The sequence below is a fragment of the Nyctereutes procyonoides genome, unplaced genomic scaffold (assembly GCF_905146905.1).
Source record: "Nyctereutes procyonoides isolate TBG_1078 unplaced genomic scaffold, NYPRO_anot_genome, whole genome shotgun sequence".
Classification (NCBI taxonomy): domain Eukaryota; kingdom Metazoa; phylum Chordata; class Mammalia; order Carnivora; family Canidae; genus Nyctereutes; species Nyctereutes procyonoides.
Window position 1 is genome coordinate 56,366,096 of NW_026575126.1, and position 144,179 is coordinate 56,510,274.

At 41.0% G+C, this 144,179-nt stretch overlaps 1 protein-coding gene, 2 long non-coding RNA genes and 1 pseudogene across 5 annotated transcripts; 2 read left to right on the top strand and 2 right to left on the bottom strand.

Annotated features, from left to right (window-relative positions):
* Positions 1–6,652: 6,652 nt before the first annotated feature.
* On the bottom strand, positions 6,653–6,958 carry LOC129519120 (U6 snRNA-associated Sm-like protein LSm3; annotated as a pseudogene).
* Positions 6,959–15,655: 8,697 nt separating this feature from the next.
* Positions 15,656–80,631, bottom strand: LOC129519124 (uncharacterized). 2 transcript variants are annotated; one of them, XR_008666351.1, is made up of 6 exons: positions 80,473–80,631; positions 53,950–54,012; positions 49,902–50,012; positions 31,092–31,300; positions 18,236–18,389; positions 15,656–15,966 (listed from the first exon to the last, which is right to left on the bottom strand). It is a non-coding gene; the product is annotated as an uncharacterized LOC129519124 (long non-coding RNA). The 2 variants fall into 2 exon arrangements; XR_008666352.1 differs by lacking the exons at positions 15,656–15,966; positions 18,236–18,389; positions 31,092–31,300 and adding an exon at positions 45,506–45,709.
* On the top strand, positions 26,381–47,382 carry LOC129519123 (uncharacterized). The gene is made up of 4 exons (XR_008666350.1): positions 26,381–27,193; positions 31,874–32,087; positions 44,809–44,955; positions 45,824–47,382. It is a non-coding gene; the product is annotated as an uncharacterized LOC129519123 (long non-coding RNA).
* An 8,258-nt stretch (positions 80,632–88,889) lies between the features above and the next one.
* On the top strand, positions 88,890–120,156 carry RBBP6 (RB binding protein 6, ubiquitin ligase). Of its 2 annotated transcripts, XM_055339654.1 has the most exons (18): positions 88,890–89,250; positions 94,402–94,501; positions 96,838–96,874; positions 101,432–101,476; positions 103,559–103,647; positions 103,765–103,861; positions 104,231–104,370; positions 107,026–107,198; positions 108,807–108,910; positions 109,024–109,361; positions 110,555–110,651; positions 110,807–110,885; positions 110,986–111,040; positions 112,540–112,608; positions 114,443–114,805; positions 115,095–115,196; positions 116,046–117,809; positions 118,168–120,156. In XM_055339654.1, the coding sequence occupies exons 1-18, from the start codon at positions 89,085–89,087 to the stop codon at positions 119,735–119,737; spliced, it is 5,388 nt and encodes a 1,795-aa protein (XP_055195629.1). In that variant the 5' UTR covers positions 88,890–89,084; the 3' UTR covers positions 119,738–120,156. The 2 variants fall into 2 exon arrangements, with proteins under 2 accessions (XP_055195629.1, XP_055195630.1); XM_055339655.1 differs by lacking the exon at positions 115,095–115,196.
* Positions 120,157–144,179: the final 24,023 nt, after the last annotated feature.

Here is a 144,179-nt window from a genome sequence, read left to right on the forward strand (position 1 = left end):
CACTTTTTTTCCTCTGATGTAGAATAATACATTTTCATTTCTCCCCTAAGCCCTAAATGCCTTTGCAGTCAAGTTGAATTGGGGGCTGAGGACTTTCACTTTACAGAAGGAGCCAGGGGCATAGACCATGTTCTCACCTCTGTCATCAACAGACCCTCCCCCTGTCCAGTCCCCACCATCCCACAGCCGCTCAAAGGGGCCAGTTTTACCTACTGCCCTTAATCCTCCCCCCTTTGATTAATTCCTCCAAGGCTTGTATATTATGAGTGTTCTTTAAATTGTTGCAAGTGACCTAGTTTCAGCTAACTGAGGCAAAGTGGGGAATTTATTGACCAAAGTAACTAAACCTTGTGAAGATTAGGGATGCAGCTGCCTTCAAGGAGAATAAAAGTGGGGCCTCACCTACCTCCTGCACCTATTGAGCACATGACTGCCTACCCATCCCCACCCTCACTGCCACCACCCCCCATACCCCCAACACACACACAACAAATTGGGTGGTACTTTCTTTTTTCCAGACCTGTTTTCTCCATGAATCTGAAAACATGGCAATTTGTAGTGGCCAAGCCCATGCCTCGTCATCTTTGCCCAACATCTTGTAGTTTTAATTCAGAAAATTGCAAGGAAGGCTCTGATTTTCTCAGATTTGATGCCCTGAAGCCAAAGGGCAGGCCGTGTTGCAACTGGCAATCCCCATTAAAACCATATTGTTGGTGGGAGCAGGAGTAATTGGTCTCAGAAAGGAAGCGATGGTCTCAGTCAGTAAAGAGTCCAGAGCAAGCAAAGCTAAAGATGGGCAAATCCATGGCAGCCAGATTCCCACAGCCTAGTGCAAAGAGCTTGGGGGGTAGAGGCAGAACTCGAGTCACTTACAAGCCATGTGATCTTGGGCTCAGTTTCCTTGTCTGTAGAATGGACAGAATAATATTTTCCTTATATGGATGAGTATACGAGGGAGCACAGAACTCTGTTTCTTGGTGACAAGAGCTGCCAAGTATGGAAGGGGACATTGAAATCTACCCCTGTTTGGAAACAGCTAGAAGGAGATGCATCAGGCTGGAGGTGAGGAGACTGGGTAGAAGGAGAGGGGGGGAATGGAGTATTCCAGGGAAGTTAGGACTGAGTCTAGCAGTGGGAAGAGGTGGTCAGTGGCATCTGGAGTAATTGGCCTCTAAGTTAAGGACAGGAAAACAGAGACTGATCCAATGAAAGAAGGGAGAGGAATGTTCTAGGTAAAGATACTAGCACGCAGAGAAATGCCAAAGTGAGGAAAACATAGTGCATTGACGTTGCTAGAAGTAGTTCAGTGTGGCTAGAGCATGGACTACCTCTGAGTCTCAGAGGTGAACAGGGACTCAGAAAGTAACTTTTCCAAGTCATGGTGGCAGCTCTGAGCTTTGTCCAAAAGCAGCAGAGAAATGCAGACAGTGAAGCAAGGAAGAAGCATGATCCAATTTATGATTTATGCAAGTGAGATGCTACTGTATATCGATTGGAAGACCTAAAATTTAAAACATAGGGGTGCCTGGGTGCCTCAGCAGGTTAAATGTCAGACTCTTGATTTCGGCTCAGGTCATGATCCCAGGGTGGTGAATCGGGTTCCATGTGGGGCTACTCTCGGAGTGTGGAGCTTGGGATTCTCTCTCCTTTTCCCTCTGCCCCTCCTTGCTCACGCTTTTTTTCTCTCTCTCATTAAAAAAAAAAAATTAAAATATAGACAATAGTGAGTGTTGGCAAGGTTGTGGAGCAACCGGATGTCAACTGGAATTTTCCGGTACAGTCGCAAACTTTTGGTTTGCGGTGTCTTCTCTGACACAGTGAGATTCTTGAAGTGAGCAAGATTTCTGGCTCATCTTTGTAATCCTCTGCCCCAAGGTGTACAACACCTAGCTCAGTGGTTCTCAACCTTGCCTACGTCACCTGAAGAGCTTTTTTAAATCCCCGGGCCCAAGGTGCCTGGGTGGCTCAGTCGGTTAAGTTTCTGCCTTCAGCTCAGGTCATGATCCCAGGGTCCTGGGACTGAGTCCCTCAATGGGCTCCCTGCTCAGTGGGGATCCTGCTTCTCCCGCCCTCTGCCTGCCACTCCCCCTGTTTGTGCTCTCCCTCTGTCAAACAAATAAATAAAATCCTTTGGGGAAAAATAAATAAATAAAAATAAATAACTCCCCAGCTGTACCCAGACCAAGTCTCTCTCTACAGGTGGCTCCAGGCAGCAATACTTTTTCTGAAACCCCCTACGTTGCTCTGATGTGCAGCCAAGGCTGAGAATCCCCGATCTACCGTTACTTATCACAGTGGTTCTCAACCCTGGCTGCACAATGTCATCACTCAGGAGCTTTTAAAATATACAAACGCCTGGGCTTCACCCCCAGAGATTCAATATTAATTGGCCTGGAGTAGGATCCTTGTATCTGTATTTTTTAAAAACCCTCCAGGTGCTTTTTTTTTTTCTTGAAGTTTATTTCTTTAAGTAATCTCTGTGTGCAATGTGGGGCTCAAACTCACAACCCTGAGTTCAAGAGTCCCATGCTCTAGCCACTGACTGAGCCAGTCTGGTGCCCCTAAAAGCCCTCCAGGTGCTTTTAATGTTCAATCAGGGTTGAGAATCATGAGCTATGAAAAGCATTTAACAAATGTTCACCAGTGACTTCAATCAGTATTTCCATTCCTGTCCTCCCTTCTGGCCCCTACCCCTATCAACCCAGTGACCTCCTGCGAACATCCTCCTACTTGAACTCAGTACAGCCAAGACTAAACTTGATCTCCCAGCATGCCTTGCAGGCCAATGAGGGATCCACACCTTTCACTGGGACAGAGGTTCTGGGAGCTGGCCCCAGGTTAGGGAACTACTATTCCCCTGTGGCTGAGAGCAGAGAACAAAGGGTAACAAAAGGGAGTTTTGAGGATGGTGTGAGGCTCAAGGAGCTGAAGAATGAAGTCCAGTTGAGGGCACAGAGTTTAATCTCAGGCAGAAAAAAAACAGGAAAATAGTTACAAGTGAAGGAATTTCAGCCTCGTAACCTCATAGGCACCTCCTAGGGACTCAATAAAAGCTTGGTGGAAGAAAGAAACAAATGAACTGGAGGAAGATTCTGGAAGTGCCAATGCGCAAAGCCTGGCAGACTTTACATGAAAAAGTTAATGGCATTTGCTCACAGCGGGAGTTCTCCATTTTACCCTGCAGAAGACTTCTCTGAAGAATCTCCACCCACGTTGGCCTCCTCCTCTTCCTGTGTCACTCCAAGCCAGTGCTTCCTCAGAGCTGTTGTATCTTCTGTTCCCTCTGCCTGGTGCACTCCCCCCCCCCCCCAGATATTCATGAGATTTCTCTGCAGGTCTTTACTCAAACTCCACCTTCATACTTCCTACCCTCTTTCCTGGCTTGATTTTTCTCCCTAACACTTCTGACTATCGAGTATGCTATATATTTTACTTAACTATCATGTCTAATCTCGTGTTTCCCTGTTCGCTATAACATCCATGCAAACAGGGATTTTTGCCTGTTTTGTTCCCTGGCATATCCAGAGCCTAGAACAGTGCCAGGTAGACAATAGACCCCTAGGAGGTGAATGAATAAGTAGAGCAGTTTAAAATTGCAGACTCTGTCCCCAGAGATTATAACCCAGCAGGCCCAGGTAGGGTCCAGGAACATACATGTGTACCAGGTGGTTCTACAGAGGTGGCTGGAGGCTGCACACAAAGAAACATTTCTTAGAGAAAAAAAACAAAAACAGGGCAGCCACGGTGGCCCAGCGGTTTGGCGCCACCTTCAGCCCGAGGTGTGATCCTGGAGACCCGGGATCGAGTCCCACATCAGGCTCCCTGCATGGAGCCTGCTTCTCCCTCTGCCTGTGTCTCTGCCTCTCTCTCTCTCTCTCTCTCTCTCTCTCTCTCTCTCTCTCTCTCGGTGTCTGTCATGAATAAATAAATAAAAATCTTTAAAGCAAAACAAAAACCCATGGTTTTGTCTGGACACAGCTCCCTTGACAGAACAGGGACAGCAGGAGGCTGAGACTTAAGGGCTCAGGATCCTGGCCATCTTTACCCGTTTCTTTCCTGTGCTGAGACACGTCTCACATCTGGTGATTTGGCAGAGGGAAGCGAGTGTGTGCAGGAGGCAGGGATGTGGGTGGCCAGCTCCTTGAAGGATGGTGAGAGCCAAACTGCACTTCTGGGCAAAGCCCCAGGTGGAAGAAGCACAGTTCCTGCCGCAGGACAGGGCCTTCACGAGGTAGGAATCTGAGCTTGGCAGGGACTAAGCTGGTACCACACAGCAGCACCCTTTTTGCCAAAATCCTGTTTGGACAGCCAGGTTCAGCAATGCTGCTAAATGCTTAACAACCAGCTTAGGTCAGGGGTCAGGGAAAAGGGAGTGAGGGAATGCATGCATTACAAACCTAAGTCTATTATAAATTTTACTGATCTAAAGAATGTGCATCACATGCTTTGCAAATAATAATAAAACATCTTCATTGAAAATGACCCATAGCCAATGGTTTCTTTTTTGAAATTCGGTTGTGAAAAAAAATAAAATAAAATAAAATTCAGTTGCGGTAAAAACATTCAACATGAGATCTGCCCTCTTAACGGATTGTTAGGCGTACCACATGACATCTTTGTCTAGAGGCACAATGCTGTACGGCAGACCTCTAGAACATTTTTCATATTGCATAAGTGAAATTTTATACCTGTTGATTAAGAATTCCCCATTTCCCCTTTTCTCCAGCTGCCGGCAACCACAATTCTATTCTTTGCTTCTTTGAAGTTTGACTGTTGTATATGTCTCATTTAAGTGGAATCACGCAGTCCTGGACTAGTTTATTTCACTTCGCATAATATCTTCCAGGTTCCCATAACAGGGTGTAACAGGATTTATATATTGCATTGTTGCATGTAGTAGGATATCCTTCTTTTTAAGGCTGAATAATACTCCATTGAATGTATATACCATCTTTTTTTTGTTGTTGTTCATTCATCCAGTGATGGGCATTCAGGCTTTTTCCACATCTGGGTTATTGTGAACAGTGCTGCAGTGAACATGGAAGTGCTAATATCTCTTCAAGCTCCTGATTTCACTTCTTTGGGATAAATACCAGAAATTGGACTGCTGAATCATATGGTGGTTCTATTTTTAATTTTTTGAGATACGTCCATACTGTTTTCCATAGCAGCTGAACCATTTTACATTCCCAACAACACTGTACAGAAGTTACAATTTTTCCACCTCCTCACCAATGTCTTTCAATTTTTTTTATAATAGGTGTAAGCTGATAACTCATTGTGGTTTTGATTTGCATTCCCTAATTATTAATAATGTTGAACAATTTTTCATATGCCTACTGGCCATTTCTTATGTCTTGGGAAAAATGTCTGTTCAAGGTCTTAGCCCATTTTAAAATCAGGTTATTAGTGATTTTGTTCTGGAGCTTTAGGAGTTCCTTATATATTTGGAATATTAGCCCCTTATCAAATATAAGGTTTGCAAGTATTTTCTCCCATTTTGTAAGTTGCCTTTTCCCTCCATTGATTGCTTTCTTTATGTGCATTTCATTCTTTTGGAATACTTCTCTCGTATCTGTGGCCAACCTGTGGTTACAATTCAATCATGATGTCACAATATTTTGTGTTATTCATAGTGTAACTGCTACAAATATAACAATACACTTTTTTAAAATAAAGATTTTATTTATTTATTCTCGAGAGACACAGAGAGGCAGAGACATAGGCAGAGGGAGAAGCAGGCTCCCTGCAGGGAATCTGATGTGGGACTCGGTCCAGGAGACCAGGATCATGCCCTGAGCCGAAGCAGACGCTCAACCACTGAGTCACCCAGGCGCCCCCATAACAATACACTTTTATGTTTAATCTGCATTATTAAAATTTTCTCTATAACCTTCTAAAGTCTAGACATTTAATAAACAAAACAATAAAACAACCTCTAATTTGAAGAGTTGGCTGATTTCTATAGCATGACTACTCCACTGCAGCTGATTTCAAGTGATCAATACAATGTCACTGAATTCACAGTTGGCAGTTGCAAGAGATGCTCCATAGTACCCCACCTTATATTTCCACAATATTTATGTGAATATATGCTAAATAATATATACTGTGTGTGTTGTATATAAAATATACACATAGAAATGTTATTTATATACTTCGAGAGCATGATAATAGCAAAAAGTAAAATTATCTGGAAGCAGTAAGTTGTTTTTTTCTTTTTTAAAAAAATATTTTACTTATTGATTCATGAGGGACACAGACAGAGAGAGGCAGAGATACAGGCAGAGGGAGAAGCAGGCTCCATGCGGGGAGCTTGATGTGGGACTCGATCCCAGGACTCCAGGATCACGTCCTGGGCTGAAGGCAGGCACTAAACTGCTGAGCCACCCAGATATCCCTGGAAGCAGTATATTTTGAGTATTTGTTACCTTTCTCTGTGATCACACTTATTGGAAGGATTGGAAAAAAAATTAAAATGCCCTTTAGCTTCAGAATTTTTGAGTTATCTGCAAATTAACTCATTTCAGAAGAATCCTTGGTCATTTCTTAATATTGAAATTTACACAGGGTTCTCTTTTGAATGTCTTCTACATTTAAAGAGGCAATCATACTACATCTCCTATATTCCATACACGATAAATTCTTTGTTTCAGCCAACTCTTAATGGATTGGCAACTAGTACAACACCATCTCCCGGGACCAAAAGATTGGATTATTCCATTTTGTTGATTTATATATCTCTTCATGTTTCCTCATCAATTTCTATAGTAGTCACAGCTTCTTCCCCATCTCCCAATACCTTATTTAAATGCTGATCATAAGCATGTAATCTGCCTCGAAGCTCTCTGTCATTTCTCATTTTCACATAAATTCGCTCATCCAGGCTGAGCCTGATGAGATCCAGGGACTCTTCTACAGTGTTGGTAGTTTGTTGCTGGTCCATGTCGTCCACCATGTTTCAAACCTATTTATTTTCTTTTAAAATATAATTCAGGGGTTCCTGGGTGGCTCAATCGGTTGAGCATCCGACTCCTGATTTCAGCTCAGGTCATGATCTCACTGTTGGGAGATCAAGCCCCAGGTCTGCTCTGCAATTAGGGCAGAGTCTGCTTGTGGTATTCTCTCTCCTTCTCCCTCTGTTCCTCCCTCCAACTGCTCCCGTGCTCTTTCTCTTTCTCTAAAATAAATATATAAAATCTTTAAAAAAAATAAATGAAATATAATTCAGTTAGGGGTGACTGGGTGGCTCAGTCAGTTACCTATCGGGCTTTTGATTTCAGCTCAGGTCATGATCACATGGGTCATGGGATCAAATCATACATGGGGCTCCATGCTGAGCCTGGGGCCTCCTTCAGATTCTTTTTCCCTCCCCTTCTACCCCTCCCTGCTCATACTCTCTCTCTCTCTCTAAAATAAATGAATAAAATCTTTGAAAATACATATATACAATTCAGTTAATCATAAGTTTAGATAATTTAATTGTATATAAATTTATTTTATTTATATTTATAAATTTTAATTTTAATTTAATATAATTTAGTTTTTAATAAAGGCTGTAACAGCCAGCCTTGCAAAAATCCTGAAGATTTAACCGTTTCCTCTTGTGAGCTGGTACAAGCAGGCAGCAGCACAGCCCATGACAGATCCAGCACTGAAAAGGAACTCAGTCATACATTGGGAGGCACCCAGATCTCACTCACTTACAGGACCAAGGTAGATTCATTTTAAAGCAGGCTGGGAGTGGCGCTTGGCTGGCTCAATCGCTACAGCAGCGTTTGACTCTCCACTTCAGGGCTATAAGTTTGACCCTCACGTTGGGTGCAGAGATTATTTTGAAATAAAATCTCTTAGGGACTCCTGGGTGGCTCAGAGGTTGGGCATCTGCCTTCAGCTCAGGAAATGATCCCAGAATCCGGAATCGAGTCCCACACCGGGCTTCTTACAGGGAGCCTGCTTCTCACTTTGCCTGTGTCTCTGCCTCTCTCTCATGAATAAATAAATAAAATCTTAAAAAAAAAGATTTGAAATAAAATCTCTTAAAGAAAAATAAAAGGGCAGGGGGATCTCGGTGGCTCAGTCAGTTAGGTGTTTGCCCTCAGCTCAGGTCTTGATCCCAGGGTCCTGCTTCTCCCCCCTCCCTCTGCTGCTACCCTTGCTTGTGCTCTCTCTCTCTCTCTCTCTGTCTAATTAATTAATTAATTAATTAATTAATTAATTAAAATATTAAAAAAAATAATGGGAGCCAGCATGCAGATTTGGGGTTGGTAAATGCTGTGGTATTCAATAACCATATTCTTCTCATTGTATTTCTCATCCAGGGCTGGCCATTCCCAAGCCTAGAGAATGGCCATGGGGTTAGGGGTCCCAAGACTGGGTTCAAACATCTATGCACAGTAAAGGAAGAAGTGGCAGGGGCAACTCAGTTAGTTAAGCCTCTGCCTTCAGCTCATGTCATGATCCCAGATTCCTGGGATAGAGTCCTACATTGGGCTTTCTGCTCAGTGGGGAGTCTGTTTCTCCCTCTCCCTCTGTCCCTCCTTCCTACTCGTGTACTCTCTCAAATAAATAAAAAAAAAAATCTTTAAAGAAAAAGAAGAAAAGGAAGAAAGGGGATCTCACTCTATAAGGTATGTGTTGTTTTCTTAAGGTAAAGTAGAAGGACAACTCAATAAAATTATTGCATACCCAAGAGATTTTTAGGAACTTAAAAAGCCATTTGTTCTATAATCCAGGTTTTCTTAAGAGCATCTATGAAGAGGGATTCCAGGCTGGCTCAGCGGTTGAATGCTGCCTTTGGCTCAGGTTGTGATCCTAGGGTCTGGGATGATCGAATCCACATCAAGTTCCCTGTGGGGAGTCTGCTTCTCCCTCTGTCTATGTCTCTGCCTCTCTCCTTGTCTCTCATGAATAAATAAATACATCTTTTTAAAAAAGAGCATCTATGAAGAAATAAAATGGCTTCAGACTTTGGTATTTTGGAGATAAATGGTCAGAATTTGAAAGGAGAATATCAGAAATTTGAGGATGAACAGAGTCAGCTTGACAAACAGGTTTTATATTTATAGTCAAGACAGAAAAATGATAGGAATGCAGGAAGAAAAAGGAAGAAGACACCTGCATCAACAGTGTTAGCCCTACCCTAATAAAAGAGAAAGGAACCATCCTATACAACCAAGTTCACTTGAAAAAGTGTAGGAAGCAGTCCAGAGGAAGCAGCATTGGGTTCTGCTTCAGGAATAATGGTGGGCAAGAAAGAATACTTTTGGTACTCCCAAAATAGAGAAAGCTTTCTGAAGATTTTGAAAGTCAAAGAATACCCAAGGAGCCTTAGGTGAAGGTCTGTGTGGCAAAGAGCTAAGGCCTTTACCAACAGCCATCCCCAACTTACCAGCCATGTGAGTGAGGGAGTTATCTTGGAAGTGGATTCTCCAGCCCCCACTCAAACCTTCAGACAACTACACTTTGGGCTGACCTCATGAGAAGATTCCATGCCAGAATCACACAGCTCATCTACTCCTAAGCTCCTGACTCACAAACACTTGTTGAGATAGTGAATGTTTAATTACCATCAATTTATGACAATGCTTATTGTTATTTAAAAAAAAAAAAAGCTAAGGAAAAGCAGAGATGGAGGGCACACTGTTCTTTAGAGGCTCCTGAGGACACAAAAGCTCTAGGCTGGAGAAGTGTGGGGAGGGTGGGGAGAGTGTCTCCAGTTCAGACAACTGTGACAACAGGGAGGGGCCCTTAGGGTGGAATGCAGAGGCCCAGTGAATTCCAGAGCAGGAAACAGTTGTTCAGGTCTACCGGGGAACTTGTGATGCAAGTTTAAGATGGGGGTTTGGAGAAGAGGAGAGCCAGCAAATTTTAAGGAAAAATTAAATTTCATAAATGCAAAGCATGCTGGTCATGAGACAGGATATAGAGTCTATTTCAAATACCCCTCAACAAGGTTGGTCACATGGTTGGGAGATTATTTTCCCCTAGGACAGTGTCCTCAATATCCTTTTATAGTGTATTTGTCCCTGGTGAGTTTTATCTTTCTTTTTTCTGACTTCCCATCTGCCCCAATTTGGTCCTTCCAGTCAACGTAGTAGCCTTTAAACTGTAGCAAATAGCCTTGTGATTGATTAACCTTTCTTTGTACATCTACAGATTGTGCATTCTTTCCTTGAAAGGACAAAGCACTTCCACACGGCAGGAAACAAAAACTAGACCCACTTGCACAACCCCTAGGCACTTAGAAACCAGACCAGCCCCCTTGCACAACATCTGAGCGCCGAGATAACATCTACAGCTGACACCAGTCTGCACGTAATCAAGAAATGTTAACAGGCCACTGTAATGCCTTTACTGATTAACTGCCTTAAACCCCTTCAAAATTCCCTGGGCCAGGTAGAAATTCCAGAGTTGACCTTTGGACAATAGTCCACCTTTTCCTCAGGTGGCTGGCTTCCTGAATAAATAAAGCTCATCTTCCTTTCCAATCAAAACTCATCTCTTGAGTACTGGCCTTTGAGTAAAAGGCAGCAGAGCATGGGGTTTGGTAACAGTAATATGGGTTAGGTTCTGAGAGATTGTGTGAGTGAGTGGAGCAGTGCTTACATTGTGAACTACCAGGGAGATCCCATCCATTTCCAGGATCTATCTGTGCTTTGGACCAGGGCAGGCACTGCAATAATCTTATTTATCTAGTCCATCCTCTTCATCTGTGCTTGTGTATCAGCAGCCATAGGTAAGTATTTAAATTGAAAGTAATTAAAATTAAATGTAATTTAAAATTCCATTTCTTGGTCCCACTAGCTACATTTTGCAGGCTCAATGGCATTTAAGCTCAACGTTCTATATCAGCGTTTCTCCACCTTTTTTTTCACTATTACTTCCCCAAGAGAAGACTGATACTTCTTCCTCTGGTTGCTACCCCATGAAATTTTAATAACACAGATGTACTATATCTCTGAATATGTACTATCTGTATACCTGTACTTCAAACATAAAACCAGCAGGATTTCCCACCCCACCTCCAACTAGGAACCAATATTTCCCCCTAGGAGGCAGTATGGCTCCCATAGAGAATCATGTGTCATATGAACAAGGGCCAAGATTAAGGTGAGGCACCTAAGATTCAAAATTTAAGGAGGCAGGGCTTCTGGCTGGCTCAGCCAGTGGAGTATATGACTTCACTCAGTGTTGTGTTTGAGCCCCCACTGGGTATAGGGATTACTTAAAAATTTAAAAATAAAATCTTTTACATATATATATATATATATATATATATATAGGCCTTACATATATATATATGTAAGATTTACATATAAAATAAATAAATAAAATAAAAATAAATAAAAATAAATAAATATTAAAATAAATAAATAAATAGAATAAAAATAAATAAAAAGATTTTATTTTTAAGTATATATATATATATATATATATATATATATATATATACACACACACACCCAGGCACTACATATAAATATATGTATATATATAGTGTAGTTGGTTGGGCATTGTACTCTTGGTATCAGCTTAGGTCATGATCTCAGGGTGGTAAGATAGAGCCCTGTGTCAGGCTCCATGCTCAGCACAGAGTCTACTAAAGACTCTCCCTCCTTCTCTCCCTGCCCTTCCTCGCTGCATGCTTGCATGCTCTCTCTAATAAATAAATAAATCATTTAAAATACACACACACACACACACACAATTTTTTTTTTTAATTTAAGGAAGCATTCATTCCCTGGGTGGTGCAAGTGGAGGGTCGGCTTCTGAAAGTAACAGCCTCCTTAAATTTTGCCTCCTACTTGCCTCAGGGGCCTTATCATTTTTCTAGTCCCTATAGGAACATTTCCATCATCATGGAATGTTCTATCAGATTAGAATTTTAGAAAGTTGGAACCAAGAGAGACTTGGAATTGGAGAAAATCCATTTGGAAGAGCTGTAGTTTAGCCCATGAACACATCCAGGCCATAAGTGAGTAGTTCTTGACCCTGGGTGTCCATCAGAATCATCTGATGAGCTTTAAATCTCCTAGTGCCTGGCCCTGCCCCAGGCCAACCAAGTCTGAATCTCTAGGGATGGGCCTGGTGATGGGGCTTTTTCAAGCTCACAGATAATTCTAATGTATAACCTGGGCTGAGACTCTGCTGTGAGTGCAGAAGAAAGAGCTGGCCATATTTAAGGGGAAAGAGAATAGGAGCTTTAATTACTCTGTGGGAATAAGGGATTACGTTGATAAAAGATTTGTAGTGTGAAAAATGTGGAGTAGTGGCATGTCTAGGGAATTTTATGTCATGAGCATTCCATGGTTTGGACCCTGTTTATTATATTAAACACTCTCTGGAGGGTCTGCCTGGACACTATAACTGAACTCCACTGAGATGATAATTAACCCACAGAGGATCCTAGGTCCCATGAAGAATATAGTCTTGTGTTTAATTTATTAACTTCTTTCCTGACCTTTTTCAGCAAATTCTGGGGCCAATGCCAAAGATACATTTTTAAAGGGCTCTCGTTAAATCTGATGGTCACTTTTCATTGGGTCCAGATAAACAGCATGGAGAAATTGCAGTGACTGAAGTCATGGGTTGAATTTTTATCTCCTCTGATAGGTAACCAAAACAATACCACCCTTGGTTGTCCCAGGTCTCATTGTCAAATTAACTCCAGTTTGAAGGAGTTAATGCAGTTTGAAGGAGTTACTATGCAAGAGGGTATTTGAATTCTAAGTACCACCAAACATCACCTTCACCACAGGCCCACCTCCAACACACAGTCATGCACACACATCTCAGAAGGATGAGTTTTATGCACTAAGACCTGGGTAGTACAAGCGCCAGGCTATTGTGGGGTGATATGAAGAAGAGAGAAGTGAGAAGCACTAGCATTCACTTGGAATTTTCTCTTCTCTTTGGTTCCTTATTTATGGATCCCAATCTTGGTTTATTTCTCTGTGATCCAGGTTACTAGTAGGTTAGGAAAGGACTCCAAGTCCTCTCCTAAGTAGAGGACCAAGGGGATCCAAAGTGGGACAGAGGAAAAGAAGTCCTGAAGTAGGTTATTTAGACAAATGGTATGCTCTAGGCTCACAGGCCTATCAGCCTAACTCAACAAAGCAATTTCAATTGGAGTCTTTGGCAAAAACTCTCATTGTAATAATAAATAATTCCCCAGAAAATTTTCATCTATGTCTGCAGGGAGTGGGGAGGCTAACCAAGTAGGATAGTCGAGGATTTGGATAGAGGTTCATTTTCCAGCTTTCTCTTAATCATCTCCTCAGATAAAGTACAGGTATCGGTGGCCTTGTATGCCTTAGCTTAGAGGGGGTTGTCAAGGAAACTAAGAATTTGAACATTTACACACTTCCCCCAGCTCTCCCCAAAATCTGTTGTTCCTACTGTGTTCCCTAATTAAATGAAGGCGATCTTCATCGACCCCATCACCTAAGTTCAAAATCTTAAGTCATCATAGACAATTTCCTTTCTATCGGATGCTTTAAGGTCTCTTGATTTTCACTCTTAAACACCTCCACCTTAAAACAGACAAACAAACAAAACAAAACAAAAACTGTAAAATGCCTCTCTTTTATCTATTACTGCCATATTACTTCTGGCCACCGTCATCGCTCTTCCACACTTACAACAGTCTGTTTTATTTAATCTTTAGTGTTATAATTAGTGTTAACTGCATAAAATATGAATATATTATCATTCTTTAAAAATTCAAACAATACAGATAATCAAAAATTCAAGATGTAACCATGGTAATCAGTCGGGAGTGTTTTGTGTATTTTCTATGCATATCTACACAGAAAAAAAAAACTTACTATTTTTTGTATGTTGTGTTTTTTTTAAAACATGAATGGTGCCATAAATGGTTTTGCTACTTCCTTTTTTCACTTAACAATATGTCTTGGAGATTTTCCATGTCGGTATATACAGAACTACCTAATTTGGGCTGCTACATAGTATTCTGTGGTGGGTTAGGCTTCCTCTAAGATAACTCCTTTCCTGGTTTCACAGCTTTCTATAATCCCCTCTGTGATCATTGTGATTAATAGCAAGAAATATATATTTGGCCTTTGTCCTGATTCCTGGCACAAAGCTCCTAAAATCCTTGGAATTTCCTGTGATGACAGTAATCAAGGTGTCTTTTGTTATATTAATGATGTGACTTTGGGAAAGGATTCAAGAATGGGGGCTGGTTGCCCAGTGTAGCCAACCATGTGATTAGAGGATTAGAAGTTTCCATCTTACCCCTGCAACCCCAGCCTCTTACCCTCCACCTGTGGCCTTCTGAGAGGGAAGAGGGGCTGGAAGTTGAATTAATCACCAACGACCAATCACCAACGACCAATCAGTCATGGCAATGTAATTAAGCTTCCATAAAAACTCAAAAGGAGGGGCTGAGTCTGTTAAGCCTTTAGCTCAGGTCATGATCTCAGGGTCCTGGGATCAAGCTCCAGATTGAGTTCCCTGTTCAGTGGGGAGTCAGCTTCTCCCTCTGCTCCTCCCCCTACTTGTGCTCTTTCTCTCTGAAATATATAAATAAATCTTAAAAAAAAAAAAAAAAAAAACTCAAAAGGACAGGATCTGGAGAGCTTCTGGGTTGGTGAACACATGGAGGTGCTGGGAGGGTGACACACCCAGAGAGGTCATGGGAGCTCCTTACTCCTTCCCACATACCTTGCCCTGTGCTTCTCTTCCATCTGGCTCTTCCTGAGTTACATTCTTTTATAATAAACTGGTGATCGAGTACATAATATGTTCCTGAGCTCTATGAGCCACTCTAGCAAACTAATCAAACCCAAGCAGGGATTGGTGAGAAACCTCTCCTCTATAGCCAGTCAGTCAGAAGCATAGGTAACTTGCTGGACTTGTGGTTGGCTTTCTGAAGGTGTGAGGTTGGGGGCAATGGTGTAGAACTGAGCCTTTAACTTGTGGGATCTGATGCTACCTCCAGGTAGATTGTGTCAGAATTGAATTGAGTTGAATGGTAGGACAGTCAACTAGCAATGGGGAATTCCTTGGTGGTTTTGGAAAACCCACACATAAGAGTTGGTGTCAGAATCATACCCTCACTTTGAGTAACGTGTTTCTGTCCAACAGGACATGACAATGTCGAAGCAATGTCACTTCCGAGATTATGTTATAAGGGATTATGACTTCCATCTCGCTAGGTGACTCTGTCGTCTGCTGGCTTTGATGAAGTAAGTTGCCATGTTGGAGAAACTCACATAGATAAGAATAGGTGCCAAGGACCTGAATCCTGCCAATGATCATGTAAATTCGTTTAGGAATGTATCCTTCCCCAGTTGGCTCTTCTGATAAAACTCTAGCCCTGGCTAACATCTTGATTGCAACTTCTAGGAAATCATAAAGCAGAGTATGAGGTTAGCCTGTGCCTACAATCCTGACCCACAAACACTGTAAGATGATAAATGTATATGTTTTAAGCTGCTGAGCTTTGGGGTAATCTATTACACAGCAATAACTAACTAATAGACATGGTATGGATATACCATATTTTACATAACAGTTCATATAGAGTCTTTTAAGTGGGACCCCATCATATAGTCTTTTAAGTGTTTGAATCACTTCAGCTTCTTCCAGAAATACTTTATAAAGCAGAAATCTGATCATGTTATTATTCTACTTCAAAACTTTATGTGATGTGAATAAGGAGGTTCTAGGGAGGTGGCCAACTAGGTAAACATCCCCAAACTCTCCTATTTGCAGTCTGTCCTTGAAGTAACATAAACACCAAAATAAGAGTTCTGATGGAAACTAGGTATGTGAAGTCAGTGGTTGTTCTGAGAGCTCCAGAGGAGAGATGGGTATAGGCCTTCCTTTCTTGGACCAAAGCAAAGATTTTATGACTTCTTGAGAAGAAGAATAGTGGACACGGGGTTCCTGTGGAATGTCCTTGGTGGGGATTGCCCTATCTTGCTGATACCAGTAGACCTGAAATGGAAGTATAATTTGGGTTAATTTTATCTGTTTGAGTGAGTGAAAGAAAACTATCTATCCCCTTTTGGATTCAGACATAGGAGAATATAGCCACCCCATCCCCACAACCCACAATGGAGGTAAAAGCATTTATGGGCTCATTTCCTATCAATCCACACATATATAAAAAGGAATCATTTCAAAATGATAAAGGTTATTTACCAAAAGCCAGCAGTAACTTCAACATTAAGCTGAAATCATTTTCGCCAAAATCATCATTCTTAACACTATTTTAGAGACCTTAACTAATGCAATACATTAATTTTATTTATTTTTATTAATTAAATACTCCATATAAATATTGGAAAAAGAAGAGACAGAAGCTGCATAGTTTTCACCCAATATAATTGTGTATTTAGAGAATCCAGAAAAACTCTACCAAGAACTATTTGAAATAATTACTTTGGTAAGGTAAGTGATTGTAGTTAAATATACAAAAATAAAGTCATCACAATCCCTTATAAGAATGAGGCAGAGTCAAGAGAAGGAGATGTGGTAATGAAGACAGAGGTAGGAATGCGCTAAGGTGCCAAGAGCCAAGGAATGCAGGTGGCCTCTAAAGCAAGAAAAGACAAGGAAATGGATTCTCTCTTAGACTCTCCAGAAGGAGCATAGCCCTGATAGCTGAAGCCCTTGAATTTATTATTTCTTTTTTTCTTAAGATTTTATTTATTTATTAGAGAGAGAGAGAGAGAGAGAGAGAAAGTATTAGCATGGGGAAGTGCAGAGGGAAAAGCAGACTCCCTGCTGAGCAATCCCAGGACCCTGGGATCATGACCTAAGCCAAAGGTAGATATTTAACCTACTGAGCCACCCAAGCACCCTAATTTTGTGATTTCTGACCTCCTAAACTATAAGACAATCAATTTGTGTGGTTTTTAAGCCACTAAATTTATGGTAAGTTGTTATAGCAGCAGTAGAAAACTAATATATCATTTATACTAATGATAAAAGCTATTAAATGCCTATGAAAAAATTATTTATAGAAGGTACATGATTTGTATGAAGAACATTAAACTACTATTGAAGGGCATAATATAAGAGTTAGAAATAAATACTACATTTCTGGGTAAGAAAACCTGACACCTTAAAATGCCAATCCTTCACAAATATATATATATATATATATATACTTGTCAGTTAATATATAACTTTAAGTAAGTTGCAATCAGAATTTCAAGAGAGCTTGTTAGGGGAAAGACAAGGGGAATAAGTGGCTAAAATTGTTCTAAATTTCAAATGTAAAAAACAAGAATCTGAGAATAGTCAGAAAAATAATGAAAAAGTAGAGTGGTAGGATTTACCTTACCAGATGGTAAAATTTATAATAAAGTGATTGAAATAAAAATAGTACCATATACTACATCAAAAGAGAAATGAGGTTTTGATATTGTACCATAATTTTATAAGATGCTAACTTTGAGAGGAGCTGGGTGAACAGAACGTGGGACTCTGTACTATTTTCACATCTAACAGTAAGTAATGACTTTCAAATAAAAACTTCTATTTTAAGATAATACAAATAGGGACACTTGGGTAGCTCAGTCAGTTAAGCATCCAACTCTTGATTTTGGCTCAGGTCCTGATCTCAAGGTCATGGGATACAGTCCTACATCAAGCTCCAAGCTAGAGATTGCTTGAGATTCTCTCTCTCTTCCTCTCCCTCTGCCCCTCCCCCCTCTGCTGGCAGGCATTCTCTCATGCTCTCTCTTTAAAGAAAACAAAAATCACAAATAATAACCTGGGAAGGGAATGGAATCTTTGTGAAACATGTGGGTAAAGATTAACAATTACTAATACTCAAAGAGCTCCTACCAGTTGACAAGAAAAAGACAACTGAATGGGAAAATGAATAGGGAATTGACAGAAGGAAAGAGGCAAGTTGTCAGTAAGCATATGGTAAGATGCTCAGTGTCTATACAAGTCAAGGAAATGCAAATTAAATCAATACAGCCTTTTTATACTCAGTTTATTTGCCAAAATCTACCATTGAAAGTGTGGTACTGTCCAGGTTTGCCTGACAATGTTGAGAAATAGGAATTGCTACAACCTGTTAAAAAGTAATCTGGATACATTTATTAAGATTAAAAATGCAGGGGCACCTGGCTGGTTCAGTCAGTAGAGTGAGCAACTCTTGATCTCAGGGGTTGTGAGTTCCAGTTCCGTGTTGAATGTAGAGACTACTCAAAAGAAAAAAATCTTTAAAAAAATATTGAAGGGTCACCTGGGTGGCTCAGTCGTTAAGTGGCTGACTCTTGATTTTGACTCAGGTCTTGACCTGAGGGTCTTGAGATCAAGTCCCACATCAGGCTCCATGCTGGGTGTGGAGGCTGCTTGAGATTCTCTCTCTCCTTCTCCCTCTGCCCATCTTCCCCACTCTAAAAAAAATAAATAAAAAATGCAAACATCCATTGATATAGATATCCTGTATTTGGGAATCTATTGTTGAAGTGAACCTCAGTATACTCAGATTCATCCTCAAGGAGTCATTACCACAATATTTTTGTAACCGCTAAAAAACAGACAACTTGAATGTGCATCAATAAGAGAATAGTAGAATAAATAAACAGGTTCAATCTAACTTATCTAGAAAAATGTCCCTATACTGTGAAGGGGAAAGAAGCAATTTCCAGAGTCATGATAATAGTACCATCTTTATACCATTTTTGTAATCCACACCAGATCAAATAAGCAAACCAACCAAATCTGCATAAGACTCGATCACTAAGCCACAGCTACCTCCAGTATACAGAGGGCAGAAATCATGATCCTTTTTTAACTTTTTAAAAAAGATTTTATTTATTCATTTAGAGAAGGAGAGTATATGTGTTGGTGCCTGAGTGGGGGGAGAAGCAGAGGGAGGCGAGGAGAAAGAATTTCCAGCAGATTTTCTGTTGAGCACAGAGCCAGATAAGGGGCTCAGTCCCATGACCCTGAGATCATGACCTAAGCTGAAACCAAGAGTCAGGCACTTAACTGACTGAGCCACTCAGACGTCCCATTTTTTAAATTTTTCTGTAATTTTTTGAACTCTTTAAAATAAACATGTATTATTTTAATTCTTAAAAATCTAATAAGGGGCACCTGGGTGGCTCAGTCTGTTGGGTGACCAACTCTTGATCTCAGTTCAGGTCTTGATCTCAAGATTGTGAGTTCAAGTCCCCATTAGGCTCCAATCTGGGCGTGGAGTCAACTTAAAAAAAAAAAAATGAAATAAACATTCTTGATGTCTCCCAATTGCCTGCAGAGGGCAAACTCCTCAATGTCACATGTAAGGCCCCCATGGTCTAGCCCCTGCCTCTTCTATGATCTCATCTCTTTTCGTATTCTTCCCATAGTCAATGTTTCACCATACCAATCTGCAGTGTACTAACTCCTTATGGTTGCCTAAACATGGCACATGTAACTTCTCTCCCAAACCTCACATACTCCTCCTGAAAAGTGACTATTTCTCTTTTCCACCTAGTAAACTCCTACTCATTCTTTAAGACCCAGCTTAAATGACCTCACCCCCATCCTATCTGTACCTCAGTGGCAATATTTGGACTCTGTTGCAATCGTCTGAGTGTATATGTGTGTCATATCTGTGATGTCACCCTTCGTTGTGCTTGGTTGGCATACAGAAAGTTTTTAATGCTGAATGAATTAAAAACTAATCGAAGTGATGTTTTACAACTTCTGTGGTTTTTGACTTGATGATAAGCATCGTTCTGGCTGCATTCTGATGGTTTATGCTTTTGATGCGCCAAGATGGGTACAATACTTTATAACTAGGCTAATACAGTTTGATCAAATATTCTGTCAAAGGCTGAGACACCTGCAATCATAGTTTTCTAAGAGCTATAATTCATTTTTAGCTTGGGCTCAATTCCTGAATAGGGAATAAAATGTGAATGAGAGAATGCAGTTGGGCTGCTGTGAAAGTTCAATCAGTAATCCACTTCCTTTTCTCTCCCCCAGAAGCTGTGTCGTTTCAGTCCTGGGCCTGTATGGGCTCAGCCCCATCAAAGCTCTTCTCTTGCTCTGCTCTGAGTTGCACAAAGGCTGACTCTGAAAGCCTGCTTCTCTAGGCTCTAGTCCCCACTGACTGCCAGCTGAGCTCAGCTGATCGACAACAAGCCCTGGTGGGAAGATTGGAGGTAGGAGTTAGAGGGGAGAAGTCAGGGTATTTGTCTCCCTCTCTGCTTCAATCAACTGCCTTTCTTGCATCTCCTCTGTGCCTCTCTGCCTGTATGGGACACCCCTGCCCTTATGCCTTTTCTTTTGGGTGCTCTGGTTACAGGAGGCTGCAGTTTTTACATTGCCTCCTCCCTTTGTCTTCACAGCCTAAGACAGTAGTGGCTCCCTGCTGCTGCTAATCTCTGGGTTACTTGGAGTGCCAGTTGGCTTTTGTTGTGAAACAAACTATCCCAAATGTAATGATTTAAAACAACCACCATTTATGTGTAGCTCACAATTCATGAGGTAGCAATTTAGACTGGGATCAGCTGGGCAATTCCGCTGGTCTTGGCCAAGCATGCTCAAGCATCTACAGTCAGCTGCCAAGTCAGCAGGGGGCTCTACGCTGGCAGCTGGCTGGCTATCATCTGGGTTGGTGGTGGGTTCATGTGTCTCTCAGCATCCAACAGTCTAGCTCAGGCATATTCGGATGGCAGCTGGTTCCAAGAAAGAGTAGGGAAATAGGAAACGCCTCTTGCGTCTCAAGTTTGGAACTTGTGCAATATTACTTCCTCCCAAAGTCAGGATCTGCCCAGATTCAAGGGGTAAAGAAAGAGACTCCAATTCTTGATGCAAGAGTAAAATGTGCAGCCACACCTTACCATGTTCTCTCCAACATTTGTATAACCAAGTCCTGATATAAATTTCCTCTGTATTAAGTACTGGAAGTCATTACTGTTTCCCTAGTTAGACCCTGTGTGTATGTTTGAATGTGTTTGGGAGATAGGGGTTAAGGAAAACAGGAAATGTCTGTTTCTAACAGGGTCCCTTTGGATTCATATTTTTCTAAATGTCACTTGCCCGGGCTTTTTTTTTTTTTTTTAGAATATGACAATAGGCATGATGCTAAGTACTATATGCCATGCGAGGCAGAGCAGTGCACAAGACATGGTGCCTGCCTTACATGACTTAACATGGAGTGCATGAAGAGCCCACACAGTGGCATGTAGGGTTTGGTTTAGGAGAAGGTAGACCACTGTGATGGTAACTCGGTTCACAACCTAGTGCAGGAGATAAAAAAAAAAACTTTGGTAATGAGGTTTTTTGGTCTATCTCTATAACCTAGAAAGAAAGTTCCATGAAACCTCAGTCACTCATCACTGTCACTGTGTCTCCTCTGTGTCTCCTCTTAACAAAAGACCAGCACATGGTAACTGGTAGATAAATATTTACTGAGTGTAGGAGTGAAAGGTCTTTACACAATACTAACAGAGTGCTGATGAGAAAGAAGGTAATTCTGAGACCAGGGGAAAGCTTCATGAGAACAGATGATTTCTAAAATTTAGACTGAGAATGAGTTGTTAAATTTCGGCCACAGAGAAGGGGACTGGAAGGAAAACCAAAAGGCTAACATGAGCAATGTCAGGAGTGTTGGGGTGCGCTAACTTCCTGGAGAGGAGACAGCTGCTGTAGGGGTCATCCTGGTATGAGCATCACCCCCACGCATACCCTCAAGGCTCATCAGTGCTGTTGCTCTGAGTCCATCGCACTGAGTGTTCTGAAGTAATTTGAGGCCTGAACTACTCAGATTTGGCAAAGGATAACTGCACTGACTTTCAGGCTTCTGTAAAAAGTCCCCCTCAGTATAGCTGGGGGCAGCTCTACGTAGATGGGTACATTGTGAGTTTGGACACACTCTTCCTTGTAGTTTGGGTGTTTTTGAATGCGTGCCCAGAGGCTGCTGCAATAAATCTCTTTTTAGAATCTAGGCAAGCACACAGGGATGGGGGAAAGCCAGAGGCAGTGGAAATGCCTAGGGAAGGGGGGGTGGCAGTTTGGTTGACAGAGGACATCTGGACCAGTAGAAGAGGGATCCTGGCAAGAGTCAGAGCTTTTAGCTCAAAGACCTTCACTCAGCCTGCTTCTCCAGCAGAGAAATAAATCAAATCTTTTTCTTTCTTTCTTTCTTTCTTTCTTTCTTTCTTTCTTTCTTTCTTTCTTTCTTTCTTTCTTTCTTTTTCTTTCTTTCACCCCAGAAAAGGCCAAGAAAAGTCCACATAGGATAGCACAACTCAGCTGGGAGACCCTCCACATAGGCTAGCACAATCCAGCCCCCTGCGGTAGACCCGGCAGGATGTGAGATCATTTAGAGGAATGGAAATGTTAGCGGTCAACAGTTTCAGTTGAAGCCAGTGCTTCAAGTTCAAGGTAATTCAGAGCTTTACGTTCTCAGCCTTGAGGCTTAAACCTTAGACTGATGTTCAACTTCTCTGCCAACTTCATGCTGCCAAACTCTATTCCTTCTTACTAGTGTCCCTAACCTACTGCCCTTTAGGTTTTCTGTAGATTAGAGATTCACAAATTGGGTGGGGTTTCTGGTCTTATGCCAAGAAACTGAAATCAGAGATTGGACTAAATGAGGCTGAAGAATGGTGCAGAGAACAGAGTGGAGTGAGCATGGCTTCACTGACCAACCTTGTTCGGAACATTGGGTGTGGTTGCTTTGGGCATTGCAGGCAGCTCCCCTGGATAGCTCTTTGTTTGTTTGTTTGCTTATTTACATGAAGTGATTTCTTTAAAAAAAAAAAAAAGAAAAAAGATTTTATTTATTCATTTGAGAGAGAGAGAGATCATGAGCAGGGAGGAAGGGTAGAGGGAGAAGCAGACTCCCCACTGAGCAGGGACCCCAATGCAGGACTTGGTCCGATGACCCTAGGATCATGACCTGAGCCAAAGGCAGACGCTTAACCAACTGAGCCACCCAGGAGCCCTACATGAGGTGATTTCTTTTTTTTTTTTAAAGATTTTTTATTTATTTATTCATAGAGACACAGAGAGAATGAGAGGCAGAGACACAGGCAGAGGTAGAAGCAGGCTCCATGCAGAGAGCCCAACATGGGACTCGATACAGGGTCTCCAGGATCACGCCCTGGGCTGCAGGCGGCACTAAACCGCTGCGCCACTGGGGCTGCCCCATGAGGTGATTTCTAAAACAGATTATCATACCTTCCTCTCAGAAGGTAGAGCTACACCACTGTGTTTACTTCATATGGTACCCAACTGATGTTCCCTTTTTTATTGTCTGCACGAAAGCAAGAATAGACAACTATGGAAAAGGAACACCACGAATAGGAAAATGACCTGGAAAAGAGAAAACCTCATTTGTGAATTTTTTTATGTGAGTAGAAGCAAGGAAGAACAGACTTTTCTGTGGTGGCAGAAAAAATAAATAAGTGGCTTAAGCTCAAGAAAATCTCCTAGGATCTCTTTATTTTCTTTAGAATAAAGAGATAAAAATTCTTAGAATACAGATAAGAGGGATGCCTGGGTGGCTCAGTGGTTGAGCAACTGCCTTCAGCTCAGGTCATGATCCTGGGGTCCCGGGATCAAGTCTGGCACCCAGCTCCCTGCGGGGAGCCTGCTTCTCCCTCTGCCTATGTCTCTGCCTCTCTCTGTGTCTCTCATGAATAAATAAATAAAATCCTAAAAAAAAAAAAACAGATAAGAGACATAAAAGGTAGTATTTGCTATCCAAAAAATATATATAATAGCTATTTCAGAATAGTTATTATATACACTATTTCAGGGAACAGAAAAGCCAGAACTGTAGCATTCAGCAATTTAGCATAGATTTTATGAGAACAGACATCAGACTCAAGAGATACCCAGGCTTGATTCTGAGCACAGGTGCTTATCATGATGTAAAGTTGGACAATTTCCTTAACCTCTCTGTTTCAGTTTTTTGGTTTTATAAAATGAGTTATAATAATAGAATAGACTTTTATAGGGTAGTTGGGAAAATCATGTGAGGTGATGTTCATAAAATAATTTGCATGAGGCTAATACATAAGAATCACTCAATAAATGTCACTGGTTAGGGGTTGAATTGTGTCCCCTCCAAAATTCATACATTAATGTCCCAATCCCTTGTATCTCAGGACATGATTATATTTGGAGATAGGGCCTTTAAAAAGGCAATTAAGAAAAAAAAAAGGCAATTAAGTTAAAATGAGACCATTGGAGTGGGCCTAAATCCAACCGAACTGGTGCTGTTATAAGAAGAGGAAGTTTGGCCACACCAACACCAGGATGCATGCAGACAGAGGAGAGGCCATGTAAGGACACAGCAAGAAGGTCACCATCTGCAAGTCAAGGAGAGAGGCCTCAAGAGAGACACCTTGACCTTGGACTTCTAGCCTCTAGAACTGTGAGAAAATAAGTCTCCAGTTTAAGTCCCTAGCCTGTTTTGTTATGGCAGCACTAGCAAACAAATACATTCTCTATTGTTATGGGTTTTTTTTTTTGTAAATGCAGATGAAAAGCTGGGGACCCCATTGGGCTGTTAGGGTTAGGGTTTTCCATACCTACAAAGTCTTCCAAACCAAATGTACGGGGGAATCCAAAGTCCACATTCCTTTTCCACCCTGTCACATTGGCCAAGGCACTGCAGAGACCCTCACTATATGACTCAAGGGGTTTCTGGTTTCAGTGCAGGGCATGTATCTCTTTAGAGATCAGCTGACAGTTGCTATGAGTCAACAGCAGGGAAGTCCCTGAGATTCGAAGACCTGCTTCCTTCCCCAGTCCCTAGCTCATTTGGGCATGCTGAGAGCATGTCCCCCAAAATAATGAGGCTCTTCCTTGATTTGCAAATCATCACACTTGCTCCTTTTGAAGGTCAGAAGGTCAGATTCCCACCAAAAGCTGCCACAGATGTGGTTTTAAAATAGTCCCTTCAGAAGCCCACAATTAAAGCCTAATTACACATCCTTGCCAATTAGTGAAGGAGTTGCCCTTTCTAGTTATGGCAAAGTCCCCAAAATTCCATAGTCTGAAAAAAAAAAAGTTGTTTGCTCTTCCCTTCTCTCCCAGCAACCCACTCTTTCTTCAATGGCAGAGACCTCAGGAACCTCTGGCATTATCTGTAACCTTTGAAAAGTTGCTTAACCTCTGATCCTGATGAATTACCTATAGGCTGGTACTAACAACACCTGTCATTTGAAGGATCAAATAAGATCACTCATTCATTCATTCAACCAATATTTATTTATTTATTTTTAAAGATTTTATTTATTTATTCATGAGAGACCCAGAGAAAGAGGCAGAGACATAGGCAGAGGGAGAAGCAGGCTCCATGCAGGGAGCCCCGATACAGGACTCGATTCCAGGACCCTGGGATCATGCCCTGAGCTGAAGGCAGAGGCTAAACCACGGAGCCACCCAGGTGCCTCACAACTGATATTTATTGAGTTACCTAGGGATCCCTGGGTGGTGCAGTGGTTTGGTGCCTGCCTTTGGCCCAGGGTGCGATCCTGGAGACCCGGGATCGAATCCCACGTCGGGCTCTCGGTGCATGGAGCCTGCTTCTCCCTCTGCCTATGTCTCTGCCTCTCTCTCTCTTACTGTGTGCCTATCATAAATAAATAAAATTTAAAAAAAAATTTATTGAGTTACCTACTCTACACTCAATTCTTTCATTCAACAAACATTTACTGAATATTTGCTTCCTAGCAGCCCCATGGGGATACAGCAATGAGTAATATCTAGGACGTCTCAGCTCCCACCAAGCTTACCTCCTGGGAGGGAGACAAAGAACAAGCAGACAGATCAGTGAGATAACTTCCGATGGTGACTTGATAAACAACAATAAATGCAGGAAGGAAATGGGAAATAACAAGGTGCAAATAAGAGGTGGTATGTCCTAGTAGGGTTCTCAGAGGTCTGAATAAGTTGGGACATGGGAGGACCTGGGGAAAGAATGTGTCACCAAAGGAAACCACAGGGGCAGAGGCTCTGGAAGATGTATTTAAGGAATAGGGAGGAGCAGAAGGGCAGAGGAAGTGAGGGGGTAGAGGTCCAGGTGAGACTGGAGAGATGGGCAGAGGCTGGTTCACATAGGATCTTTCAGGACACAGTGGAAAGCATGGAAAGTTTTTCTGGTCCACACAGACCGAAGAGCTACACCACAGTAACTGAACTTGAGTTAAGGCAGAGAGTGGGTGTTTGAAGATGGGGTCTGAGATCAAGCAGGTCCTCTTTGGCTGGGGTCAGAAGTTCAGATTTAATTCAGGTTGTAACACAGTAGTTCTTTTTTTTAAGTTTGGGTTTTGTTGTTGTTTTTTTTTTTTTTTTTTTTTTTTAATAATCTCTAAGCCCAACATGGGGCTGGAACCTACAGAGTTGCATACTCTACCAACTGAGCCAGCCAGGAGCCCCACTAATGCATTGGTTCTTAACATTGACTACACACTGGAATCACCTAGGAAGCTTTAAATAAATGCTGACGTCCGGGCTCCACCTTCACCAATTCTGGGGTGCACCCTGGCATTTAGAGTTTTTTTTTCCTGAGAGAGAGAGAGAGAGCACACAAGCCAGAGGGAGGGACAGAGCGAGAGGGAGACAGAGTCTTAAGAAGGCTCCATGCTAGGAGTGGAACTCAATCTCATGATCCTGAGATCGTGACCTTAGCTGAGATCATGACCTGAACTGAAATCCAGAGGCAAACACTTAACTGACTGAGCCACCCAGGCACCCTGGGGATTTTTTAAAGTCCTCCAATGACTCTAATGGCCAGCCAAGGTTGAGAAGCCACTGCAGGAGGCTTTTAAGCAGAAGGTGACGTGATATCAATTTTCTTTATGAGAGATACACTGGCTGCCACCTAAATTCATGATGCTCCCACAGTGGTGCCCAGGACATAGTTGATATTTGATGTTTTCTTCCTTCCCTCCTTTCAATCATTCAGAAATTGGGAATTGCTGAACATTGCAGAGAGAGGCAGAGAGAGAGAGCCCAACCAGATACCAAGAGGGAAGTATCTCAGCGAATCTGCCTCCAGCTAGTGACTGTTTTTTTACCTTCTTCTGTTCTTGGAGTTGTCCATTTATCTCCCACTTCCAGACCTGGAGCCTCACCTCCTGTTTTTCAGACCCAAACTTCACATCGTCTTTGACAGCCCTGAGGACCCCTCCACCCAGCACTCCCCCAAGCAGAGTAGCTCCGAGGCACACTCAGAAGCAACTTGGTGAGTTTATTTTGATGAAATACAATAATTATCATGCTTAGCAGCTGTTGCCATTTAAAATAAGAAAAACCTGGGCTTGAATTTAAACTGTTTGGTAAAGCATGTGCCCCGCCAATCTGGTCCAACGAAATCAGACATTATGAAATCCACAGAAAAACTGGAGCTTGTTACAGGAAGTTAAGATGCAAATCATATTTTGTTTCAAATGAGCCCGATGAATGCATAATTTTCCACAAAGAAATACTTTTGTGTCAGGATCCTTCTGCCAAGAATCGAAGTTTTGGGGCTGCAGCTGTTAGCAGTGTCTGATTGTCCATTTCAAACTGCAGGCAGTTCTGCTTTTCTAAGGAGGATTTGGAGCAAAGACAGGAAGAGGACAGAGCTGTGCTCATCAATTGTCTTCCAGAATATTCTCTGTGAGCTCCGCCTATGCTTCCCAGATGATCATACTTAACCCTCAGAATCTGTAGAGACTGATCCCCAAAGGTGAATCAATAGCTATTCCCAACGTACTATTCACCCATAAAGGGATTTTTCCCCCTTCCCTCCAGCACCTTCTCTCTCTGAGTATTAATTCCATCTGCCAGTAGTCTTTTGATTTCAAGTGGAAGAAACCCAATTCAAATGAAATAAATCACAAAGAAAGGCAGGAGGGGAATTATTTGTTCTTTTACCTGGAAAGTCCAAACATGATCTGCCTTCAGATACCCTGGATGCAGGTAGAGGGCTGGACAGGAGAAGAAATTGGTCTCATACAAGAGAAAGAATTAATGTGCAAAACCGCGGACCCTGCATTTGTTATCACGAATTTGCAAGGTACCACTTTTCAAGTTGTGTGATTTTTCTCCAGATGTAGGTGCAGAAATGACTGAGTAAAGAATTTGGACTATTTTGGACTCAGCAGGGATGATAAAAAGATAGAATCAAGAAGTATAAGGGAAATGAGCATTCAGATGACCATCCCTGAAACAGATCTGCATGGAGAAGGGAGCAAAGTAGATCAGACAGGGCCCAGTGGACAGCAAAGAATGTTGCACTGGACATCACTATAGAGCAGAAGGTCAGGTGTTGTAAGAGGAATGGGAACAAAAGTCCTGGAAGGATATGTGATGATGAACACTAAGAGGTATGCTAAGGACAAATCATGTGATAAGTATTTACAACCTCCCACCCATCCCCACCCCCACTTTCCAAGGAATTTTTTGAATGTCTGATCTGCTGGGATAGGGCTATGGATAAAGATGCGGAACATATGAAAAGTCGTCCACAAGGGCATTTTAGAAAGACAGAGATCCAACTTGAGGCAGAGAAGAAAAAGATGATGGGAGGAGGAAGCAAAGAGGGGAAGGGGGCAAAGGAGACAATTAAGTAGGCTAGGAGTTTTGAGCAGGATAGAAGGAGCAGAAATAAGGAACGGTCCTAAGATTGAGATTTTGGGGAGAGAGATGATAAAGGCCATTGTTAGGAAGTCTTCTCATATATCCTGTAATGAAACTTTCCCCTCTGACATTGTCTCAAGACCCCTTTAATAAAAACTCAGAGTATTTTTCATGGCTCTTTGGAGATGTAGCATTTTTTTATTTGTGATACCAGGCTAAGACTTGAGAAAACATGGTTTTCCTGTATTTGAGGTGAGATCGCAAGCTTTGAGATTTTTAACATAGAACCTATGTGACCCCAGGCTGGAGCTGTGGAAAAGGGCTGCAGTGAGGTGGAGGTAAAAATCAAAAGAATCAAGGTCAAAGGAATTTTAAACTAGAATTCCAGATGAACGATGCAGGTGACTGTCAGTATTTGACTTGAACATGAAGACAGTGGGGCAGGTCCCAAAGTCTTCAATGAACAAAGTGGAGGATCTAGGAGGCAAGTGAGTGACAGCAATGAGATGGAGGATGTAGTATAATCAGATGGCAGGAGCGGGGACATTTAAACACCATGGAGAGAGCACTAGGGAAAGGCTCCAACAACCCCCCACCCTTCTCACCCCGAATTAACAGGGTGTACTTAATGAGCAACCAATATTTGCAAGAGCCACAAGGGGAAGTGATATCCTGGAAAGAGAGTCATTTGCAGTGAAAACAGGTTCATGGAGTTGTGGAAGATGTCTTCCTTGGAACTGAGCACAGGGTGAAGAGTTAAGATGGAAGGGAGTGATGGGGAATTTGGATCAGCAAAGCAGAATTAGAGTTGGCTTTTCACATGGTTGGCTCTTTCTCAGTATGCAGTTTACCTCCTTGACCCTGCTGCCTAAAGGAGCCCTGCCTCCCCAGGTGCTATACAGCATTTCTCCCTTTATATTTTCTTCCTATTACTTAATATTGAATGAATGAATAAATGAATGGTCTGGCTCCCCAGTCAGCAGCCTCCATCTCCACTGAACTGTAAACTCCATGAAAATAGGGAGCTTGCCTATTTATTGACTGCCTTATCCCCAGTGCCTGGCACTTGGTAAACACTCAATAAATATATGTTAAATCAGTTAGTTAATGAATGGATGAATGAGTGGCTGCCCTATGAGGTTGAGAGGATAGAAGAGCACAGATGTCCACAAAGCTCTCACATTTGGTGTAGTGCTAGGATGAAGGGGTGTATACCTGGTGTGCCCGGAGTCTCCCTCTTGACTCCTGGGGACAGATCTCTCCTGGCCTTGTTGCTGTGTCCTGGGAAGTAAATCTTAAGGAGAGATACTTGCTTAAATCCACAGTCGTGCATTGGGATTTGTTAGCTCCAAGTTCTAGCCTAAAAATACTCCTCTCTGATATCAAGGACAAAATTTATAAACATGAAAGTGGTTATTATGGTTTAATCACAGGCTTGGTGGTAGTGACTCTTGGCAATCTCTCTGGGGTATTAACAAGAACAGAGTAAATATGTCATGTAGGCGGTATTTTTAGTCTCACCCACCCTTCCAACCCAAATGGGAACATCCCTGCAGAAGATCCTTGTGACTCCCTGAGCCCCACCCCAGCCCTCGCGGCCCAGAAAACATAGTCATGGGGGCTACGGTGGCAGCCACCAAACAAAATGAGGAAGACAGGTGGGTGGCTTTGCCTGAGGAAGGCAGCTCACTCCTTGTCAAATGGGCACCTGAGTCCTGGCCCCCGGGTCAGCAATCAACCTATGCTTCCTAATTTCTGTGGCCAACTCCCATACCTGTACCCCAGAATGAGGCTTGGCTGAAAGTCAAATGTGTCCCGTGGGAATGAGAAGGCCTATTCTGTGAACTTCTTCCCCAGGATTGACAGCTTCAAAAAAAATTGACAGATAATCCCCAACTGAGCCACAAATCCAACCAAAAGAGTTTCCCAAATTACATCTTTTCTTAAGGTTTTGGACATGAAGTTTACACTCCATTCTGAAGTTGGGCTCCACAGCAGGCACCACACAGACATTAGACAGGTTGTTATCAGAGTCAACAACCGGGATTAGACCTTCTCTCCCCACACCCCTTGCAAGGCAGGTGGGATTCTGAACCTGGCCAGCTCCCTCCAGAGCCCAGGCCCTTACACAAGATGGGGTTCTATCTGAGCAGCCCATCTACTCTCCCCAGGAGTTTATGTTGTATGGAAGATGCTGTTTTGGGCTCTACGGCAATATTGACCTCACTTCTGTTTGCTTTTATTGGGAACACACTTCTCTCACTTGAAGAACATGGGGTTCAATGGAGCTGACTCTGGCTTCAGCTCCAGAGGTGGCCTGTGACCAGTCCTCACCTACCGTTTCCCTAGCCCCAGAGCGATCAGTAGGATTGGTCCTGGGATGGCCCTATGGTTCTAAAAGAGACCATACAGATCCCTGAGGCCACCAGCTTTACTGATTTGCCGTAAGGTTTTGCTGGGAGACACTTACCTCTGTGGGTGTCTGTTTATAAACATTACACATCGTCAAAGCTACTCACCCTGTGACCAGGGCCATATCAGCATCACCTATAAGTTTGATAGAGATGCAGATTCTGGGATCCCTGGGTGGCGCAGCGGTTTGGCGCCTGCCTTTGGCCCAGGGCGCGATCCTGGAGACCCGGGATCGAATCCCACGTCGGGCTCCCGGTGCATGGAGCCTGTTTCTCCCTCTGCCTGTGTCTCTGCCTCTCTCTCTCTCACTGTGTGCCTATCATAAATAAATAAAAAAAAAATTAAAAAAAAAGAGATGCAGATTCTTAGGCCCTACCCAGACCATCTCTATCTGAATTTCTAGGGGAGGTGACCAGAAATGATATGCTTTAGAGAATCCTCCAAGAGAGTCTGATACTCACTGAAGTTTGGGAAGCATTGGATAAGTCAGTTTCTGAGTCTATGCATCTGTCAACCATTTATAAAGAAAATCAGGAAAAATAGATAAGGGGGGCGCCTGGGGGGCTCAGTTGGTGGAGCGTCTGACTGTGGCTCAGGTCACGATCCCAGGGTCCTGGGATGGAGCCCCAAATAGGGCTCCCCATTCAGCAGGGAGTCTGCTTCTACTTCTGCCCCTCCCCTTCCCCATAGTTGCTCAATCTCTCTCTCAAATAAGTGAATAAATTTTTTAAGTATATATATATATATATATATATATATATATATATATATATATATATTTAAAAAAACAGATAAGGAAAGCTCCATCATCATCCATCATTCTGTCTCCCTCTTTGTTTTTTTTTTCCCTTCCAATTTTGGTTACTACCATCTTCTACTCTCCTCACAGAGGCCCTCCCACGCCACTCCGGGGCAGCAGGAAGTGTGTGGAGAGCCTCATGCCCTTTCTGCGTTGCTGCCACCAAGCCAGCATTCCTACGCTCTGGCTGTCACAGCGTGCCAGCACCCCCGAAAGATGGAGAATGCAAGCAGGAGTCGCATCTGCTAGTTCACAGCTCTCTCCTTGGCTCCTACAACAGTGCCTGGTGTCTGGCTGGCCCCCAGTAAGTATTTGCTGAGTGAATGACCATGAGGTCTGCTTCGCCAAGGCCCCTGGGGTGCGACAGAGAAATTCCCAGACCTGTCTTGGAGTCTGTATTAGCCTGCCTGGGCTGCTATAACAAAAATTGATAGACTACATGGCTCAAACAATAGAAATTTATTTTCCCACCGTTTTGGAGGCTAGGAAGCCCAAAGTCAAGGTCCAGCAGGCTCAATTTCTGGTGAGGGGTCTTTCTGGGGCGAAGACAGTCACTGCTTGCTATTTTCTCACATGGCTTTTTCCCGGTTTGTGTACATGTTGACAGAGGAAGCAAGTTCTTCAGTGTCTCTCTCTTTTCTTTTTTTTTTTTTTTAAGATTTTATTTATTTATTCATGAGAGACACAGAGAGAGAGAGAGGCAAAGACACAGACAGAGACAGAGGGAGAAGCAGGCTCTGTGCAGGAAGCCTGACGTGGGACTCGATCCCGGGTCTCCATGATCACACCCTGGGCTGCAGGCGGCGCTAAACCGCTGCGCCACAGGGGCTGCCCTCCAGTGTCTCTTCTTATGACATGAATCTTACTGGATCAGACCCCTGCCCTTATGATCTCATTTAACCTTATACTATGTTTTTATTAATTTTTAATTTTTTTTCTTTTTTCCCCATTTTTTACTTCCTTTCTCTTCTTTTTTTCCTCCCTTGTCATCTAACCTTAATTACTTCCTTATTACAAATGTAGCCATACTGGGATTAGGACTCCAGCATGCAAATTTCAGGAAGGGCATGAGCATTCGGTCTCTAGCAGAATCCTATTAATTTCCCTATTCCACCTCAAAAGCCCACACCTCTGCCTCATTCTGCTGTTCTCTTCTTCCCTTCACCTCTGCCCCAGAACAAGGCAGTTTTATCTTCTTTACAGCAGGAAAAATTGACTAAGCAAATCAACTTCTAAACTACGGTATAGACTGTGATCTCAGCCCAGGAATCTCAAATGCCAGAAGGGAGCTGTGACCCTGTCCCTCAAGGCAACAGGTGCTTTTTTTCTGGTTGTCCAGATGGAAGAGGCTGAGGGAGAGCTACAAGAGGGGGAAGAAACATCAGAGCAGAATAGTACCCCTATATATAAATAATCAAAATATAAAATGTGGAATAAGCAGTGCAAGTAGATGATTTTTATCCATGTAAGTTAGGAGGAAAAAACAAAGAAAACGAAATTTAAAATGAGAATGATCATGCTATGTAAAAGCAAAAACAATCTGCAGAACATCAAGAATGGTGTGATCTCATTTTTATTAAAATAAATGAATATGTGAGCGGTAATACATTTATGTGATATATCAGTTTAGAGGGAAAAAAAACAAAACCTGAATGGAGCAGATACTCAACCGTTCACAGTGGATACCTCTAGGGAATGTAATTAGAGAGGGAGGATTTTTACTTTTTATTTTATACACGTCTGCATTTAAATAAGTCTATTAAATGTTGCATGTGAATAATGGAATGCTAAAATGGGATGAGAGAGACAATGGAAAGAAAAGACTCCACACCTAAGATACAATGATTCTTTTATTAAGATTCCAGTAAAACAAGGCTGAGATTTTTTAAAAGGCAAGGACAGACATGGTTTGAGATAAAAGAATGAAAATCGATGTGAAGAAATTATAACAATCACACATGCAAAGTTAAAAAAGAAGAAGAAGAAGAAGGAAAAGAGACATCTTACAAAAAGTTAAAGATGTAACAATGAGGAAAGCAGTATAATCTATATTGAAAAAAAATGTGTAGGAGAAAATAAAAAAAATTAAAAAAAAACCAAAGACCAAAGGTGAGAGGCATAGAAGGCCAAGGAAGAAATTGCTATAAGTAACTAAGGGTAGGAGGGTTTGGATGGCTCAGGTCATGATCTCAGGGTCTTGGGATCAAGCCGTGAGTGGGGCTCCCTCCTCAGTGGGGAGTCTGCTTCTCCCTCTCCCTCCGCCTATCTGCCCCTCTACCCCACTCGTTTCTCTAAAATAAGTAAATAAAATCCTAAAAAAAAAAAAAAAAAAAGAATCAGCTAAGGGTTGAAGCTTTGTTGTCATGAATTTTGTCTGGCTTTCCTACTGACCCATCTCCTGCCAGGATTACTTTGTCCCAAAATACCCTCAGCCCCTTCTACCTCCACCTCACAATCTCTGAGTTTCCAAATTCTGTCTCCTGTTGACTTGTTGAGCACCTCCTTGTGAACACAGGATGTGGCTCCTTAAATCAACAACAACAAAAAAAGGGGGTTGAGCTAGTGGATCCTGAGCCAGAGAAGATGCACTTCTGTCCTTTGCAGTCTTAGCTCTCAGAGGAAATGAGCACTCACCCTCCCTGGGGCAAAGCAGAATGAGTTGAAATCCCAGGCAAATGACCTTTCTGCACTTCCATTTTTGTAAAGTAGGGGAAGTAAGAACCTACCTCTTAGAACAGTTAGGAGAACTGAACACATAAAGAGCATTAGAAACCACTCACATAAGACCAATGCTCTCCTTTTGTAAAGAGTAGAATATGGTTTGAAGATTTCTCCACCAGCACACAGCAAGAATGTAGAGAGTTTATATTGAACTCTATGTCCTCTCTCTCCAGGGATTTTTTTCATTATGCTAGCTTGGTTTGGGGATTACATTTTGTGTTTGTTTGATGTCCTCACGGGACGTTTTTGGTTATACGCCTTCAGAGTTTCCAAGGAGCAGAGCTTTTCAGAGAGAGGCTGTCACTTGTGCCCCAAAAGTATACACAGTAGGATCAGCTGAGCCCCTTGATGCCAGGACAGAAGTTCAGCTTTCATTCAAAGGGCTTTTCCGGGGGCACCTGGGTTGCTCAGTGGTTGAGTGTCTGCCTTTGGCTCATGTCATGATCCCAGGGTTCTGGGATCAAGTCCTATATTAGGCTCCTTGCAGGGAGTCTGCTTCTCCCTCTGCCTATGTTCTGCCTTTCTCTCTGTGTCTCTCATGAATAAATAAATAAAATATTTTTTAAAAGACAACAACAACAAAGACAACAACAACAACAACAACAACAAAAAAGACAAAAACAAAGGGCTTTTCCAACATTAAAGAGAGGAAGACTCATGCGTCCTCCCCTGGGGAGGGGAGAGCACCTCACCTTTCATTTTGCTGTCATCCCTGTTGCCATATTGGAAGACAGATTCAAAGGTTAGAAGGGCAATGTAATAGAGCTGTCTTTTTGTAAAATGAGTTGAAATGATATTTTTGGCATATTGGGTTGCCAAAAATGGACCAAATAGCCATTAAGCAATCAGGAACTGCCACCTGCCTACCCATGGCCGCTAGAAACCCTCTTCATGCCTGGCCTCACAGCCAAGAATGGAATTAACATGGAAGAAAGCGGAACCAAGAGATGGAGAGTGTGAGATGCTGGAGATGGAGAGTGTGAGAAACTTGATGATGCCCCTTCTGAGTCACCAGAGCCAGATACTACTGAACTCTTCCATTACATGAGCCCGTATCTTGCTTTGAAGCCATTTTGCTTGGTACCTGCCTGCTTCGTAGAAAAGGTATTATAAATATACCTACCCTTTGCCAACTCTTCCTGAAAGGCTTTCAGGGTAAATTTCCCTGCCTCAACAGTGCCTTCCCCACCCAATACCCAATGTCTCATCTTAGAGATAAATGGGGATAAAATCTCAGTGGTTTCCAGCATCATCTTTGGGGGTATCCTAAAGGCCAGCAGTGTCATCAGGTCATCATGGTACCATTCAGCTATTGATTTACCAACCATAATGAGAAGGGGACTTCAGGTGCTAGGGGTAGTAGTTAGATATTGCATTAGAATTTAAATAATGGTAGGCAAAGTCTCCAAAATATAATTGGCCAGGCAGGGGTCCACCTTCACAGGTTGTTCCTCATCCAATGGATGGTTAGCACCATCTATCAAATGACAGGACACTTCCTTCTTTATTTTTTTATTTTTTTTTATTTTTTTTAAGATTTTATTTATTTATTCATGAGAGACAGAGAGAGGGAGAGAGAGAGGCAGAGACACAGGACACAGGCAGAGGGAGAAGCAGGCTCCATGCAGGGAGCCCGACGTGGGACTTGATCCTGGATCTCCAGGATCACACCCTAGCTTGAAGGCGGTGCTAAACCGCTGGGCCACTGGAGCTGCCCCATTTATTTTTTTTTAAATATTTTATTTATTTATTTGGGAGAGAGAGAGTGAGCTGGGGGAGGAGCAGAGGGAAAGGGAGAAGCAGACTCCCCACTGAGCAGGGAGACTAGTGCAGGGCTGGATCCCAGGGGTACTGGGATCATGACCTGAGCTGAAGGCAGACTGAGCCACCCAGGCACTCAAGACACTTCCTTCTTGTGTGTCTCTAAGAGTTCTCAAAATGAGCCAGGTCTCTCATGGAAGATAGGCTTCCTCATGCAGCCTGGGAGTCACTTTGCACCAGCTCTAGCCCCCTTCATTCCCTGTGTCTTTGTTGTCATTGCTTGGCCAGCACAAGCCCTAGTACATGGTACTGTTAACAGAGTGCTCAGCCATCTGTGCAGTGGCCTGCCCACTCTTCACCAACATGCCACTCTCTTTGGTGCATGGCCACTTATGTGTCTTGCTATTTTCCATGGCCTCTGTGGTTCTCCATTACCTGTATCTCTCTCTGGCTGGTAGGAAAATGCCTGTCCCTCCAACATCCAGACTTTTCCAAGATGGGTCATCTTCACTGAGAGGTTCAGGCTCTTGATGGCATCCTTATTCCAATTTACTGTCCAATGCCTCTGGAAGATCCCCCCATTATGGTGACTCAGGCCACAGGTGAGGCAGTTCCTCTAATTCCACCAGGCCTTTCCTTCTCAGACAGCATGAGCCTCTAGCCTGGCCTACACCCAGAATCCCTGCTCCCTCAACTTCCTGACCCTTCCACAGAGCCCAGACCCTAAAAAATTGTGCCTCTCTGAATCTGGAGATGGATGTTGGGGAGGAAAAAATTTTTTCTATGCTGCAAAGACTCTTCTGGCTGGTCTATAAATTAAATCAACATAAGAGTAGACTAAAAGGAGAAAATCAAATTTAATTTTGTACACACAGGAACCTCACATCCATGAGAGGTTCAAAGACAGAGAGGTAAAATGAGATATATCTGCCATCCTGAGCCTGGGACTTCAAAGGGGAAGGGGGTTATTTACAGGGCAATAAGAAGAGCTGATGTTTGGTAATTAGATGTTTGCCCTGTGATACAGATGGGTCACTCAATTAAAATTTATCTCTGGTAATAACTCTTACTCTGGGAAAGACTCCCAATTTGGATTCTCCTAGGTAGTTAAGGGAAGGGCAAAAGTTTCTCTTGAGCCTGCAGAGTCTCAATTTGCTTTCAGCTCAAAATAGTCCACATGCCAAAGTGGCATATTTTGGAGAGACTTATCTTGCACCTCTTCATTGCTTAGGAGTCTCTGTTGCCCCTTCTTCCAAGCAAGTATCTATCAGATACACTCCAAGTTCCTTAGACATGTCTGAATGTGTCTGGTCACCCAAACTGCAACCAACACCATCCTCAATAAGAACTCCAGACCCCCAAACAACGATGAGATTCATCTTCCATTTCCTACCTGACTCTCCCAGTTGCTCTGTCTCTGCTCTCTCTGCTCTCTCTTCAGTAAACTCTGCTCTCACTTTCTGTTGACTGATGTTTGATTCCCATCCTTTGTAAAGCCAAGGATCCTTTGGCTGGTCCTGTGGGACCCCTACCAGCCTGCTTGCACCAGAAATAATCAGAAATATCCTGCTACACACACACACACACACACACACACACACACACACACACAACTATTTACGTGATGTTTGAGACCAAATAAAAGTTAAAAAATTTTTGTACCTTATTTTATTTCCTTAATAATATGCCATGAGCACTTCTTCCTTGTCATTAAACATTCATCCAAAAATTCACCTTGTTACACTGTGTGCATGTACCATAATATATTTTTTTTCCTTTTTTAAAAGATTTTATGTATTTATTCATGAGAGACACACAGAGAGAAGCAGAGACATAGGCAGAGGGAGAAGCAGGCTCCCTGTGTGAAGCCTAATGTAAGACTCGATCCCAGGACCCCAGGATCACAACCTAAGCCAAAGGCAGAGGCTCAACTACTGAGCCACCCAGGTGCCCCTATTTCTTCCTTTTTGTTGGGCATGAAGGTTGTGTTTTATTTTCGCTCTTACTAGAGCATCATTGATGACAGCTACACATAATCTCTTTTTGTTTGTCTGTTTCTCTCCTCCGGATAGATTCCTAGAAGTAAAATTGTTAAGCCAAAGGGTATAAGCTTTTTCCAGGCATATATTGCCAATTTTTTCCAGGTACATATTGCCAGATTGCTTTCTACAAGGTTTTCCAAGTTTATATCTTCACCAAGAATGTGAAAGGGTGGATCTTTCTTCAACTTCTTCAGGAACTTTTCCAAAATTCACCATTATATGGTTAGTTTCTCTTTAATCTTTGCTTATTTGATAGGGACAATTATTTTTCATTGTTTTCCTATGCATTTATCTTATTGTTAGCGAGGTTAAACTATTTCTTTTATGTTTATTACCTAGTTATAGGTATACCAAGAATCTTTGTCCTTTGCTGATTTTTCATGTTTGATTATTACTGGGGCTTTCTTATAGAATTGCAAGACTATTTTTCATATTATATTTTTTTGCCACAGTTCCTTTTGCCTTTTCATTTTGTTTAACACAGATTTGATTCACAGACACTTGAAGAATAATGTAGTAAAATCAATCATTGTCTTCATGGCTCTTTCCATTATTTTTATGTTTAGCAAAGTTCTCCTTGTTTCCTAGTAATTTTTCTAAGCACTGTTTTGAATTTATGGAATAAAACCCAAGGGTATTCCTCTTCACGGTTTTCATGTTGTTTTGTTTTTGCTGTTAAGCACAAAAAGCCTTTCCTCTTCCCTAGGATCTCACAAAATAATTTTCTCATGGTTCTTTCAGGGTTTCATGTTTATGGATTAACTTTTCCTGAATGAATTAGAAATTAATAATGTTTCATTAAGAAAAGAACGTTTGTAGGGTGCCTGGGTGGCTCAGTTGGTTGGGTATCTGCCTATGGCTCAGATCATGATCCGAGGGTCCTGGGATCCAGCCTGGCATCAGGTTCCCTGCTCAGTGAGGAGCCTGCTTTTCCTTCTCCCACTCCCCCTGCTTGTGCTCATGCTCTCTCTCTCTGTTAAATAAATAAATAAAATCTAAAAAACAAACAGAAAGAAAACATTTATGACAAAATTTGTATCTATTTTGTGATATTTAGGAATGATAGTTTAGTAAATAAAGAATTTAAATGGTGTATGATCCCAGTAATGAGACTTAAACACTCTTTTAGCATTGTCTACTAAAGAGCATATATTAATTCTTTAATAATTATTTTGGGGCTTCTTAATGCCCCCAGGCTAACGTTTAATATTTTTATCTTAATATACAAAGTCTTTCTTAAATTTGCCCCCAGGCTAATATTTAATATTTTTTATCTTGATTTACAAATCCCTTCTTAAATTTGGTCTTTGTCTCCAATTTCTGGCCCAAAATTCCTAAAGCTCTTTGAATTTCCTGAGTAGTGAGAGTGCCTTTTATTACTCAGAAAGAGCCTTTTTGAACGCCCCCTCAGTTTATCCTAATGAGGTGACAGGGTAGGGCCCCTAGATAGCCTCAGGATGAGGCTGGTCTCCAGAAAGACCAAGAGATTAGAGGAATAGAACTTTCAGCCCCACCCACGCACCTCTGGGGAAAGGAAGGAATGGGGGTGCTGCAGAAACTGCTCAATTAAAAACTCCTCAACAATGCAATTTGCAGAGCTTCCAGGTTAGTGAACACATGCACCTCTCCGCAGAGACGTGGTGGACCCCAGTTCCTTGGGGACAGAAGCTCCTGAGCTCAGGACTCTCTCAGACTTTGCTCTCTCTGAATCTGGCTGTTCATCTGCATCATTTATCCTTTATCATAAATGGGCAACTGGACATAAACATTTCCCGAGTTCTGTGAGCCGCACTAGGAAATCAAGCCTACAGAAGGAGTCTAGGGACCTCCAGTTTCTAGCCAGTCGGTCAGAAGCACAGGTGACAACGGACTTGCGATTGGCATGTGAAAGTGGGCAGTCTTCTGGGACCGAGCTCCTAACTTGGGAGATCTGATGTTATCTCCAAGTAGATAGTGTCAGAATTGAATTGAATTGAATTTATAGGGCACCTTATCAGTGTCCACTGAGGATTGGAGAATTGCTTGGGGGTCCATTCCTACTTCTCATTACCAGATAACCTTCTGCCCTATTTATGCTTCCTGGTGCTCCAAGTCCTTTAAAGAAGCCTGTCCTTCCCTCTACTGCAGGGCTTCTCACCCTTGGCACTATTGATATTAGGGGCCACATAGCTGTTATAGGGGCTGTCCTGTGCCTTGGAGGATGTTAGCGGCATCCCTGGCCTCTATCCACTCATGCTAATAGCAGACCTACCCCTGCTTGCCCCACCTTACACCTCACCAAGTACTGCAAAAACTAAAAATGTCCCCAGACATTGCCTAATAGAGAAGGAGATGAGAACCACTGCCCTTGGCCTTCCTTCCAAGGATAAGGGTCCTACTTATCCTCTGAGACTCAGGTCAAGCCTTACCTCTGCCTGAAATTGTTCCCTGATCTTCCCGGATGAGCAAGATACAACACATTCCCACGAAGAGGGTGCAACCTCTTTTCTTCCTCTCTTGTTTACTAAACCGTTTTGTGATCTTGGAGATTACCTCCCCCACTGGACTGTGAGCTCCCAGAGCATCTGCATCCCCAAGCATGGTGCACAATGAGTGTTTGTAGAATATATGCAAAAATTCTATGCAATTACAGCCCATTATCAAATGTCGTCTGTATACAGGAGGTGGGTGACAGGCAATGGAAAAATTAAAAGTTTTGAGGCCAAACAGGATGGATACATTGATCAGCCTCCGGGCCATGAAATTAAATCTGCATCTCTATGAAGATACACTGGGGAATCTATAAACTGTGTGCAATCTCTCCCAAGCTTATGCAACTCCCACCATAGAGCAGGGGATGATAAGGCTTTCCCTCCACCTTGGGTGACAATAAAGAGACTGCCAGCCAATCAAAGAGTAGAGCACAACTCCCTACAGAAATAACTTATAATAAGAGCATTCCTTTTTAAAAAATATTAATGAAACCTTGTTGCCATAAGCTTATTGTGGCGGGATTCCATGAAAATAAACATCATCTAAGTTCCACAGAACTCCTCAACTTTCCTTCCTGGATCTGGTGCAGGCAACTGCCCTGGACTTCATGCAGGATCTGGAGATCTTTTTTTCCAGAAAGTTAATATTGATACTTTGCATATACCTGGGTGATGGGCATTAAGGAGGGCACGTGGTATAGTGAGCACTGGGTGTTATATGCAACTGATGAATCACTGAACTCTACCTCTGAAACCAATAATACATTATCTGTTAATTAATTGAACTTAAATTTTTTTAATGAAAAAAACTTTCAGTATGACAAGAAACATTTCCTTCTCAAGTCAATAACTGATAACTTTTCCTTTTTTGCTATTACTGGAAATCTGAATAGAATACGATTTTCTTCTGAGTGGGTAAAAGCGATCTTAGCCTAAGAAAATTAAAAAAAAAAAAAAGAAACAAATGTTGACACCTTTTTCTTTTCTTTCTATTTTCATGTGTGTGAGAATTTTTTTAAGATTTTATTTATTTATTTGACACATAGAGAGAAAGAGCACAAGTAGGTGGGGTGGCAGGCAGAGGAAGAGGAAGAAGCAGACTTTCCACTGAACAGAGACTTGAGGCTCCATCCCAGGTCCCCAGGATCATGACCTGAACTGAAGGCAGATGTTTAACCCACTGAGTCACACAGGTGCCCCTGTGTGGGAATTTTTAATGCAAAACAGGAACATAAAGCATTCATGTGAGTCAAAGTGTTAGGTAGGTAATTCTGTAATATCATTAATAAACCAGTTCAGTATTTTCTTGCTCAGGCCAGCACTGGGATTTTTAAGACAATTAGCTTGCTTTCTTTCCTCCCTCAATCTCTCTTTCTTTCACAGTAGAAAGATGGAATTTATTTGAAGTTTAGAGATAAAACATATAATTTCAAAGAAATGCCAGACTTTCAGAGAGCAGTTGGCCAGCTTCACAGTATCCACTCCCACTCTCACAATATTAGAGACACATCCATGAAAACGTCTAAAAAGCATTCAGATGGGATTTTTAAAGTTACCAACATAAAAAGTAATTGGTAAGTACTTCTAGTACTGATTAGAGAGACCAGAAAACAATACATCAAATTTAGTAAAATATATATTAGCTGATACTGGTGACCTACCTGGATACTTTTAACTTGGACAAGGAACACTACACCCAGCTCCTATAAGTACTGGCTGCCCACAGCTGCCTCATTTTGTGACAATTGCCTTCTTCTGAGGAGAGCCATCCTTTTTTTCTTTTTTTTCAAGATTTTTATTTATTTATTTGAGACAGAGAGAGACAGCTCAAGCAGGAGGGAGGGGCAGAGGGAGAAGGAGAAGCAGACGCCCCACTGAGCAGGGAGCCCAACATGGGGCCCGATCCCAGGACTCTGGGATCACAACCAGATGCTTAACTGACTGAGCCACCCAGGTGTCCCAGGAGATCTATCTTAACCTGGTACATTTCTTATCAGTGAAGCCAAATGATGTTTCTAGCACTTTGACTGAACAGTAGATTCCATTCATGCACTTTAAAAAAGCAAGTCATGCTACGTGTAAGTAGATGTTTTTAATGTATTTTCTGTTCCTCCTGTGGGTTTGTTATTAAAATGCAGTGGATTGAATGCATGGATATTATTTTTAACGCCATGTGGAAGCTAGACAGTTTTTATTTTACTAATAAGCTGCAACCTGGGAGATTTAGAACAGTGCTTCAAAAACTATATTGTGCATCCAAATCACTAGGGAGTCATTAAAATGCAAATTATAGTTCAGTTGGTCTGGGCTGGGACCTTAGATTCCACATGTCTAACAAGCTCCCAGGTTGACGCTGATGGGGCTGGTCTGGGGACCACACTTGGAGAGTCAGGATTCATAATGATAAAACCCACACAGCTAGTTTGTGGCCTCGCAGGGACAAGGATGCAGGTCTCCTGACTCTTCCTCTGGTTCTCTTTCAACAATACTGCATGGATTTTAATAAGGTAACCATAAAATTTATCATATAAACCGAGATTTTTTATTTTTAATGTAAAAGGGGGCACTGTTAACAATCACCCGGCATCAAGCAGGACCGTCCAAGGCAAATAGGGACTTACGGTGATCTGAGCTTTAGCAGAAGTGGAGATTGCCTTCCAGTGAACAATTAAACGTTTAGTCCAAATCTATTGGGAAGAAGTACAGTCCAAGAGGAAGTCAGTTCGTTTTACCATTGCCAGAGATGTTTGGAAGCGTAAATAAAAAGAGCAAGGATAAGAGGGATAAATTTAATTTATGTAGTTGTTCAAAAGGCTATTGATAAGATTCTCCAGTAAACGCTGATAAAGATGAGTCAGCAGAGGGGTGGAAGGAATGTTTCCTTGTGATAGGAAACTGACTTAGGGCCCAGAAACAAAGGCTGGGGATAAACAGGCACTTATCTCTGCTGGGGTGGGTGGCAAGCTGCTGCAGCACCGGGGAGACAGGAGTGATGGGATTGGCTCCAAGGAGCCAAGAATGTGCACTTGGCTTAGAATAAGGAAATGAGTGTATTAAAAAAGCAGTTTCAAGGTGCTGCAGTTTAGGAGCGAGTAAAAAGGAAGCTGGAATAAACGTCAGATAAGATACCATCTTGATGAGGACTGGACTTTTTTACTAAAAGGGAGACTCACTTCAAGGCAAGTGCAATTAAGAATAAAATGCTCAGCTTGTCAGTTTGGATGAATATTTAGGGCAAAGTGTGTGACACAGTGGGGAGGCTGCAGAAATTGCACCAAGATAGTGTGGTTTTAACAGGAGGCTCTCAATGCACATCGCCATTGCTTAGGCCTGCAGACCCCCCCCCCCCCCAAGCCTGGATCTGTTCAGTCAGAATCTTAAGAGGATGGGCTCAGGCATCCATGTTTTGGGGAAAGAAATACTCCATTGGAGATTCTGGTGTGCAGGCAGGGCTGAACACCAATGAGTTGACTAATAAGAATGATATAGAAATAAAGGTTAATGTTTATTAACCAAAGAAAAGTGTTTACAATCAGTTAATGGAGCATAATAGCATAATGCATGATTCTTAATATTCATTTTTATTCAACATTTTATTGAGAAATAGAATGCACTCTTTGTGTATAACACACGCTTGTACAACTTAACAAATTGTGTAATGAATACCCATGAAGCTGTTTCAGCTCAAGAAATGAGAAAATTGTCCACACCCCAGATGTCCCTTGTGTGCCCCCCTCCCAATTCTACTACCTTCCCTGCACTCTGGAGGCAAAACAATCCTGGCCTTTTAAATGAACAATTCTGGGGTGCCCAGGTGACTCAGTCGGTTAATCATCTATCTCTTGGTTTTGGCTCAAGTCATGATCTCAGGGTCATGAGATCCAGCCCCACGTGATGCTCCGTGCTCAACAGGGAGTCTGCTTGAGGATTCTCTCTCTCTCCCTCTGCCCCTCTCCTCGCTCATATTCTCTCTCTCTCTCTCTCTCTCAAATAAATAAATAAATCTTACGCTTTTTGTCTTTTTTTAAAGGATATACCCATGTTGTTGCTTGTGGCTGTGGCCTTTCTGTTCATGATGCCAGGCAAGGCTCAGAAAACTCCCTGCCCTTGGGCCAAATCCTGCCTACCGCCTGTTCTGCAAAGTACTTTGTATGAGAGACCCGCATGACACTGAAAGGTCAGGACACAATAATATTTGAGTTGTATGCACTTGCTTATTCTTATATAACACTGTTGTTTTCAAATTTTATTTCCTAATGGAAATATTTTTTCCAAAAAGCCCTTTTCAAAGCCTCCAGTAAAAAACAAATAATACTTGCACTTGAAGCAGGATTGAAGTTGTGGCAATTTTACATCTCTCCCAGCCTCCAACTCACCCCTTGAAGTTCCCGTATAACATAACAGAGTTCCCAAAAGAAAAGATGTGGCTCGAGAATTGCAGATCCATTGAATATGAAATTCTGGGACATTTTGTAATGGAAACAGTACTTGGAAAGATGAGTCTCTCTCTCTCTCTCTCTCTCTCTCTCTCTCTCTCTCTCTCTCTTCCCTCCTTCTTTCTTTCCAGCTAGTAAATTACCCTGAAATAATCTGCCCAAAGTAAGTAGGCATGGGTGATGCTGAACTCCAAGAAATTTTATTTGACTGGGGGAGAAAATATAAACTGAACCAAAGCAGATAGATTTTTGCAGTCAGAGAGAAGTCAGAATGTTAAAAAAAAAAAAAAAAAAAAGAGCCAAATTATACAGCTCCAGTCGGTGTGAGCCTTCTATCTCTGGTCAGCTCAGCAGTTAAAATCCAGTTCTTGAAATGCTTTTATGTTCTAAGACTTCCTTTATTCCATAGAAAAAGGCAAAGGTGATTCCCGTTAAAGCCAAAAAACAGCAGTGAGTTTGATGTTTAACTGCTCCCAGTTCACTTTCCAAGCAACTCTAGAAGAAACATATTCATTTCACATTTTAATAATACATTTTAAAAGGGCAGAAAGGATCCCTTTGTTCGTGTTCAAGAAGAATTAACAAGTGTGGCTTCATCTGTTCCTTTAGGAAAGACGTTGAAGAGGAGATGGTACCATGTGAAGTCATTGCTGCTGTCAAACCCAGAAGGTTCGATCGTCTGGTAATAAGGCTTGCCCGAAGGAAGTAATCCAAGTGGTTCTCGATGTTAGTTAATGACTGTTGGCACCCTTTTCCTTTTCACAATCGTATGGACACATTTATGCAGCAAGAGAAGCAAGGTCAAAAATCTACCCACGCTCTGCCTCATTTAGGATGCTTTTGCCTGCAAATAACATATCCATCTCAAATAGCTTTAACTTGGGGGATTTATTCTCTCACATACCAAGAAGGATGGAGGTAGGGTGGGCATTCCAGGAGTCAAAGGGCATCATCAAGGACCCAGGTTCCTTCTAGCTTCTTATCCTCCCTCTGCAGTGAGTCTGCTAGTCCTCAGCTAACCATCTCCCACCCCCCAACCACCACCACCACCCCACCTCCTGCCCTGGTCCCAAGTTGCCTGCCATGATCATAGTCATTACCGGCACCAGAATGGAGACTTTCCCGTATGTCTCTCCTTTTCAATGAGGAAAATCTCCCCAGATGCACCCCAGTGGGTGTCTTGATGTTTCATGGCCATAAGGACTGTACACGCCCACGCCTAAACCAAGCACTGACAAGGAATGGGGCACAGTGGCCAGTTTGGACTAACCAGGATTTGCCTCTGAGTCTTGGGGGAGACACCCACTTTGCCTATACAAGTGACTGTACAGAAAGAAGGAGGACCCTTAAAATTGGGATGACCAACAGCACATGCTGCAGGCTACAACTCTGTGTGCAAAACATGAGCTTTCTCATTTGTCTGTAAATATCTTGCTCATGAGTGCCCATCCCACCGATGGCAAAGGTGGGAAAATCTTAACTTCCAATTAAGGTAACTCGGTCACTGTTTGGAGCAGTCCTCTCAAGGCTCAATTTCTTTTGGATAAATATTTAATCCATTTTATGGGTCAGATTGGCTCCCAGGGCTATCTTTCTATTCTCCAGGGTTAATTCCTCATTCTCCCTGTCGAGACACCATCCAGGTACCTGGACAGCCTTTCTTCTGATGATGGGGGTTGGGGAGGAAGGAGGTCCTCATGCTCCTAATACTGGCTCTGAGATCTTCACTGCCCTCCACAGAGATGTCCTGCATCATCACTGACACTTCTTCAGGCCTCTCTACTGCTGATTACCAAGTCAGTGGAGCTCACGGTCAGTCCTTCTACTTGGGTATATGCCTGGGTGGCTAGACATGACCCACCTTAGTTTCCTGCTGGCTCTGCGGATCCCTCTGGGACTTGGTTGTGACTTCAATTCAGTCTCCCTGGCCTGGGTAATCCATCCTGCAGCTCTTGGCTACAGGATCACTTTGACCTTGTAATAAAAGGACAGCTAACACATTCAATTGCTTTCCTTGTCCTTTCAGTGATGGTGAAGGGGGAGCTAGGAAATTGTCAGAGACTCAAGACATTGGCACAGACCCTCTCTGCATGAGCACATGACACCACCAATGGTAATGCAGCCCCCCCCCCAGGTTGGTGCAGAGCTCCTTATGACTTACCGTTATCCAAGAGTCCCAAAGGCGGATTAGGGCCCAAAGGCCACTGCTCTAGCATTTCCTGCAAATGCCTCTATTTCTTTTTTTTTTAAGATTTTATTTATTTATTCATGAGAGACACACAGAAAGAGGTAGAGACACAGGCAGAGGGAGAAGCAGGCTCCAGGCAGGGAGCTCAATGTGGGACTCGATCCCAGGACACCAGGATCACAACCTGAGCCAAAGGCAGATGTTCAACCACTGAGCCACCCAGGCGACCCGGCTCTAGCTATTTCTAAACCACATCCTCCACCAACTCAGCAGGAGTTCAGGACCAGAGAGGGGAAGAGAAGCACACTTTTCTGACCCTTTGTCCTCTCTCCTTGCCTCTTACATCCAACCCCGGAGACCGAAAGGCAGACACCTGTTCTGCTTCCCTCCCTATCTGTTCAGAATGCCCCCATGCATCAAATTGCCTTTCTTCCCTATCCTATGGCTGCCAGGTGTTTGTACCTCTCCTCTTGCCTGGGAAAACAAATCTCATGAGCTAGTCTCAGTAGAGACAATGGTTTCCCTTAAAAGGGAAAATGACCCAGATTACTGAAAGAGGAAAAACATGTCGGTTTCCAAAACAGCATTCACTGGCATGAGTATTTTAAAAATGTTACCCCTGTTCCATCACTTGTCAATTGTCTGTGTCAAATGCATGCTTTGCAGCTTGAAACAGGCAATGCTTTGTTAAAGAAGATTGCTTTCACAAACTTATTTATAATGAGCATTCAAAACAGTGACTCAGAAGCCAGGGATTCATTCACACAGTTCTTGTATGTCCGGTACCAATGTATTCTATTAATTGGCTTAGTTTAGTGGGTCATTATGAGAGATATCCCTTACTGAGCACCTACTATGTGCCAAAAATTTTACATTCATTCATTCAACTACCTTAATTCTAATTCCACATCTGTAAGGTAGTCATATTTTCATCTTCTATCTTACTAAAGCTCAGAGAGCTTGAGTAACTTTCCCCAAGTCACAGTGCCAAATCTAGAATTCAGGTCCAAGTTTTTCCAACTCCCAAATCTGAGTCCTTTCTTCCTCAGCAGAAGCATAGTGACAGTATAACATGACCAAAAGGCACAGACTCTGGAATCTTACCAACCTGAATTCTAGTTCCTAGCCACCGTCCACCATATGACCTTGAACTGTGTGACTTCCTTTACCTTCAATTTTCTCATCTCTAAGAGGGATCGGTAATAGTTCACACCTCATAGAGTTGTTGTGAAGATTGAATGAGATAAAATACTGTATACATTAGAGTTTAGGGCAGTATCCAATGAGTACTCGATAGTTACTTTTGGCCATAATTGTTGTTATGTTACCATTGTACTGCCTCTCCAAAGGGTCTTCATGCTGAAAAGAACTTAGACAGCATCTATTCTTACTGCACAATTTTACAAACAAGAAGACCCCAAAAGTTTATTCTACTTCTCCATATTAACATATATATGTACATATACATGCAATTTTTGGTATATACAGTTTTAGTCTCCAAAGCCTGTGATATATATGTCCAGGCTTTAGGGACAAAATTTATTGTTCTTTCAAAGACAAATACTACAGAGTCCCTGAGTGGCTCAGTTGGTTAAGGAACTGCCTTTGACTCAGGTCATGATCCTAGGGTCCTGGGATCAAGTCTCCTGACAGGCTCCCTGCTCAGTGGAGAGTCTGCTTCTCCTTCTCCCTCTGCTCCTCCCCCTACTCTGCTTGTGCTCTCTTTCAAATAAATAAATAAAATATATTTTAAAAATTGAAAAAAAATTTAGAAAGACAAATACTGGGCAGTCCAGGTAGCTCAGCGTTTTAGCGCCGCCTTCTGCCCGGGGTGTAATCCTGGAGACCCGGGATCCGAGTCCCACGTCGGGTTCCCTACATGGAGCCTGCTTCTCCCTCTGCCTGTGTCTCTGCCTCTCTCTCTGTCTCGCATGAATAAATAAATAAATCTTAAAAATAAATAAATAAATAAATAAATAAATAAATAAATAAATAAATAAAAATAAAGTAAAAACACAAATACTACAAGTTCAAAAATCTGTGGATCTCTAAAGGTTATTCTTCAATTCATTGGTTTGGGTCAGAAAGACACCGCCAATGCCATGGGGGAGCAAAGCATTCACTGGTTCAGGCAAAGCAAGAAAAGGAAGCTTGAGAAGTCCGCTTCGGAGGATATGAAGGAAAACTGCCAGACCCATGATTAGTTCATCTATCATCGGAAGAAGTCAGTTCATAATTTCAAAAAACAAATCAAAATTGGGCCATAATTAGGCCCAATTAACTCATCCTTCAAACACATTCTTTGTGGTGGACATCTGTTGTTTTGGCTGCCTTTCTGATAACTACAACCCAGTTTCCCTTCAGAGGAACTATATGACTGCCATATAGTTATTTGGGGGTGACCCCATCCTTAGCTACAGGAATGGGTCCTAATTTGCTTAAGCCAATCAGCTAACCTTGTCCCCCAAACTGAAGTTCAGAGACAGGCACATAACGTACCAGAGTGACTGGGACTTGAAGTGGTGTCTGGGGGAGCAGCAGCTTTCACTCTTCTGAGTATGTCACAACCATTTTGCTTCCATGTAGAGGTGGCCTGAGGCTGAAGCTGACCTACAGAGAAAGACGGAGTCAGGGTGGTCACACTGTGTGAGACTGAATGTAGATCACATCCTAAATTTCTCAGTACTGTGAGCCAGTACGGATCTACATGCTTAGGACATATATCATTACACACCCCAGTGAGAGTTACAGTACAACCCCATTCTCCAGGAAACACAAGATTCAGATAAATTAGAACTGTCTAGTGTCCCAGAAGCCAGGATTTCCACTCAGTTCTCTCTGCATGCTTCTACAATCCTCACAACACTCAAGAGTTTAAGTAACATGCCCAAAGTGACACAGAAGGCAGATAAATGGAGGTGGGTCTCTCATTCAGAATTTTTTGTCTCCAAAGCCTGTGTACTTATCTCTAACTTTAAACTATAAGGTAATTTTGAGTCAGATAGAACAAACAAAATTAGCACATGCTTTTTATTTTATTTTATTTTATTTTTTATTTTATTGATTAACACATGCTTTTAGGAGTTAGTTTCCAGATCCCATAAGGCTGGTGTACTGAGACTAAATAAATTCCAGATGATTTATATTTTATTCTTTTTTTTAAGATTTTGTTTATTTATTTGACAGAAAGAGAGAGAGCAAACACAAGTAGGGGTAGCAGCAGAGGGAGAGGGAGAAGCAGGCTCCCCACCAAGCTGGGAGCCTGACGTGGAACTCAATTCCAGGACCCTGGAATCATGACCTGAGCCAAAGGCAGATGCTTAACCAACAGATTCACCCAGGAGCCTCTATTTTATTCTCTCTCTCTTTCTCTTTTTTAAAGATTTGTTTATTTATTCATGAAAGACACACACAGAGAGAGAGAGAGGCAGAGACACAGGCAGAGGGAGAAGCAGACTCCATGCAGGGAGCCCCATGTGGGACCCGATCCTGGGACTCCAGGATCATGCCCTGGGCTGAAGACAGATGCTCAACCACAGAGCCAATCAGGCATCCCAGTTATTCTTTCTTTTTAAAAAAATATTTATTTATTTGAGAGAAAGACACCCATGCATGTATGGGGCTGGGAGAAGAGGGAGAGAAACTTCAAACTACCAGAAGCCCCAGGTAGGGCTCCACCCCCTGAGATTATGACCTGAGCAGGAACCAAGAGTCAGATGCTCAACTGACTGAGCCACCCAGGCCCCCCATATTTTATTCTTGAATTCACCCACTGATATGGTATAGGAAGAGAAACAAGGAAGGTAAATATGATAACCTCACTATGCAACGACAGACACACCCCCTGGGTTTATCTCCTGCTTGGAGGGTCCATAGGACGCACTAGGTCTCTGGCAAACCCATTCTCTCCATCGTTCTGGGTATGCTGCTGAACATACATTTCCCACCACCCCTTGCAGGGAGGTGTTATCACATGATTTTTCTCCTGCCAATGGAATTCTGGCGGAGGTACTGTGTGCCTAGGCCTTAGGCAGGGGACGTGGCTCCTGGTCCTTGGCACTGGGGTTAATGCGGCCACCTGGCCAGGCTCTGTGATGGAAGGAACATGGGTCCCTGAAAGACTGTGCAGACTAGAGTCCCTCCAGCGATGGAACTGCTTATCTCCTAGCTGCTATCATGAGTGTCCTTAAGCCATGTTTTACTGGATATTTTTGTAATAGCAGCTTAGCTTTTGTACCCTAAGACAAGGGTCTAGAGGTCTTGGAAAAGAATTAGTCATCCTGCAGCTGAGGTCCAGGCTAGTAAATAAGCTCTAGCTGTCTACCTCAGGTTGACAGCTCAAGTTTTATGCCTCCCTGTTAGTTTCTCAGTGTGAGCACACGCTGCAAGTGTGTAAATAAAACAAGCATCGGGCAGGAACCGTGGCAGGCTGCAGAGTCCTTAAAGCATAGAGCCACCATCTGCAGCAGATGGCGGATGAAGAGGGCCACATGGCTCAGGACCATGTCCTGAAATCCTGGGGTGTGGGCAGAGCCTTGAGGACAAGTCGACCCCGGGAACATTTGTTACATGAAGACTGAAGACCAAAGATGAGAGGTCTCCTCTTCATAGGGGAAGCTTCCAAAATATTACTGTGATGGGGCTTCTTAGAAAAGGAATCAAACAGGCCAATAATTCACCAGTAACCAAGAAGTAGAACTTCTTTTGTCTCTCTCTCTCTCTCTCTCTCTCTCTCATCGTAGCCCTGCTCAGAAAGCACCTTTGGCTGCATCAATTTTCCTAGTCAAAACAGTGTATTTCAAACTCCCTTTGCGCAGATAAATATCGCCTGTTGTGGAAAAACACTCAGAGAAATGACTGTGTTGTCATCTGCTGCTCAGAATGTTAAAAAAAAAAGCACAGTGGTCAGGGACTAGGACTCAGAAGCCAGCTCTGCCACTTACTAGCACTGGGGCCTGGGCAACTGCGTGTGACTCAGCTTCCTCATCTGTAAACTGGGGGTGATGATAATAATAGTACCTACTGCATCTTATCATGATGAGGACTTACAGGTCTCGGAGTAGCACCTGGCATGTAGTAAGCACCACGTAAAAGTCTGTTAAGTGTGAATACCACCTTTCAGGACAGGGTTTTTACAATGTGCATCAAAAGCCCTGAGCTAGCAATTCTATGTCTAAGAATTTTTCCTAAAGGGATCATTATGGATGTGTGCAAAGATTTATCTTCAAAGAAGCTCATTGCAGTAATAAGTGATCATCAATAGGGCACTGGGCTAAATCAATGGCAGTAGAGGACAGTAATATTTTATGCGAGGGGTTGTATTGCTGAAGATTTCACAGAATGCAAAACTCATGTTACGCAAGATTAAATTTCCTACAAAAATGAAATGCAAGGCAGGATTCACATTACTTCAGATTTTGCCCATAAAGCAAAGTTTAATTAATATTTTATATCCTACTATTTCAAACTGTGTAATTCAAATTTGCATTAAATGTAACCTGACTGTATATTTATTATGGAGCTGCACAAAAATTTATGTTACAGAAGAATAAGCTATGGCTGAGGAGGACATCCATGATACATCAATTTTAAAGAGTATGACCTCATTTTCTTCAGATAGACATCTTTTAAATGCTGGCAAAATAGACATCAAATGTAAAGCGTACTAGATTCCCTGCAATGTGGTTCCTTCTTTTTATCACCCTATATTTTCTAAATGTTCTACAAGGAAAGTATTATTTTTGTAACAAGAAACAATAAAAGGAACTTTTAAAGAATAAATGTAACATTGATATTAACTTAATTTTGAAAAAAATAGCTACTCAGACAAATGGGTACGTAAAAGAGGATAATTCCAACCCGTTAACTGATGTCTACAGCCTTAGTGAATTGGAGATTTGCTTTTTCTCAAATACTTGGTCCCAGGGATTGGTCTGGATGGGAAATAGCATATCCAACTGGAGTTCACACTAAAGTTCCATTGGCCTAATCCAGAACCCAGTAAATCTTTCAGAATATAACAAAGAACGCTTTAGAAGCCCAGTTACACTGGACCATTTTTTCAACATGTCTGTGTATACTTCTTTTGAGATTTGACAATATCATATATATATAATGGATATTTATATTAAAGACCCATTTATTATGGATATATTTTTAAATATATGGAGATATATATGTGTGTGTATATATATATATATATATCAAGACGCATGGGTGGCTCAGTTAGTTGAGTGTCTGCCTTCAGCTCCGGTCATGATCCCAGGGTCCTGGGATCAAGCCCTGCATCAGGCTCTCTGCTCAGTGGGGAGTCTGCTTCTCACTCTCCTTCTGCCACTCCCCGTGCTTATGCTCTCTCACTGTCAAATAAATAAAATCTTAAAGTATATATATATATATATATATATATAGAGAGAGAGAGAGCCATTTTGGTGACTCAAAAAAGTGCAAATAACATGTAGAAACTTCAGTCAACTTCTCTTTGCTCAGTTTCCCTGACCATAACTGGCACATTCCATGTAGAATAGAAAAGAAAAGGAAGCCGTACCTCTTTATTCACTTCCTCCTTTCCAGGGAAAGAGCAGGAGTTCTGGGAAGATATCCAAGGGACCTGAGGGAAGCAAAGTTTCTTCAGACAGCCCAGAGTAGGCTGTGGCCTCCTGAACCTTCTGTCCCACAGTTGGTAAGTAGTGGTGTTAATGCTCATTCCAGACGGACAAGACCTTACCTCTCCCTACGCCAACCATTCTGAATCCATCTGAGGTTTTCATTTATTTTTCACTTTGAACAAACACTCTGTGCTCAGTGAACAGGTGCACATGGGCTGTCTGGTTTGACCATCACAAAAGGCCAATGAACTTTCAATTATAAGATGAGTAAGGTCTGAGGATCTAATGTATCAACTGTAGTTGATATCACTGTACTACTATATAATTAAAATTTGCCAAGAGAGGGATCCCTGGGTGGCGCAGCAGTTTGGCACCTGCCTTTGGCCCGGGGCATGATCCTGGGGACCCGGGATCTAGTCCCGCATGGGACTCCCTGCACGGAACATGCTTCTCCCTCTGCCTGTGTCTCTGCCAATCTCTCTCTCTCTCTCTCTCATGAATAAATGAATAAAATCTTTTTTAAAAAATTTTGCCAAGAGAGTAGATCTTTTAAAAAAATATTTATTTATGATAGACATAGGGAGAGAGAGAGAGAATCAGAGACACAAGCAGAGGGAGAAGCAGGCTCCATGCCAGGAGCCCGACGCGGGACTCGATCCCTAGACTCCAGGATCACGCCCTGGGCCAAAGGCAGGCGCTCAACCGCTGAGCCACCCAGGAATCCTGAAAGTAGATCTTAAATGTTCTCACCACTGCTCTCCAAATCGTAAATATGTGAGGTGATGGATGAGTTCATTAAGTAGGTGGGGGAAATTCTTTCAAAACATACACAAATATCAAATCATCATGTACACTTTTACAATTTTATTTGTCCATTATACATCAATAAAGCTGGAATTTTAGGGGTGCCTGGCTGGCTCAGTTGGTAGAGTGTGCAACTCTTGATCTTGGAGTTGTGAGTTCAAGCCCCCACATTGGATGTAGATATTGCTTAAAAGTAAAATCTTAAAAACAAAAAAAGCACCAAACTGAAATTTTAAAAGTTTTTTAAAAAGCCTATGTAGCAAAACACAATCATTTCCTCATTCTTATGGTGTTGAGAGAGGCGGAAGCATATGGACGCTAAGAGCTTGGGCTCTGGTTTGAATCCTGGATCTCCCAAGTTTCTTTGCTATGTAAGCTGCAGCAAGTTACATAAGTTTTCTGTGCCTCATCCTTCCGTTATCCTCATCCGTAAAACGGAGGCAGTAATAACAGCACCTACATAGTTTTGTCATGGAAAGGTCTTAGAACAGTGCCTGATACAGAACACATGCTCAATATACATTAGCTATATGCATCAAATGAGGAAATCTGGCTCAGACAGATGAATTAACTTGCCCATGGTTACACAGCAAGTGTTAGAGCCAAGATTTGCTTGGGTTTCCTTGCGATTCTCGGATCTTGAAGTTTGATTTGGGTCTATTTTATATCTCCCACGCCTCCTGTTAACATGCTCTTGCTTCCCTGTCCCTTCTTGAGCATATGGAGTGTGTTTCTAATGGCTGCTTTAATGTCCTTGTCTATTAATTCCATCATCTGTGACATTTCTGGATCTGTTTCTATTGATCGATTTTTATCCTCATTATAGCTCATATTTTACTGCTTTGCGTGCCAGGTAATTTTTTATTGGATGCCAGACATTTCGAATTTCACATTGCAGAGCGCTAAAATTTTTTGTTTTCCTTTAAATATTTTGGGGTTTTGTTTTAGGATGGCGCAGTTGCATTACTGGAAACAATTTGAATCTTTTGAGACCTGTTTTTAAGATTGCCGAGCAGGTCCAGAACACTCTTTAGTCTAGGGCTAATTTGGTGACTACTGAGGCAATATGTTTCTCCGGATTCTGCTGGATATCCTACATGTTAGATGTTCTTCCCTTTCTGGTTGATGAGGACACAAATAATGCCCGACCCTGTGTAAGTTCCAGCTGATTCTTTTTTTTTTTTTTTTAGCTCCAGCTGATTCTAATGGGTGGTCTTTCCTTGGCCTCCAGTACTGTCCTCGCATGCGTGCACTGATCAACACTCAGCTGCAGATTTGAAGGGAACTCTCTGCAGACCTCCTGAGTCCTCTCTCCATAGAGAGAATCCGCTCCCATTCCCCCTGGACCTTGAACAGCCCTTGAATGGGATCTTGAGCCAATGAAGTTTTCCATAAGTAGTAGTTGTTGCATGAATAAATATCCCCTTGCTCTCCATGTATTAAGTGAACTTGGGTCAGGGCCTAGTATTTGCCTTTCAGAAAACATCTCACAAACCAAGGCCAGATTCTCCACTAAGAGAGAACAAAGCTCATTTCTCCTGAGGAGGTTAAGCTGGAGATAAACATAGCCCTGAGACTTAGAGCCACCTGCTAACCCTCCCAACCCTAGCCTGGTCCCTCCAGGACAGAGATTCCAGGGCCTTGGGCTGCTGTGTCCAATAAGCACCCACAGGGCATGTGTGGCTATTGAGCACTTGAAATATAGTTGAGATGTGATTATAAGTATAAAATACTAAAGAGATTTAGTATGAAAAAAAGAATGTAATGGATTCATCTGCTGAGAACGTGTTGAAGCAATGATAGTTTAGGCATACTGGCTTAAATAAAACATTATTAAAATTAATTCCACTGTGTCTCTTTACCTTTTTAAAAAGAGTGGTTACTAGAAAGTTTAAAATGGCATGTGTGGCTCATGTCATATTTCTATTAGCTGTGGATGGAGAGTCTTAAACCCCATAGCCAAGACTTGAGGCTAGCGGAAAGTAGAATGAGTGAAAAAGCAGGACACACAGAGACAGATGTGATATATTCAGTTTCTTGTTACTCTGACGCATTTCCCTACCCCATCCCCCAAGCAGTTTAACATGAGTCACAGACCAGTTGCCTTAGGGAGAAAGTTGTCAGCAGAAAACCAGAGAACAATGGAAACAATGTCTGATTTTATAAGATCAAAGGCCAAAGAAAAAGTCCTACTCCAGACTAAATAAAGCCACCATGGCCTTCATCTCTTCACAACATCCAAGAAAGGAGGGTTGGTGACCTGCGACCAAGGACTTAGATTTGTGCAACTCAGTTTCTTTTTCTGTGAATGGGCTGATGACAGTGCCCACCTCACAGGGCCGCCATGGGGGTTAATTTTTACAAGGACTTGAAACAATGGCCCCCAGCAAGCACGGCCAAATTCGCTATTACCTGTGAGTGAGCCCTACCCAGTGTCATGACTGAAAGGCCGCGTACCTGGTCCAGGAAGGACAGCAGTAGATGCCATGTTGCTGATTGATTATCGTTGGGAGCGATGTCCGTACATGCTCCAGTCAATGCTCGAGGTACATCTGATCAACCTCCTGATGGCAAACCTGCCCACCTCTCAGTGAACCAGAACTTGCAGGCCCCTCTCAAAGAATAGTCAGGCTCTGGATTCCTAATGGTAGGGGTCCCCTGAGGCAATCTCCTCGTAATACACTCCTTTGTAATGAGACTTTCTCCCTGCAGTCCCCAGACTCCCCATCATTTGCAGAAGGCCTCAGGCCTTAAAACAAACCGGTATGACTGGGTTATAACACATCCATTTGAATTTAGGATCTAAGGCTGTGTACAACATGTCCAAGTGTGGTTGGCTTTCAAGCAATCAATTTTAGGAACATTAGAGGTTACCTGGACCAGGGAGGCCTGACTCCCCCTTGCTTCTCCATTCAAATAGGAGCTCAGACTCTAGACAGCCTGTGTGTGGCTCTCTATCCAGGGCATCTTCTCCCAGTTCTTGCCACTTTCCGTGGCACCTGATGAGACTGTCTAGCTCATGGGGTACTCTCCCCTTAGCAGAAGAGGCCACAGAGAGTTCCGCTTCTAAGGTGACAAGGGTCAAGTACATAGGAAACCTCAATGGACATTAGAGGCAGTGGGGAAGAGACTACTGAGATCTGAACTCATCATTGCCAGTGGGTCTCATCGTGGACTTGAAGCTCTCAAGAGCAGGCATCTTAAAACTCTTGATGGACCCAGAACTTATCAGCACAACAGTGTTTTGGAATAAATGAATGAGTGAATGAATGAATGAATGAATGCCTTAACAGTCACTAGGAAATGACTGAAATCATGCACTCTCCGTGAGAATATAGAAGAGGAGACATGTCCACTTTAAGGGGCATTCAGCAGGGAGAGTCCGGCAACCATCCACAAATGTTTCCTGAGCACCTACTATGTGCCAGGCCCTGTCCTAGGCATCAGAAAGAATGTACTAAACAAGAAGAAAGACTCTTCCCTCCAGAAACTCACATTCCAGAGGAGATAGAAGAGGAGTCAGAGAGGTTGGAGAGTCACCAGTGAACAAGGTTCTAGGTCTCTCAGAGGGGGAAACAGAGGCTCACCAAGGGGCAGACTTGCCCAGACCCCACAGCTGGCAAGCAGCAGTGCTAGGATTCGAACCTATGTGTGTGTGACCCCCAATGAACCACATACAGAAAGGAAGGGGAGAGGGATCAGGTGCCTGCCCTGGCCCAACACACCAAGAGGATGCAGCCCAAAGACATACAGAAACAGCCAGCGCCTGGGAAGAACTCGGAGCCTGTAGCGGTTCACAGATCGCAGGCCAGAAAACCATCAGCTGCTTCTTAGCGGCAGTTGGGCCTGGGCCCAGGCGAATCTCACTCGCCTGTGTCCCTATGCCAGCTTCTCATCTGTAAAATGAAACTAATGATACCCACCCCACAGAGCTTTTAAATGTATTTTAAGGGGCACCTGGGTGCCTCAGTGGTTGAGCGTCTGCCTTCGGCTCAGGTCGTGATCCCAGGATCCTGGGATCGAGGTCCACATCAGGCTCCCATGGGGAACCTGCCTCTACTTCTCTCTCTCCCTCCCTCTCTCTCTCTCTCTCTCTCTCTCTCTCTCTCTCTGTCTCTCATGAATAAGTTTTTTTAACCCTCTTTTAAAAGTTCCCAACACTCAGAAGCTGTTTTTATTACTTCCCGTTTCTCTATTTTTTTTTTTGCCCCTTTTTTTCCCCTGGTGGGTTCTCAGAAGTAACTCAACTGCATTTGCCCTCAATGGGAACTTCCCATCCTCTCAGCCCAGTGATAAAATCCGCTTGCTGGTGAACAGGGACAGAGACACACCTTGGAAGGCCTCTGTCGGATTCCAAGGTTTTGCCTCTGGACGCAGGTTAAGGGGCTTTGAACTTTGGGGTTAGCCTGACCTCTAGTGGTCAAGCAGAAAACTGAGCAGAACGCTGGTCGCAATCACCCCAATGCTGGAAGGCTAAGGCTGGGCCCCCCGGCGAGGAGCTCTCCTGGGCCGCCCTTCCGCAGGGCTCACTAGATACTGAACCGTGCTAACCCACCAGGAAGTTACATTTAGACGTGGCAGGGCTGGGTCTGGCTCCTATCCTGCCTGGCTCTAGAACCTTCTTGTTTGCCCACAAGACACCATTCCTGGCTGGAGAGAACCATCTATTTTTTTTAGAAAAAAAAGCTTTTATTTATTTATTCACAACAGACACGCAGAGAGAGGCAGAGACACAGGCAGAGGGAGAAGCAAGCTCCCCGTGGGGAGCCCAATGCAGGACTCGATCCCAGGACCCCAGGATCATGACCTGAGCCAAAGGCAGGTGCTCAACCACTGAGCCTCCCAGATGCCCCAGAACCATCATACGTATTCAGACAGATAATCCGGCCTACAAAGCTCCTCGCTGCCATCACTGCTACGACCCAAACATCCTGACAAAGGTTTTTACGCCTATTTCTTACATCTGGAACCTGCAGTTCTAAAGGGCCCGCCCCTAGAGTCATGCCCAGTCCTCTAATCAATGCATATTTATCCATCTGCGTTGGGCACTACAGTAGACTCTGGCAATTGATGGAAGGCAAAACACGGGGCCCTGCCCGCAGGAACTTAGAGACCAAGGAGTTAGTTCCAGAATGGAGGTTCCCCGCTCCCCATGCAAATGCTCTTCTCCCTAGGACGCTGGAAACACTGCCATGGAAACTGCTCGTTTTAGGGCACTGGGCTTCCCACCTGGACTAGAAACTCAGCAAAAGCAGAGATGCCACGGTTCTGTCTCCACTTGCTCCATCCACGAAGCCTCCTATGGGGCCTTCCTTGCAGTCAGCTGGGAGCTCAGGAGGCCCCTTTGGTTACACGGGGTTGGAGGGTTTCTGCACGTTACTGAGATGGTACAGTCAGGACTTGAATCTACATCTGCCTGACTCCGAATCCCACACTTTGAAGTGTCCTCTATCCTCTCCCACCTCTGCCTGCCTTCTGGGTATCAAAGCTTGATCTGTAGAACTCTGTGTACCCCATTCCCTACATGTTGTTGGCCTGAGAGATGGGATCTGAGTGCAAATAGTTTATTTGGGAAGTGATCTCAGGAGGCAGAGAGAGGTTTGAGCAAATGTATAACAAAATACCACTCACTGCGTGGGCTGACACAACAATTTATTTTTTCCCAGTCCTGGGGGCTAGAAACCAAGATCAAGGGGCCAGATCAGTTGGTTTCTCTAAGGTCTCTCTCCTTGGCTTGCAAATAGCTGCATTTTGGCATGTCCCTGGGTGTCCCCTGGTGTCCCTAACCTTCTCTTCTTCAAGGACATCAATCAGATTGGATGAGTTCCCACCCTAATAGCCTCATTTTAACTTAATCACCTCTTGAAAGGCCCCATATCACCAGCACATTCTGAGATCCTAGAGGGTAGAGTTTCAATATAGAAATTGGGTCTCAGGCAGCCCAGGTGGCTCAGCAGTTGAGCCCTGCCTTCAGCCCAGGGCCTGATTCTGGAGACCCTGGATCGAGTCCCACGTCAGGCTCCCTGCATGGAGCCTGCTTTTGTCTCTGCCTCTCTCTCTGTGTCTCTCATGAATAAATAAATAAAATCTTTAAAAAAAGAAAAAGAAAGAAATTGGGTCTCAGGAGGGGCAATTCGATCCATAACAGGAAGTAAGACAAGGGAGAAGGGAAGAAGCAAATGAAGGGGTGCATTACTGATTAGGTTACAGCTATGGGCAAGTGGGGCTCTGACCCCACTGAGGGCATGTGGGAGATGGTGTAAAACCTTCTCAGAGTTATCCTGTCCAGCTAGCAAGCTAATGGCTGCCGTGGAGCATTAACTCTCCAGCCCTCCTGGTCCAGGAGGAAGCATTCAGACTCAGATGCAGCCCATTGCAGAAGGATATAGTCAACACGTAATGGAATGGTGAATGCCAAGGGCATAGGGGTGTCTGCTGTGTCAGCTATGCCATCACGACCATCCCCATCTACTGAGTCCATTGGATTCTTACTCTATACTACCTGGCTCCAACTCAACCCTAGAGTTTCAACCGCTGGTCTTAAAATGATCTTTCTAGGGGCACCTGGGTGGCTCAGTGATTGAGCGTCTGCCTTTGGCTCAGGTCATATCCCGGGGTCCTAGGATGGAGTCCCACATTGGGCTCCCTGCATGGAGCCTGCTTCTCCCTCTGCTTATGTCTCTGCCTCTCTCTGTGTCTCTCATGAATAAATCAATAAAAAAAATTTTAAAAATCGGTCTTTCCACAATTACATATGTTTACGACAAAGTAAACTCAGAGCCCTTCCATCAGAGCCTGCTCGGTTTCCAGTTTTTGCTGCTCTTCCCATCATAGGGCAGGAGCCATTTCACTTCCACATTTTCCAGTGCAACCTTGTAAGAGGCAGGATTCTGATCACAAATGGCAGAACCTCAGTTCAAATGGGTTTTAGAATAAAGGACCGGGGGAGTTCTGGGCTCATGTCACTGAAGACACCAGCACTGCTGGAATGGGCATTCGAAAAACAGCCTGGGGAATTTGTCTTTCTAAACCTCAAGCCACCTGAGTGGCTCAGTCAGTTAAGCATCTGCCTTCAGCCCAGGGCATGATCCTGGTGTCCTGGGATCGAGTCCCATGTTGGGCTCCCCACAAGGAGTCTGCTTCTCCCTCTCCCTGTGTTTCTGCCTCTCTCTGTGTGTGTCTCTAGTGAATAAATAAATAAAGTCTTTTAAAAAATAAAAACAAATTTTAAAAAAGAAAAAAAACTAGAAATTACTGAAATGAACACCAACATACTTTCTGCTACATCTAAACCAAGAAATCCCAGACAGCTGATTGAAATGAGATAAATCCATACGTACTCATGTGGAAAGACTACTACATTTTTTATTAAATGAAACTATAAACATTTTACTAAGTGAAAAAGCAAAGTAAAACATAGTGTATGGAGCACGAACACTTGTGTACATTTTTTAAAGGATATATTTATATGTGTGTGTATGTGTATAACTGCAAAGAATGTAATTTCCAGTATATTATAAACATTGTAGTTTTATTTTTTTAATTTATTTATGATAGTCACAGAGAGAGAGAGAGAGAGAGAGAGAGAGAGGCAGAGACACAGGCTGAGGGAGAAGCAGGCTCCATGCACCAGGAGCCTGATATGGGATTTGATCCCGGGTCTCCAGGATCGCGCCCTGGACCAAAGGCAGGCGCTAAACCGCTGCGCCACCCAGGGATCCCAACATTGTAGTTTTAAAAACCATTCTGTCATTCTTCCAAAGCTATGCAATGGAATGCAAATACCATATTGACTTTCATATATACCCAAAATTTTTTTTAAGATTTTATTTATTTACTTGAAAGAGAGAGAGCACGAGCAAAGGAGGGGCAGAGGAAGCAGATTCCCCGCTGAGCAGGGAGCCCAAGGTGGTGCTCGATCCCAGACCCTGAGATCATGACCTGAGCTGAAGGCAGATGCTTAGCCAACTGAGCCACCCAGGCGCCCCAACATATGAGCTTTTACAGTATCTATTCTTGACCTCTCCTACACTACACAGAATCCCAAGTGATCTTTTACAATGTGAATGCAATTATATCACTTCCCTGATCAAAATCCCTCAAAGCCCCCTGCTTTTTGGAAATCTTCACCAGCACAGACAAACACCTCCTCTCTACTGAGTGCATCTGTTGACCTGGCAGGTGAGTTCTTTTCAATCCCCATCAGAGAGGAGGATCTGGAGCAGTTCAGTTCCACTTATCCAAAGCTATACCAACTCCCCTGCTCCTTGTGACAATGTAGTGCCAAGGGAACTTGATCTTCTGCACATCCCACAGAATATCACTCTGATCCATTATACTAATGACACCATGCTAATCAGGCCTGGTGAGCAGGAAGTTCAAAATCCCTGAACATTCTGACATGCTGCAGGACAGGAGATGAACTCAACAAAGATTCAGGAGCTTGCTGCATTCGTGAAGTTTTCCTTCCAGTAGGGTAGTCTGGGGCATAGCAAAGCATGCCATTCAAGATAAAGGAAAGGATACTGCACCCTGCCCTTCATATCATTAAGAAGACTTAGGCCCAGAGAAAAATAAAGCTTTGTTTTAAGGTTTTTATAGTGCAAGTCGATTTGCAATTTGACCCATAGAACATGGCAGATCCCATGGCATAGAAGTATCCGTGATAGAAAGTGAGACCGTGCGGATATCCAGCAAACTCCAATAGGAGCATTGCAGCACAGACCTCTAAGGTTCTGGACAAAGGCCATGCCATGTGCAGCAAAGAACTCTTTATTATTTGAAGAAGGAGTTCCTAGCATGCTACTATGCTCTACTAGAAACTGAGTACCTCACCATGGGACATCCACCATGAGCTGACTACCGTTAGATCCACTGAGTCATAAGATTGGGCAAGCGAGGCAGAAATTCATAGTACGGTGGAAATGGCACATTTGGGATCAGTCCTGAGCAGTCCAGGGGGCTCGATTAGGTTATACATACACGTGGTCCAGATATCCCTGTATCTACCTGTATTGCTCCAATACTCTTCCTCAGCCCATGCCTATGTCTCCAAGAAGGGTTTCCTACATACCTGCTACAGAAAGAGAAAATCCAAGCCAAGCTCATGGATAGGTTGGCTCAGTATATTGGTGTGAGCTGAAAATGTATTTCTCCTGCACTACATCCCCACTTGGGGGCAGCTTTGAAGGACTGGACAGAGCTCTAGACAGTGGACCTGGTCATCAACTTTGTGAGAAGTAAGAAGTACTCTGTGTTAAGATATATGCTGACTTCTTCACGGTGGTGAATGGCTTAAATGTTTGGTCAGGAGCCCTGAAGGAGCGAGATAATAAGATCAGAGATCTTGAGGCAGAATTATGTAAATGGGTCTGTTGAAGAGACACAGAGTACACGGGTCCTTGTACCTCAGGTCTGTAACCATCACAGAGCATCCATCATCAAAAGAAAGCAACTGCATGACAATGGGGCAGACAGGGCAAGTTGTCCTGGAGATCAACCAGCCTCTTTCCTCAGCTATAACTGTGCCATAACTGGGAGCCTTTGAGTGGAATAACTATGTGGCAGAGTTGGAGGCTCAGCATGGATTCAACAGCATGATCCAGCCACAGCTGCAGCATCATCAGTTGACACTGACCTCTTAGTATGGTGCCATCTCTGGAAAAAAACAATCAGCCAACTGGTGGCAAATTGATTGCACTGGTCCATTTCTAACCCAGAGCAGGCAGTGATGTCTTCCCAAGTATGGGTTAATCTACCTTTCCTGTCCCCAGTGCCTAACACCAGTAACCAGAGGTTCACATGTCTGATTTTCCATCATGGGATCCTGAATAACAAAGTCTTAAGTCAAGGGATTCCTACTTTATGATGAAAGAGAGGTGACCACGGATGTGATGTTCCATGTTACTCAGAAGCTGCCTATCTAATAAAACACTGAAATGGGGGATCCCTGGGTGGCACAGTGGTTTGGCGCCTGCCTTCGGCCCAGGGCGTGATCCTGGAGTCCCGGGATCAAGTCCCACATCAGGTTCCCTGCATGGAGCCTGCTTCTCCCTCTGCCTGTGTCTCTGCCTCTCTCCCCCTCTCTCTGTGTATCTCATGGATAAATAAATGAAATCTTAAAAAACAAACAAACACTGAAATGGTTTCTTAAAAGCACAGCTAAGACACCAGCTTGGGGATGACACCTTGGGGGAAGGTGGGGTTAGGATGCTATCCCTCAAGATGCAGTATGTACTTTGCCCCAATAGCCATTATATGGTAGTACATACCTAATAATAAAGTTATAATGCATGGGTCTGAGAGACAAGAAAAGCATTACTACCCCTCTGCCATCACTCCCAGTGACCCACTTAGGGAATCTCTGTTTCCTCTTCCTGCAACTTTAAGCTCTGCTGAACTAAAGGCTCTCATCCCTACAGGAGGGATGCTCCTACCAGGTGACACACTAACCATTCCACTTACTGAAAGCTAAGCTGCTACCTGGTCATTTTGGGCTCCTTATGCCAGTAGCCCAGCAGGCAGAAAAAGCAGTTACTGTATTAGCTGAGCTAATTGACTCTCATTATCACTGGGACATAGGATTGCAGCTACATAATGAGGACAGAGAAGAGGATTCTGAAACTCAGAGGATTTGCTGGGGTGCCCATTGGTGCTCCCATGCCCAATTTTAACTGTGAGGAGGCAATTCCAACAACCCCAGCCTCCTCCAGGCACAGAAACCAGGGGCTCAGAGCCCTAGGGATGAAGATCGAGGCTAAACCACCAGACAAGCAAAATTGGTGGCCAAAATAAGCACATGAAAAGATGCTCAGCATCATCAGTCTTCAGGGAAATGCAAATCAAAACCAAAATGAGATACCACTTCACACCCACCAGGATGGCCATAATCAAAAAGAAGAAGAAGTGTTGGTGAGAAAGTGAAAAAAATTGGAACCCTCATACATCGCTGGTGGGAATGCAAAATAGTACAGCTGCTTTGGAAAACAGTTTGGCTGTTTCTCAAAAAGTTAAACTATGAGTTACCACATCACTAAGCAATTCTACTCCTAGGTACAGACCCAAGAGAATTGAAAACACCTGTCCGTATGAAAACTTGTACATGAGTATTCCTGGCAGCATTGTTCATCATGGCCGAAAAGTGGAAATAACCCAAATGTCCATCCCAGATGGGTAAACAAAATAGTATATTCATGCAGTAGAATCACCCAACCATGAAGGAACAAGGTACTGATCCATGCTACAGCGTGGATGAACCTTGGAAATATTACGTCAATTGAAAGAAGCCAGACACAAAAGACCACACATGGTCTGATTCGGTGTACATGAAATGTCCAGAAGAGGCAAGTCCAAGGAGACAAGAAAGTAGATTAGTGGTTGCCAGGAGTTGGGTAGGGGGGGAAAGCGGAAGTGAGTGGGAGTGTGACCGCTAGTGCTGTCTTTTTGGGGTGATGCAAGTGTTCTGAACTTAGTGGTAATGGTTGCGCAACTTTGTGAATACACTAAAAACCATGACGCTGTACACTGCCAAAGAGCGAGTTTCATAGTTTGTAAATTATATCTCAATAAAAGGAAATTTGTGAGAAAAAAAATTGCTGGCCAAAAGTTGGGGAGACTTGACAATGGATATTGAAGATAAATTATGGACCAGCTGAAACAGTGGAGCTGGAGTTTATCCTACCAACACTCCTTTTGGTGATCTTTTTTTTAAGAAACTGTGATGATGGGCCACCATCCAGAGGGACAAGTGACAGGAAAGAGTGAAGAATGAATTAATATGAGGGAATATTGAGGGAATGAGGGAATCTAGGTGCCCAGCTGTCACATTAGCCTCCAATGCAAACAGCTGCAATTCTTTGCCTGGGACTCTCTCTGGCCAGTGAGGCCACGTGGTCCACCTGCAGGAAAGGCTGAGCATACCCTGAAATACTGATAAAAATGGAGGGCCTGGGTACCTGGGTGGCTCAGTTGGTTAAGCATCCAACTTGATTTTGGCTCAGGTCATGATCTAAGGATTGTGAGATTGAGCCCCGTGTAGGGCTTTTGTTCAGCGGGGAGAGTGCTTGAGCATCTCTCTCCTTCTCTGCTTGCCTCTCTCCCCCTTAAATAAATTAAAAAAAAAAAAAAAGGTAGATGGCTCACTCCCCATCTCTGTCTCTCCTGTGGTCAAGATAATTCTATGATGTGTGTTCTGTACCATCTCCCAGAGTCCCCATTGGGGTTCATACCAGTTGCTCACAGCAATAACCTGTTCCATAAAGCACTCCTAATTGGCTGGCTTGCTTCCCTCCAGTGTCAACCCCCTAGTGATGCTTCCTGGGATCAATTGCCAAATTGACTAGTTGCACTCACAACCTTATTGTGGGATCTGCTTCCAGAGGAATTCTTCTGGAGACAACTCCACTCCAGGCAGGGTCTCCCCAGTGACCATCAGTAAATTCAAGTTTACTACTCATCTTTTCAGCAACCTAACTGTAGGGAAGAGACAGACTGTTTCTTCTGAATTACTTTAGGGTCCCGGGGGAGGTAGGTAAAGTAAGGATCTCCGAGGGATTTTCAAGTAGAAAAGAAACTCTCAAGTAGAAACTCTTTGAGATTTCCAGAATTTCCTTGGCCCCAGTACATTTCCAGCAGCTGCCAATGTTCCCTAGACTACTTTGCCATGTAAGAAGCCACCAGTGTCTTGAAAGAATTTTCATGTCCTTGGAGTGGAATCATGGACTGTGAAATTTTCCCCAGACTCTTCTTGTAGGGGAACATTTCAAGATGTCTCTAGCATGCTGACAAATGTTTCTAGATATAGTCAATCTACCATAACCCCATAACCAAGACAATATACATGATATACAGCAGAGTGTTTTAAGTGGAGGGGCAAAGTAAGCCATTGCAAGCCGCCCTGGAAGCCTAGAATTTTAAAAAAATATTTAATTTATTTATTCATGAGAGACTCAGAGAGAGAGGCAGAGACATAGGCAGAGAGAGAAATAGGCTCCCTGCAGGGAGCCTGATGGGGGACTCCATCTCAGGACCCTGGGATCATGACCTGAGCCAAAGGCAGACGCTCAATCACTGAGCCACCCAGCCACCCCGGTGTCCCTGGAAGCCTGGATTTTTGATGGCCCCATGAAGTTCCTCTGAGATGTAGGGACCAGGGGGAGCTGAAAGCAGAATTGGAGGCTGCCAGGTCCTGGCAAACACTAAGAGGCCCGGTTCTTTTTTTCTTCCTTTTTTTTTTTTTTTTTTTGGTGGTTTTGGGGATGGGGGTGGGGCATGAATAGCGTCTCTGCAGAGAGGGGAAGCACTTAATAAACCAACTCTAATTTGCCAGGTATGGTTTCTAGATAAGTCAAGTGTTAGTTCGCCTTAGGCCTAGGCTATGGCAGGCCTGCCTGGGAATGACCTCGGGTCTCTGAGTTCTTACAGTGCAGTTTCTTTGGAAAATAAAGATTTAAGATAAATATGGTATGCTGTGGCAGTTTCTTCTATCTGGGCATACTCCTGTATCAGAAGTTTTCTGAGTCCTCCATGCAGGACTCAGATCTTGTGACTAGTAGGGCATCAGAGATTGGTGATAAGTCAAGGCAGAGGCTTCTCTGTATAAAGGTGATTTATGCACACCTCGGAACTCTTGTCATTGCAGCTTTGTGCATGAAGAGGCAAGAAAAGCTATGTACATGGGTACCGCTGGCCCTCCTGATGAGATAAAGACACTGTGCAAGCTACCTCTCCAGCCTTGTATCCCTCTATTACAGTACTTCTCAACTGAGGGCTATTTTGTCCCCCACAAAGTATTTGGCAACATCTGGGGACATTTTTCGCTGTCACAAGTAAAGGAAGGATGCTACTGACATCTAATGAGCAGAGGCCAAGAATGTTCTTAAACATCCTACAATGCACAGGACAGCCCTCCCCCCATAACAAAAGATTATCCTGTCCAAAATGTCAATAGTGCTGGGGTTGAGAAATTGTACTGGATTAATCCTGTCGTGCCTTTTAAATCTGATAGCCTGTGCTCGCTTCGGCAGCACATATACTGAATCTGATAGCCCAAACTTGTAACCAAAGCATGATGGTACAGGCTGACCTCGATCAGTCCTCAAAAGTGTGCTTATGATGCCAAGGTAAGCATGCCATTTCTTTAGTGAGGATTATCAATTTGTTTGTTCTCTCCTGGAAGCAGATGCTAATACAGAGCTGAGGCCTTGCCCTCCTGCAGGAAAGAGCTCAGCGCACAGAGGGGGATTTTCTAACAATCCAATAGAAGCAGTCTTGCAGGAATCCACTAGGGGGCAGCCATCTGCAGCATCCTCTTGTGAAGGTAGTTTAAAATTGAATTAAAAAATACAATAAAAAGGGATTCCCTGGGTGGCGCAGCGGTTTGGCGCCTACGCCTTTGGCCCAGGGCGCGATCCTGGAGACCAGGGATCGAATCCCACGTCGGGCTCCCGGTGCATGGAGCCTGCTTCTCCCTCTGCCTGTGTCTCTGCGCCCTCTCTCTATATATATCATAAATGAATAAAAAAATTTAAAAAAAAATACAATAAAAAGGGATCCCTGGGTGGCGCAGCGGTTTAGCGCCTGCCTTTGGCCCAGGGCGCGATCCTGGAGTCCCTGGATCGAATCCCACGTTGGGCTCTCGGTGAATGGAGCCTGCTTCTCCCTCTGCCTATGTCTCTGCCTCTCTCTCTCTTTCTGTGTGACTATCAAAAAAAAAAAAAAATACAATAAAACAAAAAAGATCTGCTGCCTGTCACCATTCTGTCCTAAAGAGAAGCAAAAGAGCCTGGAGTAAGAGAGACACAGGAGTTAAAATTCTACCTCTGCCATTCACCCATATTTGCCAAAAAATATAAGACACTCAGATGGGCAGCACATCCTACTTTTTCAAGGAAAAATATATGTAAGCATTGTCAACATCTTTGTATGGAAAATTATTTTAAAGTGGCTTTATAGAGATCCCCAGATGGTTCGGCGGTTTGGTGCCTGCCTTCAGCCCGGAGCGTGATACTGGAGACCTGGGATCAAGTCTCGCATTGGGCTCCCTGCATGGAGCCTGCTTCTCCCTCTGCCTGTGTCTCTGCCTGTGTCTCTGCCTCTCTCTCTTTCTGTGTCTCTCATGAACAAATAAATTTCAAAAATATATATTTATAAATAAATAAATAAATAAATAAATAAATAAATAAATAAAGTGGCTTTATAGGGGATCCCTGGGTGGCTCAGTGGTTTAGTGCCTGCCTTCGGCCTGGGGCCTGATCCTGGAGTCCCAGGATCGAGTCCCACGTTGGGTTCCTTTCTGCTTCTCCCTCTGCCTGTGTCTCTGCTTCTCTCTCTGTGTCTCTCATGTGTGAATAAATAAAATCTTTAAAATAAAAAAAAATAATAAAGTGGCTTTATAAAGACAAGTTTTCTTTTAAAAACACATAGTGAGGGAACCCTGGGTGGCGCAGCGGTTTAGCGCCTGCCTTTGGCCCAGGGCGCGATCCTGGAGTCCCGGGATCGAATCCCACTCGGGTTCCCGGTGCATGGAGCCTGCTTCTCCCTCTGCCTATGTCTCTGCCTTTCTGTGTGTGTGTGTGTGTGTGTGTGTGTGTGTGTGTGTGTGTGACTACCATAATTAAATAAAAATTTAAAAAAATTTAAAAACACATAGTGTAAGTTTCATCAGGCACTTGGGTGGCTCAGTCAATTAAGTGTCTGCCTTCGGCTCAGGGCATGATCTCAGGGTCCTGGGATCAAGCTCCACTCATGCTCTCTCTCTTTCTCTCGCTCTCTCTCTCTCTCTCAAAAAAAAACATAGTGTAAGTTTCATAATTGCATATGCACATGGAACAAAATTCCAAACACACAAAAGAATACACAATGGAAAGCAGATCTCTATCATACATCTGTAAAGTTGGCCAAAAAAAATTAAAAGTGTTATCATCCTATTTGCTGATGCAAATGTAGAGCTGGTGGGAGTACAAGTGGGTACAGCCACTCTGGAAAACAGTATGACATTCTTCAAGTTGAAGATGTACAATTCCTCTCCTCATGAAGATATACACCAGGAGACATATTCAAGGTTATTCATAAGAGCATTATTCTCAGTGCTGTTGGGAAACATCCCATATGTCCGTTTACAGTAAGATGTATAAATAAATTGTGGCATATTCATATAATGAATATGATAGAGCAGTGATTGTCAACCTTTTTAAAAAGATTTTTATTTATTTATTTTTGAGAGAGAGTGAGAGATAAAGCACAGAGGGAGAGGGAGAAGCAGGGTCCCTCCTGAGCAGGAAGCATGACAGGGGGCTGGATCCCAGGACCCTGACATTATGACCTGAGCTGAAGTCAGACACTTAAATGACTGAGCCTGTCAATCTTTAAAAAGATTGTCAATCTTTAAAATCTCAGGACTTCTTCACTTGTTAAAAACTACCAACTGTTCCCAAAGAGCTTCTGTTTACATGGGTTATATCTCTATGTACCTACCAAATGAGAAATTTAAACTGAGAAACGTTTTTTTAAGGTTTTATTTTTAAGCAATCTCCACACCCAATGTGGGGCTCGAACCCACAACCCCAAGATCAAGTCTCATGGTCTACCAACTGACCCAACCAGGTACCCCTAAACTGAGAAACTTTTAATAATTCTATTTATTCATTTTTAAAATAATAAACATATGACATACCAAATCATATTGGTATGAAAAATAACTTGTTCTTTTCTAAAAAAAAAAAAAACTAGGAAGAATGGCAGTATTATGTCACATTTTTTAATATCTCTTTAATGTCTTCCTTAATGGAAGATAAATGTGGTTTTATATCTGCTTCTGCATGCAGTCTGTTGCAATGTTACATATGATATATGTATAACTATATGAGATAGTTTCTCAAAACTATACAGTACCCTCATGAGAGAAGGAAGATTAAAAAAAGACAAATAACTTCTCAGTATTTATATACTACATATGTGTAGTTGGTAGTAGGAAAATAGTTTTGTCTTCTTGGATGGTCTGATTTTGAGAAGCACAACAATATAGCAATGAAAATGAATGAGCGACATCATTGGGTGGGATGTCACAGAGAGCTCTCACAAATATCATATTGAACAAAAGAAGCAAGATACATAAGAACACATTTGTGGGGGAGGAGGAAATGGGAGTTATTGCTTAGTGGGTGCAGAGTTTCAGTTTTTCAAGGTGAAAAGTATTCTGAAGATGGACCATGGTGATGGTTGCACAGCATTGTGGAACACTGAATACCAGTGAAATGTACACTCATAAATGGTTAACATGGTGAATCTTATGTTACAAGTGTTTTACAACAATTAAAAATTTTAAAAGAATACACTCAGTAAGGGATCCCTGGGTGGCGCAGCGGTTTGGCGCCTGCCTTTGGCCCAGGGCGCGATCCTGGAGACCCGGGATCGAATCCCACGTCGGGCTCCCGGTGCATGGAGCCTGCTTCTCCCTCTGCCTGTGTCTCTGCCTCTCTCTCTCTCTGTGTGTGACTATCATAAATAAATAAAAATTTAAAAAAAAAAAAAAAGAATACACTCAGTAAGATTCCATACATGTAATAACATTTCTAAACAGTCAAAACTAAACTAAATTACTTAAGGACACATGCATGCATAGCAAATTTAAGAATGAGGGAATTATTACTACAAAACCAAGATGAAAAAAAAAAAAAAAACCAAGACGGTCAGTACTCTTGGAGAAAAGAATGGGGTTGTCCTTGGAGACTGACCTGAGTAGTACTGTATATAGTTACTCTTTTTTTTAAAGATTTAAAAAAAACTTTAAGTAATCTTTATACTCAGTGTGGGGCTCAAACCCACAACCTGAGACCAAGAGTCACATCCTCCATCAACTGAGCCAGCCAGGTCCCCTTGTACACACTCTTTAAATTGAACATATTTTATGCACTTTACATATATATATATATAATACACACTTTATATATATACATATAAGCATATATATGTATACATGTGTATATATATATGTACATGTGTATATATGTGTATATATATATATATATATATATATATATATAACAAAGGAAAAAATATATATATATAATGGATTGCTCTCAACAAAAGTCAAAAGGCATTTGGGGAGAAAGGACATTGGGGAAAGGACAGCCTATTGAGCAAACAGTACTATAACACTGTAACACCCACAAATCCAAAATAACAAAACAAAGTCTTATCCATAATCAAAAATTTACTCAAAATGAGGATGCCTGGGTGGCTCAGTTAAGCACCTGACTCTTAATTTCAGCTCAGGTCATGATCTTAAGGATGTGATCTCAGGGTCATGATCTCAGGGTTGTGGTATTGAGCCCTATGTCAGGCTCCACACCCAGTGGAGAGTCTGCTTGAGATTCTTTCTCCCTTTCTCTGCCCCTTCCCACCCCATGTTCTCCATCTCTCAAAATAAATAATAAATATTTTTTAAAAATTAACTTGATTGGGACGACTGGGTGGCTCAGTAGTTGAGCATTTGCCTTTGGCTCAGGGCATGACCCAAGTCCTGGGATTGAGTCCCGCATTGGGCTTCCTGTGTGGAGCCTGCTTCTCCCTCTGCATGTGTTTCTGCCTCTCTCTCTCTCTCCCTCTGTGTCTCTCATGAATAAATAAATAAAATATTTTTAAATAAATAAATAAAATTTAAAATTAACATGAAATGGAGGACATTTAATGTAAAACCTTGAACTACAAAAACACTCAGAAGAAAACATAAAAGAAAACCTCTGTTATCCTGAGTTATGTAAATGCAAAAATTTCTTGGATAAGACAGAAAAAGCAAAATCCACAAAAGAAAAATTTGATGTATTGAACTTCATCAAATTTTTGAAACTTCTGGGGTGCCTGGGTGGCTCAGTCAGTTAAGTGTCCAACTCTTGGTTTCAGTTCAGGTTACAATCTCAGGGTCATGATCTCAGGATCATGGGTTCAAGCCCCACGTCCAGCTCCACATTCAGTGGGAAGTCTGTTTGTGATTCTTTCCCTCTCCTTTGACCCTTCCCCCTACTCGTGCACACTCTGTCTCTCAAATAAATCCTTAAAAAAGAATAATAATAAAAAGGGGCAAAATATTTGAATAGACAGTTCACTAAAGAAGATACATAGACTGTCAATGAACAATCTGAAAATGAAATTAACTAAGGAAATGAAAAGACAAGCCACAGACTAGGAAAGAATATTTGCAAAATACATTCTATATACACAGGAAAAATACAAAGAACTTGTGAAACTCCATATTAAGAAAATGAACACAGTTTAAAAATGGGCAAAATATTTGAATAGACAATTCATTGAAGAAGATACAGACTATCAATGAACAATGTAAAAAATGAAGTTAAGAAAACAATTCCATTTACAATAGCATCAAAAAGAATAAAGTACTTAGGAATAAATTCAACAACAGAAGAACGAGATTTGTACAGTTACTATTACAAGCATTGTTGAATATAATTGAAGATCTAAATAAATAGGAAGACATTCTGTCGTCACAGATGAGAAGTCTTTTTTTTTTTTTTTAAGGATCTTATTTATTTATTCACGAGAGACACAGAGAGAGAGAGGCAGAGACACAGGCAGAGGAAGAGCCTGATATGGGACTCAATCCTGGGACCCCAGGACCATTCCCCGGAGCCAAGGCAGGCACTTAACTGCTGAGCCACCCAGGAGTCCCAATCAGAAGTCTTAATACTGTTAAGATGGAAATACTCCTGATTGGCAAATTCAATACATCTGCATCAAAACTCCAGCTGGATTTTTTTTTGCAGAAATTGATAAGCTAATCATAAAATTCATGCCTTGAATGTCCAAAACAATCTTGAAAAAGAAGAACAAAGTTGAAGGACTCACACTTACTTGTTTCAAAATTTACTATAAAGCTATAGTAATCAAGAAAGTGTGGTACAGGTTTAAGGGTAGACTTATAGACCAGCAGAATAGATTTAAGAGTTCAGAAATAAGGGACACCTGGGTGGCTCAGTGGTTGAGCGTCTGCCTTTGGCTCAGGTCGTGATCCTGGGGTCCTGGGATCAAGTCCTGTATCAGACTCCCCATAGGGAGCCTTCTTCTCCCTCTGCCTATGTCTCTGCCTTTCTCTCTGTGTGTCTCTCATGAATAAATAAATAAAATATTTTTTAAAAAGAGTTCAGAAATAAACTCATATTCATGGCTAATTGATTTTCAACAAAGGTGCAAAGGCTACCTAATGAGGAAAGAATACTCTTAACTGAAGATGAATTATAGACCTAAATAGAAATAGAAATATAAAACTCCTAGAAGAAAATATAGGAATAAATCTTTGTGACTATAGATCAGGCAACGGTTTCTTAGATATGATACTAAAGGGAAAATACAAGTTTTTCATCAAAATTAAAAAACTTTTTTTTCCCTTCAAAGGACATCATCAAGAAAGTAAAAAGGCAAATCACATCATGGGAGAAAATATTTGCAAATTATATGTCTCATAAGGAATCTGTATCCAGACTATATAAGAACTCTTAATATTCAATAACAAAAATGCAAATAACCCCCCCCCCGAAATACAAATAACCTAATTTTAAAATGTTCAAAGTAGGGACACCTAGGTGGCTCAGTGGTTGAGCGTCTGCCTTTGGATCAGGGCATGATCCCAGAGTCCTGGGATCGAGTCCCATATCAGGCTTCCTGCATGCAGCCTGCTACTCCTTCTGCCTATGTCTTCCCCCCACCCCCACCCCATCTCTGTGTCTCTCATAAATAAATAAATAAAATCTTTAAAAAAATAAAAATAAAATGTTCAAAGTATTTGAATACATACATCTCTAAGGAAAATATACAAATGGCCAATATGCACATGAAAAGACCTTCAATATCATTAGTCACTAAGGAAATGAAAATCAAAACCACAATACAATAGGACTTTATACCTACCCACTAGATGGCTGCAATCAAAAAGGAGGACAATAATAAATGTTTGTGAGGATGTGAGAAACAGGAATCCCAATACATTGCTGATGCAAATGTAAAAGAGTATAGTTGCTGTGGATGATAGCCTGGTAGTTCCTCAAGAAGTTAAACATATGCTTACCATGTGGCCTGATAACACATTCTTAGTTATCTACCAAAGAGATGAAAACTTATTCTCATGGAGTATGGAGATTCCTCAAAAAGTTAAAAACAGAGCTACCTTATGACCCAGCAATTGCACTACTAGGTATTTACCCAAAGGATACAAACAGTGATCCAAAGGGGCACCTGCACCCCAATGTTCATAACAGCAGTGCCCACAATAACCAAACAATGGAAAGAGCCCAGGTGCCCATCAACAGAGGAATGGATAAAGGAGATAAAGGAGAAGGATAAAGACTCACACTTACTTGTTTCAAAATTTACTATAAAGCTATAGTAATCAAGAAAGTGTGGTACAGGGAGAGGTATCACTGAAGAAGATACAGACTATCAATGAACAATGTGAAAAATGAAGTTAAGAAAACAATTCCATTTACAATAGCATCAAAAAGAATAAAGTACTTAGGAATAAATTCAACAACAGAAGAACGAGATTTGTACTATATATATTCGAATATAACTCAGCCACCAGAAAATGAAATCTTCCTATTTGCAATGATGTAGATGGAACTAGAGGATATTATGATAAGTGAAATAACTCAGTCAGAGAAAGGCAGTTATCATATGATCTCACTCATATGTGGAATTTAAGAAATAAAACAGATGAACATTGGGGAAGGGAGGGAAAAATAAAATAAGAGAAAAATCAGAGAATGAGACAAATCATAAGAGACTCTTAACTCTAGGAAACAAACTGAGGGTCGCTGGAGGGGAGAGGTTGGAGGGAAGGGGTGACTAGGTGATGGACATTAAGGAAGGCTCGTGTTGTAATGAGCACTGGGTATTATATGCAACTGATGAATCACTGAATTCTACCCCTGAAACTAATAATACGCTGTATGTTAATTAACTGAATTTAAATTTAAAGAAAAGAAAATTTATCTTCATGGGAAAACCTACACATTAATTTTGTAGCAGTGTTATTGATGATTGCCAGAACAGGAGATAACCCAAATATTCAACTGATGAGTCAACCAACCATGGTGCATCCATACAATGAAAGATTAGTCAGCGACAGAAGGGAACGTTCTGTTGGTTTTACAGCAAGATGGATGCATTTCAAGTGCAATATGCTAAGTGAAAGGAGCCAGCCTCAAAGGCAACATACTATATAGTTCTATTTACATGATTAACTGGAAAAGACCCATTTGTAGGAACAGAAAGCAGGTCAATGCATGTCAGGGGCTGGGAGTAGACGGCAAAGGAGCGCACAGAAATTTTGGAGGCTGGTGGAAACATTCTATATCTGGCCTGTGGTGGTTGCTACGTGATTGTGTTTGCCAGAAATCAGACAAGTGTAAACTAAAAAGCAGTGAATGTTTCTGTATGTAAATTACACTTCAATGAATCTGACTTAAAAAAAAACCACAAAGGGAAAAAGTGATTCTTGCTCTACATCGCTGGGCCAACGACTCAATTCTATTTTCCCTTCCCAGAAGACCATCACTGTTACTAGTTTGTAGATCCTTTCAGCTTCTCAGAAATTTTCTAGATATATACAAGTGCATATGGCTACATGTATGTGTATATACATTCACATTTATATACATTTACATATACAAATATGTGTGTGTATACACACACACGCACATATATAAATAGTTTTGGAAGCATATTATGCACCAATCTTTGCTTTGCATCTAATTATATATTTTGAATACCCTTCCATATCAGTATATAACAGCCTGTCTCATCCTTTTTTTTTTCTTTTTATTTTTTTTAAAGATCTTATTTATTTGAGAGAGAGAGAGAGAACACAAGCAGTGGGGAGGGGGAGAAGCAGACTCCCCACTGAGCAGAGAGCCAGACTCCATCTCAGGATCCTGGGGTCATGGCCTGAGCTTAACCGACTGAGCCACCCAGGCAACTCTTTTCTTTTTTTAAAACAGGCAGTTAATTTGGCTAAACTCAAATTGCAGACTGCCTCATGGGGGTGAGTGGCAGCTGAAGTCCTGTATTAAGTGCTCTGCTAGAGATGGCTCAGTGGTTGAACATCTGTCTTTGGCCCAAGGTGTGATTCTGGGTCCCGGGATCGAGTCCCACGTCAGGCTCCCTGCATGGAGCCTGCTTCTCCCTCTGCCTGTGTCTCTGCCTCTCTCTCTCTCTCTCTGTCTCTCATGAATAAATAAATAAAAGTTTGGTTTTTTTTTTAAGTGCTCTGCTAGAGATATGGGCAGAGCTCATACATAGAATCTGGATTCCCCTTCTCTGAATCTTCTTTTTCCAGGATTCCCAACTCAACGTCCAAAGGCTGTGTTTGCACATTCCCTCTTCTCTGGTTCTTCAGACCAGTAAAACCAGATATTCTGACAGGGTTTTGGCCACTGTCCCTTGGCATGGATTTGCTCTGCCTTTGAAAACGGGACACTCAGCCTGGACTGTCCCTTTCTTCCAAGTGACAACACCTCTCTATCTAGCACCTGCCTGTTTTTTTATTGTTTTACGGGTATTTTAATTTTGTGGGGTTTTTTTTGTGTGTGTCTTTTGTTTTTTGTAGTTCGTCCAGAGATTATAGTTGTTATGTGCAGGACCCACCAGTAAGGAGTTACTCAGCCGTGACTGGGAGAAGAATTTTGCCTCACTCTTGAACTATACCACATTTCCCCTTCCAGGAAACCCTGCAAGAAAGGTGGTCCTCTGCCTCCTGTCTGCAGTGCAATGGATACAATGGCTCCACCGGGGCCCAGATGATTTGAGCATTTGGGGATGGACTATATATTTTTTTTCTTTTCTCCTTTTTTTTTTTTTTGAGTAAAACTTTTTCAGTATGACCTTGAAAAGGTCACTTCACCTCAGTTCTCATTTCTAAATCTGAATAATAATGATACTTTCCTCACAAGGCAGTCCTGAAGGGCAATGAAATAGTACAACGAAGGCCAACGTCTGTGTGGTACTTACTCTGGGCAGGAACTGCCCTAGGGTGCTTTATTCCTTGCCACAGCCTATGAATGAGGTACTATTATTATTAGCTCCATTTGACAGTGAGTAAACTGGGGCAGTGAGCTTATGCCACTTGCTCAGCACCCCTCATGGCTTATGTGGCAGAGCCGGGCTTTACACAGAGGCTGTATACCTGCATCTGTGCCCTTAGCCACGTGCATCCTAAAATGTGGTGGGTCTTTAATCCTGGCTGTGCATCAAGATCACCTGCACAGCCTGCAAAGACCTGCTGAATCAGACTCTCCAGCTTCTGCGTTTGGAACAATCTCTGTGCCTTGGCACAATCAGTGTTGGAATATAAGCATTCCCTTCTCCTCCCTGTCTTCCTTTTCCTGACTCACTAGCTCTTTACCAAGTCATAGGACTAGATTATCAGGGTTACCTTTGACCCGTTCCTGACAGAGCTATGTCACCAGCCTGCATGACAGGTAGAACGGGTTCTAGGAGCTGCAGGAAGAGACAGCTGTCACTGGGATCATCCTTCCCCTCCTGTCTGAAGCCACAACCCTGGTCATATGACCACTGGGAAAGATGCTATGAGCCATGGTGGATGTGTCACCCAATCTCTGCCTTTTATATAAATCACACTTGACAACACCTTGCCCCTTCAGGATACCAGAAACTTCTAGGATGTTTCGGGGAGGTATATGATTCAGCTGTAACTTGGGTCATGGGAACCCATGGTAACAGCCATTTGTCGAATTTGCCCTGAACTTTGAAATAAGATGACCCTGAGTTCTCCTACCCTTATAGGACTTTCCTGTCTCAAATCAAACTTTGTTTAAATGGCTTTTGTGAGGCAGGACGGGCCCCAGGAAAAAATAAAAATAAAAATAAATGGCTTTTGTGGTTTTACATGATCTGGCCTCTGCTAATCTCTCTGACCTGAGCCCAGTCACTCCCCATGATGATCCACACTTGAGCCACACCAGGCCTTTGACTGTGATGGCTCACACCTCTAGATTCTTGCACTTGTCATTCATCCTACTTAGAAAATTCTTCCCTAGAACCCACATGGCTAGCTCATTCTTGTCACTCAAATGTCAACTCCAATGTCACCTCCTCACAAAGACCATAGAGTGTAAATCCTCCTCTGCCCTCCCCCTTCATTCTCCATCTTGCTAACTTTGTTTTATTTTCTTCACAATACTTAAAGCATTCCATAGCCATCTCTCCCCTTTGTCTAGGTGCTTATTGTACCTCTCTAACACTAGAATGGAAAATCCAGGATAGAAAAAGCTTTGCTGGTCACTGCTGTGTCCCGTGTGCCAGAAGCCTGCCAGGAACCATGCCTAGAACACTCCATAAGTATCTAGGAGATGAATGAGAGCCTTTGTCTTTAGCACTTTCTCTCATCCCCCCACTCCTCCAGGAGCAAAGCCAGCAAACTGAAGGCAAAGTGTGCACCTGAGAGAGGCACAGGTGTAACAGAGGCCACCAGGACCACCTGACAGGGAGCATAAGCTCCCAACTGGATTTGAATCCTGACTCCATCACTACTGGCTGTAACCCTGGCCTCACCTCCCCGGTGTGTGACCTTGGGCTTCCCCCTCTGAGCCTGTTTTCTTCCTGTGTAAAATCAGGAAAAGGATCAGACCTACCTCACAGGGTCACGGTAAGGTGAAATGAGATAGCACACGTCAAGCACGTAGCAGAGTGCCAAGTCTCTCAGATCAGCGATCCTGGATGCGGAGTTGGGGAGGCTCCCCCCCTCCCCCGCACACAGAGCCTGCAAGGCGTCCCTATTTGCACTTCCTCCAGGGAGGTTTCTAAGTATGAGGGGACATTCAAGGCCACTGCTGTGCTTTAATCTACCCAGCTTGTTACTGCTGGAGAAGCCAAGCAGAACCACTTATCAAGAGTCATTTTTGGGCTCCCCAAATAATTACCAAGCACCTGCCAGGTGACTTAGGAAAGGCATAGAGGAGGCAAATGATGAGGTCTGAGAACATAGTCTAGGGGCAGAGACAGGATCAAAACCCAGGACCAGGGACGCCTGAATGGCTCAGCAGTTGAGCATCTGCCTTTGGCTCAGGGCGTGATCCTGGAGACCTGGGATCAAGTCTCACATCGGGCTCCCTACATGGAGCCTGCTTCTCCCTCTGCCTGTGTCTCTGCCCCCCTCTCTCTCTCTTGTGTTTCTCATGAATAAATAAATCAAATCCTAAAAAAAAAAAAAAAAAAAAACAGGACCAACGAGGATAAGTGGAAGCCAGAGGGAGGAGGGCCAGGGCAGTCTGAGGCTTTGCTTCTGGTACCTGAAGAGAGGGCACCTCTCCATGGGCCCCTCTGGAGAAGTGCTTCCACAGCAAGATCGAGTCAGTGGTTAGAGAGTGCCCTTCCCATTCAGGCACACCCCTTTTTAAATTGCAACTCCTATGTGACCTCAAGCCTATGATGTCACCTCTCTGAACCTCATTGCTTCATTTATAAAATAGGGAGAATATCCAGGACCTATTCACTGGGTTCTTGAGAGGATTTAAGGAAGTCTGTATCCAAAGTACTTGTCACCGGGCGGTGAATAGTAAATGTGTGGCAAATGCTAGCCACAGTTGTTTTGTTATGTTCATCCAAGATGGAAGCATTTCAACTTCAAAGAAAACTCTCTAGCACTTGCCACTTAAATTTATTTTCTAAACAACATTTATGTGGTGCTTCTGTGCCAGACTCGGTCATGGATTTATCTTAACAACCTTATAAGGAAGGTACTATTTTGGGTTTTTTTTTTTTTTACACATGACATAAAATTTGCCATTTTAACCATTTTTAAGTGTATAGTTCAGTAGTGTTAAGTATAATCATACTGCTATTCAACAGATCTCTAAAACATTTTTGTTCTTTTTTTTGTTTTTGAAAATGTGAAACTCTATACCCATTTGGACATCATCTCCTCACTTCCCCTTCCTGTAAACCTTGGTTTCTGTTTCAAGGAAGGTACTATTTTAACTCTGTTTCACAAGTCAAGAAACCAAGATCAGCTACATAATTTGTGGGACTCAGTGCAAAATGAAAATGAAAATTACGAGGAATGGTTAAGACGACCACAGCAGAGCGCTACATGAAGCACAATCACACAGGACCCATGAAACAGGCCCTGCAGGAAACCAAGGGCCAGAGAAGTTAAGTTACTTTCCCAAGGTCACACAGCAAGTTTGGGAGCCTCTAAAATCCTTTACTTATTTTAAACTCCCTGCAGGCAGGGGCTTTGATTTGTTCACCACAGAGTGCCCAGCACCCAGCATAGTGCCTGGCACACATGGTCACTCATTACATCATTCATATCTGGGCAAATGAATAAATAGGTCACATTCACCTGACAGAGAAGGGCTTTGTCCAAGGATCTATGCTTTGCCTCGGCTCTGGCACAATAGCATTCCCATTCTTGCTCCTCCTTCGTGTTTACCTGGAGCTCTGGAATTTCTAGGAGAAGCAAGCAAGGCGTGTGTCTTTCTATATATAACATCTCCTGGCACTTTTATGAGGCCTCTCCTTTTCAAAACATTCCTGGTCTCGAGTCCCACCTTCCTGTGGTGGAGGGGAGTTAGAAGTCACTGGATAGGAGCACCTGGAAGGCTCAGTTGGTTAAGCATGTGCCTTTGGCTCAGGTCATGATGTCCGGGTTCTGAGATGGAGCCCTGCATTGGGCTCCCTGCCCAGCAGGGAACCTATCTCTCTCTCTCTTCCCCGCTTGTGCTAGCTCTGTCTCTCTCTCTCAAATAAATAAATAAAATCTAAAAAAAAAAAAAAGTCACTGGATAAAGAAAGATCACTGGTGGCGTGTTCTGACCCCAGGTCCCCAGGTCCCCAGGAGTCTGATGGCCAAGAACCCTTCTTTATCTCAACATCAGAAAACAAACAAATTATAATAGTACAAACTAAACATGAGTTTAATTTACAGTTATGGCATTCAGTGCTGCAAAGGAGTTTAGGGAGCTTGCTGATTTTTTTGTTCCTCTGAAAGGGATTTCATTTCTTCTGTCTGACCATGAGAGTCTTTGCTGGTAGTGGGAAGAAGGAGAGATGAAATGTCAGGGACACATCAATGGATTAATCATACTCCTAATCTCATGACCTCTCACTGTTTTGTGCATTATTTCCTTTTAGTTTAACTATTCTTTATGTGTTCATTTGCAGGATACTAATGATTACCTGTGAACCTGCCCAAGAACTAGCTCTTTGAGGATAGCTCCTACCTCCTCTGGGCTCCTCGTCTCATCCTTCCATCTCAGAGGTAATCGCTATCCTGAATGTGGTGTCTCCTGGTTCCCAATTTTCAGGTGCGTTACCTTTGTATGCTTCGCTAAATAATGTATTGTTTGCTTTTAGTTGTTTTTGAAATTCATAGGAAGGGTATGGTATGTCAGCTTCTGAGACTTGCTTTTCTGACTCCAGAACAGTCAAAAAGATCCCATTGCCTTGTCATTATACATACTGTTATTTTATGTTTATTATTGCACAATACTCCACTGTCTGGATAGATTATCACATATTTATTCATTCCCCCTTTCAAGGGCATTTGGGTTGTTTCAGCTTTTTGCTACATTAAAGAAAGCACCCGTGAAATTCTCATGCAAGTACCTGAGTTAAATTTTGCCTTGGATATATTTAAGCAGGAGTGCAATGACCGATTCACAGGGTATAGGAATTGCAAGAGGATGCCAAATCATTTCCCAAAATTACTGTTCCAAACTCTCCAGTGATCAAAGGGGATCCCATTGATCCCCATCTCTTACATATGGTATTGTCAACCTTTTTAATTTTGCCAGTTGAATGAATGAATGAATAGTGGGGAAACAAAAAAATCAGTTCATATGCTCGATTAATGACCTTTAGCTTTAAACAAATTAAGTGTGGTTTAAAATGTTGCCAAGGGGCATCTGAGTGGCTCAGTTAGCATCTGCCTTCAGCTCAGGTCATGATCTCAGGGTCCTGGGATGGAGCCCTGAGTGGGCCTCCCTGCTCAGTGGGAAGTCTGTTAGGATTCTCTTTCTTCCTCTGCCCCTCACCCTGCTTGCTCATGCTCTCAGATAAATAAATAAATCTTTAAAAAAAATAAAATGTTGCAAGGAAGAGAAAATGAAAAGTTTCAAGTAAAATGTTTCAAAAATTTTAAACTCAAATCATTCAATCTGTTATCAATTGCCATAAAATATAGTTAAAAACAAAAGAAACTCCCTTTATAAGACACATGTATAATTTGCATCAAACCATAATACATATTTTATGCTTTTTTTCCTTTACTAACAATATATTCCACAATTTAAAAAGGGATAAAATGGCCTTCACTTTATATTACACCCTATATACAAAAAAATTCAAATCGATTACAGAGTTTAATTTAAAATCATGATGCCTGGGACACCTGGGTGGTTGAGCAGTTGAACGTCTGACTTTGGCTCAGAGAGTGGTCCTGGAGGTCCCGGGATCGAGTTCCACATCGGGCTCTCTGCATGGAGCCTGCTTCTCCCTCTGCTTCTGTCTCTGCCTCTGTGTGTGTGTGTGTGTGTGTGTGTGTGTGTGTGTGTGTGTCTCATGAATAAATACATAAATAAAATCTTTAAAAAAATCATAATCCCCAAACATAAACTGGAAGGAAACATAAGTAAACAAATATCTAAGGCGGGTTCTGAGTGGCTAGGAACTATTTTTTACAGCATACGAGTAAAGACCGTGAGGATAAAAGACTGATGGACTTTATTACATAAAAAATGCAAAACTTTTTGTAGGCTTCAGTATTAAATAAAGAAAATATAAATATTTCCCCATTTAGGGAAGATACATTGGTGATATAAAGAATCTATCTTTTGTGAACTTGGGCTGAAAACATGGAGGCCAGACTCAGAATCTGTGATGTGCCTGCTGTTGGGAGTACTTGCTGAGATTAGATTATAGGAGTATAGGGTGGGGTAGATCTCATTCTAACTTCCGGAGCCTGGATAGTAGCACAAGTGCCCTGCAGCCAAGGCAGATTTTCTTGGGTCTCCCAATTCTGTTCTCTGAAACTGAAATGTTGGCATACTAAAATAAGGTAGGGGATCTACTAGACGTATGTGTTTGGTGGAAATGTGAGGGTACAGTGGGTTTGAGAGTGACAAAGGTTTAAAATCCTAGGAGGTGGGAGCTCAGGAGATGCTACCTACCAGAAGTTTGGAAAGGTAGGTACAGTACAAGGGCTTTCCAGGGCTTATATGGATATTGGGGTGGGGGTGAGGGGAGAAGTGTCGGGGAGAGAAGCTCCATATTACCAACAGAAATTTAGGGGCACCTGGGTGGCTCAGCTGGTTAAGTGTCTGCCTTAGCCTCAGGTCGTGATCCTGAAGTCCTGGGATTGAGCCCTGGCATTGAACTCCCTGCTCAGTGAGGAGCTTGCGTCTCCTTCTCCCTCTGCTGCTCCCCCTGCTTGTGCTCTTTCTCTGTCAAATGAGTAAATAAAACTTAAAAAAGAAAAATTCACATAGTTGAGATCCACTGAGGAATTTAATGGAATGAACCAAAGGTAACATTTCGTCAATTCGGCAAGCAACTGAATTAAATCCCATCACGAGCGCTTTTAATGCAGGTTGTGGGTGAATTTTGACCTGTTTGATGTGTTATAAGGTAAAGTCTCCAAAAGCATGGTAAAGGGCTCTTGGCTGAGAACCATTGGACCAAACGATAACATTGACTATATTCTTTCCAAGGACACATACTCCTCTTCTGGCGGGATTCGAATCCACTCTACCACAGGGATGTGGCCTCCTTTGTGTCCCATCAGGATGATTAAATTAACATTGAATTAAGTGTGAAGGGATTAGGCAAAGACTAGTGAAGGAATATAGATTTACCACTTTAGAGGTGTGAATACCAATACAATTCCTCATTTTCCTGTCCACCTTTTCTTTCATTAGATGTAATTACCCCCCTTTGGTTCATACAGGTTTTTCAAGAAAAGTGGCCGTTCTGAAGTGGACCCAAGAGCAAGGAACTTTTGGTTAGTTACCAAAGAAGATAAAGGTGGGAGAAATTTGTTATATGTGTAAAGCACTGATGTTAATGGTGTGGTTGAGTTACATCGTCTTCGTTGTCTCCGGGGCTGATTTGCCGAAATCTTACTACCATAGTATTTCTATAGATCAATGTATTTATTCAACACATTTATTGAGTGCCTACTATGTCCAGGCTGGGGTTCTAAGAGCTGAGTATTTGGCATAACCAAAAGAGAAAAATCCTTGTTCCCAGCTGTGGGAAGGAAACAGAAAACTAAAAGGTAAATATATACCATGTCAAGTAGTAATAAATGCTTGGAAGAAAATAAAAAAGTGAAAGAAATAGAATGGTGGCCATCCTATTTGGATGAAGTTCCCTTAGGAAGATTGTCCTGATAAGAGGATGATGGACTTAAACCACATTCTGCAAGGATTGGGTGTCTGTATCTAGGAAGTCCCTGGCAAACTTTGTCCCATCATGGCTGTGTGAGCTTTTTCTCGGTGACTTAACTTCTCTGAGCCCAAGCCAGTAAAAATCCAGGGAGCATGAGGAAAATGCATCGTAAATTACAGTGATTATTGCAGTTTATGAATGCATTTTTTTTACAGTATGAATTTTATGCATGTTACAATAACTTCCCCATGCCCCAAGGAAAAAAATAATCTCCAACCCACTGAGGGGGTACCTGGCACAGTTCCCTTCTTTTACAGTTAGTGATGGGCTTTCTGAGACGCTACAAAGCAGGCATTCCCCTGACTCTGCGAATCAGAAAGTTCTCGATTGTTAGCTTCCATTCCCTCATCTATATAAATCGGAGGTCATGTAGTGGCGACCATTTACGGGGTTTTGTTGATGTCGTTAAAATGACATTTATGGGGCAGCGCGGGTCGCTCAGTGGTTTAGCGCCGCGTTGGGCCCAGGGGGTGATCCTGGAGACCCCGGATCAAATGGAGCCTGCTTCTCCCTCTGCCTGTGTCTCTGCCTCTCTCTGTGTCTCTCATGAATAAATACATAAAATTTAAGAAAAAAAATGAAATGACATTTATTGAGTTACATGGGAGACACATTGAACCATATGCCAGGAATGGTCCTCAACAATGGAAACGTATTTATTCATTTAATCCTTAACAACCCGGTAGGCCGAGTACCATTTTCTTTCTTTATTTTTTAAAGATTTTATTTATTCATGAGAGACCGAGAGCGAGAGAGAGAGAGAGAGAGAGAGAGAGAGAGAGAGACTGAGACACAGGCAGGGGGAGGAGAAGCAGGCTCCCTCTGGGAAGCCCGATGCAGGACTCGATCCCAGGACCCGGGATCACGACCTGAGCCAAGGCAAAACCCTCAACCACTGAAGCCACCCAGGTGCCCCCATCCGCCACCCCCAGTTCTAGTTTAAACTGCACTTTACCGCCGAGGAAACTGAGGCACAGTTAAACCTTGACCCCAAAGCTGGGGTTCCGGACCCCGACAACTGGGCTCCAGAGCCCGGCAGTGCTGCAAAGGGCTCAGCCCCAGGCCTGGCACATAGTAGGGGCTCAGTAAACCTTTACAGTGTTGAGGGGTGGGGAGGTCTGGTCAGTTGTAGCCTGGGGGCTGGCTGCTCCAGAATTGCCGCTTAGCAGAGCCGAAGGCAGCCGGCTCGTGGGAAGGGGAGGCTAGGGGGCGCTTGCATAGCAACCACAGCTCAGTGCATAGCAACCATAATGTTTACTCCAACTGGGGGAGCCGGCGGGGACTGCGGGGAAAGGGAGTTGGCCGGCCGCCCGCCCTGGCCGCGGAGACTACGTCGCCCGCCGGCCGCGGGAATCCGGGCTCCCCCCGCGCCGAGGCCGCCTAGTGAGCCGGCCCTCCGCGCCGCACCGCCCCTCTCCCCCCCGCGAGCCGAGGCCGATGGTTCCTTCCGTTCTCCCGGCTGGTTCAGGTTCCGCGCTCCGAGTCACAAAGCGCGGGGTCACGTGGGCGGGCCGGTGCGCTTTGTGACGCCGAGGGCCCCGCCCCCGGCCCGCCTCCCCGCGCACGCCAGCCCCGCCCCGCGCGCGCCGCCCGTGCAATCCCTGCTTAAGAGACCCCGGAGTGGGGCGCTCGCCCGAAGCCAGGCCGCGTCCGCCATAGTGCCTGGCTTGGAGGTGTCGCCGGCGCTGGGTGAGGGCCCGAGAGCGGCGGGGGGGGCCGAACAAAAAGAGAGCCCCCGAAGGCCGCGCCGTTGCCCGGCGGTTCCCGTGGGGCCTCCTCTCGCGGCTCGGGCCGCCAGGCGACGGGAGCGGAAAGGCGAGAGAAGCGCGGAGCCCACGGCGAGAGGAAGCGTCGGGGAGCCTCGGCGGCGTCCCCAGGGTCCGCCGAAGCCACCCGGCCGCTGGCTGGGGCCCGGGGTGGTGAGGAAGTGCTCCGAGGCCTCGTTGAGGCCTAGTACCGGCTTTGTGTCTGAGGCGGCGGCGGCGGCGGCGGCGGCGGCGGGGGGGAGGCGGAGCCGGAGCCGGGGGCGGCCTGCGGGAAGGCCTCTCCTCCGCCGACCGCGCGTTTCTGGCCTAGGCCGCGGGGCCGCGCGTGGCCTCCGGGGAGCAGGCGACGGGGGTCTGTGCGAGGGGGGCCTGGGCCTGGGCCTGGGCCTGGGCCTGGGGAAGCTGACGCCGGTCGTCCGGAAGCCAGGAGGAGGCGAGAGGCCGCTCGTGGACTCCGGGCCTAGGCCCTCTCCCCCAACCTTCTCCCGGGGCCTGGGTCACCCCAATCCACGGAAAGAGAGACCAACCGGGAGGTGCGGCCGCGCTATGGACCCCTGACCCCGCGGGGTCATCCGGACTCTAACGTGTGGACTGACCGCTTACTGACTGCACCGCCTGCCCCCCGTCTCCTGCCGGCCCCTTAGCATGAGCGAGGGGGACCCAGCCGGGTGACATTGTGCCCGTTGGCGGATTCTCGATTCCCCCTTTTCCCCCCTCGTCCTCGTCCGCTTCCTCCCGTATGAAGTGCTTCTGAGTCTCCGGGGGGGGTGGGGCGGGGAGGGGGCGCCGTGGGTGGGTGGGGGGGGCTGCGTGTTCTGATTATTGTTTTTTTTTTTTTGTTTTTTTTTTTTTTTACGAACCCCTGCTTGTGGTTTGGGGGGGAGTTATTTAAACTGAGGCCTTAGGGTCCTTCGGTGTCTTTTTTGAGTGTTTTGTGCGTGTACCTTATTTTGCTCTTAAGTTCATAAATACACATATATTGAGCGTGTCCACGTCTCCTCGCTGAACCTTAGGAATCCTTTGGCACCATGTCCTGTGTGCATTATAAATTTTCCTCTAAACTCAACTATGATACCGTCACCTTTGATGGGCTCCACATCTCCCTCTGCGATTTAAAGAAGCAGATTATGGGGAGAGAGAAGTTGAAAGCTGCCGACTGCGACCTGCAGATCACCAACGCGCAGACGAAAGAAGGTAAGAGCCGCATGGGCTCCAGGGACTTGCTGGTTGGAGCTAGGGACCGGTTGTGCTGGGCGCTGGGGGCCCGGCAGGGGAACCGCCATGACGGCGGGGCTGCTCGTTCTCACACTTCGGGGCACAACTTTTCAGTGAGGCCCAAGGGTGGCTGGCAGCGGTCGGCCCGCGGGAGTTTAACCGGCTTGTTTGATGCCCGCGTACGTACGTGGGCTCGTCGGGTAACAGGCTAACCCCCCAAAGAAAAACAAACAAACGTGGAAGTCTGATTCTTCTCAAATGTAACTTAAAAACGAGGATTTTATTTTGGTGGCTGGGGTGGGGGGTGGTTTGCTATCCAGATTCTTGGGGGCCTTTTGCCATGTTGCCTTTTGGAGCTTGGTTTTCATGAGAAGGAGGGGAGGCTTCTTACTTGTTAAAGCAGCAGTCGAGGTACTTCTCTAACTTTCTGGCCTGACAGCGGTTTGGGGTTCAGTGGCAGGTTTTATGTACTTGTGTTTTTGTTGTTGTTGTTGTTTTTATTGTTTTGGTTGGTTTGTTTTCCTGTCCCTGTGTACTTGATTTCTTTTTATTTTGGAGTTGGCCTGTGTTGTTGGAGAAGGGATCCTCACTTAAATATTTTTAAATGATTGAATCCAGCCAGTCTTTCCTTACAGTTGGAATTTCTTTTGGAACTTGATGTGTTCTGATGTCACCACTTTTGTGTGTAAATTCCAGAATTAGTAATACAGTGATTAAGTGAACTAACTTCATCACGTTACCCTTAAAATTTAGCAAGTTAGTGAAGAGCAAAAACTGGAGGCTCTTCTCTTTTAAGCTAGTAATTAATTGCTGGACTTTACAAGATTATTGTCGTTACCAGGATACGTGAGAATTAGTAGGCTGCTACCGCATGAGTTTCAAACAAGCCACTGATAGGAATCTAAGTTCTTTCTCCTTCTTGAAAACGTTTTATAATGTTGCGGATTTTCACGTCAGATAAGACAGCGTGATAAGGAGTCTCTTTGGATTCTGGCTCTGCATTTGTTTTGGTTTCTTTTTCTCGGTACTGTAATGCTGATGTGTAGTTTCAGTAGGTCAGTCTGGGTTGGGAAGAAATAAAGAGAAGTTCTAACTAGCTTAGGGTATTTTATTGGTCACTAAATTTGGCTTAAGGTGTGACTTGGGTTCTTTTAGTTGAAATTAAGGAGAGGGTGCCCTCACTTTTAGCCTATAGGGAGTGGTGGTTGTTTTTTTAAGACTTTATTTTTAATCTCTACCCCCAACCTGGTGCTCGAACTCACAGCCTTGAGACCAAGAGTCGCTTGCTCTACTGGCAGAGCCAGCCGGGCGCCCCTAGCCTATAGTTTTTAATAGAGTGAATCTTTCTGTGTAAAAGAGCTGCTACCCATTTACATCCAGATATAAGCATAATTGTGTTATGGTACAGAGTGGCGCTACTGGCGTGACTCAAATATATTCATTAAGAAAGAATTTTTATTTACTCACGTGTGATGGATGATATGTGAAAGAATATTTTCTGCTGCCCCCACCCCAACCCTTTTTAAAATTATCTCATACCTAAGGGATACTTCACTTGAAGCTTTGGTGATCATAATTATGTGTAGAATCCTCTACTCAAGGAGAGGAAAAATTGCTAGTCATCATGAACAGTTGAGAAACAGCTTTTTAAAATAGTATTCAAGAAAAATCTTGAAGGAAGTACTCTTTAAGGCCAACAAAAGGGTCCCTTAAATATTTTAGCCACACTTCACAGGACAGATGGGTTTATAAGAATTTCAGGACATACTTGTTAATGGTACTTATGAATGAGAGTAAAGAAAATCTAAATGAAAGCAAAGAATATTAAGACAATTTTCACTTAGGCAGGTTTTATATTTTACTTGGAGTATTAAATGATTTCATCATTTGGGGCTATACTTTGTCCATTTTCTCCCCCCAGTAATTGAATACAACTTTGTTAGATTGGGGTAAGTTAGAGTTGATGGAATTCTTCTCCAGAAATCTGAGAGATTTGTGACATTGTGTTTTGTTTTGTTTTTTTCCCCGAAGTCAGGAAATTATGTGATGTATTATTTTTATAAATCCTGAAAGCCAGGGAAATGCTCTGCCCAGCAAAATATTTTCTTTTATATATTTGTGTGAACTGTCCTTATTGGAGAAAGCTTTGATGTTAGATTGGTTAAGAGAAGGAGCTTCAAGGGAGAGAATGCATTTTGTGCAATCCTCAAATTAGAAGAGGAAAAGATAACCAGGCATAGTAGCTTAGAGGATAGTCACTTAATGAGTTTTACGGGAAATAGCGTCCAACGTCACAGGCAGCTGAGTAAGAATGGGCTGGATTTTAGCACCATCCAGTGAATTAGGGAGTACAAAATAAATGTTTATAGCCCTCATAGTTAGGAGATTGCCTGGGAGAGGATGCTGAACTGTATCACTTTAATTTGTTTGAATTAATGTTTAAATTAACCAGTATATCACGTTTCTGTAAAACATTCCTTAGAGTTTTAGGAATCTGTCCATGTTTAGGACCCTTAAATCTTGATTAGAGCAAAATGCTTGAATCAGAATTTCATGTATTAGATTTAAGAATCTTGCTCCTTTATTTCTAGACTATATTTCAAAACAGATCCCAAATGATCTTCCTATATTTTTTAATAGAGCTTTCCCATATAAACTTGTTTTCTTACCTTTCACTTTCTCCCCACCTCCAAAAAAAAAAAAAAAAAAAAAACCAACAAAACAAACCTTCCTTCTAAACTTAAGTGTGAAAGATTTGAAAGCTGGAATGAAATGTTCTTAAAAGATTCTTAATATCTTCAATCATGTCTCAAATTCGTTTTATTTCTCATTTCAAAATCCATGGTCTTCATATTTTTTTTTTTTTTAAGTAAAAAATGGCACCTGGAAAGGTACTTGTGATGATGCTGACAGGCTACTTAGTAAGGTATTTTAAGGGTAGGAAGTCAATGTAATTCAGGTACTTATAAGGCAATCAGAGTATCTGGTGTTAAGGTACCTGACTTTTAGTCTGACACAGTACTGTGTTGATCAGATTAATAAGTTGTCTTGGGGTGACGCCTGGGTGGCTCAGTGGTAGCATCTGCCTTTGGTTGGGGGCATGATCCTGGGGTTTCAGGATCAAGTCCTACATCGGGCTCCTTGAGAAGCCTGCCCCTCTCCCTCTGCCTCCGTCTCTGTCTATGTGTCTCTCATGAATAAATAAAATCTTTTTAAAAAAATTAATAAGTTGTCTTGGAAAGCTACAGTGAATGCTTTTGATAATTGCTACATATTCAGAAAGTATTTTTTTTTTAGTATTTTATTTATTTGAGACAGAGAGAGAGAGAGAGAGAGGGGGGGGGGGAGGGAGGGGCAGAGACACAGGCAGAGGGAGAAGCCGGCTCCATGCAGGGAGCCCGACGTGGGACTCCTTCCAGGTCTCTGGGATCACACCCTGGGCTGAAGGTGACGCTAAACCACTGAGCCACCCAGGGATCCCCTTCCAATTTTTCTTAATCAGAGCTTGCTTGAAATTTAGGACTATCACAGACTATCAAGACAATGATGTTGGGTCTCTAATGGTCTAGGAAATTGCATCACTCTGATTGGATATACCTTTGAGATACCATCTACTATTTGAAGTATAGTGAAAAGAATCCTTTCTTGAACAATTTAATTTGTAACAGGAAATAACTAATAATGTTATGATTAAAATTAAGAGCATATGTAATCTTAAAATGCTTACATGTGTGATAAATTCAAATAACTGGAAGAACAGAGGTAGTCAGCCACTTGGTGCTGAGTGATACTTAAATGACATAAACTCTGTAATCTTAAGAGTGAACCCTAATATCTGATAGTTTGATGGGGGGATGGGTACATTTTCACATTTATCCCCCTCTAGTGGATTATTTTTCTTTTTGGTATTTTTATAGATCCCTTCCTCAGGGAATCTTTTTACCCATAGTTAAATTAATTGGTCTAGTTCCTCTTGTAATTTCATTCTTCCAGAACTATTGCAAGTAATGGGCAGTTTAAACAGAAAAATAGGATCCACTCATCCTCCTTGTTTTCACCTCAGAAAGTGACATCACTGTTCTTCCAGTTACTTAAGCCAGGGACCCAGTTTTTTATGCTTGATTGCTCTTTTTCCTTCATCTCTTCCTTCCCCCATTAAATCCATTGATAGCATTATCAGTTCTACCTCAAAAAATTCTGATTCTCTCCATTTCTTCATTTGTTCACGTTCCAGCACAGACAGCACATTCTTATTGGGATTTCGCAGCAGCCTCCTTAATGGTCATCACCCTCTTTCTACTCTTGTTCCCCTATGGGTTCGTTTTCCACATAGATACTTGAGTTACCTTGTTTGTTAGTAAGGTAAATCAAATTGTCATCGTTTCTGTTTAAAGTCCTTCAGTGATTTCCTGTTGTACTTAGAAACAAACTATAAATCAGTGTGTGATCTATACCTTTCTATCTGTAATTAAAGTCATTCTTTCATCATCTTTCAACTATTCTGGCCTTTTTTATGATCTTTTTCACACGCTTTTCTTTCTAACTGAAACACTCTTTGTCCAGCTTTTTTGCACATCTATCCATCTAGCTTCTCCACCTTTTTTAAGTTTCAAACGTCCGTTCCTCAGAAGGGCCTTGAAACAACATTCTATCCAGAGTTGCATCCCATTACTGATTCTTTTTACAAAAGTCTTTTCTCTGTTCAAAATATGTAAAACATGTCAATTTCTTTAGTCTGTCGTTTTTAGTAATACTCATGTTGAAGGGCTATAAGGACAGAATGCCTTCATTTTAAATAACAGCTTTTTCCCATAGTTAGATGCTTAGCATTACTGGCTGAATAAACTGAAGAATGAGAGCCTTACTGAGATTTGGGGTTCCACAAAAGTAGGGACATTAGAGCCGAGAACCTGCCGGCAGTATGTGGCATCCTTGGAAGAGAACCTCCTATGGCTTTATATATTTGTTCTGACAATATCAGTGACCTAGATGCAAGGAACATACAGTAATTAGTGCTTTTTTAAATTTAAGTTCATTTTCCATAGAATTTATGTTTGAAGTTTACTAATTCTTGAGGACTGACTTCTCCAAATCGCCAAATAGAAATTCACCTCTTTCTCTTTTTTACAGAATATACTGATGATAATGCTCTAATTCCTAAGAATTCATCTGTAATTGTTAGAAGAATTCCTATTGGAGGTGTTAAATCCACAAGCAAGACATATGTTATGTAAGTATTTATCAAATCTCATGTATTTAAGTCCTCAAAGTAGACTTTTTTATTTTGTGGGAAAGAACAAGTATTTTAGAACTGAAGTCATTACTTTACCTTAATTATATCTTCTTAATCCTTAAAGCTGTGAGGGTGGATTTGTTTTTTCTTAATTTCTTCCCCCAGTTAATCTGTAGTTACAAGCTATCAGGAAGAATTTTTTGCTACATAAATATGTTAAGAGATTTTTGCTAAATATTTTGAGAGCAAGAGTGTTCAATAATGCTAACGTTTGCTTCTCAGTAAGGGGCTTTTGTTGGGGAGCTATGGAGTTTATAGGACTTACGGAATCAGGCTTAGGTTTGACTCCAGTAGCTGCTTCACACCAATCGTGTGACTTTGGGTAAGTTACCTAAAGCCTCAAAATAGATTTCTCAAAATAATATAGGGATATGAGTGCTTAATACTAGAAGAGAGCTGTAAGAATTAAATAGTGCCTAGCCCATGGTAGATGCTCATTATTGGAGTAAGAACACATCAGTATCTTAGCACCAACCTAGAGCTTAAGACATTCACAAAAGACACAGGATTAAAACATCTTTAAACTTCTGTGTTTTCTTGCAATTTTAATGATGTTAGAATTCTAATGTGGGAAGGGTAATGATTTCCACTTAGAAGTTAGGTAGCCTTATTTGAAATTTTGGCAAATTCTGTTTTTGGCCAATGGAAAATTCTGGAATTTGCCAGTTCTGGGAAATGGAATGTGTTCTTGGACTTGAGGTAAAATAGTCATTTCTTGGAGCTTTACCTCATACGGGCAAGTATTCATTGTAAGATTATGGTCATTGATTTGCTGTAAAGTTATATTCCATGTCAGCATTTGGAGATCCTTTTGTGTAATATCTAGTACCTTCTACATAGTAACAACTTAAAAACTTGCATACTTTTTCTTATAAATACCAAGTGAATTACGCACTTTTAATTTTGTATAATTTTAAAAAAATTTTGTATGATTTTAAGAAATTATGAGGAAATAATTCCTAGAATTTAGTGTGAAATTACACTTTAATTTACCAAGTGCTCTTTTAAAAACAGTAAATATTCAGTTTTTAGTTTTTTTTTTTTTTTTTTACTAAGAAACTCTTAGAGAATTACTTGAAGTACATGGGAAAATAAGGTGCTTCTTAAAGTTATGTGTTAATTCACTATGTGTGAATTTTCCTTTGTAATCTTTTTGCCTTGTTAAATGCCTTTGAGTTCATTGAGCAAATACTAGAAAATGAAAGCTTCATTTTTATCCCAGGATTTCCAGATCGCATGTAAACTTAGAAACTCCTTTCAGATGTGCACTAACATTTCTCTGTGGTCAGGATAGCATAAACTTCACCTGAACATTTAAGCTCTGTATTAGCAAGTTAACCCCCTGACCCCTTTCCTATGAAGACTTTTAAAATTATTCTTTTCTATTCTTTATTTGTATGTACTTAAAAAAAACCAATTTGTTGAATTCCTAACCATCAAACTCATTCTTTGAACTAACACACTGTGAGGCTATATTGTGTTTTCAGAAGTTGGAATTCTTGTTTAAACTTTGGTCATTGTTTTGAGATTTATACAAAATTAAAGTAACTATCAACTTGTCTTTCTGGATTTGAAATTTAGTTTTTGGAACACAGCAATTTCTCAGGGATCCAAATTTTTAATGTTAATAGTGAGTGGTCTTTTAAGAAAATCTAATATGAAAATTTACATTTGTTACTATTTTTAAAACCTGGGAATAATATAATTTAGTTATTCAGTCTATTAAGAAATAGCTACACTGTTTCCTAGCAAAAGATCTTCATACCACCTGTGAGAAAACATCTGTTAAAAATGACAGGGTACACCTACCTATTCTAGAATTCCTTAATACAGAAGTTATTTATCTGCCATAGATATGTCTTTTTTTTTTTAATTTTTTTTTTTTTTTTTATTTATGATAGTCACAGAGAGAGAGAGAGAGAGAGGCAGAGACACAGGCAGAGGGAGAAGCAGGCTCCATGCACCGAGAGCCCGACGTGGGATTCGATCCTGGGTCTCCAGGATCGCGCCCTGGGCCAAAGGCAGGCACCAAACCACTGCGCCACCCAGGGATCCCCCATAGATATGTCTTAACACTGTTTAAAGATGGTAAAGATTAATCAAAGTAGTGTATTTATTACTTAGGAAATTGGCTGTTTTTAAGTATTTGTACCAAAGGAAAATTGTGTCCATAAAGATATGTGATTAGAGAAACGTGTTAATATGGCTTAGGGCAAAAATCCATAAATAGCTGCTCATAATTAATGTTACTTTCGGTTTTGTTTATTTTTTAGAAGTCGAACTGAACCAGTGATGGGAACTTCAAAAGCAGTATGTAAAAACACAATCTCACACTTTTTCTACACATTGCTTTTTGCCTTTATAATGTAGCAGTGAAGTAAATCATTTAGAACTTAATATCCAACTGATCATAGTACATGTTGTAAATAAAATGTATTTTGATGACAGCTCAGTTGAATATGGATATATGTGGCATAATTTGCACATTTACTTTGTAGAAATGGGTAATTTGTGCCCCCCAAAACACTGTTTCTTATTAAATATGAGAGCATCCTCCCTGTATAACACTGTGTTGTACAGTTAATGTATGATTCTTTTTAGATCGTGTAGGTTTTACACTAATGAACATGATAACATGTTCTACATCTGTCTGTCTATAGTTAGTATTTTGTATGTATGTACAGGCTGTTGTGTGCTTTTTGTTTCTTGCAATAAAAAAATGTTTGGAGTGTATATTTTGCCATTTTCACGTTGTATCACTTAGTTTTTGTTAGTTTTTTTTTCTGCCTGATTGATGGCTTTAAAAAATGCATTAGCACTATGCAAAGCTAATATTAAAATTTGATACTTTCTCCAAGTTCAGACACATATAGAAAAGAGCTTTCCAGAGACTTTTGATGCAGCTTTATTATTTTGTTTTGTTCTCTTTGGCAATTTTGAGTTTTTATTCTTTCTTTATATAGAGTGAGACCTGAAATTGGGCCCCCATGAGTACATAAATGTCTCATTGATGATTTATACAATTGAATACGTTGTTTTTAAATTTAAATACAAGGTCTTCCACTTCTAGCTTGCTTAGTTTTCCAAATTCAAATCTTTCCTTCTTTCTCATAAAGATACTAAAATGCTGCATTAATGGTAAGCTAATTGAGAGCTGTAGCTTATCAACGGTAACTCCCCTTGATTGGGATAACATCTTAATTTGTATGATCATAGCTTAAGTATGACACCATGTTGACTTGGAGGTCTTAAGTAAAAGGCAGCTATATTCTTGGGTTTGTGGGGTGACACATTTGTTTCAGAGCATAGGGCTGTAGTAATTGGATTCTGTAAACTTGATGGTTCTCGAAACATTTTACTGCTCAGGCTTGATCTGTACACAATACGAGATTGTCTGAAATCTTGATTTAGAATTCAAGGGTATTGCTTGCTGTTTCACTTTATCCTTTTTAAATACTACTGATCTTTAATTGTGTATCAGGCATTTCACTAACCTTTGATCATTGCATCTTAAACATGATAATATAGAATATCTGAACTTTGGACTTGTTCTCTAAATACATGGCCTTTTAGTTCTCATGGAACTAAATAATGGTGATTCAAAGATCAAAACTTAGTGTTTTGGGGTCATCACCCCCTCCCCAGGGTATATGGGGTTTTTTGGTTTTTATGGTTTTTTCGTTGGTGGGTTTTTTTTGGGGGGGTTTTTTGGTTTTTTTGGTTTTTTGTTTTGGTTTGGTTTTTTGGTTTTTAAAGCATAATGCTGTAAAAAAAAAAACTGTCCAAGTTTCTGTTTTGCTGGTGATTGGTTTAAAACTGATTTTATGTATCCAAATGCTAGCACAAATTAGAGTGACTATCCTGGTGACTGTAGTAGTTAATGTAACACATTTTGTATAAAGTACTTTTATATAGTATTTAAACTAATTCAGATGAAGTTTTATTTCTTGAAAACAATTATTTCCTTTTTGTTTATTAGCATGTGTATAAACACAAATCACATGTTCATAAATAAAGTTAACATTCTTTTAGCCTTGTGTGTTCCCTGGCATGTCTGTATTACACTACAAGAAGCAGTTTATTTTATGCTTATTTAGATTTCTCTTTTCTTTTTTTTCTTTTTTCTTTTTTTTTTTCCTTTTTTTTCTTTTTTTTTAGATACTTAAAAGTGGCTTTAATTTTTAGGTAGAATTGTCTGAAATGGAGACATTAGATAATTTAATATCCCCATCATTTATTTGCTTGGGGTACATTTGCTGGCATTTAAGATGAGAGAATATATTCATCAAGCGTAATTAATGCCCATCTTTACAAATCACGTTATTGTACACATTCACAAAAGCCAAGTAAGATAGAGGCACCAAACCATATTTCTAAAAATTCTGATTAATAAAAGTAGATGTGTGTACATTTTTGGTAACCTAAGCCAGTTGTGATCAAGGATGGCTGTTTCTGTATTCTTTAGCTTTATTTAGTCATCCTTTCATGTTGGTACTGCAAAGCTGGATATTCTTTACTAAATATCAGAATTGCATTTTGTAGGATCCTTTAATTTCAAGCAAGTGTAGGTGGCATAAAAGATTTCAGATTCTTTCTCACAGAAGTACAACCACAAATCAGATGTGGGGAAGTGGATTAATTTTAATGATGTCCAAAAGTATGCATTCATCAGTTTTTTTGAAGACAACTTTTTTTAACGTGGTGCATTTTTTTTTTTTTATCATTAGCATCTGAGAGTTAATACATTTAGTGATGCTTAGGACATGTAAATTCCTAGTCATTTTTAAACCGTTCCTTGTCTGCAGTTTTCATTTTATTTCCATTACCTTGCTATATGTAGAAAGCAATTGGATGGATGCCTTTCTCAAATTTGTGGTAAATTTGACTTCTTATGGACTTTAAGGTATTTAAGGTGTTTGATTATTTGATGGAAAAAAGAAAGTGATGTAGATATCATTGAGTATCTGAAACCACTTCTTAGGATACTAATAACAAGCTGGCAGAAAACTAAAAGGGCAAGAAAGCCTGGCATAAGAACCCAAAAAAGCTATATCTTAGGAATGGGAAGAACAAAAAAAGTATTTTGTTTCCAGCTATAGAAAAGTAATATAGCTGCTTTCTTTTAAAGAAATAATCAGTATTAATATTGTAGAGAGTAATGGACTATTTTGAAAAGCTGTTAAGTTCTTTGGTTAGAAACATAGATGATACTTGACAGTAATTTGTTCAGTTCTTATAACTTAAATTTGAGTAATTCCTAGCTGACATAAAATGTAACCCTTTTCAAAATAGATTGAAGGATCAGAATTTATTCTGGATAAAAACAGGATATTTGTGTATTTGTTTTTTTCTTTAAGCTTCTCTTTGAGATTAGTTCTGTAACAAAAGACCACTTAAAAGCTAGATGAGAATAAGAACCCACTGGTAGATTATATATTTGTGTATTAGGAATGTGGAGTTAGTGCATTATGAACTCTGTAGCCACTCAAAGGGGAGGTAAGAACTTTTTGTTTAAGTAAGCATCCCAGTAATAATATCCATTAAACTAACTTTTAAAACCCTAAGATATTTATAAGATGTATTTTAAATTTACTCAACATTTTTATTTATTGAACTCCTACTGTGGTAGGTATTGTGCTATAAGAAACTTCATATTGGAAAAAAAAGAAAAGAAACTTCATATTGAAACTGGTAATATCTCTGTTTGGGGCTCTCAGTCATGCTGCTTTTATTTTAATACTCTTAGTTCTCTGGAATATTTGAAAAATACCTGATGGAAAGTCACTTTGCTGTTGTTGCTGTTTTTGTTGTTTTTCTTTGACCCAGACATCTTGTTATATCTTCTCCATATTAAACAAGAGTTCTGACCAATAATGCATGAGAAATTTATGACCTGTTGAATAAGCAACCCAATGACTACATAGGAAGCTAATACTGTTTTCATTTTGGTACACTTACAGAGAACTATCTTTAGAACTAAATGCTAAAGGAGTGTCTGTGTGTGTACACATACACACATATACTTTTTAAAAAACTGGTATTAAAATCATTTCAGGGGATCAAATAATTAAAATTTTTTAGAGTTACATTTGAGAATACATTTTTAAAATCCCTCTTATATCCTTCAATATATAATACTTGCTCTGTTTGATTATATTAACTTTCTTCGCACATTAAAGTCCATCTTCTAGTAGCCCTGTTTGCCTTTGCCCCAGGCTGCCTTAGGTTTCCCTTTTTTTGGCTTAACATCTTTGCATTGATAAAGCTGTGGGTTTTTTTTTTTTTCTTTTTCTTTTCCTTTTTTTGGCAAGAAGCCATTCTTACTCTTTGTATGGGAGAATAAACAAACTTATTCAAACTGAACAGTACATGCTCAAAAAAAGAGAAAAAAGTAGCAATTATGTTGGAGCTGTTTTATTAAAGCAATTATCTGAGCCTTTAAAGAGCTGCTTGTTTTTACAATGTTATATAATGGCATTCCAGGAAGCTTAGAAAGATTTCTTATTCTCTTATCTAGTGTACATTGTCTTGAGCATTATCAAATTTAGAGACCATTGATAGACAGGAGACTCTTTAATATTTAGTCAATGCTCTGAATACATTTTCTGTGATATATTTTTCTTTACCCTGTTGATTTTTTTTTCATTGTAATTGAGTCCCCTTTAACTTTTACTGTGTGTGAAATATGTAGAGAAGGGTAAAGCGGGGTGAGCTACAATTTCAGCTTAAAACTGGAAATAACATTCTTTAGAGAACTTGTAAGAAAATGCCCAATATTTGAACATTAAGTGGCAGTAGGGACTAAATGATCACTTTCAGATGTTTTCAGTGTGGAACTTGAATGTGTGTTTAATTTTTTGTGAACAGATTGATGACTCTTCTGCGTCTATTTCTCTGGCCCAGCTTACAAAGGTATATATATATTCTTGAAAATATAAATCTTTTTCTAACATCGTATTTTTTTTAATGTGGAACAATCGTTTGAAGAGGGGTTGGGGGAGGATATATTTTGCGAAAACCTTGTACACATTATTACTATCCTGTAAAGAGTAGTTGCCGTTTTGAGAAGATAGGGGGAATATTTTGGCAGCCTCACCATAATGTTGGAGTGTTGTTCATCTTCAAGACAGAAGAAACACATGAAGCTACACTTACTTGGTTTTTTTTTTTTTTTTTCCCTCATACATTTTGTTTAATTATACATTGGAAACTAACAAAGTTCTGGAGGAATTCCCTGGTTTTGGCTGTAAATTATGTGGACTTTCTTTAAGCAGCCAAAATAGAAGCTTTCCTTTACATGGACGATTGCACGGTTATTTCTTGAATATTTGAATTGATCCCATGAAGGTCAACATTTTAAATGTGTTAACAATTGTTTCTTTATGCTATAGACCTGTAGTCTGTCTGCATTAGAAAAAGTTTTAAACAACCTAATTTGTTTGAACACAGACTACGTGAATTGTGTAAATGTATAAAGCTGTTTGCAGGAATATACCAATGTGTATGTTTGGCAGAGGGGCAAATTGTTACCTCCTGAAATAATTGTATATGCCATGTTTTGCGATAAAGTTGCTTGCATTTTCTGATCAACAATGTGTACTTTTGTTTGGGAAAGCACTAGTGATGGATTACTTTTTACAACAATAGATGTAGCTTGCAAATCGTGCCAAAAAAAAAAAAAAAGACCTATATTATGGAATAGGCAGATTTTGAGGATCAAGAAGGAAGTCTTTCAGTTTTCCAAAAATCCTTTTTTCCCTACTATCAGAAATGTAAAACCAAACTTAGCAACCAAGATTAATGAGTTAGATGGATTTTCCATTAGTGCTGTCCCTGTCTTATCCTTGGCTTTGTTATAGGTTGTATCCTTTTCCCCTAGAATGTATCCCCCCAAAATGTCCTAGTAACAAATACAGCTTTCTAAGCTCTTGTTCCGGGAATACTAAACATTAAAATTGATTCTAAAACAGAAAGTGGGCTGAAACCATCCTCTTACAATTTTCTAATGCAACGTGGTCTAGCATAGAGTTAACATCTTAAGCAGTTTATAGTTCACGGTTTTAATTCTTATGTGCTGTAAGGACCATATTTGAGTTTTGGTCTGTTCCTACCATTGTTTCTTTGTGGGAAGCAGTTGGGGAATTTTGGAGGTTTGGGGGATTTTTTTTTTTAACTATTTGTAAATTAATGTTTGGGTTCAAACAAATTAGTTGTTCAACATCTGTAATCCAGTTTTCTGTAAATGTTGCTGTTGTTCTAAGCTCTGTTAATGTTAAGCATTCATTGTATTTAAAATTACAATAAAATGTTAAAACTGGTTGCTTGTTTTGTGGATGAATGTAAAGATAAAACCCAGTGAATGGCTGATGTGAGTGCTAGATGCTTGAAGATTCAAGTTATTAGGAATCACTCCCTTAGACCCTGCTTATATCTAGACCATTTTGTATATAATACCTTAAAGATGAAATTTGTAAAACTTTGGAGACTTGGATTTAAAATTATGAGTGCTCAGTTCGGGTGCTTTGCACTTAACTTTGAAACTGATGCTACTACTAAAAGAGCCTTTCTGGCATAATATCAGCTGTGTAATATGTTCAGTTATTCTACCCAGCCCCTACCTCCAAGTTGTAAGCATTAAGTCTTTATGTTGTGACACTTGAATTATTTTTAAGGTTTAAAATATCAAGTGTTTCCTGAATCTGTTTTTTAACCCATTAGAGAAGTCCTACGCAAATCTTAATTTAAGGTACAAACAGGGTCTAAGGTTTGAGTGCCCCCAGAAAGACCTTCCTCAGCCCTGCAGACACCCAAACATCATGTAATGACCTAAGGAGCTCCCAGTGCCTCTTCTAGGTTAAACATGTAAATAGCTTTCGGTTTTAGGTTTTATGCAAGATTAGATACTGCTCTTTACAGGATGAGTGGTGTTGTCTTTGGCTGTGTGGTCTTAAATGTGTTTCTAATGTGTGTGTCAAATAATTACCTGTTAAACAGACTGCCAATCTGGCTGAAGCCAATGCTTCTGAAGAAGATAAAATTAAAGCAATGATGTCGCAATCTGGCCATGAATACGACCCAATCAAGTAAGTCCATACATGCTTCATACTAATAGGTACTTTGGGGTGGATTCCCCCCCCCCCCCAGTCAAAAGCATTATTTTTTCAAGTTTTCGTGTACATGTAATTTTTTTTCCCTTTCAGTTACATGAAGAAACCTCTAGGTCCACCACCTCCGTCTTATACCTGTTTTCGTTGTGGTAAACCTGGCCATTATATTAAGAATTGCCCAACAAATGGGGTAAGTCCAAAGTAGAAACTGTGGTACACCTTATTTTTCTTAACAGTTTCTTAGTTATCATATATTTCTTGGTGAACACTGCCTTCTCTGTTACAATGGCAAATATGCACAGGCTCTGAAGCCAGATTGCCCAGGCTCTGTCACTTAATGGCTAGGTGAGTTTGGGTAAACTACTTGAGATTTTTCAGACCTGTCACCACTTCTTTGTGAGATGTAGATGCTCATAGCAGTATTTCCCCCAACGGAGGATTAAATGAGATCATATGTATAAAGCACTGCAAATAAGAGAAGCAATTAATAAGCATTGCATGTTAGCTAATACTAAAGGTAACTGCTTGCTTTCTCCTTTCTCCTTTTCCCTCCGAATAGGATAAAAACTTTGAATCTGGTCCTAGGATTAAAAAGAGCACTGGTATTCCCAGAAGTTTTATGATGGAAGTGAAAGATCCTAACATGAAAGGTGCAATGCTTACCAACACTGGAAAATACGCAATACCAACTATAGATGCGTAAGTATGCGAGTTAGGTATGACCTGTGAGGCCGCCTTCCGGCCAGGCGCCAGTACTTTGTATAATCTCGGGCTCGTAATGTGGCTACTTGGATTTCTTGTGAGCATTGTATAGTAAGACCGTTATTGTTAGTCTCCGTGTGTTGCATTTCTGTGTGAAGAATGTGAGGCTGCAGTCTGCTCCATTAAATGCAAATTTAAAATGAATTTTGGGGTTTTTGTTATCACTGAGTGCCACTTCCCTTGTAGTCTTCTGGTTTTTTTCTTTTTCTGTCATACCCTGCTTTCTTCCTCATTCACATACATACTCCCACATAACCTTATATGCTATTTACATTTTTTAAGTGAAGAAGACAAATATCTTAATCCTTTTGAGAAATAAAAGGCTTAAGCATAAACATTCTACAAGATGTCAAGGCAAATATAAGTGCCAAGAATAAATGAAAAACTGAGTTCTCTTGAACAAGTTTGGATATACTGTGTGAGTGTTAAGATTCTGAAATATGGTTTATCTTACAAGCCATTAGTTTAAAAGACTTACAGTGCCGTATGCTACTGCTTCATGCTTATTTTGAAAGGGTTTTCAGATTTTACTTTGAGTCAGATTTACGATAGATGTGAAAACCTCATGATATAGTTCAATTAGATGACTTCTCATTTTATTTGCCCTTATTGATACATCTAATTACCTTTTCAGTTGCCCTGGGCAACTGTGAACTCATATAATATGGAGCACAGTATTAATTGTGCTATTAGACTATGTTCTCTAACCAGTCCTCCAGTGGTTTATGAAGTGTGTCCTCAGTACATAACCTTGAGAAACATCAATTTAGAGAGTAGCTGGCCATGTTCTTAGTGACCCAGAGAAAATATGCAGAACAGTTATCCTCAGCTTCATACTGTCATGTTGAAATGCAGTGTAGTGAGCAGGTAAGGGTGATGGAGTAAGATAGCTCTGATACAGAATGATATGGAATAGATGGTGTGGTTTTGAGTATGCCCTTTAGCGAGTAGCTAATTATTTTAGTTCATGGGTAGGAATGAATATTCTTCTGAATTCCCAACCCTGTTCACTTTCTCGGTTTCACCCGCATCTATTTTTTCTCCGTCACCATCCTGTGTTTTGTGGTTCATCTTAGAGCAGTCTGTTGTTATGCTGTTTCTAATTCAGACGTTTCATACATGCTTCCAAACAACTTAGGTTGAATTGGATGGTTTTTACAGACACAATTTAAGAGCAGACCGCTTCATCTTAATATAATATATACAAGTAAAAGTATTTAAATAGAAATTTGTGTTGGAAAAATTAACACCACCTTTGTGAACCCTAACTAATAATTAACTCATTGCTTTTGAATGCTGAAATACAAAAGCCCATTTGTGCCAAACACACAGCAAATACTGGGGAAAATGGGAGCCCAAATATTTTAAATGAAACTTTCACCCTCTCCACTAACACCACTGATAAGCAACTCAGACTCTTCTTCTGTTTCTTTTTCTATCCTCTCTTCTCCTCTTTTTTTTTTTTTTTTTCTTTTCTCTCTTGGGCAGTGGGAGACTCCTCTTTCACAAATTGGGAACAATGGGGCATAAGCAAATTGATACTTATTTCTGGAATCGTGGTGATGTCTATGGAGCAACTGCAACACAAATAACACACCTAAGGTACCCTACTCTGTACAGCTGAGATTCTTTCATTTCCAGCATTGAGATTGACACACTCTGTTCCTAAATGAGGTAGCAAGAATTTATCTAGGAATTCCTGTGTTTTATAAACCTGCCTGATTATGAAGAAGAAGATGGGGGTGTTCAAGCAGTGGTGACAAGTCTGAGAATAGTGTGTTGTTTTTTCCTTTTAATATATTTAATATACTACATTTCTGCAAAATGCTCTTCTGCTAAAAAATGGACCCCAAATGATGGAAGTGTTACTTTATAGTTTTGTAACACATTAACTTTGATCACTTAAGTCCTTAATATTTCTTTTTTTTTTTAGTAATATTTCTTAGTTGGTTGTAAATAGATTAGTCTTTTAAAATAGTGATTATAAGTAGGCCACTGGTTTTGCAGTCTACTTCTAGCAACTGCTGTGGTTGGTGGCATTCTATTTCCCTTGAGCTATCCCCCTTGATTGTGTAATGTCAACACCAATTTCTCTTTCCCATGGTATGGCATTCACTCTTTAATACCTTCACACGTTCTGGAGACTGTACTGTGGAGGGGAAATTTCGTTTGTTTTTCAAGTAACATGGTAGGATAGAGAAAATTGTGGTTAGGGTGTTGTCCTGTCTTAAGTTCAAATCCTGTCTCTGCCACTTAAACATAAATTTGTGGCACTGAATGTGTCCCTTTATTCTCTGGCCCTCAGTTGTAGAGTTGTGGATTTTTAAGATCCTTTTAGCCAGTTTTATAGCATATCTTTTTTTGTTGTACTTGTTTAGGATTTTGTTCTATGTATTTTTTTGTTGTTTAGGGGGAGGATGTTCATAACTACTCCCTTATTTTGGAAGGTATTATACTTGTATAAACAAATTTAGCATCATACTGAATTGTAAGTTCCCATTATGGTATAGTAGAACATGTGTATGTGTGTATGTATCTTGGAAATACTTTGTGTTCTTAACAGTGTTGAAACAGTAAAACCTTCTTTTACAGAGAAGCGTATGCAATTGGGAAGAAAGAAAAGCCACCTTTCTTACCAGAGGAGCCATCTTCTTCTTCAGAAGAAGATGATCCTATCCCAGATGAACTGTTGTGTCTCATCTGCAAAGATATTATGACTGATGCTGTTGTCATTCCCTGCTGTGGAAACAGCTACTGCGATGAATGTAAGAAACGGTGACCCTTCAAAGGCCTAGATCTTAGAATGTTCTGTGTGTTTACTTGGAAAGGCTCTTAGCAATGCTATAGGTTTTAATAGTGAAGTACAAAATGTCGATAATTGGTCATTTCATCAGTGAGCATTTAGTAGCAACCGTCTTTGTCACTACTTTTATTTTTTAAGAGATTTTATTTATTCGTGAGAGACACAGAGAGAGGCAGAGACATAGGTAGAGGGAGAAGCAGGCTCCATGCAGGGGGCCTGACATGGGACTCGATCCTGGGTCTCCAGGATTAGGCCCAGGGCTGAAGGCGGTGCTAGACTGCTGAGCCACCTGGGCTGCCCCCCCCCCTTTTTTTAAACAAGTGTCGTTGTCCTGCTAAGTATTAAAATGGACCACTTGTACCTTCAGTGTAGGTGTACACAAAGATGTAGGTTTTATAAAATGAAGGATTTTTGTTTCCTATACATTTTAAATGGTATGCAAATTTTTGAAAGCCTTTTGGGCCTTAGATAATCTTGAGGTATTTTTAAATGGTACTTAAATCCCTTTCCTAAATTGTGAAAAATAGCTTATTCTAAAATTCCTAAGTGTGATTGAGAACTGCTCTCTGTAAACCTACTACCCAACATTTGTCATGTGGTGGCTTGTGACTTTTTTTCTGATCATTTATATGAGCACTTGGTTTTTTTCTGCCACACTCTAAATTTGCCCCTTCTTAACCCAGATGAAAATGGCATCATCTGAATATTTCACTGCTCAGTCCTGCTCTGGCCTTTTTTCATTTCTAAACATAGCTTTGGAATATAAATCTTTATTTTGGGAGCCTCTTCAGTGAAGACCAAAGTTAAGAAGTCCCTTAAGATTTGTGTCAAAGTACGTCTCAGATTTAGCAAATCACTTACTCCCAGCTGTTTTATTTTGCAGCATAGTCGGTGAATCTGTCATTTAGTGTTTGTCCTATGTCCTGTTTGGTAGGCATCATTGACCTGCTTGCCTAAATAACGCTGCTGGTTTTTACCCTGTATTTTTCTCGTGAGACTTTTTTTTTTTTTTTTTTTTAAGATTTTATTTGACACCGGGGGGCGGGGGGGGCGGGCGGCCGGGCAGAAACACAGGCAGAGGGAGAAGCAGGCTCCATGCAGTGAGCCCAACGTGGGACTTGATCCCGGGTCTCTAGGATCAGGCCCTGGGCCGAAGGCAGGTGCTAAACCACTGAACCACTCAGGCTGCCCTCGTGAGGCTTTTTTAAAAGCCTGTTAACCACATAAAGTTTTATCTTTCTAGACTATATCTGATTTTTATTTTTTCCCTTATAATACTCCCCTGAACTAGAAAAAGAATAATATTTAGAAAAGAATGCTTTTTCTCTCAACTTAAATGTTTGTTGCAATTATATTTATGACCTCTGCTTTTAAGGTAGAGAGATGTTAGAACAGGAGTACTATCAGGCGAGAACTTTTACTTCCGAGTTTCTTAATCTTAGAAATGATTAGTGATGTATGCTTGGAAACAGTCATGTAACTGAACCAGATGTAAGTGGTCTTTGTAATTCATTCCCTGTACACCGAGTTTGTGCTCTGCTTTTATTAATATTTAAAATATTTTACATAGGTATAAGAACAGCACTCTTGGAATCTGATGATCATACATGTCCTACATGCCACCAAAATGATGTCTCTCCTGATGCTTTAATTGCCAATAAATTCTTACGACAGGTAGCTATCTTTGTATCCCTGAAAATTTTTTTTATAAATTTTTGATTATTTAAACTGTACTTGAGTAAATACAACCTTATATTTTCCTGCATTTTTCTGTTTGATATCTGTAGGCTGTTAATAACTTCAAAAATGAAACTGGTTATACAAAAAGACTACGAAAACAATTACCCCCACCACCACCCCCAATACCACCCCCAAGACCACTCATTCAGCGGAACCTACAACCTTTGATGAGATCTCCAATATCAAGACAACAGGATCCTTTGATGATTCCAGTGACCTCTTCATCAACTCACTCAGCTCCTTCTATGTCTTCATTAACTTCTAATCCGTCTTCCTTGGCTCCTCCTGTGCCTGGAAATTCGTCTTCTACTCCAGCTCCTGTACCTGATATAACTGCGACAGTCTCCATATCAGTCCACTCAGAAAAATCAGATGGACCTTTCCGGTAAGTCTGTGTATCTCATTTTTCAGAAATAAGTGAGATCGGTAATACAGTTTTTTATTGATGTATGTTGCTTTAGCAGTTGTAATGTCCTGCAGTACGAATTCTTGTGAACCACTGGGGTGAGTAAGGTGGGGGACTCAATAAAGTAACCTTCCTCTAAAGATTTCCCTGTTAGAGATGACTTGTTCTTATTGGAGGAACAAGCAAATGGAGATTTCACTTGGCAAATGATTAAGCATCCCAAGGTCAACAACTATACAAGTTGCCAACAACCTTTGTTAAATGTCGAATCATAAAGAGAATTCACTTGTGGCCATAATGATGGTATTAGAAAAGAGTTGATTTGAGCAGAACTAAACACAATTTGGATCCGTAGAGTAGAGGCAATAAAACATTGGTGGCAGTAAAGAAGTCAAACTAATTATTTTGGGAAAAAAATTATTTTGGAGCCTAATTATATAGAAGACCAATGAAAACTCATTTAAATCCTACCACTTCAGACACTAAAAGGACCTTGGACCACGTAGTCCGGTGATTCATAAATTCTTTTTTATTATTATTCATGAGAGATTGAGAGAGGCAGAGGGAGAAACAGGCTCCTCGCAGGGAGCCCGATATGGGACTGGATCCTGGGATCATGCCGAAGGCAGACGCTCAACCACTGAGCCACCCAGGCATCCCTGGTCCATAAATTCTTAAAGAATCAACCACCTTTTTAAAAAATAGGTGTCAGAAGTCTGTGCAGATTTTTTGAAACAAAATCTTGAGGACTGGGACCTTCACATGTATATGGAAGACCTCTGATTAATTTTCTGTGATTAAAGTGGGAATAAGTCTCAGGGTTTCTTGGCTTTTCTATCTCTTTGATTCAGTGGTAGAGCTGGAAGTAGAATTTACTCTTAATTCTGTCTTCCTTAGGTCCCACACTGACTTTTTTTTTTTTTTTTTTTTTAAGTTTTATTCTTACAGCTCAACTGGTTTCTGTCATGACTATCACAGATGGGACTTCTTAAGGAGACTTCCTTTTTACTTAGCACTTTGCACTTTCCTCAAAAGTTTTCATCAACTTTGATTTAACTCACCTTAATGCGGGTGGTAGGCAAACAGACTTAGTGATAATATGTAATATTTTTACTCTTAATTCTCTATTTCTGATGACTTTTTAATGTCTTGCAAACTACATTGTTTTATAGGGACTCTGATAGTAAAATACTGCCAGCTGCAGCCCTTGCACCAGAGCACTCAAAAGGGGCCTCTTCAATTGCAATCACTGCTCTTATGGAGGAGAAGGTAAGTTTAGTTGGCTCTTAAATTTGGAGATTTGTCATATAGTTCTTCTGGTTTTTCTCTGATTTTTTTTTTAACTCTTCTGTTTCTTTTTTATTTCTTTTCTTTCTTTTTTTTTTTTTTAACTTTGTCTTTTTACTCGTGTTTTTATCCTACAGGGTTACCAGGTACCTGTACTTGGAACCCCATCTTTGCTTGGACAGTCACTATTGCATGGACAGTTGATCCCCACAACTGGTGAGTAAAATCATTTTGATTTGAACATTTTCTCCTTTCAGAAATAATTTTAACTTTACTTAACATGTGGTTTCATATTTACATTGTTTTTGTTTCCAAGGTCCAGTAAGAATAAATACTGCTCGTCCAGGTGGTGGTCGACCAGGTTGGGAACAGTAAGTATATGTTTAAAATAATCTCCAGATGATTGCTTTTGAACTAGATAATGGAAATTAGAATCTAGTGTGTTTCTTGATATTTTTTATTATAAACTCCTCTTTTGTAAATGCCCTGTTAACATAGTTTTTGTTTAGTGTCACAAATCCAAGATTATGTGAAGAACTATTTCCTAAAAGAATGAGTAAATCTGGGCGGCCTGGGTGGCGCCGCCTTCAGCCCAGGGCCTGATGCTGGAGACTTGGGATCAAGTCCCATGTCAGGCTCCCTGCATGGAGCCTGCTTCTCCCTTTGCCTGTGTCTCTGCACCTCTCTCTCTCTCTCTCTCTCTCTCTCTCTCTCTCTCTCTCTGTGTGTGTGTGTGTGTGTGTGTGTGTGTCTCATGAAAAATAAATAATCTTTAAAGAGTAATTCTTTTCTTAAAATGGTAAAATGTAAATTCTTATCTGTTCTTTTCACTTTCATGTCTTACCAAATGGTGTTCTTGATAGGAATGAATAGATAAGTTATCTCTTCAGTTATCTATTCATTTAGTGAATAGATAAGTAATTGAAAATATTTTTTTATTTACATACTGAATCACTTATGGTGTAAATAAATTAAACTTTTTCCTAGCCTTAATATGGATTTTCAAACTTTGATTTGAGTAAACAGATATTGAGGCTACCAAAAACAGAATTTCTCATTTTGAAAATAGTCTGAAAAAGAAAATAGTCTGTTAGTGATATTTTATTACATATTAAAATCTGGGGGAAAAAAAAAAGAAGAAAAAAGGAAAAAAAATCTGTAGGGTATGATTTTCTGTCCTGTGAAATACAAAGAATTTTGATCTTTGTAAGATGGCCTATGGCATTAAAAATTCATATATTTGTTTATGGTCTATGTATAGTCCTTTTTGTTTCTATACTCTATATAAGCCAGTTTTTATATTTATATAAGCTGGCTTATACTCTTAAACTTTGATCTTTTTGTTTGAGAGATAAGTCAAATTTTTTATTTTAAAAAATATGCCATGTTGAGAGACTTAGCAGATGGTGTCAGTAGAAGGAATACAGGATTTGGAGACAGGTAGTCCCACGTTAGAATCTTAGCCCCTGCACTTAACAGCTACATAATCTTGGGCATACAGTTTTACTCCTCAGCTCCATTGCCTCATCTGTAGAATTAGAATGGTGCTAGTTCCTCACCTCACCTGCACAGTGCCCAGCAGATAAAAGGGCTCTGTTTCTCTTCTGTACCATAAATTTGCAGTTACTTGTAGAATGCTAAATGGAATGCAGTATTGCAGAAGTTTTGTACATTGAGGTTTAATGTCAAAATAATCAGAAAAAAATAGTTTAAATGTAATACTTGCCCGTATCTTCTCTATCTGGAACAATTTCAGAATAGCGGTCAGGGAGAGGAAAACATTTCTAGAATAGTTAAAATATATGTCTTAAAGTCTGTGCACTAAGATTGTGTGTTATACTCAGGCCCACTTTATCTTTCTTTCCAACAGTTCCAATAAGCTTGGATATCTGGTTTCTCCACCACAGCAAATTAGAAGAGGGGAAAGGAGCTGCTACAGGTAGGTTTGTTAAAAATCTTGGAAAACTGTAATCTGATACAACACAAAGAAATTAAAGCACTCCAGTGGCTGGGAAGGGCGGTCATTTGGTTTATGCTTATCTTAATTACTTAAGTCCTCAGGAGTTGCCCCTGAGGCCTAGAGAAAAACAGATTACATTTAATCTTTTAAATGATGGTTTGGGGCTACATCTTTAATACTCCTTCCCAGTGACTACTTTGCCCCAGCACACAGGAGAATATTAGCTTACATTTACTCTTTTGAGGATAGAAGGAAGTCCTTAAGGCCCAGACAATATTTAAGTGCCAGTTTAAGATGAAAGTTAACTAGTTCACCTCCCAAACATGAAGAAGAATTGCATTTATTTCTCTTCTGGACTCCATTGTCTGAATCTTCTCCCACCTTCTCTTTTCCAAAAGAAGAGACCAAGAGATTGTTCGGGGCTCTTGCCCTGGACAGGCAAAAGCAATGTTAGTCTGTGAAGTAAGCCCTAGGTCTTATTATGTAGGTCACACTCACCACCAGGGTAAAGGGCCTCCAAATTAACTCTCTAGCAAGAATATTAAGGATATTTTCTAGGGCTTCATTGAGAATTGCTAAGTAGCTTTGTTAACTAGATCACATGCTAATAGAAGACAATATTTACTAATTTAGGCTGTGAAAAGAGGGTTAAAATCTAAATCCCTCCTATTCTGTGGCATTTATCTATAAATTAAAGAACGTTTAAGTTTAACAGAAATAAGCCCTTTTTTTTTTTTTTAAAGAAGCCACTATTTCTTTGATGAGGGACCAATCAGAAACTGGTCAGTACGGTTATTTTCACCCAACTCTTTGAAAGAAAACACTGATATTTAGTTAATTACAAATGTTAATAGTAGTACTTATTTTCTTGAGGATGAAAGGAAGAACATAGGGAATATAATCAATGGTATTCTGATAGTGTGATATGGTTGACAGATAGTTAACATTGTGAGCCTCACATCAGGTGTAGACTTAATTGCTGTGTTGCACACCTGAAAATAATGTAACCTTGTGTGTCAGCTATACTTCAATTTTTTTAAAAAAACGTAACAAATAAGTACTTTAATTGCAAAAACAAAACCAAAAAAAAGTACTTTAAATACAAAAACAAAAACCCGTTCAGGACACCTGGGTGTCTCAGTGGTTGAGTGCTGCCTTCGGCTCAGGGCATAATCCTGGAGTCCTGGATCAAGTCCCACATCGAGCTTCCCTGTAGAGAGCCTGCTTCTCTGTCTGCCTGTGTCTCTGCTTCTCTGTGTCTCTCATGAATAAATAAATACAATCTTTAAAAACCAAAAGCAATGAAACCAGAAATATTTTAATGACAGAGAAATGTTTTTCTGTCAGAAAAATAAAATGATGTAAAATATAAAATGTCAAAAATACCTAGTACTTAGGTACTGGTACCTAAGAAAGATCATTTATTTATACACTTCCTACCTCAAAAGATTACAGGAAGTGGTTTTTCTTCATTGAAGATTTTGGTCTGGAAGGCATTTGGGGGAGGCCTCTCTGTCAGAGAGGCATTAACATTGTCAGTTCTTTTAAAGCACAGATTAGGAAGTCACACAAGAGAATTTATAAATATAGCATCTCCATAGAGAGAAGGCCCTGTAAACTTGTATCATCTAGGTTCTCAAGTGGCCTTTATAATTATATTTACATATAAATAAGTGTTCCTCTGCTTATTTGAACAGTTGGTTATATTCCATCTTTTGTAAGTTTAAAGATAATTATGAATAGAAAAGACAAGCTTACTTGTCTTGGGTGATTTTAGTTTGAAGGAATAATATCTCGGAATTTATTTCTCCAGAAGTATAAACCGTGGACGACACCACAGCGAAAGATCACAGAGAACTCAAGGCCCATCACTACCAGCAACTCCAGTTTTTGTGCCTGTGCCACCCCCTCCTTTGTACCCGCCCCCACCCCATACACTTCCTCTCCCTCCAGGTGTGCCTCCTCCACAGTTCTCTCCTCAGTTTCCTCCTGGCCAGCCGCCACCTGCTGGCTATAGTGTCCCTCCTCCAGGCTTTCCTCCAGCCCCGGCCAATTTATCGACATCTTGGGTATCGTCGGGAGTGCAGACAGCTCACTCAAATACCATCCCAACAACACAAGCACCCCCGTTGTCCAGGGAAGAATTCTATAGAGAACAACGACGGCTAAAAGAAGAGTGAGTGTTTTAATTTGAAATTCTCATACACTTTCATTTTCTGATGTAACATTAAGCCAGGTATCTTTGGAAACATTTTCTAGTGTTTCCAGTTAGTACAAGAAAAATCACCTAAAAACTGAACCAAAGCCATACAAGCAACTTCCTCAGGGATTCCTAGTTTTTATAGTTTTAAAATGGAAAACTAATGGCAATTTCATTCATTTCATTCATGATCTAATTACATTTGTCTTGTTAGTTTTCTTAAATGGTTTTTGTTAACTTTCACTCTTTAACTTTATTTTACTAGGGAAAAGAAAAAGTCCAAGCTAGATGAGTTTACAAATGATTTTGCTAAGGAATTGATGGAATACAAAAAGATTCAAAAGGAGCGTAGGCGCTCATTTTCCAGGTTAGTGTTTTGCAAGCCTTCACAACAGAATTACAAATGGGACTTTGAATATCCAGGGATTAGCTATGGATATAAATAACATTGCACTTATGGAATTTTTCTGATTCGGTCTAGGTTTATAGAAATGGACATGTAGCTTATTTCCCAATATCTGTTTATTGAAATAATGTCTCAATGTAAATTCTATTGTGTAGAACTAGCAGTTACGGGGATTAAATTGCCCTTGTCCCTTGAAGTTATTTGTAGTGTGAAATAATTGGGAAATGTTTGTGGAAGGAGAGAAATAGAAGAATAGCTGAAGAACAATTCTGAGGACCCTTTTACTTGAGGCTACAGCTTCTTGCTGGAACATTAACCTGTATAATTAATGAAGTAGTGGTAGACTACAAATTGCTTTATCAATAGAAAAACTGAATTATAAAAATTCCCTGGAAGTTTGTTTAAAAGACTTATTTTTTTAAGCTTACATTTGAAATGTGGTTCCTTTCAAAGCTAGACTATTGGCCGACGTAGGACAAAGAAATTACTCCTACTTAAATAACCAGATAGGAAGTTAAATTTAATTGGCATTTTGTTTAGTGTTAACTTAATTAGCTCATATAACTCACGGTACATTAATGCGCTTCACTCTAATTGTCAAGATTTCACTTTTGTTTTGTAACAAGTGATTGCTCTGATCTTTGTGTACTTTATTCCATTCCAGTAGAGGTCACTGTGCCTCTTTAATCATCTAAGATGAAATTTGATATAAAAAATGGAACCGTGAGGAGAGCATGCTAGAATCTGAATCTGTATTTTATTTTGTATGTATTTCTCAACTATCAATTATTGTTTTGTTTTTGTTTTTAGGTCTAAATCTCCTTATAGTGGTTCATCATATTCAAGAAGTTCCTATACTTATTCTAAGTCAAGATCTGGTTCAACACGTTCACGTTCTTATTCTCGATCATTTAGCCGCTCACACTCTCGTTCCTATTCACGATCGCCTCCATACCCCAGAAGAGGCAGAGGCAAGAGCAGAAATTACCGTTCACGGTCTAGATCTCATGGATATCATCGATCTAGGTCAAGGTCACCCCCATATAGACGATATCATTCACGGTCAAGATCTCCTCAAGCATTTAGGGGACAGTCTCCCAATAAACGTAATGTGCCTCAAGGGGAAACAGAACGTGAATATTTTAATAGATACAGAGAAGTTCCGCCACCTTATGACATGAAAGCTTATTATGGGAGGAGTGTTGATTTTAGAGACCCATTTGAAAAAGAGCGTTACCGAGAATGGGAGAGAAAATATAGAGAGTGGTATGAAAAGTATTATAAAATAGGTTATGCTACTGGAGCACAGCCTAGACCATCAGCAAATAGAGAGAACTTTTCTCCAGAGAGGTTTTTGCCTCTTAATATCAGGAATTCTCCCTTCACAAGAGGCCGCAGAGAAGATTATGCTGGTGGACAAAGTCATAGAAGTCGAAACTTAGGTGGCAACTATCCAGAAAAGCTTTCAACAAGAGACAGTCACAATCAGAAGGACAACACAAAGTCGAAAGAGAAGGAGAGTGAAAATGCTCCTGGAGATGGTAAAGGAAACAAACATAAGAAACATAGGAAAAGAAGAAAGGGGGAGGAAAGCGAAGGTTTTCTAAACCCTGAGTTGTTAGAAACTTCTAGGAAATCGAGAGAACCTACAAGTGGTGAAGAAAATAAAACTGACTCATTGTTTGTTCTCCCAAGTCGAGATGATGCGACACCTGTTAGAGATGAACCAATGGATGCAGAATCTATCACTTTTAAATCAGTGTCTGAAAAAGACAAGAGGGAGAAAGACAAACCAAAAGCAAAAGGTGACAAGACCAAACGGAAAAATGATGGGTCTACAGTGTCCAAAAAAGAAAACATTGCAAAACCTGCTAAGGGACCTCAAGAAAAACTAGATGGAGAGCGTGAAAAATCTCCTCGATCTGAACCTCCACTTAAAAAAGCCAAAGAGGAGACTCCAAAGACTGACAATGCTAAGTCATCATCTTCCTCCCAAAAAGATGAAAAGATCATTGGTACCCCCAGGAAAGCTCACTCTAAGTCAGCAAAGGAACACCAGGAGACAAAACCAGTCAAAGAGGAAAAAGTGAAGAAGGATTATTCCAAAGATGTCAAATCAGAAAAATTAACAAATAAGGAAGAAAAGGCCAAGAAGCCTAGTGAGAAAAGTAAGCCACCTGACAGCAAGGGAGAAAAAAGAAAAAGAAAAACCGAAGAAAAAAGTGTAGATAAAGATTTTGAGTCCTCTTCAATGAAAATCTCTAAACTAGAAGTAACTGAAATAGTAAAACCATCACCAAAGCGCAAAATGGAACCAGATATTGAAAAGATGGATAGGACCCCTGAGAAGGACAAGATTTCATCATCCTCAACTGCCCCAGCCAAAAAAATCAAGCTCAACAGAGAAACTGGTAAAAAAATTGGAAGTACAGAAAATGTATCTAATACAAAAGAACCCTCTGAAAAATTAGAGTCGACATCTAGCAAAGTTAAACAAGAAAAAGTGAAAGGAAAAGTCAGACGAAAAGTAGCTGGAGCTGAGGGATCCAGCTCAACGCTTGTGGATTACACCAGGTATCTGATTATGGGTAGTTGGATGTAGATGTTTGTTTTGGGGGAGAATATCCTTTAATTTTATCCATGCTTGTACTTTAAGTGTCTGTTAATTAAGAAGGGGTTAGACTGGTTTACTGGTTAGACTGGTCTTTAATGAAAGGAGTTGAAGATTGTAAATCAGTTTGTGGGTGAGCCACATTTGTTTTTATGCAGTCCTACATTTGAATCATTTAATCTATTAGAGTAGCACCAATGGCTTTGAGAGTTAAAAGGACATTTATGTTTAAGTTAGCCTTATTATACTTAACCAATGTTCAGTAAAAGTAAATTCTTCATTAAATTCTTCATTATTTAACAATATTTTAATTGTTTTTAGTACGAGCTCAACGGGAGGCAGTCCTGTGCGGAAATCTGAAGAAAAAACAGATACAAAACGAACTGTCATTAAAACTATGGAAGAATATAATAACGACAATACAGCTCCTGCTGAAGATGTTATTATTATGATTCAGGTTCCTCAGTCCAAATGGGATAAAGATGACTTTGAATCTGAAGAAGAAGATGTTAAGACCACACAGCCTATATCGAATGTAGGAAAACCTGCCAGTGTTATTAAAAATGTTAGCACTAAACCATTAAATACAGTCAAGTATACTGAAAAAGAAAGTGAGTCATCAGAGAAAATTCAGAAACTCACCAAGGAAGTGAGCCATGAACTTATACAGCATGAGATCAAAAGTTCAAAAAATTCTGCCTCCAGTGAAAAGGGAAAGACCAAAGATCGAGATCATTCAGTTTCAGAGAAGGAAAACCCTGAAAAGAGGAAGAACAGTGCTCAGCCGGAGAAAGATAGTAACTTGGACCGTCTAAGTGAACAAGGGAATTTTAAAAGTCTGTCTCAATCTTCCAAAGAGACAAGAACTTCAGATAAGCATGATTCAGTTCGAGGTTCCTCAACTAAAGACTTTACCCCCAACAGAGACAAAAAAACTGACTACGACAACAGAGAGTACTCAAGTTCCAAACGTAGAGATGAAAGGAATGAATTAACAAGAAGGAAAGACTCTCCTCCGCGAAGTAAAGATTCTGCATCTGGACAGAAAACTAAGCCAAGAGAGGAGAGAGATTTGCCCAAAAAAGGAACAGGAGATTCCAAAAAGAGCAGTTCCAGTCCCTCAAGAGACAAAAAACCTCATGATCACAAAGCTACTTATGATACTAAACGCCCAAGTGAAGAAATAAAACCTGTAGATAAAAATCCTTGTAAAGATCGTGAGAAGCACATGTTAGAAGCAAGGAACAATAAAGAATCAAGTGGCAATAAATTACTATATGTGCTTAACCCACCAGACCCACAGATTGAAAAAGAGCAAGTTCCTGGGCAGACTGACAAGAATGCTGTCAAGCCGAAACAGCAGTTAAGTCACTCCTCTCGACTTTCCTCTGACTTAACTAGAGAAACTGATGAAGCTGCTTTTGAACCAGACTATAATGAAAGTGACAGTGAAAGCAATGTGTCTGTAAAAGAGGAGGAGACTTCAGGAAAAGTTTCTAAGGAACTGAAAGATAAAGTCGTGGAGAAAACAAAAGACAGCCTGGACACGGCAGCAAGTGTCCAGATAGGCACAGCCAGGAGCCAGAGTCAAAGCAGCCCTAGTGTTAGTCCAAGTAGAAGTCATAGCCCTTCTGGAAGCCAAACCCGAAGCCACAGCAGTAGTGCCAGCTCTGCAGAGAGTCAGGACAGCAAAAAGAAGAAGAAGAAGAAGGAAAAGAAAAAGCACAAGAAACATAAAAAACATAAGAAGCATAAGAAGCATGCAGGCACCGAAGTAGAATTGGAAAAAAGCCAAAAACACAAACACAAGAAAAAGAAGTCAAAGAAGAGCAAAGATAAAGAAAAGGAGAAGGAGAAGGATGACCAAAAAGTGAAATCTGTCCCTGTATAGAAGGACAGATTTTAAAAATTGACTTAATTACTAAGTCATCTGTATTAAATTTTGTTATAATGTAAAGAGATTCAAGCCTTGTAAATAATGATATGGAAGACCCTGTGCTGCACTTAAAATATTGCTGCTTGATTATTTGATTTTTACATCAGAGCTTTATAACACGAACTTTTGTACAGAATTGTGAGTTGTGACCATGTAACATGAGAGGTTTTGCTAGGGCCTATTATTTTTAACCACCATTAATTAGTTGGGGTGGAGTTTACTGTACTGTGAAATTTTCACATTTGAATTTTTTTAATTGCCTGGCAAAAGCTGGTATCAGTTCTAAAATATCAGCAGAATGATTTGCTGAATTCATTACAACCCCGTTATGTCACTTTTTGATTACAATAAAAGTTTTCAGTAAACTTTTCAAATGTCGATTATTTGTGTTATTTGAAGGAAGTATTTCATGTCTCTTCCCCCTTACATTTTCTTATTTGGAATATCCTTTGAGCCTGTAATATAAGCTGTACCAAATATACAAAACTATGAGGTAAACATGGTAGATCCTAGACTTTGATCAGTGGGCTGGTAGTAGGTGACCAGAAATAAGAAATCAGGATAAATGGAGACCTGGTTGGGGGAAAAAAAATCTAAAAGGGTCCTAAACATATATAGTAATTAGAAGTTTGGACTTGAATTTTAGTGGTGAGGAATTGTGATTTATGGTCCTGTATTTTTCATGAAACCCTGATAAACAAGTGTTAAATTCCTTGATAAAGTGTCAGCTAACGAGCACACACCAGTGAGTATCTGTGGCCTGTCTGGTCTGCCCGATTGACAAAAGCAAGAGCAGCAGGTCTAGGAGCACTAGGTTAGACTATGATGGGCTCTTCCTTTGTGGCTGTGGTTCAAGAAGTATCATAGGCAACAAAAAGCTTTTGACAGGTTTTAGGGAGTTAGGGTAAGAATGGTGCTTCAAAAACATGGCAGTATAAATGGGTCAAGACTACAACTGCTAGGAGGAGGAAAAGAGACCAGCTCCAGTCTGAGGGTGGTCCTAGAGTGCCCTTGGATGGTACATTAGCAGTAGCTTGCTTCTATTAAACTCCTGTGACTGTGCCTTGTCAGGATTTCCAGACTGGGCCGTGTAGACAGGATGCAAACATACTTCATTGTGTTTTTAATGCAACATTTAATATTTGAAGAAAGAAACGAGCATCACAAATATTGACAGCATCAAAGCCATTCAGGACTTAAGATTGTTGCATGTTTGTCAAAAGTAAGTTTGTTAAATGAAAGCAACTTTAAAAGGGCTCTATCAAAAAAATAAAAAATAAAAGGGCTCTATCACTAGGGAGGAAGGTGTCTGTTCCACCCACTCCCAGCCACAGCCCACCCTACCCAAATAATTACTACTACTTTTCAGGTATTCCAGCTTGGCTACCCTCTTAATTCTTACTAGTCAGGTCCCCAGATCTAGATTGTATTTTCCACATCCACTGAGGATTTTAGCACCCAGGACTCAAACTTCATCAGGTGAGGTCAGTTTCCTTACCTAAGTAGGCTCCTGGTCTTTAATTTTAACCTCAACTGAACTTCCCCTTAACTGTGGTCCACTCCAAGACAGTTTTCTAGAGTTCTGGGGCCACTCCACTCTTAAGTTTAAACCAATCTTTCATCTGCAGCCTGGTCTTCTAGCTCCATCCTCTACTGACCTTACTTAAGCCTGAGATTTTAACTACTCTCTCTTTCTGCTGTCTTTCCTTCCTGTGATTGCCTGGATCCCATCATTTCTACCACATGACCCCCTACCCCTCCCAAACCTCCCCCTTACCCATCTTCCTGTACCTAAACAGCTTAATTCCCAAGCCTAAATAAGGGTGCTGCTTAATGAAATTAAAGACTTGAAAGAAATGTTAAATACATGTCCAGCACTGTGCTAGGTGCTTGTATTTATTTGATCCTTAAAGATTCTAGTGGCTTTTGATGTCCAATACTACTTTTTTTTTTTTTTTTTTTTTGGTCCAATACTACTTTGAGCAGGAAATGCCACTACCTATGAAGGGTCAGTCCAGCCTAGATACTCAACCCTCGGTGCCTAACCAGTCCAACTCACCCCTGCCATGTAGAGGAATGGGATAACGTGTAAGACTCCACTTGTTTTTGCTGGACCCCAGAAAGGCCATGTTATATCTCCATGTCTTTCACACTTGGCTGCTTTCATAGGGCTGAACTTTTCTTCCTCCTCTGCCTGTCTCACAGTTTCCTACCCATCATTCAAGAGTTAGTTTACCTTTTTTTTTTTTTTAACTATTCCTTCATAGTGCCTGCTTGAGCATCCCCATACACACCCAAGATGGCATAGCATCATTGGATATGCTGTGGAGACACTTCAGTTATTTTCTGTGGGCTTTGGTTGTCTTCCTCACTGGACTGAGTGAGAGCCTCAAAAGGAAATGTGGAGTTTATATTCCAGAAGCCAAATCACAACTTGCACGTAATGTTTGAATTGATAAGATGAAATTACTTTTTTTAGCTTAAATTCTGCAAACTTCCTGGAAACCAATGATATGTCAACATTTTTAAGGGAAGAAAATAATTTTTGAGCTACTATAGATTTGGAAGATAGTATCCTTCCAATAATCAGCTGCTCCAGTGTGCCAAGGATATTGCAAAGTCTTACCATCAGGGGCCTAAGAATAACTCCTTTGCTGGTCTCAGCATTCCAAATGAAGAGTGCTAAATCCCCTCCAGAATTTTTAAGCCTGAGATTTTAGAGTTAGAAAGCTAGTTAATGGTTTATTCATCCCAATTTGTGCAAGTGTCCCCTTCTGTCTTGTCCACTTCTTTCCTGTCTTTAACGTCTTTAAAGAACTCTGTTCTTATTGTACAAAATAGCACAGAGCAAACCTCTGGTTTGGAGCAAGCTCTTCTCTAAACCCTTTTATACTGCAGCTATTTGTGTAAGCCAATTTCAGCTGGTCTCTTATTTTAACAAGGCCTCACTAATACATAGGGATGTAAATATAGTGTGCTCTGCTTTCTCTTTGTGTATCAAACACGTCCTTTTGGCATTAACATTTTTCATTAATTTTAAGAATTGCAAATGATGACAAATTCAATAAAGTAAGCCACTTAAATTCTTAAGAGTCGTGTGGCACTGCTCTATGTAAGTAACAGTTCAGCACACATGGAAAATGGGGTTACCGGGAATGTTCAGAGATTTCATGAGAATCCTTTTCATTGATGCAGTATAAACTCATCAAGGCTTCTCTTTGTTACAGGCTTCTGAGATTTTTAAGGTTGTGTTAAAAGGACTTTTAAAGAACAGCTATTGCTAATTTATACAGTTCAGAAAAACTAATGGTGAGTGGACAGTGATCCCATTTTAGAACAAACACCAAAATCTTGCTTTTCCACTCAGAATGTGGCTCTTTAGTAATTTGCTATGAAGTTGTTTGGCCAGGGTGGATCTTACTCAATTTTTTTCATTTTTAAGTCTAACGTAATAAGAGATGCTAGTAAAAGAATGGACATACCTTTAGAATTCAAAATAGTGTCTTTGTAGAAACCTCAACCTTAAAATTTTGATAATTATCTATAAATATGTTTTAGCCTTGGCTTAATGACCTGTAAGTATATCTGGTGGACCAATACCTTTTCATATCCTAAAACTTAAGTGAAAACAAGTTGGATGAGCAGTGATCTTAGGAGGAAACTGTATCAGTGCTAGAACCCAGGGAAAGGATGGAAGGGGCAGACAGCCAGAAATGTGGGATTTTTGCCACAATGCCACATTTTAAAAGTTGTGTTTTTGTTTTTAAAGAACTAAAGACAGGGATCCCTGGGTGGCGCAGCGGTTTGGCGCCTGCCTTTGGCCCAGGGCGCGATCCTGGAGACCGGGGATCGAGTCCCACGTCGGGCTCCCGGTGCATGGAGCCTGCTTCTCCCTCTGCCTGTGTCTCTGCCTCTCTCTCTCATTCTGTGTGACTATCATAAATAAATAAAAATTAAAAAAAAAAAAAAAAAGAACTAAAGACAGGGGCAGCCGGGTGGCTCAGTGGTTTAGCACAGCCTTCAGCCCAGGGCCTGATCTGGAGCTCCAGGATTGAGTCCCACATCTGGCTCCCTGCATGGAGCCTGCCTCTCCCTCTGCCTCTGTCTCTGCCTCTGTCTCTCTGTGTCTCTCATAAATAAATAAAATCTTAAAAAAAAAAAACTAAAGACGGATCCCCAGAATTCTCTTCCTTGAGAAAGCAGATGGCCTCTTGGGAAGTGCAAATAGAAGATCTTGGGCATTATGAATGCCTCATAATCTGGAGGGACAATGGTAAGTTATGGAGCAAATGAGGAATACTACCTTTTGTGGCCATTTTAATATGATGGAAATTGCACAAAGGAAACCTGAAGCATAGGCTACAATGTTGATGGCGCTAGGGGAAGATTCCATCCAAAAATAGATTTGCTGTATGTGGTCTCATCACCAGGAAGGAGGTCAGACCAGAGAGCCCTCACTCACCTGGCTATTACAGGTGGAAGAGAAAAACCAAAGATACACAATTTTTGAATCATGATAGTGTTGGTACTAAAACTGGTAGACAAACAGTGAAATTGAATGAAGCTTGGAAATTGGCCTAAATAAAAAGTACTTAATAACAGTTTCAGCATAAATAAATGTGAAAAAGGTCAATTTTTCAGTAAGTAGCTTTTAGAGAACTGGATTACCATTTAGAGAAAAAATGTTCACACCTTAAAATTCTAGATGAATTAAATCCATTTATCCACAATTTCATTTTACTACATAACCCAAGAGTTGGTCAGTTTTCCTTTTTCTGGGATCAGCTTCTCTTTAATAATAGGTCTTTGTTTTTCAAACTGACCAGTCAACTGGAAACAGACCTTCCCCAATATTTCTGTGATAATACTTGTGAGATGTGGTATATCTTTAGGATTTTTAGAGTTTATTTGACAGCGTGGAAAAGCACAAACAGAGGGGCAGAGGGAAAGGGAGAAGCAGGCTCTCCACTGAGCAAGGAGCCTGATGTGGGGCTCACCAGAGATCATGACCTGAGCCGAAGGCAGTCACTTAACCGACTGAGCCACCCAGGCGCCCCAGATGTGGTTTGTTTTGGTCTGCCCCTTTCTGATTCCCTGACGTCTATTCCTAGTGCTGATTTTTCTCTTCAGATCTCACTATGGTAGAGCCTCAGTCTTCATAAGTTTTATTGCATTTCCCTCAGAATACATCACATCCTCTCACTTGCCTGTGTTCAACATCTTTACTTCTTTTTTGTCCTACGCCATAGGCTCTTCATCTTTTAAGGTATTTTTCTGAGCCAAGAAACAATCCCCCTGTGATGAATTTTACCATTAAAGAGCAGAAGAAACTGCAGGCACTTCTTTAAAATAGCAACTCTTTTCTTCCCTCTACAATTTAAAAAAATTACAAACTCAACCATTATACAGAATACAAATGGCCAATTGACTTTTGAAAAGGTTAAATGTCACTGGCAATAAAAATGCCAGTAAAAGTTCCATTGCCTTCAGGCATTTAGAGTTACCTGCAAGTCCAAAACCAACCCTATTTTCCCTCCTCCCACCACCTTGGCATTTCCATTAGTACTTGTCTGTCGTGGTTAGCTTTTCACTAAGTTTGCTCAAATCATAATATATATCCTCAGTTTGCAGGCTTTTTTTTTTTTTTTTAAGATGTATTTATTCATGAGAGACAGACTGAGAGAGAGGCAGAGACACTGGCAGAGGGAAAAGCAGGCTCCTCACAGGGAACCTGATGTGGGACTCCATCCCAGATTCCGGGATCGTGACCTGAGCCGAAGGCAGTCGCCCAACCACTGAGCCACCCAGGCGTCTCCGTTTGCAGGCTTTTAAAATTTGTTTTGCTTTTATTTCTAACAAAAGCCTACATAGTTTTAAAAGTCATAGTTCTTCAAGGCATAAAACACTTGAGTCTCCTGCCCTAACTCACTGCATCCTCACTTCAGCTCTTCAGATGCAATCAATTCCAACTCTTTCAGCTTTTTTGTTAAAAAACAACACATGGGGCGCCTGGGTGGTTGAGCATCTGCCTTTGGCTCAGGTTGGGATCCTGGGATTGAGTTCCCCATCGGCCCCCCATGGAGAGCCTGCTTCTCCCTCTGCCTATGTCTCTGTGTCTTTCTGTCTCATGAATAAATAAATAAAATCTTTAAAAATTTTAAAAATTAAAAAAATAAATAAGAACAATAACACTTGTTGAATATAAAACGTATACTCTTGGGCAGCCCCAGTGGCACAGCGGTTTAGCGCCACCTGCAGCCCCCGGTGTGATCCTGGAGACCTGGGATCGAGTCCCGCATGGGACTCCCTGAATGGAGCCTGCTTCTCCCTCTGCCTGTGTCTCTACCTCTCTCTCTCTCTCCCTCATGAATAAATAAAATCTTTTTTAAAAAAGTATACTCTCACCTCGAATTTTCAGTTTCAGTGACCAGCTACTACTACTGACTTCAGTTGTTCATCTCCCTCCCCACCCTACCCCACACTATCTTTTCCCCTCCTCCAAATAAAAGTTCTCATTTGGTCTAAATTGAAATGACTGGACATTATTATGTCTTGGGGCTCCTGGCTGGCTCAATATCTAGATAGAGACTCTTAATCTCAGGGTCTCAGGGTCATGAGTTCAAGTCCCTGGGTGGGTGAAAAGCTTACTTAAAAAAGGATGTTGAGGGCAGCCCAGGTGGCTCAGTGGTTTAGCACTGCCTTGGGCTCAGGGCCTGATCCTGGAGACCTGGGATCGAGTCCTACTTCAGGCTCCCTGCATGGAGCCTGCTTCTCCCTCTGCCTGTGTCTCTGCCTCTCTCTCTCTGTATCTCTCATGAATAAATAAATATTTTTTTTAAAGGGTTAGGACTCTCCTCCTAACCCTTTTTTAAAAAAATAATAAAAAAAAAGGATGTTGGGAGACATTATTATGTCTTTACATCTGTCATTCAAAATCAAGTCATTTGTTGTATTAGGATTCTCTTTCTGGTAAAATTTTGGTTTCCTTGGAATTAATAACTTATTTATTTTTAATTTAAATTCAATTAACATATAATGTATTATTTCAGAGGTAGAGATCAGTGATTCATCAGTCTTATATAACACCCAGTGCTCATTACATTATGTGTCCTCCTTAGTAATGCCCTTCCCCACCCCCTCCCCTCTAGTGACCCTCAGTTTGTTCCTATGATTAAGAGCCTCTTATGATTTGTCTCCCTCTCTGATTTAGTCTTTTTTTTATTTTTTCCTCTTTTCCCGTGTTCCTCTAATTCTGTTTCTTAAATTCCACATATGAGTGAGATCATATGATAATTCTCTTTCTCTGATTGACATTTTGCTTAGGATCATACCCTCCAGTTCCATCCATGTCATTGCAAATGGCAACATTTCATTTTTTTTAAGATTTTATTTATTTATTCATGAGAGACACAGGCAGAGAGAGAAGCAGGCTCTATGCAGGGAGCCCGATGTGGGACTGGATCCCATAACTCGAGGATCATGCCCTGGGCTAAAGGCAAGTGCCCAACCACTGAGCCACCCAGGCATTCCAAGATTTCATTTTTGATGGCTGAATAGTATTCCATTGTATATATATAATATATATAATTCCATAATATATATTTTATATATATATATGTATCACATCTTCTTTATCCATTCATCTGTTGATAAACGACTTATTTTAAAACATGTTTCATTTCCTATAGATTACCAAAAAAATGTAAGTCTCTCCTCAGTATATTGAAATGAATCAAGTGGTTTTTCAGGTTTATCTTTTTTGTGATAACTCTCCTATAAAAATTGGTTGTCCTCTAGATCATCCACACAGCTATGACCCTGCAAGCTTCTCTACTGCCATCCTGGGGATTTCCCTCACCTTCTCCCTGCAATGGATCCTTGTGTCTTTCACCTTGTATCTTTGTATCTTTCTCTTTCTAAGTTGGCTGCCTCATTTGGGGTGAAGGGCACATGCTCTAGTAGATTATTGAGAGAGGCTGAGTGAGAGGTACATTTTTTGAGAGCCTACAATATCAAGAATGTTCTTACTCCTTCTCCACACTTGATTTATGGTTTGGGTATAGAATTGTAAGTTGGAAATTATTTTCACTTATACTTGCAGACATTGCTCATGATACAGCTTTCAGCTGTATTTTTCTCTCTGAGGATAATTTCAGGAACTTCCTTTTATCCTGAGTACATTAAAAATTTGATGATGTGTGTTGATATGAGTCTTTTAAGATTTATCTTGCTATGTGTTCTATGAGCCCTTTCAATCTGGAGATTCAAGTCTCAGTTCTAGAAACCATCTTTTATTACTTGTGGGATGATATTCTCCATTTTGTTCTGGAACATATTATTTAGATGTTAGATTTCCTTGACTGATTCTCTGATTTTCTTACCCCTTTCCTCCTATTTTCTATCTCTTTTTTTAAAAGATTTTATTTATTTATTCATGAGAGACACACAGAGAGAGAAGCAGAGACATAGGCAGAGGGAGAAGCAGGCTCCATGCAGGGATCCCGATGTGGTACTCAGTCCTGGAGCTCCAGGATTACACCCTGAGCTGAAGGCAGACAACCGCTGAGCCACCCATGTGTCCCAGAATTTTTGTTTTCTTATTGTTCCCTTTTTATAATGTCCTCTTCTTTTCTCGTCAGTATAATAGGGCTAGTGAAGATGTGATAGGATTGTTGTTTTTTACGGTTTTCCTATACTCCTTACATTGGAAACTGCAAGGTTTGTCAAGTGGGTTCTATTGTAAGCTGATCTGATTAGATCATTTCCTTGGGGGATCCCCAGCTGCCCTTATCTTCCAAGAATTTTTCTTTTTTAAAAATTTATTTTTTATATTTAAATTCCAGTACAGTTAGCATACAGTGTTATTTATATTAGTTTCAAGTGTACAGTATAGTGATTTAGCAGGTCTGTACATTGCTCAGTGCTCATCATGGTAAGTAAACTCACAAGCATTTCTCTTGGGCTAGTTTCCCCAGGAAGGAATCCTCCCTCTTCAGAGCAGGCTAGAGGAGAAGCAGTGTAATTACTACCCTGACTACCAGGAACTCTTTTGGAGATAAGTAAGCTCCATTAAGTATAAAAAGGCTTACAAAAGGGCAGCCCTGGTGGCTCCTTGGTTTAGCGCCGCCTTCAGCAGGTCGTGATCCTTGGAGACCTGGGTTGGAGTCCCACATCAGGCTCCCTGTAGGGAGCCTGTTTCTCCCTCTGCCTGTGTCTCTGCCTCTCTGTGTATAAATAAATAAAATAAATAAATAAAATCTTTTTTTTAAGGCTTACAAAAATACATTTGCTGTATTTTCATTACAGCAGACCGGCTTGCATCTATGCCTGATGTCCTCAAATCCAGAGGTTCTCCCATTTGACGGTTCTCACAAAGGTTTCATATTGGAATTAATTAGGCAGCTTTAACAAATACTGAAGACTGGGTGGATGCTACCCCCAGAATTTCTGATTTAATACATCTGGGCATGACCTGAACCTCAGGCTTCTTAGAATCTCCCAGGTGATTACATACATCCAAAGTTGGGAACAACTGCTCTCATTGAACTTCTCCATAGAGTTAGGCTTCATTCTTCTGCCAGAGTGTATTCACCCTCTTGGCCATCTCTGCATTGCTACTCTCAGTAGTACTTGCTATCAGTGAATTCTGGATCTTCCTGGGCTGCTGAGTTACCAATAATCTGGCTTTGGACTTCTGATTTAGACCTATGATTCTGGTCCTCTAGGTCACTTACCACTTCTCCATATGAATTTTGCCTTCCAAAACTATTATTTCCCATTCTTGTTGTTTTTTCTTTCATGCCTTCCCCCCCCCCCTTCATTATCAAGCTGTACTTTTAGGAAGGAGCAAAGGTAAATGTATGCAGTCCACTATGTTTGACTGGAATTCCTCAATCCCACTCTCTGTGATCAATAATAGTATTAAAATATCTGCTGGTGGGGATCCCTGGGTGGCGCAGCGGTTTGGCGCCTGCCTTTGGCCCAGGATGGGATCCTGGAGGCCCGGGATCGAGTCCCACGTCGGGCTCCCTGCATGGAGCCTGCTTCTCTCTCTGCCTGTGTCTCTGCCTCTCTCTCTCTCTCTCTCTCTCTCTCTCTCTCTCTATGTCTATCATGAATAAATAAAATATTTTTTAAAAATAAAAAAATAAAATATCTGCTGGTGCCTTGTCCTTTGGTATTATGTATGCATGTATTTATGTGTGTGCATGTATGAAAATTAAGAAGTTTCAACACTTTTTTTGTATGGCTTCCATCAAGAATTATCCCCTCAGCCCAGGTAACCACTGTTAGGTACTTGTATATCTTTCCAGGATTTCTTTATATATGTGCACACATACAACCTTACTACTTTTCCTTATTATACAAATAGCTTTTTTTAAAGATTTTATTTATTTGAGATACAGTAAGAGAGCAGAAGCAGGGGAAGGAACAGAGGGAGAGGGAGAAGCAGACTCCTTGCTCCTGGAGGGAGCCCGATGTGGGGTTCCAGCCCAGGACCCTAGAATCATGTCCTGAGCTGAAGGCAGATCCTTAACCGACTGAGCCACCCAGGCACCCCTACAAATAGCTTTAGGACAAGATAGTACTAAGCATACCATATTGCCCTTTGCATTTTTCACTTACTAATACACTTGGACATCTTTCTTTATCAATGCATAGAAAATGTCCCTATTCTTTTCTGTAGCTGCATAATATTCCGTTGTGTACAAATGTAACATTTAACTAGTCACCTATTGATAATTTAAATTGTCTGCTTTTCCTATTAATACAGTGTTAAGTACACTAATACTGAATTCAGTAGTGCTTTTCTCTCAGTCTAATTATTGTTTTAAATACTCAGATATTGGGATGCCTGGGTGGCTCAGCGGTTGAGCATCTGCCTTTGGCTCAGCATGATCCTGGAGTTCCGGAATGGAGTCCCATATCGGGCTCCCTGCAGGCAGCCTGCTTCTCCCTCTGACTATATCTCTACCTCTCTCTTGTGTCTCTCATGAATAAATAAATAAATAAATAAATAAATAAATAAATAAATAAATAAAACTTTTTAAAAATAATACTCAAACATCAAGGCTATTTTTATTTTAAGCATTTTTACTCAGATGTAATTATTACATGGTAAACTGAACTGCATGTATTTATTTAAACAACAAAATTTGATAAATTAACCTACATGCACACCTATAAAACCAACCATCACTACTGTCAAGATAAGGAGCCTGTCTATCACCTCTAAATATTTTCTTGTGCCTTTTGTAAAGTCCCCTCTTACCTTTCCCTATCCTCAAACCCCAAGCAACCACTGATAATGACACTGTAAATTAATTTGAATTTTCTAGACCTTCAAATACATGGAATCCTACAGTTGGTACTCTTTTTATTTATTTATTTATTTATTTATTTATTTATTTATTTATTTATTTATTTATTTGTCTGGTTTCCTTCACTCAGCATAATATTTTGAGATTCATCCCTGCCATGGCATATACCATTACTTTTCTTGCTGAGTGGGATTTTTTTTTGAGTGGGGTGTTTTTAAGTTTATTTTTCTTTGTCTATTTACCTATTGATGGACATTTGGGTTGTTTCCAGTTTTTGAATATTACAAATAAAGCTGTGATGAAAGTTTAGATGCAAGTCCTTTTTATGCAAATATGCTCTCATTTTTCATGGTAAATGCCTAGGAGTGAAGTGAGTGGATCATGTGGTAGGTGTCTATTTAATACTTTAAGAAATTTCACACACACACAAAAAAAAGAAAAATTTCCAAACTGTTTACTAAAGTGGCTGACTGTTTTTCATTTCTGTCAGCAGTGTATGAGAGTTCAAGTTCCTCTACATCCTTGCCAACGTGGCTTGTCCAGTCTTTTTATAGTCATTCTGATAAGAAGGATCTCATTGTACTTTTAAGTTACATTTCCTGTTGAGCACCTTTTTATGTGCTGTTTGCCATTGAAGTGTCTGTTCTAATCTTTCACCCATTTTAAAATTTAAGTATTTTGAGAGTTCTTTATATATCCTGGGTACAAGTCCTTTATCAAATATGCGATAAGCAAATATATTTTCCCACTCTATGGCTAGTTTTTCATTCACTTACCATTATTTTTTTGAAACCTAGAGTTTTTTATTTGAATGGAGTCCAGTTTATGTGTTCAAGCTTAAAGACCATGCTTTTGGAGGTGTTTCTAAGAAATCTTTGCCTAACCCAAATTCAAAAAGCTTACTCCGTGTTTTCTTTTAAAAACGTTGTATCTTGGGCAGCCTAGGTGGCTCAGTGGTTTAGTGCTGCCTTCAGCCCAGGGTGTGAACCTGGAGACCCCGGATCAAGTCCCACATCAGGCTGCCTGCATGGAGCCTGCTTCTCCCTCTGCCTGTATCTCTACCTCTCTCTCTGTGTCTCTCATGAATAAATAAATAAGTTCTTAAAAAAAAAAACTTTATAACTTTGGGTTCTACACTTAGACCGATGATACAATTTTGAATACCAACTTTATTGAGATATATTTCAAATACCACAAAGTTCACCCCTTTAACATATATGATGCAATGGTTTTAAGTATATTCACAGAGTTGTACAGCCCCATGTAATTAGAATACTTTCATTACCGCAAAAAGGAACCTATTAGTGATTCTCCATTCCCTCCTCACCTCAGCTTCTGGCAACCACTAATCTACTTCCTGCCTCTCTGAATTTGCCTATTATGGATATTTCATATAAACTGAATCATACAGTATGTATCCTTCTGTGTCTGACTTTCACTGAGCATAAACATTTTCAGGGCTTATCCCTGTGGTACTATGTATCAGTACCTCATTCTTTACTGTGACTAAATAACCACATTTTCCCCATCCATCACTTGTTTGGCATTTGACTTGTTTCTCCTCTCTGGTTATTATGAATAATGCTACTATGAACATTCACGTACAAGATTTTCTGCGGATGTGTGTTTTCAGTTTATATCCTCTAAGTGGAATTGCTGGATCATATGCCAAATAGTTCCCAAAGCAGCTCTATCATTTTTGTCTAAGCAGGTCCCATGCCCAATGTGGGGCTTGAACTTACAGACCCCGAGATCAAGAGCCACATGCTCTATTGACTGAGCCAGCCAGGTGTCCCAGCTTTACCATTTTATATTCTCATCAGTGGTGTACCAAGAGTTTTAATTTCTCCACATTCTCCCCAACACTTATTCATCTTGTTCGTAGCTATCCTGGTGGATATAAAGTGATATTTCATTGTGGTTTGGATTTGCTTTTCTCTAATGACTGATGATGTTAAGCATCTTTTCATGTGCTTAATGGTCATTTCCATATCCTCCGCCCTGCCCCTGAAATGTCAATTCAAATCTTCTGCCCATTTTTCCTTCGCACTGTTTCTCTTTTTATTGTTGGGTTGTAGGAGGTTTTTTCTTAAAATTTACTTATTCATGAAAGACACAGAGAGGCAGAGACATAGGCTGAGGGAGAAGTAGGCTCCTGTGGGGAACCTAATGTGGGACTCAATCCCAGGACCCCAGGATCATGGCCTGAGCCAAAGGCAGATGTTCAACCACTGAGCCACCCAGGTGCCTGAGTTATAAGAGGTCTTATATAGTCTAGATAGAAGTCCCTTATCAGATATATGATTTGCAAATATTTTCTCCCACTCTGTGGATTGTCTTTTCACTTCCTCTATGATATCCTTTGAAGCACAAGTTTTTAATCTTGATGATGTCTAATTTACCTTATTTTTACTTTTGTCACTTGTGCTTTGGTGTCACATCTAAGAAAACATTGCTCAGTCTAAGGTCATGAAGAATTTTATTATTTTAACTCTTACATTTAGGTCTTTAATGCATTTTGAGTAAATTTTTGCATATGGTAGGAGGTAGTGGTCTTTATTCTTTTGCATATGGATGTTCGCTTGTCCTAGCACCATTTGTTGGAAGACTGCTGTTTCCCCCACTGAATCTTCATACCTTCTCCAAAATCAATTGACTATGATACTAAGGGTTTATATCTGGATTCTTAATTCTGTTCCATACATATACTCTTCCTCAAGCCAGTACCACATTACACCTTTATATAAGTTTTAAAATTGGGAAGTATGAGTCTTCCAACTTTGCTTCTTTAAAAAAAAATTTTTTTTTGGCTCTTCTGGGTCCTTTGTATTTCCGTATGAATTTTAGGGTAAGATTGTCCATTTCTGAAAAAAAAAGGCATCTGAGGTTTTTGTAGGGATTATAATAATCTCTTTTGGTAATATTGCCATGTTAATAATACTATCTTCTAGTCCATAAACACAAGAGATCCTTCCTTTTATTTATAGCTCCTTAATTTCTTTCAACAATGTTTTATAGTTTTCAGTGTGCAAGTTCTGTACATTCTTGAACATATTTATTCCTAAGTACTTTATTCTTTTTAATACTATTATAAATGGAATTGTTTTCTTAATTTGATTTCTTGTTCATTACTAGTGTGTAGAACTATAATAGATTTTTATTTTTTTAAGATTTTATTTATTTGAGAGAGAGAGAAGAGTGAGCACAAACTGGGCAGGGAGGAGTAGAGGGAGAGGGAGAAGCAGACTCCACACTGAGCTCCACGTAGGGCTCCCAGGACCCTGGGGTCACGACCCAAACTGAAGGCAGATGCTAAACCAACTGAGCCACCCAGGCACCCCCCATGATCCTTTTTTTTTTTTTAAGACTTTATTTATTTGTTCATGAAAGACACACAGAGGCAGAGACCTAGGCGGAGGGAGAAGCAGGCTTCATGCAAGGAGCCCGCTGTAAGACTCAATCCTGGAACTCCAGGATCACGCCCTGAGCCAAGGGTAGACGCTCAACTGTTGAGCCACCCAGGCGTCCCCACTATGATCCATTTTGAGTTAATTTTTGTATAGTGCAAGGTATGGGCTGAAATGTTTGTTGTTCAACATATCTATAAATTTGGTTAGCACCATTTTTGAAAAGACCAACTTTCTCAACAGGTTGCCTTTGCAAGTTTGTTAAAAATCTATTGGCCAGATTTGTGTGCGTCTACTTCTATAGTTCTTGTTCTGTTCTGTTGTTTTTTACATCTGTCTTTATGCCAATACTTCATTGTCTTGATTACTGTAGCTCTGTACTCCAGTTTGGTTCTGATTCAAAGTTTCCCCCAACTCTTCTATACCTTCTATATTACTGTGAATTTTATTTTATTTTATTTTTAAAGATTTTATTTATTTATTTATTCATGAGAGACACAGGGAGAGAGACAAGGAGAGACATAGGAAGAGGAAGAAGCAGGTTCCATGCAGGGAACTGGACCTGGGACTCGATCCCGGGACTTCAGGATCAGGCCCTGGGCTGAAAGTGGCGCTAAACCGCTGAGCCACCCAGGCTACCCAACTGTGAATTTTAGAATCAGCATTTTTGTTGCAGTAATATGTACATAACACCACTTAGCATTTTAGCCATTTCTGGATGTACTTCATATGGTTGTACAATTTTTCTTATTTTTAAGTAATCTCTACACCCAACGTGGGCCTTGAACTCACAACCCTGAGATCAAGAGTCACACACTCCACCAACTGACCCAGCCATGCACTCTTCCTGGAATTTTTTTAATTTATTTATTTATTTATGATAGTCACAGAGAGAGAGAGGCAGAGACACAGGCAGAGGGAGAAGCAGGCTCCATGCACCGGGAGCCCGATATGGGACCCGATCCCGGGTCTCCAGGATCGCGCCCTGGGCCAAAGGCAGGCGCCAAACCGCTGCGCCACCCAGGGATTCCTCCTCCTGGAATTTTGATTAAGATTACATTGAGTCAATAAATCAATTTGGGGGAATTAACATTTTTAACAATACTGAGTCTTCCAATACATAAACCCATGTATCTTTGCATTTATTTAGATATTCTTTCATTTCTCTCAGGGTTTTATGATTTTTAGTATACAGGACTCACACATTTTTGGTCAAAGCTGTTCCCAAGCTTTTCATATTTTCATGCTATTTCTTAAAATTTCCATTCTGTTAGTTGTGAGTGTCTACCAATAATTTTGGAAATTGGTCTTGCATCCTGAAATCTCACTGAACTTGTATATTCTAGTAACTTTTTGGTACTATTTTCTGCATAAATTATTGTATTACCTCCAAATAAAGACAGTTTTCCTTCTTTCTTTCCAATCTAGATGCCTTCGATTTATTTATTTTCTTGCCTAAGTGCCTTAGCTCAGACTTGTAATAGTAGACTAGTAGCGGTTGAATAGTAGTAGTGAGAACAGACATCCTTGTCTTATTCCTGATCTCAGGGGGAAAGCTTTTAGTCTTCTGCTGCTATGTGTGATTTACCTATAGGTTGTTTACTTAGATGCCCCTTATCAGGTTGGGGAAGTTTCTTTCTATTCCTAGTTTGCTGAGACTTATCAGAAATGGATGTTGTGTTTTGTCAATTATTTGTAGGGGGCATCTATTGGGATAATTATGTGGATTTTCTTTTCTAGTTATTATGTGAATTACATTGATTAAATGTTAGGTTAACTTTATTTGCTGAAATAAACCTCACTGAATCATTATGTGGTAGCCTTTTTATATGATATTAAATTCAATTTTGTTAAGAATTTTTTTCATCTATGTTCAAGAGATTGCTGAATAGTGCTGGCTTTGCAGAATTCATTGAGAAATATTCCTCCTCCTTCAATCTTCTGGAAGAGCTGGTGTAAAATTGGAATGTTTTCTTTCTTAAGAATTTGGTAGAATTACTCAGTGATGTCATCTGGCTCTGGAGTTTTCCTCATTGAAAAGATTTTAAGTACAATTTAGGGGCACCTGGGTGGTTCAGCCGGTTAAGTGTCTACCTTCAGCTCATGATCCCAGGGTCCTGGAATTGAACCCCACATCGGGCTCCCTGCTCAGCAGGGAGTCTGCTTCTCCCTCTCCTTTTGCTGCTCCCCCTGTTTGTGCTCTCTCTGTCAAATAAATGAATGGAATCTTAAAAAAGAAAAGAAAAAGAAAAAAAGATTTTAAGAACAATTTCTATTTCTTTGATAGATATAACACTTATCCAGGTTATCTATCTATTCTTGAGTAAGCTTTGACAGCTTGTGTCTTTCCAGGCATTTGCCTATTTCATTAGAGTTGTCAAATTCATCGACATAAAGTTACTCATAGTATCTTCTTATTATCCTTTTTAATAGTCATAGAATCTGGAGCAATGCCATCTTTCTCATTACTGATTTTTAAAAAAAGATTATTTGTTTGTTTGTTTGTTTATGTATTTAAAAGAAGGCACACCCAAAAGTGAATACACGCAGGGTGGGGGACAGAGGGAGAGAGAGAGGCAGACTCCCTACTGAGCAGGGAGCCCCATGTGGGTCTCCATCCCAGGACCCCAAGGTCACAAACCAAGGCAAAGGCAGATGCTTAACCGACTGAGCCACCCAGGCACCCCCTCATTCCTGATAGTGGTAATTTGTGTCTTTTTTCTCTTTGATCAGTATAACTGGAAGTTTATTAATTTTATTGATCTGGTAAGAGCAGCTTTTGGCTTCATAGGTTTTTCTGTACTATCTTCGTTTTCTGTTTTATTTTTTTAATTTTTTTTCCATTTTCTGTTTACTAATATCAGTTCTAATTTTTTATTTCCTTTCTTCTGCTTATGGTATGTTTTTTTTCCTCCTGATTTCTTAAGACAGTAGCTGAAGTATTGAGTTGAGGTCTTTCTTTTCTAATATAGGCATTCAGTGTCACAGATTTCTATTTAAATACCATGTTAACTGCATCCAATACATTTTTATATACTACGTTTTTATTTTTATTCAATTCAAAATTCTGCCTTTCCTTTTTGATTTCTCCTTTCACCATGGGTTATTAGAAGTATGCTATTTAATTTCCAAATATTTAGAGATTTTTCAGATATATTTGTTACTGATTTCTAATTTAATTCCATTTTGTTCTTTAAAAAAAAGGATTTTATTTATTTATTCATGAGAGATAGAGAGAGGCAGAGACATAGGCAGAGGCAGAAGCAGTTCTCCCTGCAGGACCCTGATGTGGGACTCCATCCTAGGACCCTGGGATCACCACCTGAGCCAAAGGCAGACACTCAACTGCTGAGCCACCCAGGCGTCCCTAATTTAATTCCATTTTGGTAGGAGAAGATATTTTGTATCATTTTTATCTATTTGAGTTTTTTGAAATTTGTCTCATGACTGAAGCAGTGGTTTAACCTAGTAAACATTCTATGTTCTCTTGAAAGGAATTTGTAGGGACGCCTAGGTGGCTCAGCAGGTTGAGTATCTGCCTTCAGCTCAGGGCGTGATCCTGGAGACCCTGGATCAAGTCCCACATCAGGCTCCCTGCATGGAGCCTGCTTCTCCCTCTGTCTGTGTCTCTGCCTCTCTCTCTGTGTGTGTCTCTCATGAATAAATAAATAAAATTAAAAAAAAAAACTTAAAAAGCAAGGAATATGTATTCCTTTATGTAGATCCAGATTTCCATCTGGGATCATTTTCTTCTGCTTGAAGGACTTCCTTGAACATTTCCTATAATGAGGGTATGCTCATGATGAATTCTTTCAGCTTTTATATAACTAAAAGCATTTTTACTTTGCTTTCATTTTTGAAATATTTATTGCTTGGTATAGAATTCTAGGTCGACTTTTTTTCCTTTTAGTGCTCTTAAAGATGTAATGCTGTCTTCTCTTATGCATTTTTTTTCCAACAAAAATCTGCTGTCCTTCTTACCTTTGTTCTCTGTAAAGTATCTTTCCCCTTCTCTCATTGCTTTTTTATTTTTTGTAACAGCTTTATGGAACGTAATTCATATATGTCTTTACAGATGTGCCTATACTGAATATTCAGCATAAAGGGAATCTATATAATATATGAGTTTTTTGGTGACTGCTTTCTTTCACTTAGCATAATGTTTTTAAAGTTCATGTTGCACCTTGTATCAATATTTAATTTCTTTTTTTGGCCACGTAATATTATTGTAAGTACATACCACATTTTGCTTCCCTACTCATCAGTTGACAGACATTTGGGTTTTCATGTTTTGGCTATTGTGATTAATGCTGCTATGAACACTCATGTATTAGTGTTTATGAAAACGTGTGTAATTTTTGGAGGTATATACCTAGGATCAGAACTGTTGGATCAATCAGTAATTGAGTGTTTAACTTTTTGAGGAACTGCCAAACTGTTTTCCAAAGTGGCTGTACCATTTTATATTCTCACCAGCAAATGTATGAGGATTCCAAGTTCTCCACAATTTTGTCAACACAAAAGCATATTTCTTTAATTATAGCAATTCCACCAAATGATCCCTAACCACTTTTTAAAATATTTTTATTTATTTATTTGGCACAGAGAGAGAGAGAGAGCACAAGCAGAGGGAACAGCACGCAGAGGGAGAAGCAAGCTACCTGCAGAGCAGGGAGCCTGATGTGGGGCTCAATTGATCCCAGGACTCTGGGATTACCCCCAGAGCTGAAAGCAGACACTTAACCATCTGAGCTACCCAGTTACCCCAGTCCCTAACCACTTTTTATATTTTCTCTTTATACTTGGTTTTAAGCAATTTTTTTAAAAAAGATTTTCTCTATTTATTCATGAGAGAGACACAGAGAGTGAGAGAGAGGCACAGACACAGGCAGAGGGAGAAGCAGGCTCCACGCAGGGAGCCCAACGTGGGACTCGATCCTGGGTCTCCAGGATCACACCCTGGGCCTAAGGCAAGCGCCAAACCACTGAGCCATCCGGGCTGCCCGGTTTTAAGCAATTTGATTATGATTTTCTTTCTTTTTTTTTAGATTTTATTTATTTATTTATTCATGAGAGACACACAGAGAAAGAGAGAGACAGAGGGAGAAGCGGGCTCCATGCAGGGAGCCTGACGTGGGACTCGATCCAGGGTCTCCAGGATCACGCCCTGGACTGAAGGCGGTGCTAAACCGCTGAGCCACAGGGGCTGCCCCAATTTGATTATGATGTTCTTTGGTACAGTTTTCCTTATGTTTCTGCTTTTAATCTTATGCAGTGTAATTTTCTTCTCAGTCATTATAGTTTTCTTATTTAGAAGATTCATTTTGTTCTTTGTTATATTGTCCATGTTTCTACTTAACTTCTTTTCCTCTCGCTTGTATATATGGAACATAATTATCTTAATTGCTTGAATTTTCTTATATACTAATTCTATTTTGTGCCATTTCTAGATTAGTTTTGATTATTTGTCTTAGGCGTTATTTTTTCTGTTTCCTTGTATGTCTGGTAATGATCTAGATTAGATGATAGACTTGTGAATTTTACTTTGACATGTGTTTCTTTAAATCTTGTTGAACTTTTTTTTTAAGAGTTTATTTATTTATTCATAGAGACACACAGAGAGAGAGAGAGAGGCAGAGACACAGGCAGAGGGAGAAGCAGGCTCCATGCAGAGAGCCTGACGTGGGACTTGATCCAGGGTCTCCAGGATCACGCCCTGGGCTGCAGGCGGGGCTAAACCGCTGCGCCACTGGGGCTGCCAATCTTGTTGAACTTTAATATGGGATACGTTTAAGTCACTTGTTGACACTTTCAAGGCTTGTTTTTAAAGTTTGTTTGGCTAAATTGTAGTTGTGTTTAGTCTAAGGATAATTCATTCCCACCACGGAGGCAAAATACTTCTGACAGTTTTACCTAATACCCTGTGAATTAGGAAGTTTCCTGTCTAGGGTAGTGAGTAGCATTTATTCCTGGCCTATGTGTGCCCCAAAAGTTGGTCTCTCAAATCCTTTTGGGTAGTTTTTTCCATTGTCCTAAGCAGTTTTCTCACAGGCACGTGATGATATGTACTCAGCTGAACACTTAGGAGATAACACTCTGGAGTTCATTTTCTGTGCAGCTCTGTCCTGCCCAGTACCCTGCTCTGCAAACTCTGTCTTCTTGGCCTCCCTGGACTCCCAGCTCTGCCTCTTTGATTCAGAAGGACTGAAGTCTCAATCTGAATTCCACCTCCACACTGCACCCTGGAAACTCTCTCTAGGCAGTAATATGGGCAATAACAGGGCTTATCTCATTTGTTGCCTTTGTTCACAGATCACTGTCCTTTGTTATCGATGTTCAGTGTATTGAAAACTGTTATTTTATATTTTATCTTTTTTTTTCAATTTCAGGCAGAAGGGTACATCTAATTTCTGTGATTCCATCTTATTTGGAATCAAAAGGCACTCCCTCTTTTTAAAAATTAAGCATGGCAGGCAGTCTGGGTGGCTCAGTGGTTTAGTGCCGCCTTCATCCCAGGGTGTGATCCTGGAGACCCCAGATCGAGTCCCATGTCAGGCTCCCAGCATGGAGCCTGCTTCTCCCTCTTCCTGTGTCTCTGCCTCTCTCTCTCTCTCTCTCTGTCTCTCTCTCTCTCTCTCTGTCTCTCGTGAACAAATAAATAAAATCTTTTTAAAAAATTAAGCATGGGGCACCTTGGTGGCTCAGTCAGTTAAGCATCTGCCTTTGACTCAGGTCATGATCTCAGGATCCTGGGCTCAAGCCTTGCTTTGGGCTCTCTACTGACAGGGAGCCTGTTTCTCCCTCTCCCTCTCCCTCTGCCCACTGCTCCCCCTGTTTTTGTGCACTCTCTGTTAAATAAAAATGTTTTTTTTAAAGTTAAGTATAAAGTATTTTTAAGGGCTTCATTCAACTGGTTTTTTAAAGGATTTATCTAAGAGAAAGAGTGTGTGAGTAGGGGAAAGGGCAGGAGAGGGAGAGGGAGACTCCTTACTGAGCAAGTAGCCTGATGGGAGTGCTCTATCCCAGGATGCTGAGATCATGACCTGAGCTGAAATCAAGAGTCAGATGCTTAACCAACTGAGCCACCCAGTCACCCTCAGCTATTTTATTATATGAAATTTATAGAGTTTGCCCTGCTCTTTGCTCTGTCTACTAGTACTTTATGTGTTAAAAGAACTGGTGTTTTATAATTTTGCATTATGAACTCATCTGCAGTGGGAACTTAATCTGTGGGAATTCTGTGAGGCCTGGACTTAAGAAATTCACCTCTAGATCAATTTTATGTTTGCCTGTCCAAGGCCCCTTTCTTTATGTGTTATTTTTTATTTTTGATATTCCTAGATCATAAAAGTGGTTTATAGTTAATCTTTTAACAACACAGCTTTGAACTGTGTTGAACCTCTTATCCATGGACTTTTTTTTTATAGTGCTGTAAATGTATTTTCTCTTTGTTACAATTTTCTTAGTAACATTTTCTTTCCTCTAGCTTATTTTGTAAGAATATGGTATATATTACATATAACATACAAAATATGTATTAATCAACTGTTTATGTTATCAGTACGGCTTCTGGTCAACAGCAAGATATTAGTAGTTAAGTTTTTGAAGATTCAAAAGTTGTGTGTGGATTTTTTACTTCATCAGGTCAGTACCACTAACCCCTGTGTTGTTCAAGAGTCAGCTGTATATTCAAACATCAAAAACACGTGAGGAAAGGTCATGGTTATTAATTATCAGGGGAGTCATTTTTTCCCCTGACCTAGAATTCAGATCAAATCCCACAAGATTTCATGTTTGATTGGACATAAAAGTAAACTCTGTTCTGTTCCACATTTTCACTGAGAATACAGTGCTTTGAAGTCCTTAAGTTAATGTGGAAATTTCAGTTCTAGCTCTCAGGCTCAAGACTTTGTCACCAGCAGCTACTTGGAGCTACAACCCAATCTGTTAAGGCTACCATATCCCCACAAAGCACCAGTTCTTCAAGATTGGCACAGTATTAACTTATGTGCTTAGCTCTCTGGTTTTGTTTCTTCTTCCCTTTTCAAGAGATAAGCTATGCGCTTAAAAGAATGTCTGCTATATTTTATTCAGAACTTCCCTATAACTATTGGGTCCTCTGTATTGTCAGGAACAGAATGTTCCAATTTACTTTTTTAACCTACTGTCACCAGACTTCCATCTTGACAACTTCAAAGGCCAATGATGACCAGGAAGCAGCTGCCAAATTCCCTGGATACTATTTCATTGAGTATGTAGTCCAACCACAAGTGATAAAATACCTGGCTAGGAGGAGCTTAAACCATAAAGATGCTTAATTTTCTTAAAACAGCTGATCATTTTGGCAGCTCAATTCCATTAAGGACCTGTTTTTTCTGTCCTTTGTCATCTTTAGCATGTCACGATGTTCTTTATCTCATTGTCACATAGTGGCTGCCTCCTGTGACCACATGCAAGTAGCAAAATGTAGCAAGCAGGAAAAGGACATTTTTTTCCCTCTTGAGCCTCTCTCTTATTAAGTAGGAAAAAAATCTTTCCCAAAGGTCCAAGCAGTTGACCCTTCCACCCTTCTGGCAAGAACTGTGACATGCCTACCCCTGGAGCAATAATTCAAGTCATCCCTGGGGTTGGAAACATTGCTGTTGGAACAATAAAGGGGTTTTGTTGACAAGGAATACAAGTCGCAGAAATGCACAAGGCTAGATCCCTGCCCTTGAGGTCCTTAGGAAATGTAAATTCTCTATTTGTCTATCCCCAAATCTAATTTCCACCCTAAACCCCCATTCTCCCACATGCAGGAAACAAAGTAGCACATTGTGTAAACTCCATCAAGGTTAAGCAATCAACTGTGTGTGCCATAGACACCTTCTCTGCATTACTATATGAGACAGTATAGAACAAAACTTTTTTTATTTGGAGAAGGCTCCTCTCAGAGGCATTTTACACTGCTGCCCATCTGGCCTTAAGATATAATCGTCTTGGGGATCCCTGGGTGGCGCAGCGGTTTTGCGCCTGCCTTTGGCCCAGGGCGCGATCCTAGAGACCCGGGATCGAATCCCACCTCGGGCTCCCGGTGCATGGAGCCTGCTTCTCCCTCTGCCTGTGTCTCTGCCTCTCTCCCTCTCTCTCTCTCTCTCTCTCTCTCTCTCTCTGTGACTATCATAAATAAAAAAATTAAAATTAAAATTAAAAAAAAGATATAATCGTCTTTTGCTGGACCTCGCCCCCAAATTGCAAGGTGACAGTGAAGCACTATCTATCTCCTTCTAAGGAAAGTGGTCCACTCAGTTTACTAGTTCATTGGAGTGAGTATCAGAGCTTAGTGTCAACCCCAGGATGGACAGCAACAGAGAAAATTTTTATTTTATTTATTTATTTTTTTAAATTTATTTATTCATAAGAGACACACACACACACAGAAGCAGAGACACAGGCAGAGGGAGAAGCAGGCTCCATGCAGGGAGCCCGACGTGGGACTTGATCCCAGGACTCTGGGATCACGTCCTGGGCCGAAGGCATGCGCTAAACCCCTGAGCCACCCAGGGATCCCCCAAGAGAAAAATATTTAATGTCACTTGCTTTAAATCTGAAGCAGAGAAAAATCACCCAGAGGCATTTATTTGGAAGTGACTAGAGTCCATTTCCTCTACTGGGCAGAATGGAAGGTAG

Coding starts and splice junctions, on each gene's coding strand:
- RBBP6 (XM_055339654.1), top strand. CDS start 89,085: ATGTCCTGTGTGCATTATAAATTTTCCTCTAAACTCAACTATGATACC. Junction 96,875..101,431: donor TGATGGGAACTTCAAAAGCA/GTATGTAAAAAC, acceptor TTTTGTGAACAG/ATTGATGACTCTTCTGCGTC. Junction 110,652..110,806: donor CTGCTCTTATGGAGGAGAAG/GTAAGTTTAGTT, acceptor TTTATCCTACAG/GGTTACCAGGTACCTGTACT.